At 37.7% G+C, this 119,367-nt stretch overlaps 13 protein-coding genes, 1 long non-coding RNA gene and 2 pseudogenes across 19 annotated transcripts; 9 read left to right on the top strand and 7 right to left on the bottom strand.

Moving 5' to 3' along the window:
• Positions 1-2,306: 2,306 nt before the first annotated feature.
• Positions 2,307-5,939, top strand: LOC103964519 (IQ domain-containing protein IQM2). Its single transcript, XM_009377456.3, is given in 11 exon segments — positions 2,307-2,505; positions 3,173-3,724; positions 3,832-3,946; positions 4,032-4,097; positions 4,198-4,377; positions 4,460-4,699; positions 4,824-4,925; positions 5,039-5,054; positions 5,057-5,518; positions 5,521-5,762; positions 5,764-5,939. Coding segments are annotated over 10 exon segments (2,037 nt in total). The 5' UTR covers positions 2,307-2,505; positions 3,173-3,215; the 3' UTR covers positions 5,869-5,939.
• Positions 5,940-6,737: 798 nt separating this feature from the next.
• LOC103964560 (protochlorophyllide-dependent translocon component 52, chloroplastic) lies at positions 6,738-10,260 on the top strand. The gene is made up of 7 exons (XM_009377510.3): positions 6,738-7,502; positions 8,079-8,266; positions 8,515-8,603; positions 8,692-8,876; positions 8,959-9,147; positions 9,365-9,552; positions 9,866-10,260. The coding sequence occupies exons 1-7, from the start codon at positions 6,981-6,983 to the stop codon at positions 10,119-10,121; spliced, it is 1,617 nt and encodes a 538-aa protein (XP_009375785.2). The 5' UTR covers positions 6,738-6,980; the 3' UTR covers positions 10,122-10,260.
• A 2,612-nt stretch (positions 10,261-12,872) lies between these two features.
• LOC103964540 lies at positions 12,873-14,982 on the top strand (annotated as a pseudogene).
• Positions 14,756-18,622, bottom strand: LOC103964527 (cytokinin riboside 5'-monophosphate phosphoribohydrolase LOG8-like). Of its 2 annotated transcripts, none has more exons than XM_009377473.3 (7): positions 18,498-18,622; positions 18,253-18,350; positions 18,078-18,108; positions 17,876-17,975; positions 17,573-17,643; positions 15,714-15,857; positions 14,756-15,379 (listed from the first exon to the last, which is right to left on the bottom strand). In XM_009377473.3, exons 1-7 carry the CDS (start codon positions 18,600-18,602, stop codon positions 15,299-15,301), a joined length of 630 nt encoding a protein of 209 aa, XP_009375748.1. In that variant the 5' UTR covers positions 18,603-18,622; the 3' UTR covers positions 14,756-15,298. The 2 variants fall into 2 exon arrangements, with proteins under 2 accessions (XP_009375748.1, XP_048424829.1); XM_048568872.1 differs by having other exon boundaries at positions 15,708-15,857.
• An 8,251-nt stretch (positions 18,623-26,873) lies between these two features.
• LOC125470409 (F-box/LRR-repeat protein 3-like) lies at positions 26,874-32,146 on the top strand. Its single transcript, XM_048569377.1, has 2 exons — positions 26,874-27,488; positions 32,072-32,146. The coding sequence occupies exons 1-2, from the start codon at positions 26,874-26,876 to the stop codon at positions 32,144-32,146; spliced, it is 690 nt and encodes a 229-aa protein (XP_048425334.1).
• Positions 32,147-37,924: 5,778 nt separating this feature from the next.
• Positions 37,925-41,986, bottom strand: LOC103964592 (annotated as a pseudogene).
• Positions 41,987-44,077: 2,091 nt separating this feature from the next.
• LOC103964580 lies at positions 44,078-50,107 on the top strand. Of its 2 annotated transcripts, XR_007252465.1 has the most exons (4): positions 44,078-44,250; positions 44,520-44,575; positions 47,815-47,992; positions 49,876-50,107. It is a non-coding gene; the product is annotated as an uncharacterized LOC103964580 (long non-coding RNA). The 2 variants fall into 2 exon arrangements; XR_007252466.1 differs by lacking the exons at positions 44,078-44,250; positions 44,520-44,575 and adding an exon at positions 44,582-46,416 and having other exon boundaries at positions 46,453-47,992.
• LOC103964569 (transcription repressor MYB5) lies at positions 49,594-51,604 on the bottom strand. The gene is made up of 2 exons (XM_009377519.3): positions 50,873-51,604; positions 49,594-50,667 (listed from the first exon to the last, which is right to left on the bottom strand). The coding sequence occupies exons 1-2, from the start codon at positions 51,229-51,231 to the stop codon at positions 49,905-49,907; spliced, it is 1,122 nt and encodes a 373-aa protein (XP_009375794.2). The 5' UTR covers positions 51,232-51,604; the 3' UTR covers positions 49,594-49,904.
• Positions 51,605-52,673: 1,069 nt separating this feature from the next.
• On the bottom strand, positions 52,674-55,911 carry LOC103964604 (peptidyl-tRNA hydrolase, mitochondrial). Of its 2 annotated transcripts, XM_048568899.1 has the most exons (9): positions 55,571-55,911; positions 55,218-55,414; positions 55,017-55,104; positions 54,865-54,932; positions 54,526-54,576; positions 54,366-54,439; positions 53,859-53,917; positions 53,697-53,773; positions 52,674-53,293 (listed from the first exon to the last, which is right to left on the bottom strand). In XM_048568899.1, the coding sequence occupies exons 2-9, from the start codon at positions 55,323-55,325 to the stop codon at positions 53,162-53,164; spliced, it is 657 nt and encodes a 218-aa protein (XP_048424856.1). In that variant the 5' UTR covers positions 55,326-55,414; positions 55,571-55,911; the 3' UTR covers positions 52,674-53,161. The 2 variants fall into 2 exon arrangements, with proteins under 2 accessions (XP_048424856.1, XP_009375821.2); XM_009377546.3 differs by having other exon boundaries at positions 55,017-55,101; positions 55,218-55,908.
• A 754-nt stretch (positions 55,912-56,665) lies between these two features.
• Positions 56,666-64,632, bottom strand: LOC103964618 (importin-5). The gene is given in 21 exon segments (XM_009377561.2): positions 56,666-57,229; positions 57,516-57,582; positions 57,709-57,800; positions 58,016-58,152; positions 58,231-58,297; positions 58,388-58,454; positions 58,540-58,625; positions 58,828-58,920; positions 59,012-59,197; positions 59,934-59,990; positions 60,080-60,207; positions 60,311-60,380; positions 60,459-60,594; positions 60,987-61,141; positions 61,227-61,301; positions 61,731-61,895; positions 61,977-62,042; positions 62,156-62,260; positions 62,801-63,004; positions 63,345-64,147; positions 64,150-64,632. Coding segments are annotated over 21 exon segments (3,345 nt in total). The 5' UTR covers positions 64,571-64,632; the 3' UTR covers positions 56,666-57,064.
• Positions 64,633-70,609: 5,977 nt separating this feature from the next.
• Positions 70,610-79,096, top strand: LOC103964628 (importin-5). The gene is made up of 20 exons (XM_048569081.1): positions 70,610-71,870; positions 72,436-72,639; positions 73,249-73,353; positions 73,500-73,565; positions 73,651-73,815; positions 74,190-74,264; positions 74,347-74,501; positions 74,879-75,014; positions 75,088-75,157; positions 75,269-75,396; positions 75,486-75,542; positions 76,113-76,298; positions 76,429-76,521; positions 76,716-76,801; positions 76,888-76,954; positions 77,043-77,109; positions 77,189-77,325; positions 77,643-77,734; positions 77,859-77,925; positions 78,447-79,096. Exons 1-20 carry the CDS (start codon positions 70,644-70,646, stop codon positions 78,609-78,611), a joined length of 3,348 nt encoding a protein of 1,115 aa, XP_048425038.1. The 5' UTR covers positions 70,610-70,643; the 3' UTR covers positions 78,612-79,096.
• A 704-nt stretch (positions 79,097-79,800) lies between these two features.
• Positions 79,801-81,722, top strand: LOC103964638 (ethylene-responsive transcription factor RAP2-11). Its single transcript, XM_009377584.3, is given in 2 exon segments — positions 79,801-81,113; positions 81,116-81,722. Coding segments are annotated over 2 exon segments (831 nt in total). The 5' UTR covers positions 79,801-80,419; the 3' UTR covers positions 81,253-81,722.
• Positions 81,723-82,599: 877 nt separating this feature from the next.
• LOC103964645 (tubulin alpha-5 chain) lies at positions 82,600-85,823 on the bottom strand. Its single transcript, XM_009377595.3, is given in 6 exon segments — positions 82,600-83,199; positions 83,490-83,998; positions 84,258-84,457; positions 84,545-84,632; positions 84,634-84,760; positions 85,468-85,823. Coding segments are annotated over 6 exon segments (1,350 nt in total). The 5' UTR covers positions 85,581-85,823; the 3' UTR covers positions 82,600-82,886.
• A 5,650-nt stretch (positions 85,824-91,473) lies between these two features.
• Positions 91,474-94,827, top strand: LOC103964652 (mitochondrial dicarboxylate/tricarboxylate transporter DTC). Of its 3 annotated transcripts, none has more exons than XM_048569528.1 (7): positions 91,474-91,779; positions 92,028-92,111; positions 92,586-92,647; positions 92,838-93,199; positions 94,010-94,224; positions 94,328-94,404; positions 94,454-94,827. In XM_048569528.1, exons 1-6 carry the CDS (start codon positions 91,663-91,665, stop codon positions 94,382-94,384), a joined length of 897 nt encoding a protein of 298 aa, XP_048425485.1. In that variant the 5' UTR covers positions 91,474-91,662; the 3' UTR covers positions 94,385-94,404; positions 94,454-94,827. The 3 variants fall into 3 exon arrangements, with proteins under 3 accessions (XP_048425485.1, XP_048425486.1, XP_009375882.2); XM_048569529.1 differs by having other exon boundaries at positions 94,328-94,377; positions 94,427-94,827; XM_009377607.3 differs by having other exon boundaries at positions 91,475-91,779; positions 94,328-94,827.
• A 507-nt stretch (positions 94,828-95,334) lies between these two features.
• LOC103965421 (elongation factor P-like) lies at positions 95,335-98,244 on the bottom strand. The gene is made up of 10 exons (XM_048568844.1): positions 97,954-98,244; positions 97,833-97,863; positions 97,690-97,703; positions 97,550-97,600; positions 97,387-97,456; positions 97,012-97,081; positions 96,839-96,906; positions 96,575-96,698; positions 96,090-96,129; positions 95,335-95,982 (listed from the first exon to the last, which is right to left on the bottom strand). The coding sequence occupies exons 1-10, from the start codon at positions 98,185-98,187 to the stop codon at positions 95,911-95,913; spliced, it is 774 nt and encodes a 257-aa protein (XP_048424801.1). The 5' UTR covers positions 98,188-98,244; the 3' UTR covers positions 95,335-95,910.
• A 797-nt stretch (positions 98,245-99,041) lies between these two features.
• Positions 99,042-114,924, top strand: LOC103964661 (mediator of RNA polymerase II transcription subunit 13). The gene is given in 24 exon segments (XM_048569402.1): positions 99,042-99,238; positions 99,549-99,692; positions 101,640-101,713; positions 101,865-101,992; positions 102,263-102,349; positions 102,470-102,557; positions 102,641-102,721; positions 103,174-103,251; positions 103,337-103,416; positions 103,683-103,761; positions 103,877-104,200; positions 104,548-104,607; positions 105,008-105,251; positions 105,883-106,149; positions 106,578-107,921; positions 108,625-108,874; positions 108,945-108,964; positions 108,966-109,093; positions 109,965-110,052; positions 110,200-110,278; positions 110,975-111,270; positions 111,564-112,644; positions 113,078-113,449; positions 113,950-114,924. Coding segments are annotated over 23 exon segments (5,874 nt in total). The 5' UTR covers positions 99,042-99,238; positions 99,549-99,668; the 3' UTR covers positions 114,552-114,924.
• Positions 114,925-119,367: the final 4,443 nt, after the last annotated feature.

Consider the following 119,367-nt stretch of genomic DNA (forward strand, 5'->3'; position numbering starts at 1 on the left):
ATCCTTTTGTTGGCCATTGAAGTGCAGATTTTCAAAAGTTGTATGTCCAATGGCAAGCAAAAGTAGCACACAAATTTAGCTTCATTATCCACGGCAACAGCATACTGTTTTACTTTTTTTTATTCCTTTCCTTTTCGGTTCAAAAGAAATCACTCAGATTTGGAAATCACAAGTTTTTCTGTCTTTTAAACGTACGTTAAATTGTTTTTTAAATACATCAGCTGAGTCATTGTGTATACATAGTAGACACAAAGAGTTATTAATGTTTTACTAAGGGTAGCCTTTTACTAATTATTAATATAGGTATATATATACACACACACAAACACAAATATCCTTGTTAATTTTTCTTTCTTTAAAGGATAATGCTAGGTATATGCAGTTTTTATATAAATGCAAACCATATGTTGTGTCAATGTCACCAGTAGAAAATATAAGCACGTTAATTAATATTTAAGTAATAATTCAATCATCAACAATCACATCATATGATTTATAAAATATGATTTAAATAACTAGTCACTTTAGCATTACCCTTTTTCACACACACACACACATATATATATATATATATATAGTATGTCGCACTGATTAATTATAGTGCGATATAAAGTAGTTCGTTGTAATTAAATAAGAAATGTTTCGTACCAAAATGCATGCACATATACATATATATTTCATATATGTATATTGCAGACAGACAGCCTATATATAAACGCTTTAGTTTTGTTTCCTTGGACAGATAATATATATACTGTTTCTTGTATATGTGGGAACTAAACAAAACACAAGCTTTAGACTTTTCAAGGAATTTTTTTTGTTATTAACTCATCAAACCCCTTTTGCATTTTGGTATTTTCAAGTCAACTTGTAGGACATAGCTCTAACTATAGAAGCGAATGCATGGAAGTTTCAAAGACTTTGAACTTTCACTTTCGAATATACACGTATATAGAACAAATTCAATAGAGACCAATATAATTAACACAACAATCCAAATTAATCATGTCCAACAACTCATCATATCCATCCAAAACACTACACATGTGAACACACATCATCCATATCAAACTAACTAATTAAATGCCAAGTAGCTAGCTCCCCTCTAATTAATCACCATCACAACATACGTATGAATAGATAGAGGAATGCATTTGTACTCATCACCCTCAAGTGGTGGTAATATACTCACCGTTTTATTTATCACTATTAGATGAGTTTAAATTTTAAAATTTGTGTTAATCCACTATACAAATCTTGAAATTTAAATTCATCTAACAGTGATAAATAGGGTGGTGAGCAAAAATATTTCTCAGATAGATGTGATGTTATTTGAACACACGTGTTAAGACTAACACAAACGAAACTTAAATAACAGTAGGGTCAACCTATATTAGAGCATGTATTAACAAGTGTGTCACTTTTGTATTTCCAAGTAATTTTACTTTTAGATATATATAAGTGAATTCTATCTTCTAGTAAACCCTTTGGTTTATATGCAGCGAATTAAAAGCTTGCGAGTTAAGCAACGTTACCCATATTACTTGGAGGTACCACGATTCTATATAATGACATAAGTGCTGGCGACTATATGTGAGAGTCAATCTCACTTTGTAAATTGACTATGATTTCAAGTGAAAATGACACATATATAGACAATAAATTATGTGATAGCTTTCATGATGTATATGAGAATTGTCTTACGCGTATATTGAGATTGTTCAAATTATGATGAAGTCAAAGACTTAAAATATTACTAGTCTGCTAGATGGATTCACATGAAAAAGAAAATAGTAATTAAGATAGTGGATATTAATCACAACAAATTTTGAACTTTTTATACTAATTCCTTAAGTGATAGTATTTATAATTATATGTTTATGTATATGTAACTTCATCATGAACTTTTTATTTTAATCTTTTTAGAACGGGTAATATGTTGTTATATTTTGTCATTTGCAAAACCATTTAAATTTATATTTTGTCATTTGTATGTACTTTTGGTCACATATCAGATTTGCCTACTTGGTCAAGTATCAAAATTATGAATTCTTACAATTTCTCAGAAAGAGGGGAAGAAGGAAGAAAAACAAACAAAACATAAAGTTTTATTTTTTGGTAAAACAAAATTTAAAGGAAAAAGAAAATTCTTTCAAATTTTGGTTCTTTTCCCAGTAAAATCCCCAAGTCCACGTGGTTGGAATGGGAAAATGGACTCTCTCTATCTCTCTCTCTCTCTCTCTCTCTCTCTCTCTCTCTCTCTAACCTGTGATGTTCCTATATATTATGCATCAATGGAAGGGAGAGTTTGAAAAGCACAAGAGCTTTGTACAGCAAGGAAGGAAGAGAGAAACCAACTCTTCTTTTAATCCACAAGAACCCTTTCAATCCAAACCAAACCAATCCAACTCTCTCACTCGCCATTCAAATTCAAAACCTTCGTTTCTATTTTTACACAAAAATCTCTGTCTGCTCTTTCGTTGGCTGCAAAATCCTCCTTTTAAGGTAAGCATGCGCCCTTTAATTCTGTACATAATTTCGCATTTCGCTCTTCTTTTTCTACTTGTATTGTCTGTTTGCTGTTTGGTAAAATGAAGTTAGAAATGGTAAAAGTTTCTTTCTTGGGTGAAGGTTTGGGTCTTTATGATGTTTTGATGAAATGGGTTTCTCTGGGTTTGCTCGAGTTCATGGAAATGTGCTTGTTCTTCAGTGATTTTTGTTTGAGTTTGAGTTACCAAGTAATGGATTTTGGGGATCCTGCTCCTTGCTTAATGGGTTTGTATGCAAAGTTTGATCCAATAATGCAAAGGATTATTCACTAAATGTGGATTCATGGTCTTTTTCCATGGGTTATGCAGAAGCATAAAATGATACCTCTTGTTCTTCAATTGTTTGCACATTGACAGATTTTACCTTATAGGCAATGCTATTAGGAGAAAATAGATAATGCAATTGCATCTGGATGTGTATGTTTCGTTACCTTTTCGGTTGTATGCTAAATCTTCTCATAGGCTATAGGTTTTGTGGATCGAAGTTCTTTTCATGGTGGGATAATTTAACTGCATGTTTACACCGATAGCAGCTTGATTTACCTTCATTCATGCTTTTTTGCTGTATGATGGATTGTCTGATATGAAATGTTCACTAAACCTCATTTATTTTGTTCTCTCAGGAGTCCGAGTTGTCTGGGTTGCTAAAACAGCTTTCACTGTCGAATGGGGATTTCCTTTTCTTGCCCATTTTCGCAGTACGGTGATTTGGAAAGTCGGTTAGAATCAGTCATTGTAAGGTCTATCAGCTTTGGACACGATGAAGTTAAAACTCCGGTTAGATCAGTTCGTTTCAATAGTGGTGATGCAGAACCCACAATAATGAAATCCTTAGGTTCGGGAAAGATGACACTTGAAACTTCTGTTAGCTTTAAAGGGAGAGAGTTAGAGAAAATGATGTTGCACAAGGCTCCTTCGTTAGAAAAGAGCAAGAACGATGCATCAGTCAGCCCTTTCAGCAAAGAAATGAACGTTGCACCAATCAGCCCCATTAGAAAAGAGACTGACATTCACTCCCCAAGATCAGATAGTCCTCTGGGGATGGTCCGGCCCTCGCAACTTTTGGATCCCGCCAGCCCCAAGCACATGGCCGCAATTAAATTGCAGAAGGTATACAAAAGCTTCCGAACCAGACGAAAGCTAGCAGATTGTGCAGTTCTTGTTGAACAGAGCTGGTATGCATTTCATTATCATGTGCTAACTAATCTTTCCATTTTATCAAAAAAAAAAAAAATTAATGTGCTTTTATCTTATTAATTTTAAATTCTTTGAAATAATGTAGGTGGAAGCTATTAGATTTCGCTGAGCTCAAGCGGAGTTCTATTTCATTCTTTGAAATCGAGAAACATGAAACTGCCATTTCGCGTTGGTCTAGAGCAAGGACCAGAGCCGCAAAGGTAAAATTTTAACAGATTACTATACTTCACTGTTAAGTTTCTCATAATTTTTTCAGGAAAACTAAGAATTTCTTTGTCACTGCAGGTTGGAAAAGGTCTATCAAAGAATGAAAAAGCACAAAAGCTTGCTTTGCAGCACTGGCTTGAGGCGGTAAGTTGATTGCATTTGACTCTTGATTTTTTTCTTCTTCTATCTGTTATGACTCATGAGCCATTACTGATCTCGATTCTTTGTTATTGATTAAAAACAGATTGATCCAAGGCATCGGTACGGACATAACCTACACTTTTACTACGTTAAATGGCTTCACTGTCAGAGTAGAGAACCGTTCTTCTACTGGCTAGACATAGGAGAAGGGAAGGAAGTAAATCTTGTTGAAAAATGCCCTCGATCGAAACTTCAACAGCAGTGTATCAAGTACCTCGGACCGGTGAGCCTTTATGTTCTTATTGATGATCATTTAATCTGTTTCTTCTCCAATTTTGTTACTGATTTTTATTCTTCTCAAGTAGATGGAAAGAATGGCCTATGAAGTTGTTTTGGAGGATGGAAAATTATTCTTCAAGCAATCAGGGGAGCTCCTCCATACAACCGGAGAATCCGATGGTGCCAAATGGATTTTTGTCCTCAGTGCTTCTAGAACCTTATATGTAGGCAAGAAAAAGAAGGGGACATTTCAGCATTCAAGTTTTTTGGCTGGAGGAGCCACATCTGCTGCTGGGAGATTAGTTGTTGAACACGGTATCATTAAGGTATGGCTATAGTACAAAAACTCGTAAAATCTTCGTACTCCTTCCGTACATACCATCGTTTTGATGGCAGAGATTGACATATTGTCATTGTTTCTAACGTTGATTTCTTGTTAATTTTGTACAGGCAGTTTGGCCTCACAGTGGTCACTATCGGCCTACAGAAGAAAATTTCAGAGACTTTCTTTCATTCCTTGAAGAGAACAACGTGGATCTTACAGATGTTAAGGTATAAATTAAGAAAAATAAAACTTTATATTCTTTTACTACGATTTAATAGGTTTCAAGAGAAAATTAGTGGAAATCTTTATACTAATAATCCCGCTTTTCTGTTATTTTCAGTTAAGTCCTGTTGATGAGGAAGAGAGGGTTCGCTTAGCAAGAAAAGAAGCAGTGCTCATATTAGATGCAACTCATCTGAGGAGGACTTGCTCCCAAATGTATGTGATTTAAAGACTGAAGAGACTATTGACGACTAGGACACTGATTCAGTAGGACAAGCTGCTGCAATCGACTCTCATATGTCAAGCCGGCCCCACTGCTTTAGCAGAAAATTGTCTAATCTTGCAGTACGAAACAGGGAAAGGTATTTGGAGAAGGTAGAGAGCGCAACTCAACCTGCTGGTTCAAGTTGCAGCGGTATTCCAGTAGAAAATCCAGTTGATGGTTATGAAACGGTGGATGAAACTCTCCCATCGGAACAGGATTACATGGTTTCAAAGAAGAACCTATTTGAAGAAAACCATGAGGAGAAGGAGGAAGAAGCGGTTCCTCAAGAATCAATTCTCAAAAGGATTAACTCACACAAGGGAATGGAATCATTCAACTTGGAAGGCAGTTATCATGCAAATGGACAACGGGAGCTGGACCTCGCATTGGTTGTGTGAGGGACTATCCCTCGGAGCTCCAGTTCCGAGCACTGGAGCACGTGAACTTGTCTCCACGAAGTGCTGCCGGTTTGAGGTCATACTTCTCTCCTCAGATCACCAGTGCGTTGAGTCCAAGGGTGTTGACACCCACAAAATGTGTTGGGGAGGTGGAAGCACTCGTAAGCTCCCCGGCACTTAATTGAGAGAGTAAGGTTTTCTTCAAAAAGCATTAGCCTTCCTAGAACTCAGTCCTTCCAACTTTTTACGGGAAGTAGAGCAACCGCCATTGCTAATGTCTCATGACTGAAAAATATAGATTCATTTATTCTTTTGTGTATAGAAAATATGATAAAGCAACAATTTTGTTTGTTCATGCCTTCATCTTGTAGACTTGTACAAAAGGACATGGAAAAATCCTAGAATATTGGTGGGTTTGATTCCCTTTTAATTCTAATACAATCAAGATTCAATTTTTTCTTCATGTACTCTCAACCTCGTCACAGACATTCCCTACTTCTTGCACTTACTATATTTTCTAACCGTATTTGTACCACTTCTTAGAGGCATGGCTCACCAACATATGTGGATCTCATCTCTAATAGAGAGATGGTATAAATATGGTAAGAGTAGCATTTTTACTATTTGAAGATCACAATACTTGATGATAGTAAAGTGAGAATAATCCTTCAATATCACTGAGGAGTTTTTAACACGGGCTTTAATTGAGTTAGGGTTTTGTTTAATTTCAATTTCATTTTTTGGATTTCGTTTAAAATTTTGATTTCAGTCTCATTAGTTTGATTCCAATTCAACAAATTTGTGCAACGTAGAGTTTTCTGAATAAAGGGTTGATCTTTGAATTGGGGCTCTTGTGTTTGTTGCTGTTGCTTGACAGACACATAAAAATCTAAACCTTTAGCTTTATGTGATGGTGATTGCTTGCTGCAAATATGATAGGCAGCGTGGAAAAAAAATGAAGACCCAGTCATTGGTTTACTTTTCCTCAGTTTTCGTTTGGGAAGACGTTTGTGCTGTTTACCTCTTTCCTCTCTTTTTTTTTTTTTTTTTTTTTTTGTCAAACGAAAAAAAATCATATCATACCATGTTGGGTTGAAATTACTCACTCTATCAACAAATCGTGTTGATATGAACCCTTTTTTCAAACAATAGCTTCTAGATTTAGATTAAAAAATTGATTTATATTAGTGCTGCTTTTGCATTTTTCCCTCCTACCAATTTGTTCCTTTGTTGGGGGGGGGACCGAGCTGAACGTGGAAAATTAAACAAGGCCAATCGGTCATGGTATAATAAGTACCTTGCGGAAAACAACTACGACCATCTAGAAAAGTTTGAGTACACAAAGAAGCCACAACACTTTTACTTGCAAGTTTTTACCTCCAAAGGTGGCAGCAGTCATGGAAGCTCTGAGAATTTCATCTCTTCCATCACTGCAACTCCCCTCCAAATTTGACAAATCCCAACCCAAAAAACTTACTTTCTCTGGTTTTAACCCGCAACTCAGTTCACCCTTTTCACTGTTTCAAAGAACTGCATCATCAGCATGCAAGACTTTCAACGCCGCCGTACAATCCTTTTCGACCGAGCCTGCTAACCCACCCGACTTATCACTCGAGAACCCGACCCAAGAGGAGAAATTCGACTGGTACGCCCAATGGTATCCTCTGATGCCCGTTTGTGATCTAGATAAGAGGGTCCCACATGGAAAGAAGGTTTTGGGGATAGACGTGGTGGTGTGGTGGGACCGGAACGAGAGTGCTTGGAAGGTTTTCGATGATGCTTGTCCGCACAGGTTGGCGCCGTTGTCGGAAGGGAGGATTGATCAGTGGGGCAGATTGCAGTGTGTCTATCATGGTTGGTGTTTTAATGGCTCCGGTGACTGCAAGTTCATCCCTCAAGCACCAACTGATGGCCCTCCGGTAAATAATTCTTGAACGAAATCCTTCACCTTCATGCAAGTAATACACACACGCAACGCGCGCGCGCACACACACACACACACACATATATATATAGCTACTTATGGTTACGGTAAACCTTCATACAAGTTAATCAGATAGACTGCTAGAGATGCCACATAATACCATAGTTTTGAATAGAAGTATGATTTTGGTTTCTCTAGTTTCGGGCGAAGTTCCTCTTTGATTTCTGTAGTTTCAGTTGCGATCTGACGTTTTTGTGTTGTAGCTTACTAATTGTTGCAGTTCAAGGACAATGGCTTAATTATGTTAATCCATCTAATTCCTCAACTATGACAATTTGGCAGTTGAAATTCATTTATTATTTCACCATACATCAAATCTAGTGAGTTACTTATCACCCAATCCTTGAGACGAACTGTGGCCTTAGTAATAGTAATAGTATCCAAGTTTGAATCGAAACTCCTATGGTTGTTCTTCTTGCAGAAATGGTTCTATGGCAATAAACTACATGCTGTGCATGATTTGTAGTTTAAATAAGATGAATAGGGATGACGCTTTCACCTTAATATGCAGATTCACACGAATAAAAAAGCGTGTATAGCTGCTTATCCAACAACGGTGCAGAATGGCATTGTGTGGTTTTGGCCAAATTCCGATCCTCAATACAAAGATGTTCTTGCAGATAAAAAACCTCCCTACATACCTGAACTAGATGATCCATCGTATAGTGGTCCAATGGGAAACAGAGAGATTCCTTACGGGTATGTAAAGATATATTTTTTCAACTAGTTCCGATATGAAACTATTTCTCTACTGAGTAAGAAACCTTGTGAATGTGCATCCAGGTCTTATTTCCTCTTTCATGTCGAAGAATTTTTAGGTGTATCGATATGTAATATCGATTATTCTTATGTGACTAATTGATTCGAGAAAGCTTTGGTATGGGGAATTTTCATTTTTCAGCTTTTCCTCTTTTTAACTTTGCTTGTTATCTTTATTGCAATTCCAGGTATGAGGTCTTGATTGAAAATCTTATGGACCCTGCTCATGTTCCATATGCACATTATGGAATATTATTGCAACCAGAAAAACCCAAAGGCAAATACTAGTTTATGCATCGCTTTCATTAAGTTAATTTCGCTTTGTGTAGGAGGTTCAGGATGATTTACATTTCATTTCTTTACAGTGAAAGCTGATAGAGAAGGAGGTAAACCATTGGATTTGAGTGTTCAGAAGTTAGACGTAAATGGTTTCATCGCAAAGCAGGAATGGGGTCGAAGTAAATTTTTGTCACCATGTGTGTTCTACGTTTCTCCTCTTGATCCGCTTGAGCAGGGTGATGTGGCTGCATCATCATCTGAAACCAAAAGGGTAGAACATTCTATTTTTTGTTCCAATCCTTTAGCTTTTTATCCTTTTGTACATCTGTTTATGTGTCTGGTGATTTGTGTAGGTGCCATCAGCCCAGGGGCCACTTGTTGTAGTTTTTATTTGCATCCCAGTTAGTCCGGGTAATAGCAGGCTGATATGGACCTTCCCAGGAAACTTCGGCATATGGATTGACAGGATTGTTCCGCGGTGGATGTTTCATATTGGACACAATCTGGTTCTGGACTCCGATTTATGTCTTCTTCATGTTGAGGTGACTTTTAACTCTTGATAGTAGGTTTAGAAATTATCTTGCTTTTCACTTGCTGAATGTGTAAGACACTACTTTTTCGGTTGAGGGTTTTCCTCTGAACAATAAGAAAAATATTCGAACGAGTTAAAATATGCAGCTGCATGACCACGGAATAAAAGTCTTAGGTCGAATCTTTTATCGCAGTTATTCTTGCCTGACACCTGAGTTCTTTGTACAGGAACGTAAGATAATGGAAGCCGGCCCTGCCCAGTGGCAGAAAGCATGTTTTGTGCCAACAAAGTCAGATGCCCTTGTGGTTGGTTTCAGAAAATGGTTAAACAAGTATGCTGGCGGTCAGGTAGATTGGAGAGGCAAGTTCAGTGGGGCTCTTCCCCCCTCTCCTCCTAGAGAACAGTTGCTGGATAGGTAACTTTCACATAGTTTATGAAGCAGGACTTAAACAACAATTTGATTACTTAGTTTCAGAAAATTAGAGCAGTTTTTACTCCTTTCCTGGAAATAACTTCAAGCATCTCTCAGTTTGTTCTTCGAATCTTCAGCCATTAATAGATATAGAATTTTCCGGCACACATTAAAAAATTTGGGTTTATTAGTTGAAATGCAAGCATTTGCCTTACCAGGTTGTGTTGTGGCCTTGAGAACCAAGTTAGAGTGTGTTAAAACTTAAAGTCGTATATTGTTGAATCATCATCGATGGGTTTTTGCACAACCCTTTCAGGTACTGGTCCCATGTGGTGAACTGCAGCAGTTGCAGCGCCGGATACAAAGGTCTGAAAGTGCTTGAAGTTGTTTTGCAGGTCGTCGCTCTTTCTTTAGTTGGAATTGTTGCAGCAACCAAGCAGGCTGCCATATCGGTGGCTGCAAGAACTATGCTCGTTGCAGCTGCTATACTGTCATTCGCAGCTTCAAAATGGTTGGCTCATTTTATCTACAAACAGTTTCACTTTCATGACTACAACCATGCTCTTCGGTGATCTGGTTAAGCTTTGCTCACTGCGCATAAGGCGTTTGGGGTTAGCTATGTTTTTTTATAACCACTTCTGCTATGTTGTGAGAATAAATAACTTAAGAAAAACATGAAAGTGTTCGGTAAACTCATAAAAGTGCTTTAGTTAAAATAAAATAAAATAAAATAAAAAAATAAAAAAAAAAAAAAAAAAAAAAACATGTATCAAGAATGTTTGGTAAACTTTTATATAAAACTATTGAGTGTGTAAGATAATAAAAAATGACATGTTGGATGATCATTAATTTAATTAAGTAGTTAAAAACTCAAAATATTGGTCAATTCCAATTTAATCTGTCTTACTTTACCTAGCCCCTGTTCTAAATAATTATCATGGAAAAAAAAATTTATAATATTGAAATAAGGTAGTTAAAATAGGATAGTACTATCCACACACTTATTTTGATCTCTCAAACATTTTTGTTAATTTTTGTCATTGATATTCTTCAATTCATTCAATTCGACACCCGAAAATTGAGAGGTGTGTGTAAGAAGTAAAAATGGTGTGTGGATAATTTTACCCCTTAAGAATGAGGATCCCGGGGATGCTCTAATCGTGTCCATTTATTGTATATCGTACGGTCATAAATCATTGTAAATTCTTTTATTTAAAATTGAATATAAATAGTACTTGACGAAAACTAGCCGCACAACGTACGATAAACGGACACGATTGGAGGATCCCCAGGATCCTCATAAAGAGAATCCAGTGAGGATCCTCATCCACCCCTTAAAATACCATCGAATATATAATAATAGTGTTGTCATTCTCGGGTTAACTGAAATACCATTAACTATATCGTACATACTTCAAAGAGAATAAATATGTACAAGTTCAATATAAAAATAGTTTAATTAGATGCATTCGTCAAACTAGTGACTATGCTATTTCTTAATGCTTCCATCTATCTTTGATCATGGTGATTTAAGTCGTCATCTTCTTCTTCGTTACTATAGCTCTCTTTACTAAAACCTTCAGAGTCATCAAAATGCCTATCTTGTATGGAACGTCTCTCCTATCATGTTAGAATGCTTCTTTATATAGTTACGAAGAGTCATTGTGGCAATGCACAATTGATATGTAACATGAAACCAAAATAAGAAAATTGAAAGAACAAACAATGATTAACCCAAACAAAGCAACAGAACTTAGGATTAATTAGGTGGAGCAACGAAAAAAGAAAAGGTTTGGCTCTTCTAGTGTGTTTCTGAAGAAGGTGGGGATTTTCCTCACAGTTTCTTCGGCTGTTTACCATGTGGGCTAATCACTATAATTATTTTATCAACAATACTTGACTACTCAAAGATAAATAGAAACGCATACTCAAAATTTCTCAAAATTGTTCATTATTAATTTATAGAACTTAGTGTTTATAATCAAAACCGTTCATATTATAAATCATCCTATAAAGATCACCTTTGCAAAAAATCAATTAAAATTAAGATTGTTTAATCATCAAACTGTTTAAAAACAAATGAATGATATTTGTAAAGGCATTACGAACCATCTATGTAATTGCTATAATAGATTGACTCAACGACCTTAGTTTTAATTTATTTTTTCCAGAGATAATCTTTACAATGAGATTTATAGTATGAACAGTTCTTATTATAAGCACAAAGCTCTATAATTAAAATATTAAGAGTTTTGAGTATGAATTCCTATTCACCTTTGAATATCCAAGCATTGTTGTTATTTTACCGTCCTCATCTGTGATACACCGAATACCAGGCCAGAAATGCACAGAGGATACTTTGGGTAGTCCAGAGATGTGTAAGAATCCAAAAATGTAGACTCTCAAGTCTCACTTTTAAATGATGCCTTGAGTTATTACAGTTGATAGTGAGCTGCAACCCATTTGTTTATGTTAAATTTCAATTTTTCTTCAATAGTCAGACATATTAGTAATGTAGAAAATAGACGATGAAAATTGAAAGGAATAAATACTATTTTAATTAACTTGTCAATTTTATGGATAAATTGTCAGACTATCCAGTAGTCCAAACTACTGAACATGAACTTGCTGAATTCGTGGCCGATAGTGATGATGAATCTCCTTGACGATGAGTAAAAGCAATCATTGAGAGGGCTATGTTTTTATATAAATATGGTGTGACATTGATCATTTAAAAATAATTTTTTACATGACAATAATTTTGAACAATACTATGTTTAACCTTTTCGGTTGAAAATGATCTAATGTGAAATCCATGGTCATGTTAATGTTTGTGTTCCATATCTATGGAGGGGAGATTATGATACCCCGAATCTCACATCGGAATTGCGTGGGAAGATCTTGGGGAGTCGAGTGATGTTTAGTACCTGAGAACTCAACTTCAGCTAGCACTTTTTTGAACGAGTTCTTGCACGGTTTTACAAGCTCGTGGTTAAGGCCCAAAGAAAAAGTTGGTCGAAATTTTAGGCCCTCTCAAATCCATGCATCCAAAGGGCCCTAACAAAAGTATTGAGCCCTACTAAACGACTGACGTGGGCAAATGCAAGCAGTGCAAGTCAAACAGTCAAAGACAAGCCAGCGGCCAGCTAGCCGAAACCTCCTTCCGTCCCTTGCAGCTGAAGCTCCCTAAGTCCAACACTCCTCCGCTTCTACACTCCAAATCTGTCTCGCACGACATTAACATCCAACCCACCGTCCTCAAAACAAAAGTAAACAAAAACAACCACTCCAGTAAAACTAAAAGTCTCACACTTTGGTCTCTCTGTGCAGATCTCATCAATCGATCACCTGTAAGTAAATCCCTAACTCCGAATCTCTGTTTTCCTTTCCCCATCCCATTTTCTTCCACTTTCTCTCAAAACCCACCATTTTTTTCATGTATTCATAAGATCTTATCAGTTTTCCCACCTGGGTTTTCTCGAAAACTCATGAAAGAATCGAATCCGACCACCGAGCCCATCGGGCAAAACATCATCAAACTCATCAGCAATCTCTGTTTCTCATGTTTTTGTATTTTCGGTGCTTATAATTACTGTAATTGCCATCACCTACCAACCCCCAGATCCGTGGCTGGAGTCAGCTCCGGCCTTAACAAAACTCTTCACCGCTTCCGAGAACGCCACTTTCAAAAATGACGACTCTGTCCTCAAAACCGGCGAGGATTTACCTCTTTCCCCCGCCGTTCCTGCGGCTTCTTCGGGTTTTGCAATCACGGAGGCTGTGATTGCGAAAGCCGAAGCCGAGGTCTCCAGTTCGACCAATTCGACCGTGTCGGACGGGTTGAATTGTGAGGATTTGGAGAGAGTGAATTGCTCTGACCCACGGGCTTTGATTGCGGTAGAGAGATTTAATTTGAGGTTGTTTAAGAACATTGTCTTCTTGGAGTATCAGACGCCTGTTAATGGGTCGAAAGAGGATGAATGTGACGTGTTGTGGAAATTTAGGAACAAAAAGGAGAAGTCTTGGAGGAAGTATAGGGATTTTAGGAGGTTTAAGCTCGGATTCGGAGTGAATTGTACTTATAAGGTGGTGCACGCCAGAGGGTGGCATTCAGGTATTAATGCAAGGAGGGCGAGGATGATTAGTAGCAATGGCACCAGGGGTGGTGGGAATGCTAAAATCGCCCCACCAGTTCGTGATGAACAGATCAATGATACAATCCCTAGCTTGGGATCGGATAGGAATTTTAGGAGGGGGAGGTACTTGTACTATTCGCGTGGAGGGGATTATTGCAAGGGGATGAATCAGTTCCAATGGAGTTTCTTGTGTGGTTTAGGTGAGGCTATGTATTTGAACAGGACGTTTGTGATGGATTTGAGTGTCTGCTTGGCGGGGAGTTATACTGCGAGTAATAAAGATGAGGAGGAGAAAGATTTTCGGTATTACTTTGATTATGAACATCTGAAGGAAACTGCCTCAATTGTGGATGAGGTTGAATTTCTGCAGGATTGGAAGAAGTGGGATCGGAGCCATAAGAGGAAAGTGCCCGTTAAGAAGGTTGCGAGCCATAAGGTGACCCCAATGCAGCTCAAGAAAGAGAGGAGCACGATTATATGGAGGCAGTTTGATGGTCCGGAGCCAGAGAACTACTGGTACAGGGTATGCGAAGGACAGGCTGCTAAGTACGTTCAGAGGCCGTGGCATGCCCTGTGGAAATCAAAGAGATTGATGAATATTGTTACAGAGATAAGTGGGAAAATGGACTGGGATTTTGATGCTGTTCATGTTGTGCGAGGAGAGAAGGCACAGAATAAGGAGCTTTGGCCTCACCTCGATCATGATACATCCCCCGACATGCTTCTTGAGAAGGTTAAGACGATGGTGCAGCCTTGGAGGAATCTTTATATAGCCACCAATGAACCGTTCTACTAATTACTTTGATAAACTGAGGTCACAGTACAAGGTTCATTTGCTTGATGACTACAAAGAACTTTGGAGTAACACAAGTGAATGGTACAATGAGACTAGCATTTTAAACAACGGACGACCAGTTGACTTCGATGGATACATGAGGGTTGAAGTGGATACTGAGGTTCTTTACAGGGCAAAGACGCGTGTGGAAACATTCTATAATTTGACGGCAGATTGCAAGGACGGAATCAACACATGCTGACCCAGGTTGGAGAAACATATAGTTCCTTATTCCCTATTTTGATTCACTTTTCGAATGATACAGTTGAATTCGTGTGAGGCTTATTGCTGTTATTTGCTTGTTCTTTTATTGTATTGGATGTTGGCAATTCATATTGATCATCAAAGGCTATATATGTTGTATTATTGATCACATCAAAGCCTATATCAGTTTTATCTCTTACAAGTTGTAGTCAATTCCATTGAGCGAAATTTGAATTGAAAAGTTGAGTCAAAGGTCTAGATCGATGCAGCACATTTAGATTTACATTTCAACCTGCAGATAATTTGAAACTTTTTGCATCGGTTTAACTCCAAAATTCCTCATGTAGCCATATCGTTCCTTAAAGTCGCCTTTGGTGTTCTTAGTTTTACAGAATGCTTAAACAGTTTATAGGTTTTATGCATATGGGAATGAAGAATTATGTCTTAAGAGGCACATTTGTTATTTCATCTGGAAGGAAATACCATATCAATTGTATCAATTACATCCACAATCTCAAGACGCAAATTAAACTATAGAAAATCAAATGTAATTAAATTCAATCCTTGCTTTCATCTAAAACAAACCATTTGCATGGTTCTCCTCCACATTCCAGTTTTGGGTTGGAGCCACTTGATTATGCAAAGGTATGTATTCCTGCAGAAAAAAGAAAAAGAAAACATGAACTGCCTTCAAAGCAGAAATGATGTAAAGCTAAGAGCATCTCCAATGCTTGTCCTCAATGGTGTTTCCACGTTGAAGTAATTTCGGGAATGCTGTTGTAAGGGCAAAAAGTGCTTGCCAGATAACCAAAAGTGCTTATGGTTTCTAAAAGCAGTTTTTGATGCTGGACAAGGAAACACCAACTAGAAAGCACTTCAGATAGCAAATATTTTGTTGAACTTTTACTAGAAGCGTCTATGAGTAGAAGTACTTTCTAAAATGGGAATTTGACATGGAATAGTATGAAAGGTGAGAGTGATACCAGTACCTCCATCTTCTGTATCAGCTCTGTAGCAGTTTTTGCAGATATGACAATATTCCTAGAAGATAAATTGATAAACCCCTCTTCCACACCTTTGTCAAACAGACGAAGCAAGCAATCATAATACCCATCAATGTTCAAGAGACCCACCTGATTTTTGCAGACAAAAATATATGTTAATGTCAAGGCTACAAATTCATAAATGACATAAATTTGGTGGGTTATTATTGAAAAAGGTGAAATGTCCTTTTCCTAGTGCAAGGGCATGCTAATAAGGATTTGTCAAGGAAAGAGTAGGGCTCAATCACATTATATATGGGCCTAAAAATGGTTGCCAAGTTTTATTCATGGCCATCCTTATCACATATCCATGGCTATCAAGCTGAAAGCAAGATCTGACTTATAACCAAATAGAGCTAAATACTTGCTAGCTAATTTGAATGGATGGCAACTAAGAAGAGGAGTGCTAAGGTCAGCTGCGCATTGGCGCGCGAGCAATTTTTGACCTTACAACACATTTAGATCTCATAGTGAGGATAGTGAGGTTGATATGTATATATGATTATAAACTGTATATACATTTAATATGACAGATCGTAGCAAGATTCATTAAGAAATTAAAAGTTCTATTATCAATTTTTAAAGAATCTATTGTCTTATCACAAATGATGGATCTACAATCAAGATCACATAATTAGATCACGAATATGTGAACTTATTCAGCAACTGTCACCTAAGACCCAGTTCCCTCCATTGCATAGAATGTGCAATGATATTTTCCCTTCCAAATTAATAGGTTATTTCACGTGCACGCCATCGAACAAGAAGCTGAGGAGAGCTAGATGAATGTGTAGGGTGGAGTTCTTAGGACCTAGGATGGACCCTTTTTATAATCATTTCAAATGAAAAGCTTATATATACCAAGAAGTTTTTAGTTTTGATGAACTTTCACATGTAGCAGTAATTATCACAAGAACGAAAAACAATGATATGAAAAACATGTTTGACTAATAATACCACTATAGGTGTGATTGTACACGTCCAAGATTTACCTTAACACATTATATTCGATGAATAAATATGTCATGTGGTCTTCTTTTCCGCAAAAAGAAAAAACCAAGTGAATTCTATTTTCTTTTTTTTCTTTTTTTTAACAAATTTCATAAAAAAAATTCCACAAACATGTGAGAAATTATAGGATAATGATTATTCCCTTCCCCTTAGTAATATCGTTTGTTTTTTTAAAAAAAAAAAAGAAAAATTATAGATTAAATTTTGTAAACTAAATGACATGGAAATTGATAATTGGATTATTACTTAAAAGTTGATAATCGTGTTATTCTTATTGATGACGCATCATTTAGTTTGCAAAACTTGTCTACAAAGATTTTCCAGGGTGCCAGGAACACAATCCGGTACACTAAGCGTTATAATACAAGTGGTTGGAAACTTAAAAAAATAAAAAATAAAAAAAATAAAAAAAACTTCTAACCACTTATACTATGAAACTTAGTATAACGGGCTGTAATCGCGGCACATTGAAAGGTTTCTAGAAAGAGTGGAGTGGGGAGGAATCTTATTGTTTCTTACAATCATTTTGTTGTGGAAAATTTGTACGAATTATTTAAATTTTCCAAATAACTGAGTAAACAATATTATCATTAAGGATGCCTATAGTTTAGGGTTATGCATGCCTCCTCACCCTATAGTTCATGCAATCAAATTATATATGCTAAGTCCAATAATTCTAATTAGGTTATTAGCTAGCTAGTTAATTAGTTAATCCCAACAAAAATTGACAACTGAAAATAAAATTAACATGCAATTGTTGATACAATATGTATATATAGTAATATACTACTTACTGGTTTATGATGGATTCCAAGCTGAGACCATGTTATCATCTCAAGCAACTCTTCCATGGTTCCATACCCACCTATAGTAATTCGCAGTCAAGCCAGGCAAATATAGAATTAATTAACAATGAAAATGCATGATACATACATGCATGCAGCTTAATTAATTAACAATTAACTATCATCAGAAGTTTTTATACATACTCTGATATTTGTAACTTTAGTTAATTTGTTTTGCTGGTTAATTAATTCAAATTAATACTGTAATTAAGGAAGCATATGAAACATGTGTGTGTGTGTATATATATATACCAGGCAATGCAATGAAAGCATCAGCTCGACGTGCCATCTCAGCCTTTCTTTCATGCATATCCGATACAACCAATACTTCTCCTACTGAATTACCTGATATCTAAATAACATTCAATCACAACACAAAACAAATACTCATGAGTAAGCATTTATATGTGTGCAGAATACACAGAGAGAGAGAGAGAGAGAGAGAGTAGAGAACCTCAAGGGGAATTAGGACTGTTGGGATTACTCTAGCCAAAGCAAAAACAAGAATATTAATCACTTGATTAATTAACTAAAGATTCGAAAATCATATTAGCTAAGAATATATATCTTCAAAATCCAAAGTTTTCTATTTTTATAATATTCGTGCTCATTGATTAGTCTTATCTTACCCAAGAACATGACATCCGCCATCATAAACTGTTTGAGAAACCAACCCCATCAACCCTACACTTCCTCCTCCATACACCAAATCCATCTTCCTCTCCACCTGCAAAATTAATCGATTAACTAAGAACCCTTGCAATTAAAACCCTCAAATTCATCAAGCAAATTCAATAATTAAACAAAACAAATCAATTTATTAATTAACCAGTGTGTTTTATTTTATATATATATATAGGTTAGAAGTACCAACCAGTTCTTTCCCAAGTTGAAGAGCTGCATCACTGAATATCTTTCTGTGCCCTGAATTACTTCCACAAAATACACACATCCTTTTGAACTTACCCATCAATTGCATGTTTCTGCTGAATATGTCGCAGACCCTCTAATATTAAGATGTCTCCCTATATACACACACCCATATATATACTCGATTTAACAATTCTTTGTACTGTAGAACTTGCATGACACGTGAGAGGTGATGCTATATATGTATGTATGTATGCATGCATGCATGCATGTATGTATGTATGAGGTCCCACGTATATGAAAATAATGCAAGTATTTATCAATTTTCAGTCAAACAAGATTCTGCCTTTCTTTCAGTCACTTGTATTCTATATCTCATTTGTGTTTGGTGGGTGCACCAATAATATATATACCCTTCTCGATCTGCACCTTCATTAATTTTTAGATTTTGATCAAAGTCCTTTGACTTTGTACACATCAACATATTAGCATTAATCAATTTCCATGTCAAGTATTTTACATTTTTAATTAAACATTATATTAAATATTGTAATATAGACATCCTTTAAAGTAATTTTTTTTGTCCGAACATTTAAAACAATTAAATAAAATAAATTACCATATTTATGGGATATAAAATCCCATAATATTTGAACTTTAACGTTTATGGGATCAAACAACAAACTCCACCATTAGAAAAGAATTGTTTTTTTTATTGAACGTCATGATAAAAGATAAATGCTCCTATAAGAATGTACCCATGTACAATTATAGTAATTCACAAGAATGTATCCATAAACAATTTCAACATTAAAACCCATATGTAACAAAAACAAGAAAAACAATGTGCCCATATAAATTCTTAATGTAAAAAATAATTAAAGGATAGAAAAATGGAAGCAAACCATAAGACCAAATTACTTAAGGGTACATACTATATAAATCTTATAGGAAAAAGTTATACATATATGGGTACAAAAAAAATAAAAAGGTATAATGGTAGTATATAATAAAAGTTGGGTACATGGATTAAGGAACAAGAGAAGAGAATGTATCCAATGAAATTAAAATTGCATTCAGAGCAATATAAATGTTCATTTGTTACGATTTTGCAATATGATGGTCCTAGAGAAAAAATAAGTTTGAAATTTTTTTGGTGAAATTTAAATTTGAAGATACATATTCAATATAATAATGTTGAATTTGAATACAAGCATAAATTTGAGTGAGAAAATTTTGGGATTTTCAATTACAAACGTGATAATGTGGGAGAAATTATAAATTAAAATTTGTTGTAAAAAAAATAAAAAGATGACATGGAAGTATTTTATAGTAAAATGATGAGGTGTACAAAGTCAAGAAGTCAAGGGACTTTGATCAAAAACTGAAAACCAATAAAGTTTCATTCTATAAACATTGGTGACTAGGGATTGGATCCTAATTTTTCCTAGAATTTATGTAGAGGAGATTCATCGCTTACTTTGATTTGGAAAAATCTTATTTGATCAACTAATTAAGCTCTTTTATTGTATTCAAATGCCAAATATATTGGAAGAGGTTTCAATTTATAAATCTCACTCCTAATTGAAGAGGAGAGAGGGGGGGGGGGGTGGAGAACAAAAAAAACTAATGAAAAGTCCAAAAAAAACTTTAGTTTTAATGAAGAATGACAAATAAAGGTGTACTGAATAGTATAAAAAAAAAGTTAAAAATATGATTTTTCGTTAAAAATGAACAGTACCAGAAATGTTTTGTACCTTTCTCTGCCAATATCGCTTAAATAAATAATGAAAATAAAAACAAAATTACATTTTGATATGATATTGTCTTGTGGCAGACCTATCTAGTGGCTAAAAACGTATTGACTCAATCGTACTAATTAGTTTAAATGGTATACTTTAAAATATCCTTTAATTTTTCAACATATATATAGAGTATTGTTATTTACACGTTCATTTTTACTTCCCACACTCTTGTTAATTGTTGTCTAATTTTCTTCAATTCGTTCGATCGAATGGCCAAAAATTAAGAAAAATGCGTAAAAGATAAAAATGGATATGCGAATAGTACCCTCCTATATATACATACATAGCAAAATTTAGGGAAATTCTCGTAAGCATGCATGCACTTTTAGCACATTGACTGCCTAATCATAAGCAGTCGTATCAATATGTCATATTGCTGGTTACTCCTTTTGGTTTAATTATGACCACGCTTCAATCCTATTTGATAATCTTGATGATTAATATGGTGCTTAATCCCGTTGTATAATTTGCTATGCATGATTCTCAAAAGTTTTATATGTTGATATAGTCATTTTTCTTCAATTCAAGCTAATATATATAGCAAAAATGAAACTTTTGACGTAGATGTAGATAGCAAGTTATATCAACCGCGACGTCATAATTAGGGATGGGCACAAGTTGGGCCGGGCCCAATTTTAAAAGGATCAGACCAGACTCGAGTTTAAAAGAAACGAGACAGGCCTGGGTGGGTACAAGAAATTCTAATACGAGAATCGAACCTAACTCGGCTCGTTTGAAACAGGCCAGTTCGGGTTGAGTCCACGGGTCTTTTTTTTTTTTCTTTTTTTTTTTTTCTCTTTTCTTCTTTAGCTCTCTCAAATCTCGATCATTCCAGGAGATGTTGGACCACCACCTTCTCCACGAAGGGTCTTCAACAAAAAGGCCGTCCCTTCCGCTCTCGTCTTCAAGCATAGATACTTCGTGTCGCCAACAAGATCTCTGACGAATTTAATCATCGAAAATATGATGTCATCTCGCCGGAGACAAGAGAGAGTAGAGATGATGGAGGGCGAAAGAGGCGTCTCGTTCCCTGTCGTCTTCTCATATGATGAGACCGAAACCGATATCGGTGACCTCGTCGTTTACCCAAAGCTTGATTTCCCGCGGTTCCTGTTGGTTCTAAGCCACAAGATCAAAATCTTGCTGAGGCAGTTCACTGTTTTTCTATCCTCGTCGGAGACCAGCCAGTGAATCCCCATCACTGGCAAGGTCAACTTCAAGTGACACGATTTCCCCCGAGAAGAACTGATGCTTCCTCATGGAGCTCAAGCGGTCAAGGCAACGGAAGAATCACAATTACCAGGTCCGCCACCACTAAGACTTCCAAGAAGACGAGTGCTAATTTCTGAGATATGGACTCATTCGAGTTGGATTGGGTGCGTAAAAGAGCAGGAATGTGGAATGTGGATTGTGGATTGTGGGATTTAATCAATGGTGGAGATTAAATCTCCACATATTGGACGGTAGATACGGTCTGGCCGGGGCCCAATTTGGACCCGCCCCGCAAGTAACATAGAACGGTCCCACCCCACCCTATTTTAGATTTATAAAAATTAGACCCGCTCTGTACCCACCTTGACCCGCTTCTACATGCCCCTACCCGTGGATCCAAGACCCGTTTGCCCACCTCTAGTCATAATAGCAGGTTATTCAATCCATATATAAGTTTTTTTCATGAATCTATAAGAACCGCATATAGCTCCCTGTGCTTGGAACACTTGCCAACTTTTTACTTTGAATATCTTATGCTAAATGATAAATATTGGTGCACCCTTGGGCCTTGACCATCCATGATTTAATTATGATAGGCATGATACTAAAATGGGGTTTGTAGACATCAAAATTTCGGTGAAATGAATGTTGACCAATAATTAAAATTTCAACACTCACGTATCACATAAATTTTACATGTAGCGTGTGCCTCAACGAAAAATCGAAATAAATTGGAAAAGTCATCAAATATGACACGTGTCAATACCTGGCAGAAATGATTTATTTCATCTGATTATTTAAATCCAAAAATCAAGTTTTGGAATTCTATAAATAGGAGGCCAAAGGCATTCATTTTGGGGGGGAAGAAGGAAGGAGAAGAAGGGAGGAAGGAAGAAAGAAAGAAGCCTTGAAACTCTAAAGCTCTCAAGCAAATCCCGAAGGATCAAGAAAGCGCTCTTCGTTCTTCGTCAAATCAACCTTCAAGATCAAGCCCCAACGGCCCTTGAAGAACTTCCACCAACTCAAGATCAAGCCCCGACGGCCCTTGAGGAAAGTGTTCATCGTTCATCATCCATCAACCTTCAAGATCAAGCCCCAACGGCCCTTGAAGAACTTCCACCAACTCAAGATCAAGCCCCGACGGCCCTTGAGGAAAGTGTTCATCGTTCATCATCCATCAACCTTCAAGATCAAGCCCCAACGGCCCTTGAAGAACTTCCACCAACGCAAGATCAAGCCCTGACGGCCCCTTGAAGAAAGTGTTCATCGTTCATCATCCGTTCATCCTAAGTTCAAGCCCCAACGGCCCTTTGGATCAACAACCTCAACAAATCCACACATCCAATCGTTCTTCAAGATTAAGCCCAAAAGCCCTTGAAGATCCGCTCATCCATCAACCTTCAAGATCAAGCCTCAACGGCCCTTGAAGAACTCCCACTAACTCAAGATCAAGCCCCGACGGCCCCTTGAAGAAAGTGTTCATCATTCATCATCCGTTCATCCTGAGATCAAGCCCCAACGGCCCTTTGGATCAACAACCTCAACAAACTCATACACCCATTCTTCAAGATCAAGCCCAACGCCCCTTGAAGATCCATTCATCAACTGTGCATCCTTAGATCAAGCCCTGACGGCCCTTTGGATCAACAACTCATCCACAAACCCACATCGTACGAAGATAGAATCAGAGGATCAAATTACAAAGAGATTGTAACCCCAAAATCATTAATACAAAATATATATTTTGTACACGTATTCTTGTCTCTTGTTTCAGGAATTTCTCGTGTTCACAAATTTGGCACGCCCGGTGGGATATCTCTACCTCTCATCTCTATCCTCAAATCATCAAAAAACGCAAATGGCATCAAGAAAGGATCAAGCTGTTCCTGCAATCAAAGCAAAGAACAAGAACATCATCGCCGCAACTGGTGATATTTCGGGCATCATAACCCGAAGTAAGGCAAGAGATCTTTTTGCCGCGGCTTCCGCCCCTGCATTAACTCTGTCAAAGGAACAAGAGCACCTGAGGTACGAGCCTGTGATCACCCTAGCCTCGCTAAGGGCATCAAGGGGGGAAAGCCCGAGGAAATACTCAGAGTCCCTACTCTCCGACGCTGATTCGAGCGGCAGTACAACCATGCAAGTCATGACCACTGGAGCAACTTCAATCGAGGAGCAGCTAGCTCAGATGAATGAAGCAATCGCAAAGCTCACACGAACTGTGGAAGAGAAGGACTTGCAGATTGCCGCACTTGTCAACCAACTAGATGCGCTGCCCGACGTGAAAGTGGACCCAATTGTTGGCCTATTAAAGAAAGAAGACGACGAAGAAGAGGAGCCTCCAGCAAAGAAAGTCGAAGAGAAGCTGAAACTAGACCAAGCAACGGCGTCCATGGGATCTCTCTCTATCCAGCAACTACAGGAGATGATTGCAAACACTATCAAGACACAGTACGAAGGAAGCTCGCATGACTCCGTACTGTACTCAAAGCCTTACTCCAAGAAGATTGATGCTTTGAAGATGCCAAGGGGTTATCAGCCCCCAAAATTCATGCAGTTCGATGGAAAAGGCAACCCGAAGCAACATGTCGCCCATTTCATTGAAACTTGCAACAATGCTGGGACAGAGGGAGACTACCTCGTCAAACAGTTCGTGCGTTCGCTGAAAAGTAACGCTTTTGACTGGTACACTGACCTCGAACCTGAGTCTATCAACAGTTGGGACCAGCTAGAAAGGGAATTCCTCAACCGTTTCTACAGCACTCGTCGTACTGTAAGCATGCTAGAGCTGACCAGCACGAAGCAGTGGAAAGATGAACTTGTCGTTGACTACATAAATAGATGGCGTTCTTTAAGTCTGGATTGCAAAGATCGGCTTTCTGAAACCTCTGCCATTGAGATGTGCGTTCAAGGCATGCAGTGGGGACTACACTACATCCTTCAAGGCATCAAACCACGAACATTCGAGGAGCTAGCCACCCGCGCCCATGATATGGAGTTAAGCATCACCCGTCATGGGAAGAAAGAACAGATCGCCGACTACAAGAATGACAAAGTTTTGGGGCCAAAGGTGGATAAGGCTACGTGGAAACCTACCAAGGAAGCAATGGCGGTCAACACAACTCCAGTCAAAATCCCTACACGAAGCAAGGCGATTCAAACCGAAGCTTTTCGTGATCAAGAGATACGTAGACGCACTTTGAAGGAGCTTGAGGAGAAGACTTATCCATTCCTCGACTCTGACGTGGTTGCCATGTTGAAAGACTTGCTTGACAAAAAGGTGATCGACCTCCCTGAGTGCAAACGGCCAGAAGATATGAACCGTACTGACAATCCAAGGTACTGTAAATTCCACCGCTTCATTAGTCATCCGACGGAAAAGTGCTTTGTGCTAAAAGATCTCATCATGAAGTTGGCTCAGAAAGGGATCATCGAGCTAGATCTTAATGATGTGGTGAAGTCAAACTATACCACCGTCACTTCTGGCTCTTTGAACTCAAAATCTTCACCTCAACCGCTGGGGGCATGCTCCAAAACCATGCCAGTCAAGTCAAGTGAAGTTGAAGAATGGACTTATGTCACTCCAAAGAAAATGCACAAGAAACATAGGTCTCCTCCACAAGTTCGCCAATCGGAAAGGGGGCAAAGCAGCTACTGTCAACCTTCAAAGCTACATGAAAGTATTGAGGATGATGAAGTTATGACACAAAGATCGTCCGTTGCCATCACAATGCGCGATTTCTTCCCCAAAGACTTCTTCAATCACTCAGTCAAGACTCCTTGCTATGAAGATTGCAAGGAATGCCCCTCTAAGATCGTTTGACAAATTCAAAAAAAAAAAAAAAAAGCTCCTCGTTCGCACGAGCCTAAAAGGTGACAACCAAGCTCCTCGTTCGCACGAGCCTAAAAGGCGACAACCAAAGCTCCTCGTCCGCACGAGCATAAAAGGCGACAACAAACGCTCCTTGCCTGCACGAGCTAAAAATGCAAACGGCACCAAGACGCTCCTGGCCCGCAAGAGCATAAACTGTGTACGGCAAAATTATCATCAAAACCATCACCCATTTGAACTACGTTATGACTTGATCTCTTCTTTGGAAGAGTACGTAGGCAACTTGAAACTTCAAAACTTCAAGTACAGTCACATCAAAATAAATAAATATATGTTTCATTAAAGAAAGTCAATTTTATTACAAAAGAAAAGAAAAAAAAAATACATATGTTACTATGTATTAAAAAAAAATATATATATATATATATATATATATATTCTCTATTGAAAAAAAAAAAAAAAAAAAAAAAAAAAAAAGTACATACGTTGTTATGTGTTAAAAAAAATAAAAAAAAATAAAAAAATAAAAAAATAAAAAAAAAAAAAACGAAAAATATATATATATATAATATATATATTTCTATATTATATATGTTGAAGTGTCCACTTAAAAGCCGCATGGAGCAAAACAATCTTGGCCAGATTCCACTAGCCCAAATCCGGGCCCAGGCACACCCTCTCTCTCTCTCTCGCACACACTTCACTTTTGGTTCCATTTCTTCACACCAGCGTGAACAACCACCACTGCAGCAGTTCTCTTCTTAGCAGCTGGGCTTACTACTGCCAAGGAAAGAGCATGGAAGAGTTGAGGCAGTCCCTTTTGTACACAACCGTGGAGCTTGAGCAAACAAGAGCAGCAGAAGACAGCCCCAAGGCCTCCAAGACGCTGCAGTGGCTCTAGCACCACCTGCTCAGGCGTCAGCAGCAGCGCCGGCTCCTTGTTCTTTCTCCACCCAGACCCACAAAGAATGCTTGGGAAATCTCCCTCTTCCCTGCTCAGCCGATGGCAGCAGTGTTGATGCAGCACCAACCGTTGACCGAAGTCTCAACCACAATCACAGTCCCCGCCGCGCTCTCGCTCGCCGTCGCCCGCGTCTCGTGCGCCCTACCAGCTCCGATCGAAGCGCGCCGCAGCTAATGGATCCGACAGCAAGGGTGATGCCAACCCGCCATCTGCGAGTCGTCCGCGTGGCATACGCACGTTTTCCGATCTGAATCGGCCGGCAAAGAGCGGGTCCGATAGTGACTCCGATGAAACCCAGAAGTTAAAATTTGAAAAGAATGGGAAGCATGGCAGGTGCAAAGCTTGCTTTGATGAAACGGGCAATGGGGTTTGTGGTACAGAACCTTGGTCCATCTGATCGGCTGTCTGTAATTGCCTTCTCCTCTACAGCCCGCCGGTTTTTTTTCCCCTTCGTCGGACGACCTCTCCAGGAGGCTTGCGGAGCTCAGAGACTCCGCGGCGGCGGCTCTGGCGGAGGCGAAGAACTTGGAGAAGCTATGTCTGGGGAGGTGTAAGATGATTACGGATATGGGTGTTGGGTGTATTGCAGTTGGTTGCAAAAAGCTGAGATTGAGTCATTTGAAATGGTGCCTCCGTGTTACCAACCTGGGGGTCGGATTGCTTGCTGTTAAGTGTAAAGATCTTCGAAGTTTGGATCTTTCGTACTTGCCAATCACAGATAAATGCTTGCCGTCGATCTTCGAGTTACAATATCTTGAAGATTTGGTTCTAGAAGGATGCTTCGGCATCGACGATGACAGCCTTTCTACCTTCAAACATGGGTGTAAGTCGCTTAAGAAACTTGAGATATCTAGCTGTCAGGACATTAGTCATGTTGGGTTGTCCGTCCTAGCGAGCTGTAGTGAAGGATGTTTAGAGCAACTCGTATTGTCATATGGCTCTCCTGTGACTCTTGCTCTTGCTGATAGTTTGGAAAAGCTTCCAACGTTGCAGTCAATCAAATTAGACGGTTGCCTGGTTACCTGTGCTGGACTAAAATCCATTGGAAACTGGTGTGTTTCGCTAAGGGGCGACAGATGGGAACTCACTACTACCTGTGCTCAGTGGCTGTGCTCCTTGCCTGTGCTCAATGGTGATGGTGGAACTCCTTCCTGTGTCTCCTCACGCCTTGCACTACCTCGAGTTCGTTATTCTGGCCACCTTGATCAAAATCAACGAAGAGCTTCATTGACCGCCGTCAAACGACTAGCCGGTCTTCAAACTCGACGCCTTACACTCTGCCTCAAGCTTTGGCTGTTTCTGCACCTCCGCCATGGCTGCTGCCTTTGAATGTGATCAACAAAATCAAAGTTTGTCAACTCACACCCAAAGATCTCATCCGTCTGCTTGCCTCTGCTGCTGCCTTTGAATGTGATTGACAAAAACGAAGTTTGTCAACACACACCCAAAGATCTCATCCGTCTTCTTGCCTCTGCTTCTGTACTTCCACCATGGCTGCTGCCTTTGAATGTGATTGACAAAATCAAAGTTTGTCAACTCACACCCAAAGATCTCCTCCGTCTTCTCTCGGACTCGCCTGGGTTTTCACCCACGAACTCAGTCTTGCAGATGGCCATATAAAGAAAAAAAAAAATGATGATGCGGGGAAGCATCTTTCAAAATAATAATTAAAAAAAAAAAAAAAAAAAAAAAAAAAAAAAAAAAAGTGGTAATGATGATGCTGGGAAGCATCTTTCAAAAGAATGATAAAAAAAAAATAGCAATGATGATGCTTCTGGAACCATGTGAAAAAAAAATATATATATATATATATATTAAAAAGAAAGAAAAAAAAAAAACGATGGTGGTGCTTCTGGCACCATCTGAAATATATATATAAATGAATGGTGGATCAGCGCCACCGAAAGCAAAGAAAAGAATAAAAATTGATGATGGACGGTGGTGTATATGTTTTATCTGTATTTAGCATAATACACTAAATAAAACAAAGCATGTTCATTGATTTTCGAGAAATTACAAATGTGTACAAAAAAAAAAAAAAAAAAAAAAAAAAAAAAAAAAAAAGTTGAAGCTTTCACAAAGGATGTGTACGTGAAGCCCCACTACGTGGCAACACTCTCGGAGCAGAAGACATTGGAGCAAGAGGCATCGGAGATAGAGCATTCGAGGCCTCAATACTTGGCGGAACGCTGGATGACCCAGGAAAGAGGTGCCTCTGGAAGAAAGCTGCAAACCGTTGACGATCATCAAGCTCCTCAAGCTTCCTCTTCATGCCCGACGAATAGTTATTTGCAAGCACATGCAAACTTCTATTCTCGTACTTAAGCTGTTTAATCTCCTGCTTAAGATCTTCCACCTCTGCCATCAATGATTCCACCTGACGGGACCGAGCAAGCAGGCGTTGGCCCATGTTGGACACAGAGCCCGCACACTGAACACTAAGAGCGAGGGACTCTTGAACGGCCAACTCATCGGACCGTCCTGACAGCAGCCTACTATCTTTTGGAGTAAGGAGGTTCCTAGCTACTGTTGTAGCTGTTGTGGCGTCCTGCATCACGGAGTCTTCACCTGTAAGAGGACCGTTAGAAGATAAGAAAGAAGGGCACCATACATTACCTTGAAGCGGCGCAACCGGATCACTGCTGAGACTCAATTCTAAGCTAAGGTTCGATTGGTTAGCCATTTTTCAAAGGTGTTAAAAGAGATGGGCGGATGAAGCTAAAACTCAAAAGGCCGGAGATGATTTTCAGGAATGAGCAACCTTCGAAGTGTGCATGTTAGAGGCGATCAATACCTCTATAAAAACGAAGAGACGCTTGCTCAGAAATCGAAAGGCCACTTGTTCAAAAGTGAAGAGACATCGCTCTGCAAATCTCAAAAGCTGGATTTTCCGGCGTAAGTTAGGCGACGCTTTCTCGGCTTTCCAGAAAACGCGTTCAACTTTGTCAAAAGATTTCCGACAAAGTTGAAAACACGTGGAGGCTGGCGACGTTTTCGCGGCTTTTCAGAGCACGGGTGCCACTTTGTCAAAAGATCACGTGGAGGTCATCATCGCAGCTACACGTCTTTAGCTGACAAGCGCAAAGTTCGGCGACGCTTTCTCTGCTTTTCAGAAAACGCGCGCCATTTTGTCAAAAGAGACGCTCGTGCAGAAATCGAAGAGGCGTCGTTCAGAAATCGAAGAGGCGTTGTTCAGAAATCAAAGAGGCGTATTCAAAGATCGAAGAGTCATCACTATTTCAAAAAGCCGGATTTGCGGGATCAAAACGTTTGTCGACAAGGGTAAAAGAACAGTACCACCACTTGTTATTGGGAAATCCCTATATATGTCGACCTTCATCTTTTATGGCAAGGCAAACCTGCAAACAAGAAAAAAAGCCCAACTCTTCCTCACCTCCGAGAGTACACTCCCAGCAAAACATCTCAAAATACTCAATTTTTTTCTCTTCCCCAAAGATGATACCAGATGCCTGGAGTACAGATGACCCAGGAGGAAACGGTAGATGGAAGCATGTGCTGATTCATTCACCGCTTCTTCAAAAGCAAAAGTATCTCATATCATCAAGGGCGAAAGCAAAGGTATCTCATATCATGCTTTTTCCCTGTCCTTTTCTTTGTCCTTGCTCTTACATGCAGGAAAAGGGGAAATAGAGTTATCAGTCTGAACCTGAAATCAAACTTCCGACCTGGAACTGATTGCCTGGAACCTTTGCCTGGTTGCTTACCTCGCATTGCTCTCGAGTACTCATCGTCGCTGAGAAGTAATGTTTTGAAGCACCATTTAAATGCAAAGGTTGCATTCAACTCCTGCATCAGAGGACGAATACGACACGAGAAGATGCCAAACCTGCATAAGGAAATACCACTTCTGCAAAGGGAGCAAGTAAGACAAGTGAAAATGATACATCAAAGCATGTGGAGACAAGCACAACAAATATATGTGCTGATTCATTCGCTGCTTCTTCAAAAGCAAAGGTATCTTATATCATGCTTTCTCCATGTCCTTTCCTTTGTCCTTGTTATTACTCGCATGGCAAAGTGAAAAGAGCAATCAGACGGCACTTGGAGTCAGTTTTCCGATCTACCCTCTTCAATACGAATTGGGGAAAGATTGAACAAAGAAACAGGTCATCACTTCCACCTCGTGCTTGCCTGCCATGTGTCTGAATCCTGCTACCCAATTCAAGAGTAGCACAAAGGAAAATCAACGGTAGGGGGAGATCAAAAGAATCCTCCAGCCCAGTTCAAGATCAAGCCTCGATGGCCCTTGAAGAAATCACAAGTCCGATTCAAAATCAAGTGTTCACCACCTTTGAATCAAATTCAACTCCAGATCAAAGGAGTAAGTTCAGACCTTCGGAGGAGACCAAAAGAATCCTCCAGCCCAGTTCAAGATTAAGCCTGCGGAAAATCAACGATTGGAGGAAACCAGAAAATCTTCCAGTCAAGCTCAAGATCAAGCCTCGATGGCCCTTGAAGAAATTTCCAGCCCAATTCAAGATCAAGCCTCGACGGCCCTTGGGTTGACATCTACATTAAGGGACTTCAAAACGCATCTTCTACACGTGACAAGCACATGTTTACGACGCGCCTTGAAGTGGGGGCATTTGTAGACATCAAAATTTCGGTGAAATGAATGTTGACCAATAATTAAAATTTCAACACTCACGTATCACATAAATTTTACATGTAGCGTGTGCCTCAACGAAAAATCGAAATAAATTGGAAAAGTCATCAAATATGACACGTGTCAATACCTGGCAGAAATGATTTATTTCATCTGATTATTTAAATCCAAAAATCAAGTTTTGGAATTCTATAAATAGGAGGCCAAAGGCATTCATTTTGGGGGGGAAGAAGGAAGGAGAAGAAGGGAGGAAGGAAGAAAGAAAGAAGCCTTGAAACTCTAAAGCTCTCAAGCAAATCCCGAAGGATCAAGAAAGCGCTCTTCGTTCTTCGTCAAATCAACCTTCAAGATCAAGCCCCAACGGCCCTTGAAGAACTTCCACCAACTCAAGATCAAGCCCCGACGGCCCTTGAGGAAAGTGTTCATCGTTCATCATCCATCAACCTTCAAGATCAAGCCCCAACGGCCCTTGAAGAACTTCCACCAACTCAAGATCAAGCCCCGACGGCCCTTGAGGAAAGTGTTCATCGTTCATCATCCATCAACCTTCAAGATCAAGCCCCAACGGCCCTTGAAGAACTTCCACCAACGCAAGATCAAGCCCTGACGGCCCCTTGAAGAAAGTGTTCATCGTTCATCATCCGTTCATCCTAAGTTCAAGCCCCAACGGCCCTTTGGATCAACAACCTCAACAAATCCACACATCCAATCGTTCTTCAAGATTAAGCCCAAAAGCCCTTGAAGATCCGCTCATCCATCAACCTTCAAGATCAAGCCTCAACGGCCCTTGAAGAACTCCCACTAACTCAAGATCAAGCCCCGACGGCCCCTTGAAGAAAGTGTTCATCATTCATCATCCGTTCATCCTGAGATCAAGCCCCAACGGCCCTTTGGATCAACAACCTCAACAAACTCATACACCCATTCTTCAAGATCAAGCCCAACGCCCCTTGAAGATCCATTCATCAACTGTGCATCCTTAGATCAAGCCCTGACGGCCCTTTGGATCAACAACTCATCCACAAACCCACATCGTACGAAGATAGAATCAGAGGATCAAATTACAAAGAGATTGTAACCCCAAAATCATTAATACAAAATATATATTTTGTACACGTATTCTTGTCTCTTGTTTCAGGAATTTCTCGTGTTCACAGGGTTCAAGCGTGCATTATTTATGATGATTATGTACAAGAGCCCACAACGGATTTAATTAAAATAGAAATCTCTCATGCTTTAATATGGTGCTTCACTAATCATGTTTAGTTGCCTTTGGACTTGGGCAAGTTACCTATAAAGAAATGAAAAACAAAGAACAAAGGCAGGAACAAGAGGCACCAAAAGAATTCACTTTTCTTTGTTAGGGTTGTGGAAGTTGAGAGTTCATCCTTAAACCAATTTAACAATGAAATCGCCATACTCTTTATAAACACGGTTTTTAAATTTCGTGTGGAATAGTTCTTCATATCTTCACAAGTCCGCTGAAGGATTACCGTCATAAGCACGACCCGTGATCAATCTTTCTTAAGATGAGGTTGTCTTACAATTTGTTTTTCTTATTTTTATTAGGTATACCTTCGATATAACCGGTGCAGGAATTCTTTTTTCATATCTCTATCCTCATTCGACACGAATAAGGTCAAAGCTCTAATAATAGTTCGAGAAAGAAAAAGAGAAATTCAAGGTCAAAGCTCTAATAATAGTTCAAGAAAGAAAAAGAGCAATTCGATAGTGAAACAAAAACATGGGCAAATGAACATGTTGGTGAAATGTCTCTGGCTTAATTTTGTCTCTTTTCTCCATTTTATTATGAAGCAATATTGCCGACTTTGTTTCATTTTAATCCTTGAGAATCTGCTACAGATTTAACATAAATCAGCATGCATCTTAGTTTTCACATGGGAATAAACTAATGAAGGAGACAGTAAAAAGCAAGCACAACAGACTAGGATCAATGTTTGTTCCAGCCTAATTTACAATAGCCCGTCATTATTTTGTCAAACCAAATAATTAGTAATTCTAATGATTGATTTATTGTCTGTAGTTTGTATTAATTATATTATTCTGCTGTATCCCATCCCATGAGTCCAAAATGTCATGCTTTAACAGGACAGAAGCAGTAAAAGCCAATGAAGTAAACACAGTATGCATGCATTCTAAACATGATCTTAACTATTCAAGTATTCAAATCATCATAAGGGACTAATCGGGTACTAATTTGAGTGCTAACGAGCATTCATTTTGTTTCTACGAATGACTCTGCATCCTTAAATCATTAACGACAGTTTTCAGGAGCTAATGATCTGACTTATTAAATCTAATTAGCAAAGAATTAATTAACTCTCTCCCAGTTATGTACAAAATTATCCTCTAGCAAACTAATAGGCAACCAAAGTAAAGAGTAAAACCATGTGCAAGTAAATTTAATGAAACCTCATATCATACATCGAGCTAACGAAAATAGATATCTCTCGTGTCTCTGTGTGTGTGAAATTATGACTGTATTTAGCAATTTGTGCATGTAATACCTATAGCAATTAGTCGTCTGCTTATGACAAGTAATATGTGGATGATGTGGACCTCTTTGCTCCAAAACGATGAACCAAAACTAATGCCGGGCCACTGTTGCCTGCATGCTGATAACGGATAGAATAACCCCTCCAGTTCCATATACTACGGTACACAGGAGAAAGAGCGTTAAAAATATGAGTAGTGCTATTCTTACCATGTTTTTATGAGTAATGTTATTCTTACCATGTTTTTATATCACATTTATATACTACCTTATGTGGCATCTGATGTGGATAGCTACATCATTTAAATTAATCAGAATTTAATTTAAATTAAAAACATTTAATAAACCAATAATTAAAAAAAAGTTGGAATTAAATGGTGATTGAGGCGTACAAGGAGTCTTCTCCTTCCTTCCCCGTTCAAGCCTACTTCTTCTCCCGTTTTTTCTTCCACGCTAGTTCTTTTACGCCATTTTCTTTTCACCCCAGTTTTTTTCACTTTAGTATGGACTACCACCCACACCAGTACTTTTGTACCCACCCCCCTACACTACTCACACTAGACGCCTTTTTTTTTCACCCCATAGTACAAAACCCCACCTCTCATCATCGAGTAAAAAAGCTCCACCACCTCTTTCCACCTCTGGTCTCTAAGACACGCACTGATCATGGCCGACCAAGAGTACAAATTTCTCTCACGCATTGCGTAGAATTGAATAGAATTGGTGTCAATGCAAGATTGAAGTAAATTCATGTAAGTAGTGGAAGTTACCTTCGACCCACTTTTGGCAATGGAGTCAAGAACGGTGACGGCCTCCGTGAACTCGCCAGGCTTGCGGATGGAATTCAAGTGAGAGTCTGTGAATTTTGGGAGGGTTTTCTGGAAAAAGAGATTGTGGGCTTGGTTTGTCGTGGTAAGAATTCATATGGGTTGCTGAATTTGGAGGGTACTATAGGTATTGGAGGTGTGAGTAGTGTGAAGTACGTACAAAAGTACAAGAGAGGGTGTGGTAGTCCACACTAACGAGAAAAAAGCTTGGGTGAAAAAAAATGGTGTGAAAGAAGAAACGGAGAAGAAGCAGGATTGAACAGGAAAGGAAGGAGAAGATTCCTCGTATGCCACTATCACCATTTAATTCTAGTTTTTTTTTTTTAATTATTGGTTTATTTAATATTTTTAATTTAAATTAAATTCTGATTAATTTAAATGATGTAACTATTCACATTAAATGTCACATAGGTGGTATATAAATGTGATATAAAAACAGAGAAATGTTATTCTTACCATGTTTTATACCACATTTATATATCATCTTATGTGGCATCTAATGTAGACAATCACATCATTTAAATTAATCAGAATTTAATTTAAATTAAAAATATTAAATAAACCAATAATTAAAAAAAAAGGGAGGTTTAACGAAACACTCCTCATACTGTTCACTTTTAACGAAAATGATATTTTTACTCTAAAAAGTCACTCATGGTATTATTCACTTACAACACCTTTTTGTCTTTTTGACTAAAACTCAAAGTTTTCAAACCATTTTCATTAGTTTTCCCTTAAAAAAAAAAAGAAATAAATGGTGATTGTGGCATACGATGAATCTTTTCCTTCCTTTCCCGTTCAATCCTGCATCTTCTTCCACGCCATTTTTTTCACCCATGTTTTTTTCTCGTTAGTGTGGACTACCACCCTCTCTTGTACTTTTGCACCCACTTCACACTACTCACACCTCCAATACCCATCGTACCTTCCAAATTAAGCAACCCATATGAATTCTTACCACGACAAACCAAACCCACAATCTCCTTTTCCAGAAAAACCCTCTCGAAATTCACAGACTCTCACTTGAATTACCTCCGCAAGAATGGCGAGTTCAAAGAGGCCATCACCGTTCTTGACTTCATTGCCAAAAGTGGGTCGAAGGTAACTTCCACTACTTACATGAATTTAATTCAATCTTGCATTGACACCAATTCTATTCAATTCTACGCAATGCGTGATAGAAATTTGTACTTTTGGTCGGCCATGATCGGTGCGTGTCTTAGAGACCAGAGGTGGAAAGAGGTGGTGGAGCTTTTTTACTTGATGATGAGAGGTGGGGTTTTGTACTCTGGGGTAAAAAAAATAAAAAAATAAAAAAAAATAAAAAAAAACAGGCGTCTGGTGTGAGTAGTGTGGAGTGGGTGCAAAAGTACTGATGTGGGTGATAGTCCACACCAAAGTGAAAAAATCTGGGGTGAAAAAAAATGGCGTAAAAGACGAAACGGGAGAAGAAGCAGGATTGAACAGGGAAGGAAGGAGAAGACTCCTAGTAAGCCACAATCATCATTTAATTCAAACTTTTTTTTAATTATTGGTTTATCAAATGTTTTTAATTTAAATTAAATTTTGATTAATTTAAATAATATGGTTATCCACATCAAATGCCACATAAGGTGGTATATGAATGTGGTACAAAAACATGGTAAGAATAGCATTACTCTATAAATATAATCATAGAAAACACAAATAATTCATATCAATTACAATTCACTTGAAATAAAGGATCAAAGATACAATATAATGGCAACCAAAATTGGAACACTCTTTAAGACCATCTCCAACCAAAGGAGGGCCAGAGGGCTCATTTTAACCTTCTGACCCTCCAAGAAATTAATATTTTAATGAACAGTGCAAGGCTATATTTCTTACCGTCTCCAACCGAGGGTCAGGCCAAACATAGCACTATCACAAAAAACCATCTCCAACCCAGGGCCATAGTGTTAGATCCCACATCGCTCAGGGATGAGGATCATCTATGCCTTATATGTACATGCCCACATCCATATAGCACGAGGCCTTTTGGAAGCTCACTAGCTTCGAAGTTTCGGAACTCTAAAGTTAAGTGAGTTCGCCTGAAAGCAATCTCAGGATGGGTGACCCACTGAGAAGTTTTCGTGTGAGTTCCCAGAAACAAAACCATGATAGCGTGGTTGGGGCCCAAAGCAGACAATATCGTGCTATGGCGGAGTCGAGCCAGGGATGTGGTGGAGCCCGGGTCGGGATGTGACAATTTGGTATCAAAGCCAATCCATGGCCGGAAATGTGCCGATGAGGACGTCGGGCCCCTAAGGGAGGTGGATTGTTAGATCCCACATCACCCAGGGGAGGATCCTCTGTACCTTATATGTACATGCCCACCTCCATATAACACGAGGCCTTTTGGGAGCTCACTGGCTTCGAAGTTCATCGGAACTCTGAAGTTGAGTGAGTTTGTGCGAGAGCAATTCCAAGATGGGTGACCCACTGGGAAGTTCTCGTGTGAGTTCCCAGAAACAAAACCGTGATGGTGTGGTCAGGACCCAAAATGGACAATATCGTGCTACGACGGAGTCGAGCCCGGGATGTGGTGGAGCCCGAGTCGGGATGTGACACATAGGACCAAACATAATTTATTATTTTAATTGAATTACTATGGTTACTTAAATTAAATTACCTCAATAATTTTATAATTTTATGTACAACTCCCTAACTAAATTAAAGTCGTCTACTTCGATGATTTGATCCCCTAAGTTCCGTTTGGTTCCCAAGAAACCGGAAACAAGGACTTCACAATTGCTTCAGATACTCCTACTCTCTAAAACCAAACAGAACCATGAAAAAAACGAATAACAGAAAACTGAAAATATGACACCTGCTTTGAACTTGGACGTCAGACGCATTGTTTACTGAAGTGGTTTCTTCAACACTTGGAGGGTTGGTCTCAACAATCTGGCCATTCAGAAAAGAAAGCAGGACAAACCCGTTTGATTTAGTCCCTGAAAACTTGGACAACCTACGAGGAATCTTAACTTGGTGGACATTTTGCGTGTTTCTTTGAGAGGAAAGTAGTGGAAAGTCCACTTTTGACAAAGAGCGAGGGAGCTGGTGCTTGCCATGGCTTTGACGAGAGAGAGAGAGAGAGAGAGAGAGAGGGAGAGAGGAAGCAATGGACTGATGAAGTTTGAAGTGAGATATGAAGCTCATATGGAAGCCACAGATGGTATTGATTCTTGTGAAAGAGAGAAAGAGGTTGAAGATGAACCAACGGTTAGAGGTCAGCTTGTTTCATGTCTAGGCTTGCTCCATGTACCCAACTTGCCAAGTGCCATGTACCATTGTCCTTCCTTTCTATATTCTTTTTACAAAGAAACTTGTTTGTGGGCCCTTCATTTCTATCTCAATAGTTTCATTACACCGTCATGCAGTGTTATTAATAAACTTTGAACACTTATCTAAGTTCGTAAGGTATCTATTTTGCCATTTATTTATACGTTAAGCCTATAACACGTGAATTAGTAACATTATGTGACTGTGTAACATATGTGACTGTGGTTTATAAATTTACAAGTGTGAATTAGGCCAATGGGAAAGGCAACGTTTCCGTCCCCTTACACGCAAGTTGAATCTCTCACCCCTGTAATTAGAGTAGCTTATCAAATGAAAAATATTCAGTTTGCAAGTTTTGTGCCATATAAACTTTCAAATTTAAAATTTCCACCAAAATTTGTTCGAAAGTTGTCATACAAGCGACAGACAATCATCTTTTATGTCTTGTATATTCAAAATCTTGAACAAAATTGATTACTTGCAGGGATTAAACTGATGCTACCAACTGAAATCAACACAAAGAAGAACCAGGTCAATCCTACGTATCCCTACCAAAAAATAATAAAGAAAAAAAGGTCAATCTTGTATGCAGTCATCTCGAGCGTTGGTTTGCATTGTCCAGCGAGGTCCCTTCATCTTGATCATGGGATAGAACAAAATCGGGCACCTCTTCAACATCCTGTGCAGGCTGATGGACAATGAAGGGAAGGTCATTAAACATGGCAATCTTGTTAATCCGGAAATTCAAAGACATGCACAGAAACTTTACAAACTTCCATAGTTGCAACAGATGCCATAACAGAAAGTCAATGATCATAACCAAGCAAAAAATCTTTCCTGCCCACGTTCCACACGAAAGGTATCTACAATAAAGAAATTAAGCAATTAGTAACCCTTGCCCCTAAGATGTTTCTGCATATCGACATAATTATGTAAGGACATGAAGTTCTAAATCCACCACCGCCTCCGGATCAAGTTTACTTCATCCAATTAAGGCAGCTTAAATAAAAATCACCGTCACATTTTACAACAACAAAGTACACAAACATTCCCTCTCCCCTCCATCTTGCGATCATTATAGGCTAATGGAACTAGAGATACAACATCCGGCATTCTAAATGCAAAAATAATCACCAGTGCATCCTTTTCACCCCAAAGCGGTGAGGAAAAACTCAAATTGATCACTGTGCTTTTACAGACATTGATGTGATGAAGAGAACAGACAATTCACACTCTATGCACAATGAATTTGTTCTAAGAACCAGACTTAGCCAAACATCTGTATGAGTACGCAATTTAGAAGAAAGCTCTGAAAAACACACCGTGAGAATCGTTGTAAAAGATTTTGATTTGAGCATTTCAAGGCACGGTCAAAAACAATTTATGTCCGTTTTGCCACATCATGCCAATTGTACAGTGCCTTCATGTAGAAACAAACAAATAAACAAGGAAGCACATTTAACCACTGCATTAGTAGTCAACTTTGCCTAAAGATCACAATCAATGACAGTGTACTCACACGACCTGTGCATTTCTTATGGGTCAATTCTAGGAAGTACAGATATTGCCTTCTCTATTGCTTGAACCATATCACTGGGATCTGGTTTTGCAAGTACAATCATGTCATCTGGAAGTACCTATGTACAGAAATGACGTTAGCTAAAATCTCAAACAAGCCTAGATTCCACAAACACTATTCTACTAAGAGGTGGAAGATTTCACATATCATACCTCTGGGACGCCTCCTACATGTGGACTGACTGTTAATAATCCACAACTTGCAGCCTCTAAGATCGCTATGCAAAAAGCTTCTGTTAAAGAACTGCAATAAGGGTAGAAATTGTATCAGGAAAAAAATACAACAGAAGCAAGCATGCATGAGAACCGTACAATAAGTTGATTTCCCTATATGTTGGTACAAATTCCTGTAGTTGTGAAGTTGTGACACTTTCCCCATAGTTTTAACAGTAAGCTAGTCAGAAAAAGAACCATGTAAAGATGTATATGCAAGCTATTGCAGCTCCTAATTTACTTATGTTTCAAATTTTGTTAATAGTATCACCGCTTTGGTAGCACCACTGTTTAACTTCAGAGAATCTAATTCTTGCTGCTGTACTATTCCTATTAAAGAAAGAGAGAGCCAATTTGACCAGCAGTAAAGTCAACTACCAAAATCCAACATTAATTTTTTAACATAATTTGGTGTAGTTACAAAAGAAATTACACAAACTGTTCTCCAGTTCTTGAAAGAAGAGGAAGAAAGAAGAGATTGACAAGCACCTGTTTAAGAATATATGGCCAAAAATTAGGCCAGATCGTACTTTAGAGAGTTGCACGGCTCCTAGCATCTCAACTCGATCTTGAAGAGAATGTTTTTCCCTCATCTCTTCCAACCGCACACGTTTAGGTCCATCTCCTCCAACAATGAAACAAACCTTACCACATATTTCTGAATGAAATGATTGAGTGCTCATTAACTATGCCAATAATTACATCAATGATGCTATGCTTCAAACCACCCTCAACATTTTCGTTATAATAAAAGCATCCCCCTTAGGTTATGGCTTCATGCAACAAAATTATTTTACAGGAAATGCTGCCAAGTTATGCAAGCATAGAAATATTGATGTGCACACGGAAGTCCTTGTCAATATCAAAATTCATCAAACAGAAACGCATATTAGAAATGTAATATCTCATATAATGCTATGTCAAAATAACTCACATTAGGGTATAAACGGCATACTTCTGGAATGACTTCAACAGGAAGATCTGCACCCTTTTCGGTAAACCAATCTACTTATAACGACAATTACAATTTCATGACTACTCAGTCGTTCTGGTGCAGGCTTGAACATAGCTGTGTCAACAGCAATAGGTATTACAAAGACCTTTTTCTGGTGGCAAACCTGACCTTAGCACTGTGTTTTACTTGCTTGTATGAGAAACACAAATGGCCTGACTTACTTCTGCCAAAGTAAACTGCAATACCTTGTTCATGTGTATGCTTCCCACATCAGCAAAACCATAGAGTGAATGATCAGTAAATACGACTTTGTACCCCATTGTGCGTGAGTGCATCAAAGCCACATGGCAAAGAGTTGAGAAAGCTTGATGTCCGTGTACCAGTGATATTTTTTGTCGAATACGATAGTCCTCACTATTGGAAGTGTCCCATAAAAGGTGGGAAATGTATTCTGCATGAGAAATGGTTTCCATGGTACATAATACACTTTCAGACCACCTGTCATATATCTCACCCTAGAACGATTATTGTAGGCATGAGTCATTACGACCACCTGAACACTCAAGCAATGAAAGTTCACCTAGTCAACAACTAATTAAACAAAGGAAGCTGACTTGTGTCATGAAAGAATTTCATTGATTTATAACTCAAAAGTTCACTTGGCAGCTAAACTGTTCCAATCACATTACAAAATAACGCGTGAGTATCTACTAAATTATTGGGCACAACCCGCCTCCATGTTATTGATCATTACTCTAAAAAAATGGAGGTCCATCTAATGCTCCCGTAACCACGATGGGAGCTGCAACATTATGTAATGGAAATGCAACATGAAAGCACTGTGAAGTAATAAATCAGCAGTTGAAATTCGAACTTCCACTTTTCTGCTAAATAACTAAAGATACAAAAACACACATGCAGAACCCAGAAAGTGAAGGAGAATGTGCATACTGACTTTGTGACCAAGCTTGAGAAGGCATTGTGTGAGATAATAGCTGTGATTCTCCACCCCACCAAAATTGGGATAGAAAAAATCAGAGACCATCAAAATTCTATGCCTTTTCCACTCGCTCATTTCTTCAATTCAATTTCCTGCAATTAATTGAACCAAAGAAATTCAATCTTTATGAGAAAATAAATAAATTAATAAGCACTACCGCTTGTTGTAAACAACTGACTTTTGTTATGATCCGAACCCAGATGAAATAATGGCAAACTACGTTGCAATAAAATCGAGAGTTCAATTATGTAAAAATCTGAGCTTTGATTTGGGGATTCGATTAGATTTTGTTGTAGCTAATGAGCTTAAAATTTGAAATGGGATTTGTGAGAGAGAACGAGAGAGCCAAATTACTTGAAATTACAGGGCAGCTGGAAAAGGAAGCTGAAGGCTTTGGTGAATTTGATAAATCGCTTATCAAATTTGCAATCCCTAATTTGAGAAATTGGCATTGGGGGCGGAGAGAGAGAAACAGAGCGCGCGCATGCGCAAATGGAAGTTCAATTTCTGGTTAAACGGCTTTTTTTTTTTTCTTTTTTTTTTTTGTTATGACATATTTTACTACAAAAACAACAGCAGCCAACCTATGACGTATTTTACAACAAAAACAACAACAGCCAAACTTTATTACACTAATTATGTTCGATATGAATTCTTGAATATCACTGCATTTTAAAATGTAAAATAATTTCTTATCATGTTGAATCCTTATAAAAAGATAAAAAAAAATAAAAACCGACCTCAATCCAATATCTTAAATTTTCTAAGATATTCTTTAGTGAAAAAAATTTTATGATAATTTTTATTTTTGGGATGTAAAGTGACTTTAATCTTTTTCTCTCTCTCAACAGATGTTTATAGCTGTCAACTTGTATATTTTTTTATTCATATAAAATTCTCAATGTTTTGCCATATAACGTAGTACTGGGAATTATGTGATGAAGCGAAACTTTACAGTTGGCAGAGCAGGTTTATCCACTTGTGCATCTGAGAATTATTTACTTTTAATTTCTTTGAAATGAGTTTATATCTGAATAGCTACTTTATATAATTTAGAACATTTATTTTTTGTATTTGTGTGTTAATGTTCGGTTTTCCTTCTCGCAATATCACAATTTTTATTTTGGTGGGGGGCAATTAGTTGAGTAGGACTCACATAATCATAAGAATATTAATTTTTTTCATCAAAAATTGGTCTGCATGAGGAGAGATGTTTTAGTGTGACAGAAACAAGATTAGATCAACCAAGTGTTACAATATAAATAGTTGAAAATTTGAAAAAAATAAATTGTATCTTAACTCTTAATGCATCAGCTAGTGTTTTCGGCACACTAAAATATTCTCCCCGGTGGGAATTGTATGTTGAGCTGTAGAATGGTAGGTTCCATGTCCTTAAATTAGATGTTTGCCTTTTGAATAAAATAATAAAATTCTGACTGTAGGTTGTTATTTGGTGGTAATATGGAAGTACATTTGCATACAACAGTTTTTCATGGTGGTTCCATACTCTACTTTGTACAAAATTCTGTTTAAATCATCAACATTTCTTCTTTTTTTGAAACTTTTACATCATCCACTTAAGCATAAACATCTTTAATTAGTTGATCAGTTGTAAACCCGCAACAGCATTGTTCATAATCTCTCGACCTAATTTTTTTTTTTTTTTTCTTTTGTCAAATCTTAGCCTAGCTATTAGGCCCGAAAATCTTATATTGTAAAAGAATGAGACGACAATATACATCAAGCTAACACTTCTCCTCATGTCTAACTCCATTATGCATTTGGAAATCAAAACTTACATACACAACGGAACAAGTACAACCCCACCCTTCGTACAATAACTGAAACTATGTGGGGCACGGGAGTCGGAGGTTTCTAAACCTTACTAGAGCTCTAATACCTTGTTATATATAAACAACTGCTAAAATATGCTCATCCCTCCAACGTAGTACACAAAAATACTACAGTGGCCCAATAAGCAGATGTTAAATTATATATAGTACCACAAAAAAATGCAGATAGAGACTGAGAGCTGATAGGCAGTTGGAAGAAGGGAAAGTAAGTATTTGGCAGCAAAGAATGAGATTGGAAAGTTTGGTCTGTCTAACAAACACTATGACCTTTTTTTTGGGTTAGAACGTTTGGTTGGGTTTTCCAATTTTATCAGAAAGATTCTCAGCCGGTTATTTTCTTATAAACAATACAAATCTACCGGTCAAATCCCAGATAAAACCTTCCAGCTATAAGCCTTAGGATGATCCTTCAATCACATCTGTTCATCGTATATCGTATGGTCGGAAATCATTGTAAATTTTTTTTATTTAAAATTAAATATAAATAATACTGATAAAAATTGACCGCACGATATACAATAAACGGATATAATTGGAGAATTCTTAAGATCTTCACAAAGAAGATCCGGTAAGGATCCTCTCTCATAAGCCCCCATTGCACTGCCTCTAGGGAGGAAAAGGGATCATCTCTATATTCCTTCCTCCTAATCCACTAAATTCAAGGATTTAGGCCATTGAAATTTGATTCAACGGCTAAAATTATTATAACTTTTAAAATGAGTCCCTATTTATAATCGTTGGATCAAATTTCAACGATCCAGATCCCCGAACTTGGTGAATTAGAAAGAAGGTATATTGAGATGATCCCTTTCCTCCAGGGAGCTGCAGCTTTTGGCCACCAAGCACCTGACTGACACGTGTACTTTCCTATAAAAAACTGGGTGCAAGAGCTTTCTACAACACGAAGTTTCTTTCACACAACTTTTTCCAGTTTCAACCCTTACTTTAAGTTACTGAGATTTCCATGACCCCGTTTGATCATTGCGCCAGTCTCATCGAGCAGTAATGCATTTGGCGAAAAGGACTCGAACGGCGGAGATGTACAGTTTTTCGCGGATGAATATGATTCAGTAAGTCCTGAAAAACTTTTGCTTCTTGTTTTCTGTTTTAATGGTGCTTTGCTTTCATCATTTTGTGATGATACTTGCCTTCTTCATGTTTGTGGATGTTAAGCGCTTTTTGGAGAAGTAGGTTGGTTTATGCATGTACATGGTAGCTTTTATTCTTATCATCTTAGTTAATGAGCCTGCCCAAAAACGTTAATATCATGATTAAGTTAAATGGGGCTCATAGCAAATGCCTGTTTATATATGTTTTCTCTCTTTTCTCTGTTTTTCAGGTTTATATGTTTTTTTAGCGACGACAAAACTCTCACGACGCACTCCGTCTGTCTGTGTATGTTCCTTCTTCTTTCTTTTTTCACATTTTTGTGATTATTTTTATTTTTGAGATGTTTTCTTCAATTATCATGTTGAGAAAATATTATGGCATGAAAAGGTGCAGCATTGTGCCCATCGGAGGCCATTTGAAATTATGAGAAAATACCCCCACCAGAAGACAAATTCTCAAAGCTTGTTTCGGAGCCTTTGACCCACCCCTGAAATATTATTTAATACAAAATCATATATACACTCTTTTTTTGTTTCTTCATGAATTGGAAATGACTTGAATAAAGGTTTTAACCCTTTACTCGCAGAGTACCCCATGAAAAGAAAAAACCTTAAAATGTTTTGATGCATGCTAATCATGACAAAAAACTGCAATTTGCTAAGAAAATAAAATGACACACTGTTTTCTGTACAAGTCATATTAGGGATGAAAAAAATCCAACATGATCTCAGACGGAGAAGTGAAAGTAAATTTGCTCACTCACTTGAATTACAAGTCTGTAACTTGACAACACTAAGATTATAATCATGAAACCGGGTTTTTTTCTTTCTTTCACACCCATTAGTTGACTATTCATATAAGATTAGATTGGTAGTTGATACGCTTGTATCAATACGCAAACAATGTTCATGCACATGGACATCAATGGAGTGTTAGACTATTTCATGAGGGAATAGATAGACAACCAAAGTTTTAGGAATGTGTTATTCATACATTTATTTTTACTTTCCATACATTCTTGTTAATTTTAGTCATTCATCTTTTTAGTCTATTCGATCCGACGATCGAAAACTGAGAAAAATATATAAGAAGTAAAAATAAGTATACAAATAGCACTATTCAAGTTTTAAATAGTCAAACAAGTTGCAGTAGAAGCAGCTACTGAATTGGCATGCAACAAGTCAACCATCTACCAATCGCAGAAGACTGGTAGTTTGATCTTTTAAGTGGAGGGTCGGATTATCAGATATATAAATATTTCGATATTCAGGTCAAACCACAACGGTCCTGAACAGTTAGGAGACAGCAACTAAGGTCAACTGTAAAGTGCGCTAGGTTAAATTTGTTATTTTTCCACCTTAAGTAGACAAACACGCAAGTAATATAAGCTTTGGGCTAATGTTTAAAGGCCCATTTAGAATTCAATATAAGTTAAAATCAGGCCACATACCCAATACCAAGGTAGGTTTCTTTACTAGTTTGGACTGTGTTACCTACCACTTTGCTCGAGTTTCAGTTCTACCTGGTTAATTTATTGACATTATTTTTTTTTTCGGTCAAACAACTAATTTCATTAAAAATAAAACATATTGATAAAAAGCGGGACAAATTCAAATGCAATGCACAACACTAAAGTAAAATTGCAGCCAGTTATAAAAGTAAAATAAGAAAACAAGCTTCAAAAATGAGCACATAACAATGCCTATGCCGAAACCCTAGATCTGGAAACAAGAACCAGCCTCCTCCACCAAATTAGTGTCACCACCATCGTCAAGCCGCCACCAAAAAGAAGAACCTACAGGCATAAAGGATGAACGGAAAATGGGGTTGGGCAAGCCACTCGCACTTAAACCACTCCCATAATAATCCTACCAAATAGAGCAAAATGCACTTTAGTAGCCATACTAGTAGGTGGGCAGTGGCTCGCAACTAGGAACAACAATTTGGAAATAAAAATGCATGAAACTTGGATCAACGACAAGATTTGCCAACAATTGAGACAAAGCTAAAGAAAAATAAGACAAATTACCTCAAGGAAAATGAGACAATCTCGGAACAAAACTACCCGAAATCAAGGGCCAAATGAAAAGAAAAGGAAGAAGATAGAGTTAAGGAAGAAGAAGAAGGTTATTAGGGAAGAAGAGTTAAGGAAGAAGAAGAAGGTTATTAGGGAAGAAGGAGATGGGGTTGCCACCGATCCCACCCAAGAGGAAGGGCTCGGCGGCTGAAGCCGAGATGGGAGTTTGGAGGTTCTTGACTCTGGGAGAGGGGGAGCCGCGCTTTTTTTCTAGGCTGGGAGAGCTTTCTTCAAACATTATTATAGTTACTGAAAAGGTATCTAGTTTGTAGTAGAAATTAAACGCTTGCATGTGCCTCTAACAAAGTGATCAAATAGCCAAGATTGTGTTTGGGTGAGGGACTTTAATCCTAAGGAATTTAGATTTTTGTTTTTCGCAAACGATATTATCTACACTAAGGGAAAATGGGTGAGTTTAGTCTTCTAATGAGGTAGCAATAATGTGATTCAAACTCGCTTTTGGCAAGAATCAAACCAAAGACCTCTCACTTACAAGTGAAGAAAAATATCACTAGACTGTAATACTAAGTGACAGGAATTTAGGTTAAAAAAGGAAGAAACACACTAAAACATAGAATTAAAAATGTACTACATAATCATTTATAGAGACATATGTGTTCATAGTTCTCTTGTACTGCATTTGTAATACCCTTTGGCTAAATTTGGATAAGGTAGTTCCAAGTCATGGGATTAAAAGCCAAATTATAAAGAAAATGATAACAAAATGTTGGATATAATGCATTATATATAGAGCGATACAAATACATGTAAGAGAGATTGCAAATGACACATCCCCGCAAGGGATTAGCTAATCTCTCCTATCATTTGTAACCTTTTTCTTCATAATTTGGCTTTTAATCCTATAACTTGGAAATCCCTCGTCCAAATATAGCATTTATGTAACATTTTATAGTTTCATCTTTTTTTACTAATTTGGCCTCGATGCCCTGAGACTTCTAAGTCCCTCATCTAAACACAACCCAACTAATTTTATAGCTCATAGTTTAAGACATGAAGTTTGTGAGTCAACATATTTAGAGGAGGTGCTCGTGAAAACATTTAGGCCTTTTATCAACAAAAAGAAAACTTTGAATATGAATTTGTTGTAATATTTATTGTACATCGGTCTATAAACAATATATGTTTCAAGAGGCGAAGATGTAAATCAAGACATTTAGGGTCTCGCAAAAGCAAGGCGTAAGCCTTGAGGTGTTGAGGAGTAAGCTTGTCGTGCCTTGTCCTGTTATGGTAAAATATACGATATGTCATAGAGGGAGAGAAGGTACAATAAGCCAACAGCCTGGTGTTGTGAGCCATCTTCCATCTTAGATAATTAGAACGAACGTGTTGATGTTATCCTACGGTCAGCATATGATTATCATGCATATATGCATCAAGGGCGTATACTCTATTGATTTCATTTTATTCTTCATGCATGGTTCTGCAGGAAGCTCACACGACGATATCGCATCAGAAATGTTGGGAAACTGATTGAAATTGCTCAACGAAATCTTGTTCCACAGATGATCAAGTGTACACACTCAATAATTATTTTTATCAGTTGAAACCAGATGATGTTATTTCATGCTCTGCCATTCTGAGAAAGTGACTTTCATCCTTGACACGTATGTATGCATATTGCATGATGGCTTAATTAAATAGCTTCTTGATTCATTGGTGCTTACGTGGAATTAACATAAGTACTACCTACTGTTTCTATCTAAACAGAAACAGTGGTTTAATTAACCCCAGATTTTTCGTAGTATAAGTGTATAACTAGATTGAGTTTAAAATTATATATAAGGTTAGAACTTCATTCCCTTAATGGAATTAATGTCTTCTAAGGTATTATGTATAGGTTTAAGTACTTCTGATCAAATTAAACAGTTATATATTCACATTATATATACAGAAAGCAAGAATACGTGCTCACTACTAAAGTTTGCACCAAAACATATTTCTAACTAATACCATGCATTGATCTTTCATATATAAGAACTTAATTATCTTTCTTTCTCTTTCTCTAGTTCCTTTCAACGTTAATTTACATCAGTAGTTGTGTCTATAACCTTGATGTTGTTGCCATATCCTCTTTCTGTTTATGTTTTGGAGCTATCGTATATATATGTAGGGAGATAATAAACACTACTATATATGTTTCGTGTTTTTGTCATTGTCTCAAATGTTTTTGATGATTTAGTAAGGAAACACGGTATAAAAAAAGACCCGTTTTTTAAATTTAATTATATGAGAATCAAGAACAAGAAAATTCAAAGTTAGAAATATTTAAAAAAAATGACTTAAAAAAATGAATACATTCTGAATGTGATATTTTAATTTCTATAATGATTATAGCCTTATTTCATGCACGCAATATCATTGTGTTGTAACGTATTTTGGAATCATATATATCATATCGACCATTATTTACTTATTTTGCATACTTACCCTCAATGATCAATTTGTTTAAAGTGTGGTTGTAGAACTAGTCTTTTATCACTCAGATGCATTATATGCTAGATGTAATAAGATTTAGAAAGATGTCAAATATTTACCACGTTTATGCACTAAATGAATACAGATATACTAAACGGATTAGTACAAGATTTATTTGGGATTTAAGCAAAGAAGATTTATATGTTCATGTCATCTATATATGTGTATCTGATTGTCATATACACTTCATGATCCACGGATCCTAGCTAGCTAGTAGATTTTGAATATGAAGCATATTAGTCTGGATATATCTGACTGACACTATATATGAGATATACAAACATCAAAGAATACATTAAGTGCCAATATTAATCATAAATGTAAAGTAAAAGCTTCACCATGTTAAGAACTTCTGGGATAATTTGCACCTTCTTCTGCGTTGAATTCACATATCGATCCCCCTCCATGAACTTGAATTTGCATGCGTTGAAGATCACACTTTAGAAAGAATGAACGGATATATAATCTCCTTCCATGAAGATCAACTTTAATTGAGCATCTGACATTATATTTTTGTATACAAAGTGTTTACATTATAATTTCGATGCTCTTCGGTGCATTGTCATCAGGGTTACAAACCCTATACATACATACATACATACATACATACATACATATATATATATATATATGTGTGTGTATGTATATGTATGTATGTATGTATGCAAAATGAGAAATGTGGCAGAGATATAAAACATGAAATTGATTCACACATAAATTACTCTCTATATATTTATAAATATAGATTAATTAACATTGATCAAATGTTTGTTTTACAATACCGGTAACATATATATAGATAACATTACAAACATGATCGCCATACAGTGATATACGCCCCCATTCGTAGTGCCAAAATGATCGATGCTGAAGTAGTCGAATAATTAAGAATAGAGACACCGCTTACCCACAAAATCACATTTCATATGATATTTCAAACCCTACCTAGGACTAATTTCCACATATAAATTAACTAATTAAGCAACTGCATTGCTTGTTTCAACATGCGCAGTGTGATTGATCAATCAAACAGGTGGCTAGCTACTGCTCCGTTTGATCAGTAACCCTCTGGTGATCATTTTGGATGAAAGCAGAAGACATGAGCACAGCAGAGTCCCAGCTAAATGTTGACGGCGTCATAGTACTAGCACTAGTCATAGAAATCAAAGGAACGTGGTCGGAACCAGCACCAGCTGCGTGTGTACTAACATTCCCATTGTGCAGTACCTGTTGTTGCAATTGGTGTTGTACAGCAAATGGATCCTCGTTGATCAACGAATTCAGAAACGAAGAGAAGACGTCGTCCGCACAACAGTTGATGTCCTCGTCCTCTTCATTTCCTCCTCCCCCAGGTAGTACTCCAGCGTGGCTGTTGTTGTTGGTCCTTAAACTCAAAGTGCCCATTGCTGCGGCCGAAGAAGAAGCATCGGGATTGTTAATGGACGTGATCAAGTTTGCACAGCTATGGACTATAGTACCCAGATCATGATCAATTGCGATGTTTCCATCATTACCGTTGATACTGGGATCCGCTCCTTGATGGACAAGACGATCAGAAGGAGGAGGACTAGGATTAGGGTTTGAGAACCGGGTATTGGCCTTGAAAGAAGCAGCAGCAGCAACTAATTTATTTGTGTTGTCCACATCAGCATCGGCAGCAGCAGAGTGATGATCTGGATTGAGAGGCTTGTGGGTTCTGGGATCTATGCCTTGGCTTATCAGCTTCTTGCTCAGGTGTGTGTTCCAGTAGTTCTTTATCTCATTGTCCGTACGACCTGGAATCCTCCCAGCTATCAAAGACCACCTACAGACAAATAATACACACATCCAAAATAGTAATTAAACCATAACCCTAATTCAAAATAATATATATGAACAGTGAAACCCTAACCCTAAAAATTTAATGAAATGATGATAAATTTGTAGAGTGGACATATGGATAAGATAATGTTGTCGAGGAAAATTGATAATGCGTATATAAATGTATGTATGTATGTATGTAGCTTTACCGATTGCCGAGGAGGCGATGGAGGCGGAGAATGAGATCTTCTTCATCGGGGGCGATCTGGCCGCGCTTAACGGAAGGGCGGAGGTAGTTCATCCAGCGGAGGCGACAGCTTTTTCCGCAGCGGAGCAACCCAGCCTGCTTAGGGAGGGTCCGCCACCGTCCTTCACCTTCTTTCTTGATGTAATTGGCCAGCAGCTCGTCCTCTTCGGGAGTCCACGGCCCCCTCTTCAAACCCACCTTTACGCAACACGGCGTCTTACTCCCTCCGGCAATCCCCGCCTTACTCGACGACGGCGATGCTGTTGTCATCGTAGCACTTGCTGCTGCTGTTGCTTTCGACGACGACGGGGGGTTCCTCATTGTAAAGCTTTTTCAGTGTTGTTTTTCTTCTTCTTCTGAGTAGGAGTGGATCGAATGCGAAGACAAATGGAGATTTTGATATCTTGACAACCTGATCTTGTTTTTCTTTCTTTTTTTGTTTGTGTTTAAGTAGATATAGTTTTGTACCTTCACCTAGTTTGGTATTGAGGAGGATGGGAGATGAGATCGAGAGATAAAAGATGGGGAGCCGAGACACAGCTATAATAATATTGTGATAGGCAGCTGAATATACTCCCACGCGCCTATCTATTGCTTTAACACCACTTGCTTTACCAGAGCTATATTTTCTCTACTGGAATTTAGGGGCAGCTGGTTAATTCCATCTTACTCGTGTCAATGTGATAATTTCTTATTAAATGACATTACGAATCCGACTAAGTGATGCCTTATAAAAAAAATTGCATCAATTTAGTGCACTCACAATGTTTTTCCTTACTTAAAATTTCAGTATGGAGTTCTCCCATTGTGGCTATGTACATCTATATTAATTAGATACACTTGATGTATATCTCTTAGTTATTAGTAGCTTTTAAGCATTTATATGATGATTTTTATTGATTTATTTTATAATACTGTATTTTTTTTTTAATTTATTATTATTAAGAGGAGTGGAAGGGTTTGAAAATATTATAATAATTTTTTTTTTAAATAAAGTTTCAAACCCAAGACGCTTTGAAGCACTATATCCACTAAAATATTAGACGGTGTGTATATAATTCTATATTTTTTAACCTCCAATATAAATCGAGTGCATGAATTAGGGCTGGTTTGGTATTGCTGTACTTTGAAAAAAAGTTGATTCTGCTGTGCTGTGAGAATGAGCATCTGTGAAATAAAGCAGTAGAGTGTTTGGTAAACTTTTTTGTAAAAATGCCTTTTGAAAAAAAAAAGCAGTATTATAGTGTTTGGTAAACTTTTATGTAAAACAGATGTGAAAAAAAGTCGATTTTTCAAAGCTAGGTTTTGCAGCTTCTTGTTTTTGGCTTTTTTTAACCCAAAACTGTGAAAAAAAAGCTAAAGCTGAATGTTTACCAAACACAAAAACAGCTCCCAGCTTTTTTCAAAATCACCTCAATACCAAACCAGGCCTTAATCATCTTAACTACTCAGAGTTAGAAACCTACAACCTCTACTCTGTTTTAACTTTATTTTTTCATGTTCCTTTCAATTACGCTTTGCGTATGGGAGAGTACCAGTCTAACCTTTACCCGAATGCGCGTGGGACTGGCGGAGTTTGAATCATAAAGTGCAGCAGAAATGACAGCACAGGATGGCCGCAGACGGGACCCGCAGAGCACTGAGCCTTTATTTTCTTTTCTTTTCTATATTATTTTTCAGACAACCTTACAAATACAACTACAACCAGCGGCAGCCACTCCCCAGTCTCCGCTTTATTCAACGAGTTGACCGAAAGACGAGTCTTCATGAAACGAAAATATTATTTTTTTATGGTCCAAAGATCGTTCGAATCGTGAAAACAACTTCAATGCAAATAAAACTGCATACAATGGGCATTTATGATAAAATTATGCACTGGGTGCCCACCGGATCCCAACCCCCAGTCATGAGACATTGAGACTTCCGACTGCCTACTCCCCGGCAAAACTTTGAGAAATGATGAGTCTGAGGTCGTTTATCGCTTTACCTTCATTGATGAAATTTAAAGCTGATGGGTGATGGGTCACATTTATAGCACAAAAGACGATCTCAAAACAAAGATAATCCGTGAGCCGTGATTGTTAGAACCCTACTCGATGACATGGGTTGTCAACAATGCAACGCCCGTAGGTCCTCTTGATTTTAGATTCAACAACCGGTCGAGTTTCCATATATTCTGACAATCACGACCCAAGTGTTATCCCAAAAAACAAAAACCCATTTACTCATTTACAGACGCTGCTGTGTAAATTCATGTTGGCAAGGTTTCTACTCTTAGATGCTTGTATTTCTGCTCTGAATTGAAGCGTCTCGCACTTTCTGCGAAGCCTTTAGAAAGCACGACCTTCAATATATTAACTCCCTCTTGCAAAGCAGCATCAATCTAGACCAAACGGGCACATCATCATTATCCCTCCAAGTAATTACTAGACTTACATTAGGATACAAGGAATGATAACATAAACCAAACGAAGATTAGACATCAAATTGTTAAGCAGAAAATGAGTCCAATTACATAAAATGCAGGATTCAATAATACTTCGCCAAATTTAAAACGAATGCAATCCATATGGAATGAACGGATCTTACAACGATCAGATTTCATATAGTTTTCTAAACAGCTAGGTCTACCTCTTTAATTAACGTCTTATCCACAGTTGAATCAGTAAATAACAAGCAAACAAATGGTAGTATCATCCTTCAAAATATACTTTTTATAAATTCTAAGAATATGGATGTGTTAAGAAATGTTCTTTGAGGTAAATACACAACCAAAATATACTTACTCGTCCTTGAGCTGTGGCATTAAATTTTTGCAGCAAGAATGCTTTCGGATCCATTTGACCAGGAGGCCTTCCGATACCTTACAAGAAATTCAACAAACTTTCTAGCACTTGGAAGTGATAATAACAGTAACATAACTATGAAATTTGGACATTCAAACTCACCGATTCTTAGTCGAGGAAATTCTCTGTTCCCTCGAAAGTGATAGATCACACTCTTCAACCTGAATAACAAAAAAAAAAAAAAAATCAGTGATAAGTACCAGATTCCACATATTTTCCCTAAGTTTGAGAGTGGGAGATGGCAAAATTGAAAGGCCTTTCAAGAGATAGAGGAAAATTAATACATTTTCAGTAAATATATGAGTGCTTAATGGTTGATGATCCGAAAAAGGCAAGCTTGACCAGAAGAATTCTGGTAAAACCACATAATAATGGTCTTTACTCTTCTGGTAGTAGTGATGGTCTACTAATACCAAAAAGCCTAATATGCAGCTATATAATTAGCTCACCAATTATTGTGAACTCAGCAATTCAGGCTATGTAACTATAACCATGGTAAACATAAATGTCCAGGTGGGTTCTAACATTTAGGCAAGACATTTTTCATCATTGCTTAATCATATAGAAGCATATATGCTTAAAACCTGAAAGTAATAAATTTGATCATACCCATTGTGGCATAAGTGACCTCCATTTGGGTGAAGACGAAGTACTCCACATGGTAAGGTCATGTCATCATGAAACTGCAGCCAAGAATAAAAGGAAAACTATAAAGATACGTACAGATGCTATAAGTACAAAAAAGCTTAAAATTAGAAGAAGAAAGTACCACTAGCACACGATTGAGAGGTAGCTTATAATAAGCAGCAAGAGGCCCCGTCTGTTTAACAAAGAGAAACGCGAGGTTAAACCATTCACTGATATCTCTTTTACTAACATTAGTTACATAAGCAGTAGGATTAATAGCTCAAAGTCTCTAACATACAAAAGTGAAGCAGGTAAAATCACGAAGGAATTGCAAATGGGTTTGGAAGTGTGCTAGAAGGAATGAAATGCACAGAACAAATATCATTTCGGTAGGCTAGATCAATGAATAACCTTTTTGCAAAGAGAAGTACAATATCATAATTCCATCAGATTGTGAAAAGGAAGTATATCGGCCACTTACAGATTCACCACTCAAATTCATGTAAGTTTGAGGCTTTGCAAGAAAAACCGGAACTCCACCCACGAAACCTACAATACCAAACTTCCATGAACTTCACAAACAAACATAAAAAATGACAACAAACAAAGTAACATATGCAAAGATTCACATGCCTTGCCCAAAGATGGCTTTGCAATGGACCGTGTTCATTGCAATGCCTTGTGAATTGGCGAAAGCATCAATCATCTCAAACCCCGTCTGCTTCAAACCAAAAGAAAGTAATCTGAAACTTGTCATTAAAACAAAAAACAAGAAACACAATACACAAACATTGTCAAATCAGGGTCTCTAGAATGCATGATAGTGTATAGTACATTGTGTCTAGTTCCTTTGTACTTATCGCCGGGATTGCCCAAACCTACAAATAGCCATGGCCGTGGAGCAGCCGTGCAAAAGCAACGCCTACTTAACCAATTAAGCATCTTCTCCCTTGTCCTCAGCGCCTCCCACTAAGCCTCAGCACCATAATTCGTCGAAAAATGAAGTCGAAACTCGAAAGCCCCCAGCCCACCTGCCACTCACAACTTTTCACAAACAGCTACAGTGCATTCAAAATGTAAATAGCGAGTGATCTTCCGAGCAGTCTGAAACTTGTAATTCGATGACGGAGTGTGAGATTACTAAAGTGACTGCAATGCCAAGGACAAGTTTGAGATTATTAACTTGCCTCACATAACCAGTGAGAAGAGTGAGAGAGTGAGAGAGAAAGGGCGGGTTTTGGTCTGGCTTTGGCTTTGGACGCTTTAGATGCTCTGACAAGCAACCACGCGGTGCTGCAAAAGTCACGGTTGCCGCGCTGATTCTGCTCAAGGCCCAAGCGCACTCGTTTTCTTGGGACCTTCTGTTTATACCGAAGATGAATCTTCCCACCCAAAACAACAATAACAATAAAGTTTCCTCACTAAGTGGTGTCAATCCTATACTTTCTCGTGTGTCCACGTATTCATATCAAAATATTCTCATCTTCGACACAATAATTTTTTGCATGTGTTATTTTTTGACCTACCAACATTTCTTGCTATAAAACATTGATGATCATATTTACGTCCTATATAACTTTTCTCTTGAGCTTTACAACACACCAAACAAACCCAATGCACTCTTCCAACTTGCATTGCTAACCTTATTGTCGTTCTTAAAAAAAAATTATTCTTGAATTTTCGTCCAACTTGCCACAAATCTTTCAAGGTTTACTCATCTTTACGCACTTCAAATTTATAGGTTTACAAATTGTTCGGTATACGAAAGGACCTAACTTCCTTCATAATGTTCAATTAACCAATAACTCATTTAGATGTGTTTTTAAAATAGCTGAAAGCACTTTTAGAGAAAATATTTTTAGGTTCCAAAAGCATTTTAAGTAATTTTTGCAAGAAACACCAATTATAGGCTTCTTCCATAAAACACTTTTAAGTGCTTTTCCAAAAGCATTTCTAGGATTTACTTTCATTTTTACTAAAGATTGGTTCCAAAAATATTTTTACCAAAAACACTTTCAGTTATTTTAAAAACACATCCAAACGAGCTACAAGTCTAGTCTAACTTTGTTCGTGATCCCAATTTTCAAGTAATGACATTGAATGTAGGCCCTAAATTATAACCCGATACTCCTGGACATTTATTTGTACGAATTTGAACAGAAACGGCCCAAACACTCTTTCCACGGTTGCTTGAAGCGATTACGCGTCAACGTAATGAAAAGACGAAAAATGTGAGAGATGCCGAAGCTCAATCCAACACAACACAACACAACACGAGCATCTACAGTCGTAAAAACCATAAAGCCAATTTATTGCCCTTTGGGATCAAAATTTCAAACAGAATGAAAGAATCAACCACTAGCAACAGACTCCCACAACATAAAATGTAGACATAGAATACACCAAACATGCAAACGAGACCAAAACTGGTACACAAATTTGTCGACCAACAACCCTCACGAACCTCAGCCACCCACAAAAAGAGCCCCCACAATTGACACTTGCATATAACCCATCTTTACCAAAAGGAGTAGACAATCAAATCGCAATGATGACACCCACACTTTGCAAAACCAACTGCCGGGAACCATCTCAAGGAAAAGAATTGGTGACACAAATTACCACACAAGACAGATCTCTGTATCCGAAAGCAGAAATATGCACAATCCAAGCCACGATACTTATGAGGAGAGGATAGATTGCAGTGCAAGCTGTTGCTGAGGTTGCAAGGAGGACCATGTTGAGGCCAATGTAGCTGGCGGCAAAGTCTGCTGAAGCTGCCTTAATAGATTAATCATTCTGCTTACAGTTTGTTCTGTTGCTAAATCCTTACCCGCGCATAGAACCTACGAGGAGAACAATCATACCCTTCAAAGTAAATATTCTCGCACTCTTGAATATGTATTACAAACAAAATCAGCAAGGGGCAATATCATCGTGAAAAAAGTTTACAGCTATCAGCAAGACCAGTACAACAAAGCAAATTAGGCAATTGAATGTAGATAATACTTGTACTTTTATCAGTTAATGAGATATGTGTCATTGAGGAAAAGAGAATATCACATATCATGATTTTCTAAGTGTGTAAAATACTTGGTATAAAAGTGCTAAATCATTTTATGGATCACAAACCTCAGCAAACACGGCAACAATTTTAGGAAGAAACTGATTGTTGAGACCCAAAAGTTCTCTGTCAGACCTGCAGATGGATTACAAAGGTGCACCTCTATAAATTTCATCGGTCACGGTGTTCTAAACATTAATTGCATGAAAAGGCGAAAAGTAACAGGATTAGGCACAAAGTAAAAGACAGACAAAGCTCTACCTTTCCACCATAGAACAAAGTTGGTCATGAACTACTTTGGCTTCAATCAAGTCACCTTTAATTGGTAAACAGTTCAACCATGCAGGAATTACCTGCCAAATGACAGAAAGTTGACAAACCATAAAGCGAAGAAATAAAAAAGTTGCAGCCAATAAAAGAAATATGTCAATAAATCTTGAATAAAAGTTACAACAAAGCATTAGTGTTGTGCTACAAAAAATATTCAGAAAACACTGTATAGTGCACACACTGCATACAGTGGCAACAGAACAAATGAATTTCAGATGTCACAACAAAAATAAAGTACCTGAGCTGCATCAATACTGTCACGATGAAATTGACATATTTTTCCTAAAGCAGAAACAGCATTATCATATGCCATCACATTTTCAGCTTGCAGGGCATTAGGATGCTGAATCACAGCATTTAGCCTCGAAAGAGCCTCTGGATAAAGCCATCAGAAAGTGTTACAATAAGCAATCAGAAATATTCCAACTATGTAAAACATACAAGCAGACTCACCACCAACAAGAGGTTTAATTACTATTCCGCCAAACTCTGAACAGACACCAAGTCCATATAGAGCTGCCTGAAAAGGAAAGAAAAACAAAAAGAATCACATACAACTTACAGAAAAAAGTACCCTTATACATATTAAAATAGATTGGTAAGATCAGACCTGTCGAACATCAGGGTTATCGTCATTACAGGCCTCCAATAGAAAAGGAAGAAATGTGTCATAATATCTGATCCAACAACATCAGAACAAAAGATGAGTTCACAATAATATGACGTAGTTCAGCCCAAACATTTCTAATAGAACAAACTTACTTTAAAGCTGCTTCACGGCACTGCTCCGCAACATCATCAAAGATGCATATTGCGATCCTTCTCTCTTCAGGTGTTTTATCCTTGGCCTGTTGGTTTGGACCCACTATTATAATTTAAACAAAGAAACTAACTCGAAAATAAAGATCGGCACAATAGAACATAAATAATAAGATTTTCAAATGAACATTCTGGTTCCTCAAAATGACAATCAGAGGGAATGATACTAAGCAAATATAAACAAATAAGTTGAAATCTTAAAGCGGGAAGCTCCCTTGAGATAAAACTCACCCACATAGGTGTTAGATACGATGATAGCTCATCAAAGAAAGGTAAGAAAGAGGCTTTAAATGTTTTAATCAGAGTTCCTAAGATTTCCCCCACCTGGAATAAGAACAAGGTGTTAAAGAAAATCATGAAAACATCAGCAATAGTATTGATGGGCTACTTAAAGATTGTATTTGAGAAAACTTACTTGATCAAAAACTTCTTCCTCCTGTTCATTTTCCTCTTTAATTAGCTCTTTTTCCTCATCGTCAAAGTCTTCTGCTTTGGTCCTTTCTGCTCTCTCTCTTTTTCTACTTGAACTGGCAGTAATCACCTGCTTTATCTCCTCTACAATGGATCTGACCTGGTTTTCATCTAAAAGTGGTCCAGATATCTGAAACAAAAGATGCAGAGAATGCATGAATGGTGTCTTATTCAAGCAATGATAAAGATGGAAATGCCAAAATAAAGTTATTGAATTTCGAACTAAGCAAAGTATGAACAAACTCAAATAGAACTTTTTTTAGACAGTAGAGTAGCAACTACATAACAATTAGTATTATGGTGCAGTAACTGTCTTCAATTCAAAGTTTAATACTAATTAAGATATAATGATAAACTATTATTCTTATAGTTACTGCAGTTTTTTCTTCTGCAAACGGTTGAAATAAAAAGCAGAAAAACAGGGTAACTCGAGTATCCAATAGCATCCAGTATCAAATTGCATTCAAGATACACAGACTACTGGTGCCCAGCAAGATATGAGGCAACATTTATCCCGAGTTTCCCACAATTGCGAGAATTCGCTGGTTTCATCCCGGATCTTCCGAGGATTGGGTACCTCTCCGAGAGACCAGTAAAGCTCACCCGATAGGGCGACTCTTGCTGGACGGTACCAAAGCATAAGCTCTAGCTTACCAACCATTCCAATGGGAGAGACACCGCACACTCTAAGGAGGCAGGCTCGATCCCAGGTCAGAAGTGTAAAGCACTTTGGTGCGCCGCGCAAGGCACCCAAATCGGGTTTAGCAATTCCCATCACCACAAAGCTGAACTTGTGCAGAATAAGTACCACAAGTTAAACCAGGTCTCGAAGGAAATTTAATAAATTTCTTCAAAATATGGCATACCTGTAAACATTCATTTAGTGCATCCAAAATACTTGCACATATTTCTGTATCAGGTTCCTGCACACAAATTGAACTCTCATACTTCAGAGAAACATCATATCATTACACCCTGATCGAGGAGGCTTAATTGACAAATAATAAACAACCTTGTGTAATGCTTCCACCAGAGCTGGAACAATGTAGTCAGACAATTGCTTTATATAGGTTTCATTACGACCTTGAGCTTGCCCCTTCTCTATGGCTAATTTTGCAGAAAGCAGCAGCTCCGGCATCGCTACAGACAAAAAATAGATCTTTCTTTATCAAACCTCCAACTACATCTTTATCAGAAGGGGAAAACCCAAATAAAAACGTTTACTATCAAAACAAAAAAATACCTGAAACAGCTGCCTTCCTAACTTCATCATGAAAATAAAATTTAAGAAGTGGAACCAAAGTTGGGGCAACCTGCACAAACATTACATTTTTAAGTACCGTTCATAGGAAGCCGGGTAAGAAAAATAATTAGGATACACTATGACAAACCTGATCAATCCAAGGAAAGAACCCTTCTTTCAACTCGTCAGCATAGCAACAAAGCATATTGCAAGCAGTAGCTTTTTCCTCCAGGACACTAGTCTTGATTCCAATCCTCTTATCCCCAAGAGTAATTGTTTCAATACTGCAACGGAAAAGCAACATTAAGAGAAACAGCTACTAAAGAGCAGCATAATAACCCTACTGCGACATGTAAATATCTTCTGCATTCAATTACACTAACTACAACTTGCAATCTTTAAATTGCTAAATTGGTACATTACGCAGATAATCGTCCAAAGGTTCAAGAAGAGAAACATCATTTATGGATGTCAAAGCCATTATGTTTATCCATTTTGCGGCATGTAGATAATGGTGTAATGTGGTAAAAGTGAATATGAACCAACAAAAATCCAGATGCATTTATAACAACCTTTAGGAAGGATAGCAAGAAATAGCTAATAATACCACATTCACATACATTATACATGGCTGTTGGTATTGAACTTGCATGAAAAAAATTGAAAAATATTCTACCTTTCATCATCAGAATCATCAATATCACTATTGTCATCAGCAGATGTAATGGTTACATCTGGCTTAAGTTGAGCGGAGTGAAGTAAAGGAGGCATTACAACACTCATGTAGGGGAGGAAATCTTGTCCTAAGCACTTGCAGAGTCTTGCCCATGCCTACACCATTGTAGATCAATTCTTATGGAAAATACCAGGTTGAAAGTATAGTAATGTTTGTGCAATTTAAGAAATAAGAACATACTTGTAGCATGTAACTTGTCGTTGGATCATCTGCCTCCATTCCAGATCCTTGTAAAGCCATCAGCACTTCCATGACCTTCAAGAATAATGGTACGATCAGTTTACGTGTCTATATAATTAGCTAAGTTAAAAGTTCAAACACATAACACAAGAAATTGTCAGCATATTCCAAACAGGTTTCTTATCTTAGATTAAGTAAAATGGTAGCAGAACTTTGACAGCTTGAAGACTCAATTTACCATTCCCATAACATAAAAGAGCTTAAAAATATAAAACTGTAGAGTGCACAAGAAAAAGGAAAAGTTACAATTCCAATGAAATCAAATTTCTATTGGGACGTGAGGGGGAGGTTACGAAATAAATTAAAAAAACAAAGCTTCAAAGCATCCAGACTGTTCCACCCATTCCATAACCAGTGGTATGCAAGATAATTATTTCAATACAAACTCAAAAACAAGGATGCTCTGATACAGTGAAAAATGGATTCAAAGATATAATGTCTTACCTGCTTCGCATCATCCCTAAACTTATCCTTTCCAACAGCCATTCCAACCAAGCTAATGCACTCCATGGATTTGGCACGAAGCATGCGGTTAGACTTATCAGTTGCATTCACCAAGATAGCTTTCAGGTAAGGTATAACCGCGTCATAGTATTTTTGGAAATGCTCCTACAAATCCCATTACCATCAAACTTAGTCATCTATTAAAAAACATTAAACAAGAGGTAATACATTACATAGAAACAATACCTGAGATGAATCTGCAACAGATGCCAAAGCAGTAAGGGCTCCCTCTTGCACCATTTGTTTCCCATTCTGCATGAGACATAAATATTTAGAAGCACGTAAATTAATACTAGTTCAACAAGATTATTATTATGCAAGTGTTTTTATTAGATGAATATGTTATTTTCTTTAGAAGCACATACCTGTAAAAGTACAAGCAATTTGCTCACTACCCCATCCAAATAAGGCGTCAAAATATCCGGAGTACAATTCTCACTGAAGTTGAGCAATGCTGAAGCAGCATGTGCCTGCAGATATCAAATTACAAAGAGGACGCAAATGAATAGATAATCAAGCACATGCAATAACATGGTCCAGATAATGAGCTAATAAAAAGGGCATGTCATATTATCATCCAGAGCAATCACCGCTTATTACAAATTCAATACATAAAGCAACTCAAACTCACAAAACTAAAGCACATAACAAATTGTTTCCTACTGTGATAAAATGTGCTCACAAAACTAAAGCCTATTTTTTTTTTTTACTTCCAGCATAAATGACTCCTCAAGTAAACGTCAATCAAATGAACTATCTAATTAGATTATTGATTTAAGCAACTTCATACATACCGTAATGCTCTACAGTGCACAACTCGTAAAGCATTAAGAAGAGAAACTGTCTCTCAATATTTGTCTTGTGGTGACAAGGTCAACATGAACCGTACCTTTTTTTGGTAAATAGTGTAGTTATAGTAGCTTAAAGATGACACTAGCATGGCAAAAACCAAATCATTCACCAATTCAATTAATCAGAAAGAGAACCCAAAAACACAATCAGCAACTAACCTGAACGCGGGGATTCTGATAATCATCCATAGCTGCAGCCAATGCCGGGAGTACCCTTTGGTGATATTGAACTTGCAGATCTGGACCCAAATCTGTAGACAGCTGCCCAATTGCATTAATTGCTGCCCACCTTACACGAGGATGTGGATCTTGAAATGAGTTCAAGACCATTGCCACCACTTGCTCCAAATTTTTTGTCATTACCTGAAACACCAAACAACAGATTAACAATAAGGTAAACAAAGACTCGGCGCTAATGGAAAACTCAGCGTAAAACTAAGCTCAGTGGCGTTCTAGGATCCATACAGTCGACCCCACTTAGTAGGATAAGGCTTTGTTGTTGTTAAAAAATTTCGTTTAGATGTGTCAAGTGTGAATGTGACAATACCCATCGACAATCAAGGTGTACTTTTAGCAGATTCTACCACTTCAACAGAAAAACATCTGAAATGTTTGGACAACAAAATATCCTATAATAGTGTGACTAACCAACATTTAGTTAACCTGGAAAAACTACTCATGAATAATGAATAACAATTACTACCTTGCCACAACCCTCTGCAATTTGAGCGAGAGCAATCAATGCAGCATGGTGCTTCTGCCACTCAGGGGCAGCCAAATAAGCAGGCAACTGCTCGGATGCCACGGGAACAATGGTATTCCCACCCAGGGATATGGCAAGCCTATCCAAACACTCCTGCCCAACACTGTAATTACCAGTCTCACCCGCATCCTCATCTTCACTCTCGGCTGTATGCCATGAGGCTTCGTCCTCAATATCCAGAAGCATCCTCATCAAAATGGCAAACAATCGGCTTATAAACTGTGGTAATTTTCTCATCATCCCTGGAGCACGTTCCCTGGCCTCAGCAAGGGTGATTACGAACTCAATTGCCAAGTGCCGGGTAGCTTCTTCCAAGGTGTCAGCCTCGGCAATCTGTAACATTGCCCCGACAACCTCCACAATCTGCCGCCTGAGGAACCTGGGCTCGGTCCCTGCCAATTCAATCAACAATTCAAGAGCGTCCTGTGCTGTGGCCTCGTTCCCGTTGTTCAAAGACTCCATCAACGTCTTCATCATCGCCGGCAACAGGTCCTGAAACCTATCCCTTTCGGCAGAGCTTGTCAAACACTGGATGAAATTGATGACGGCGTTCAAAGCTGCGATTTTAACGTCGGGGTTCGGCGAGTTCCCCAGGCTATGCAAGAACACGGCGTGCAACTCCTTTATGTGCGGCACCATGGTCTCGCCGATGTACTGCGATAACTGAGCAAATATCAAAAACGCCGATTCCTGAAGCTTGGGCGAATCGGACGAGACACATTGGAACATGAACGGCAAGAGCTCGGCCAGCCGTTGTCGGGCAAGATTCCGGAGGCGAGCTCGGAAATTGTATCGCAGAGCTTCTTGGAGATAGATTTGTTGTCCGCCTGCTGAATACAGGTCAGGAGAATCGTTTTCAGCGAGGATTGGGTTGTCGGATTCAATCGGGGCCAGAGGTACGAGTCGTCGCGAGTGAGCTGCTTGCGGAGGAGAATGGCAGACATTGCTCGGGCCTCGGCAGCGGGAGAGAACTGGAGGAGGTGAGCGAGTTTGAGGCAGAGGGAGTCAGGATCGGTCTGCTTGCAGAGATTGAAGAGGAGCTCGGCCTGGGAGCGCTGCTCATTGGCGGAGGACATGAGGTGGGAGATTAGGGTTTGGAAAGGGGCCGGGTCGGGACCGAGAATCGTCGCCAGTTGAGCTTGCTGTAGCTGAGTCGACTCGGCCATTGCTGCAGCGAAGTCGAGAGTTGCAGGTAGGGTTTTTGAGACTTTGGCTGTGGATGATGAGGAAGGTGGCGGGCTATCTCTCTTTCCCTCTCCTCTCACTCTTCCTCTCAATTAGACTTTTTCGAATTTAGGGTTTTTTGGGGTGTGGACTGCGTAGATAGGGTACGGTGCGGGGCGTTAAAAGTATGAGTGGGAGTAGATGAGTGGGGCTCCCTCGTTAGGCAAGAGACCGTTCATTTTGTAGATTATACAAGTTCTACTTGATGGTTAGATTCTTTGTTTAAATATCTATTTTTAACCGTTATTATTATTTAGTATTACGATGATCATTTGTAAGTGAAAAATTTTATGTTTCATTATCGTTAAAAGTAAACTTAAACCATATTATCATGTCTCACCTATTATAAGGCTAGCCCATTCCCCCCAACCCTCTTACTATAAATAATATCGTTTGTAAAAACAAAGATATTTTTTTAATTATACTCTGAAACTCGATTTTGATCACATTTTGCCCCCTTTTAACTTAAAAGTCACAACTTTGCTCTCTGAAACTCAAAATTCATTTCACTTTTAACTTGTGGAGTCTCCTCCCTTAAATTCAAAAGCCGCTTCCTAAAATGAGACTTAATACCTAAAAAGACTATAACACATGGGCCAATGAATTTGATTATAAATATTTACTATGTGTTAACATTCAATAATAAAACAAATATTAAGTTGAAAAGAAATTGAAGAGATGAAAATAATAAAAAAGAAATTGGTTAGCCTAGTGCTCCCAAATCAAACTCAGGTAATGAAATTAACGATATAAGGCAATGTAAAGCGAGTTTGAAATTTATTGAGACGACTTTTGAGTTTTTTATGGCAAAATATAATTAAAATCGAGTTATAAATAGTGTAGCTAAAAATAAGCCTTGTTCGAATCATTAATGAGTGTATCCAATCGTTACTACCACATCATATGGTCTACAAAATATTATCTAAAAAACATGATCTTCGTAGCATTTTCCATTTTTTATGTTTGACAATGGGGCATCAACTGTAATCAGCAGTGACAAAACAGAGCTTGTTAAAAAACGATTACTCTCAAATTGTACGATAAACATAGTCAAGCCAAACTATACCAGCAACAAAGTTCTTTTTACAGTAAATATGTTATATTTAATAATACACACTTTGATGCATTATGATCATGTCAAATCATATTCAAACTCCCTGGAGGCTGATTACCATTTTCGCATTTAAAATTGATTAAACTGCAAGTATATGCAGAGGTGGGTTCAGTTCATTCGATTCAATTTTTTTTCAAAACCCAAAACTTAATCTATGGGGGTATAATCAAACAAATCCCCATATGGGTACAATCTAATTTTCCAAAAGGAACAAGCACCCACATGCATATACTCTGGAATGGTGCGAACAAGAGAAGAAAACATAAATGTGAAGAAGAGGGGTTGAGAGAAAAGTTGCAGATAGAGAACTAGAGCGCACAAGAACTAGCCGCCCAGTTGGGTTACAAAGAATTTCTATGGGCATCACTTCCTGTAATTTTTAAAAAGCTTTTTATCCAACATAGTTATTGAGATTTGCATAACATATCATTTTGATCCCCGAGATTGAAAATCAATAGAAATGGTCTCTGAGATTGTTCATCATCCATTATTTTGGTCATTTCGTTAAAAACTCCGTTAAGTATCCCAAAGCTCTTGGCCGGAAGTTTAGGCAATTTTCAAAGCTTCGTAACTCGATCGTTTCTTAACCAAATTCAACCCATAATATATCAAAATGAAGATAGGAAAGTGTAGAACAAAATTATACTCATTTGGAAGCCCAATGGTTGCCAAAGATGGCCGGAAAATAGCCTGAAAGGTGACTGGTCCGTGGAAAAACTGGAAAACTTGCCGAAAACTGGGTAAACTTTAAACGTTCATAACTTCTTCAATACTCAACGAAATGGAGTGATTAAAAAATGAAAATCATACTTCTCGACGAGATGAAGAGAATGGTACCTTTCTTGAAGGATAACTCCTCGTGGTTTGGCCTGAAAATGGCTCGAAAGTGGTTATCTTGGTCCTCAAGTTAGCCATTTTTCGGTCAAACTACAGCGAGTTAGCCATCAAGAAATGTACCATTCTTTTCGTTTTGTTGAGAAATATGATTTTCGTTTTTGAATCCCTCGATTTCGTTGAGTATTGAAGAAGTTATAAACGTTTAAAGTTTACCCAATTTCAGGCGAGTTTTCCAGTTTTCTCCCAGACCAGTCACTTTTCAAGCTATTTTCCGGCTATCTCCAGCAACCATTGGGCTTACAAATGGGTATAATTGAGTTACGAAGCTTTAAAAATTGTCCAAACTTCCGGGCAAGAGCTTCGGGACACTTAACGGAGTTTTTAACAGAATGACCAAATAATGGATGGTGGACAATCTCAGGGACCACTTCTATTGATTTTCAAAGACTTTTTAAAAATCCCACCATCAAGGATGGAGCTAGTGTATGCCTAGGGGGCAGATGCCCCTACTCATTTAAAAAATATGCATGGTTGCGTTCCAATTCTCAATAACGAGCCCTAATTAAACTACAATTAAAAAATTGGTAGGCAACTAAACTAGTCTACCATTTTGGATCCCAAATGCCCTACTTAATGACAATTTAATTAACAATTAATTTAATTGTGCCTTCTTAATTTTCTAACCATGGGTCGTTAATACACATAAAACTCATCCCACCATGTACGGCGAAGCAATTCAAGTCCTCAACTTCTCCAGATTTTTCCTCCCCTTTCATTCAACCAAAACTCAATTGAATTTGGAGTATTATAGATAGTTGGAGTTCAAGTAATCAATTATCAAAATTCAACACAAGAATTTTATCTCCACAAGGTATTTTATACGACGTTACTTCATTAATTTGTTTTTGGCATTTCAATTTAGAATTTAGCTTTCTAATTTAGAGATCAATGGATGAATGATAACATGATTATTTTTATATAATGGTATTGGTAATGATATTGTTATGCAACGCTTTCAAAACATGAAAACGATTTGAGGAATAATGTAATACGTTGTATGAAAAACTTTATAGATTAATATGTTAGTGTTTTGTTCAATAAATTCTTGAGAGTTTTAATGGTGACTTTGTTGTTTGAGGATACCCCTATTCATATAAATCTCTGACTTCGTCACCATTCATTCAAAGCAAAATCAAAGACCTTGCAATTAAGATCATGGGAGGAAGGAGACGCCCTTTAGGGTGTGTTTGTTTGACATCCTTAGGTCTCACTGGATTGGACTAGACTAATAGCTAGTGTAGTCCAGTGTTTGGCGCAACAAACGCTTAGCTTTAATGACGCTAGCTTGGACTTGCCTCGACTCCGGGCCTCGCTGACTAACGCTAACTAATCCCGACCGAAAGTATGGTATTAGCCAGGACTAGATCTCGTTGCTCTCTTGTCTTCTCCCTGTCTGTCGCAAGCAGCCTTCTTCACTGACTGCAAGCCCCGCGACTTAAACTCTTAGAACCCTGTTCCGATTACCACCCAGTGATTGGAAAGGAAAAGAAGTGGAGGGAAGAGAGGGACGGATTTGGACAAAAAAAAAAACAAAGGGAAGAGAAAGAAGGAGCTGAACGGGAAATTCGCCATGGCCGCCTTCTTCACTGACTGCAAGCCCCGCGACTTAAACTCTTAGAACCCCGTTCCGATTACCACCCAGTGATTGGAAAGGAAAAGAAGTGGAGGGAAGAGAGGGACGGATTTGGACAAAAAAAAAAAAACAAAGGGAAGAGAAAGAAGGAGCTGAACGGGAAATTCGCCATGGCCGCCACTCGAATTGGCGATCCTAAGCTTGAAAGGGATGAGTTGGGGTTTTTTTGGGGAATTGAGAATTTGGGAGGCAAGTCTCTTGTGATGATAATTCCAATCGCGTGTGGAAAAGAGGGAGGAAAGTAGAGTAGTGACTGAGGGTGAAACGGGACAAAAAAGATAGAGAGGAGGGAGACAGTGGTACTGAGAAAATGAGGGAGAAAAAGGCAGAAAAAATGGAAAGGGGAAGGAGGCAATGTGCGGAGATAAAAATGATGGAAGAAGATGATTATAGCGAAAGGGCAAATGATAAAATAATAATAATAAATTGGTAGATTACATTAAATTAATGATAAAATATTGTATATATAGATTTAAAAATAAAATATTAGAGTCCAACTTCTTAGTCCGATGCTGCACCAAACGCTTCACTAAGTTAGTCCAGCTTAGTCTAGTCTAAGCCAGTCCAGCTTAGTCCCTGAAGCTAGTCCAGCTTAGTCCCTGAAGCTAGTCCAGTTCGAGACAATCCGGTGCAACAAATGCATCCTTAGTTCATTGAGGAAGAGTTGTAAAGAAAAAAAGAGAAATAAGATGAGATAGAAGGAAAGAGACATCAAAGAGATAAAATGAAGAATAAAACACTTTAAGGTTTCCCTAAGAATAAGACGTTTAGACTTTTTGCACCCCAAGTTAGGCTTGTGCGACTTGTGTTGAAATTAATATTGGGCTTGGAAAATAAATACCCATGATAAATCAATATATAAAATATTAATTTAGACCTAATTCAGTTCGGTTTCTAAATTTTTAAAGTTAAAACTGAACCAATAACTTTCAGTTTAGTCCAGTTTCTTTGTTTTCGCTTGGTTTGATTTTTTTTTCAATTTCGAATCAACGAATGGTTTTGTTTTTTTTTTCTTTTCGTTTTTCAAGCCCACCTCTATTTCAACTTCATCAATTTCGTCCTTCATATATTATTTTAGTAATCAATGTTGTCCTTGCTCTTGAATTAGTTGCATAAATATAAGGAATCGTTTGCATAAATATAAAAGATGAAGGAGGAGAACTTTAATTAATGAATTTGGAACATAGAAAACCAAAATAAGGAGTTGGCAAAGCATAAACATAAAATTAAAAAATATTTCTTCAATATTTTATAAGTTTAAAAGACAATAGCTAGACCATTGGTCCAATTAGATTGAAATTAAATCAATTCATTTTGAGCCACCAAATACTTCTAAGCTCATTAAACAACAACAACAACAAACATTAAAATGGCCTTCAGAGACACCAGTTGGAGTACATTGATAACCATTGAATTAAGCAAATTGAAAAGAAAATAATTTATATTTATAAAAAAAATAAAAAAATATATATAAAGTGACTTTGTTAAAAAGATGGGCTTTGCTTTATAAAGTAATTGGTCCAACTATTGTTGACATAAATTATATTAAACAGAACAAAATTTTAAATTAAATTTACAAATCAAATTATATTTTATTAATGAAAAATAATTAGATTAATTTATACATAATTAATAATTTAATTGTCAACAATCATATTATTTGATTTAAAAATTAGGAAAATTATTGAAAAGTTCAAGAAAACTTTAGTTTTAATAAAAAATGACAAATAAAGGGGTAATGAATAGTGCCAGAAAAATGTAAAAATATGATTTTTCGTTAAAAGTAAACAGGACTAGATATGTTTCGTTAAAACTCCCTTAAAAATTTGGTGTTCCTAATATTATTCTTTTGATAAAAAAAAAAAATTGTTATTAGCACTCCAAAAATCTCATTCTACATTCCTCACAAGTGTATTTTGCTTTCTAATTATTGAAAATTTGGAGTGACAAATGAGATTTTTAAAGTGTTAATAACAATTTTTAAAAAGAAAAAATCAAAGATATTATTTTATAACATATTAAAGGAAAAAATGAGTCCCATGTCCCTTCCCTCCAAAAATACATTTGGTACGAAAAATATAGTCATAAATCATGATTGATGAGTGACCCACGCCCAGCTAACCAACCATATGCATTTCTTTCCTTTTTATGTACGAGCCCCACTCCTCTGCTCCCGCTCCTACTTAATTCCCCCGCACCCTCCTTCCGCACTCCAAAACTCCCCAAAATTCCCCACTTTTGATTTGATTCAAAAGTCTAGTGAGCGAAAGTGAGTACAGAGAAAAAAGACATCTTCTCTTCGCGGGCTCATCACTGACACCAATCCACGGCCAGGGCAGGCAAAAACCCTAAACAACCGCAGCTGGTTGCGATGGCCGAGTCGACTCAGTTACAGCAAGCCCAACTGGCGACGATTCTTGGTCCCGACCCGGCCCCTTTCCAAACCCTGATCTCCCACCTCATGTCTTCCGCCAACGAGCAGCGGTCCCAGGCGGAGCTCCTCTTCAACCTCTGCAAGCAGACCGATCCCGACTCCCTCTCCCTCAAGCTCGCCCACCTCCTCCAGTTCTCCCCCGCCGCCGAGGCCCGCGCCATGTCCGCGATTCTCCTCCGCAAGCAGCTCACCCGCAACGACTCGTATCTCTGGCCCCGATTGAATCCGACGACCCAATCAACGCTGAAGACGATTCTGCTGACGTGTATTCAGCAGGAGGACACGAAATCCATCTCCAAGAAGCTCTGCGATACGATTTCCGAGCTCGCCTCTGGGATTTTACCCGATAACGGATGGCCGGAACTGTTGCCGTTTATGTTCCAGTGTGTCTCGTCCGATTCGCCAAAGCTTCAAGAAGCGGCGTTCTTGATATTCGCTCAATTATCGCAGTACATCGGCGACATCATGGTGCCGCACATAAAGGAATTGCACGCTGTGTTCTTGCATAGCCTGGGGAATTCGCCAAGCCCCGACGTGAAGATCGCGGCTTTGAACGCCGTCATCAATTTCATTCAGTGTTTGACCAGCTCTGTGGATAGGGATAGGTTTCAGGACCTGTTGCCGGCGATGATGAAGACGTTGATGGAGGCTCTGAACAACGGGAACGAAGCCACCGCGCAGGACGCTCTTGAATTGTTGATTGAATTGGCTGGGACCGAGCCGAGGTTCCTAAGGCGGCAGATTGTGGAAGTCGTTGGGGCAATGTTACAGATTGCTGAGGCCGATTCCTTGGAAGAATCAACAAGGCACTTGGCCATTGAGTTCGTCATCACTCTGGCTGAGGCAAGAGAGCGTGCTCCTGGCATGATGAGGAAGTTGCCGCAGTTTATAAGCCGATTGTTTGCCATTTTAATGAAAATGCTTCTGGATATTGAGGACGAACCGGCGTGGCATGCGGCAGAGAGTGAAGATGAGGATGCCGGTGAGACCACTAATTACAGTGTTGGTCAGGAGTGTTTGGATCGGCTTTCGATTTCCCTTGGTGGGAATACCATAGTTCCGGTAGCTTCTGAGCAATTGCCGGCATATTTGGCTGCCCCTGAGTGGCAGAAGCACCATGCTGCATTGATTGCCCTTGCTCAGATTGCTGAGGGTTGTGCTAAGGTATAGATTTTTATCTTAATTGTTGTGCATTGTTTGTGAAATTGTATATCCAGGTTAACTAATTGTCATTAGTTAGTGATATTATGCTTGGAATTGTTGCTTTTCCAGTTTTACATGGTTCCGCCTTTAACCACATGGTGTAATTCCCCACCCCTTAGTGTAGATAATATTGTATGTATTGAAAAAAAAAGCATGCCTTTTCTGTTGAAGTAATTGAGTTGAGTTTTGGTAAGAGCCAAGGTTTTTGACATGTGTTGAATGTGCTATTGTGTGAACTCGAGTATCTAACAGGTTAGATGTGATGAGAAACATTCGTTTGAAATTATTCAATGTTTGTACGGTTTGATTGTCACATTCACACTTACACAATATAAATGAAGAGCTTCAGATATAATACACTGATGTAAGATGTTTCACATAAGTGATTGTATATTCCTACTATGCAGTTTCTGAGGGGGCACTTCTGTATCCATAAATAAGTGAATAGTACAGCTATGCATTTCCATTACCTTATTATTAATGATGATCGTTAATCCGTTACTTTCATTTTTTTTTTTTTTTGCAGGTAATGATTAAAAATTTGGAGCAAGTGGTAGCAATGGTCTTGAACTCATTTCAAGATCCACATCCTCGTGTAAGGTGGGCAGCGATTAATGCAATTGGGCAGTTGTCTACTGATTTGGGCCCAGATCTGCAAGTTCAATATCACCAAAGTGTGCTCCCAGCATTGGCTGGAGCTATGGATGATTTTCAGAACCCTCGTGTTCAGGTTAGTACCTGATCGTAGCAGCTGGTCCTGTTTCTAAGTGATTGACATGATATTCAGTTTCATTATTTGAATGGTATGGATTTGTATCTTGCAATGCAGGTCAGTTTTTTAATGTACTAGAGGGTGACCACGATACTAACATTGACTGGCACTTTCTCATCTTAAGGATTCTTTACAAGTTGTGCACTGTAGAGCATTCTTATGTGTGTTCTTAAATCAATGTTCTAAGTTGCTAGTTCATCTTATGTCCTTGACTTCAGGAGAAGCCTAATTTATTTAGTTCACTTTTTGTCTCTGGTTGATGGGATGTTTGATTGAGTCCACTCAAAAGTCATACCTGCTTGACTGTATGTTTCTAGTCGAATTTAAGTATGAACTTTTTGAAAAGTACAGTAGAAAACTAATTTTTGGGCTTTTGTTGTGACTTGTGTGCTACCATCGGTGTCTATAGTTGCAAGCCATCCTTCATTTGAGGTTCTTTATTTTCTGAAATTGGAGAAAAGTGATCATTGTGGAATGTGCTTTATTCAGCTCATTATCAAGTTCATGTAATTACACATGCAAGATTATCTATTTATTGCTTCCTTTTTTGTAATTTGTTACCTGCAGGCACATGCTGCTTCAGCTGTGCTGAATTTCAGTGAGAATTGTACTCCAGATATTTTAACACCGTATTTGGATGGAGTAGTGAGCAAATTGCTTGTACTTCTGCAGGTAATGCTTCTCAAGATTATGTGTGTGTGTATATATATTATATATACAAACACCAAATGCATGATGTAAAACCTTACTTCATTACATGCGTTTAAACTAGTATATTTTTTTTTTTACTAGTGCCTGATTTATCACGTCTCATGCAGAATGGAAAACAAATGGTGCAAGAGGGTGCCTTAACTGCTTTGGCATCCGTTGCTGATTCATCTCAGGTATTGTACTATATAATGCGATATTATAGGTGAAGGTTTTTTTGTTATTTTTTATGGATCATTAACTTTGATGGTAATTGCGTAGGAGCATTTTCAAAAATACTATGATGCAGTTATGCCTTACCTGAAGGCTATCTTGGTGAATGCCACTGATAAGTCTAATCGTATGCTTCGTGCCAAATCGATGGAGTGTATTAGTTTGGTTGGAATGGCAGTTGGAAAAGAGAAATTCAGGGAAGACGCTAAGCAAGTAAGTCATTATACATATGAAACTACGTTTACTTTATTGGACTTGGGATATGAATGGCAATTTGATGAATGATTGGTTTCATGTTAATTTTTAAGGTGCTTGTGCATGCAGACTTATGCTATTTTGAACCATTTCCTACCTTACTCCTCAAAAAAGAATTTTGATTTTGTCAAAATTCATAAATTGACTTCTTTATTTTTCCTTTTCTACACTCTCCTATGCTCAAGTTAAATGCTTCAGCTCTTTTCTGCTTATAGTTGGGAATTTAAATATTGTCTTTCAACCGGTGCATTTTGGCCAATCTAAAAACCAAATAGAAAAATGTTGCTGCCAATTTCTCTAATCACAGATTGGTGGTTACTGTTTCTCTGAAGGTCATGGAAGTGCTGATGGCTTTGCAAGGATCTCACATGGAGACAGATGATCCAACTACAAGTTACATGTTACAAGTATGCCCTATCTTATAATTGCACTAAAACTACTATAGAAAGACTTATTATTTGCAATAAAAATTTATCTACAATATTGTAGGCCTGGGCTAGACTCTGCAAGTGCTTAGGACAAGATTTCCTCCCATATATGAGTGTTGTAATGCCTCCTTTGCTTCAGTCTGCTCAACTTAAGCCAGATGTAACCATCACATCTGCAGATGAAGACAATGATATTGATGACTCTGATGATGATAGGTCTGAAACTTATTCTCATTTCCTTTTTTGCTTCAGTTCCATACAAACAGGCATGTACGATATCTCAAATGTTGCACCACTACCTATTTCTTGGTATCCTTCCCATTATTTGATATATAATGTACCTGAATCTAGTGTAGTTTCATATGAACTTTCACTGCATGGATAACCACAGTGGCTTTAAGATCCACATCAGCATTTTTTATATGCTTCTATACTGGATAATTATTTGGTTAAGTTACCAATGAACTGATTTAGAGTGTTTGAGGTATAGTTTTGATAAGTGAGTGTGTAAAAGATAACAAGATCTGGAAATATTGCTGTTATGTAGCTCTGTGCTACTTCTTCTCTTGCTAAAAGCTGCTTTTGTGTTTCAGTATGGAAACAATTACTCTTGGGGATAAAAGGATTGGAATCAAGACTAGTGTCTTGGAGGAGAAAGCTACAGCTTGCAATATGCTGTGTTGCTATGCTGATGAGCTGAAAGAAGGATTCTTTCCCTGGATTGATCAGGTATTCGATAGTGTCACGATTATTTTTTTTGTCCAACTTTGGCTGCATACTTATTAAGGTCATATTTATGTAGGTTGCCCCAACTTTGGTTCCACTTCTTAAATTTTATTTCCATGAAGAAGTTAGGAAGGCAGCTGTTTCAGGTAGTATTAATTGTTAATACTCAATGTTTTTATTTTCTCCTTCCTCTACAAATTTTGTTGGAGATTACTCCATTTTTAAATAAAGAGATATCTACTCTTTTTTTTTTCTAGCAATGCCGGAGCTACTGCGTTCTGCAAAGTTAGCTATAGAGAAAGGCCAAGCTCAAGGTCGTAATGAAACATATATAAAGCAATTGTCTGACTACATTGTTCCAGCTCTTGTGGAAGCATTACATAAGGTTGTTCATTGTTTTTCACTTAAGCCTCCTTGATCTAGGTGTAATGATTTAAATATTCTCTGAAGTATGAGATTGCAATTTGTGTGCAGGAACCTGATACCGAAATCTGTGCAAATATATTGGATGCATTAAATGAATGCTTACAGGTTTGTCATTTTTCATTAAGAAATTGTATGAATTTCCATTGTGACCCTGTTTGTTTTACTTTTTGCACTTACTCCGCACCAAATGACCAATTCAGTAGTGCTGGAATTGCTATATTTTTCCCTGCAAGGAAGTTGTCAATACACTCATGATTAGAAATGTTAATTAGATACTGGATACTAGTCACGTTCCATGCTTTGCCACTTCTATTTTAGTTTCTTTTCTTTGCAGAATAAAAAAATTCGTTTGATTTGCAAGAACTTTTATAATTAAATATTTGCCTTGATTTTGGGCATGAACTTGGAAATGCTAGCAGTCACTGCAGTGTAGTACTAATTAATTGTTTTGTAGTGTCCAATCCTTCATTTCAGTTTGCATGGAAACAACAAATGAGCCAAATGCTTTGGGAGTAAATTTTTGTTGAATTAATCATACTTCACTCTGTTCAAAAAACAAAAAATTTGTTTTTGCTTTGTTCACAAAACAAAAAAATTGTTGTGGCGTTTTCATTTTTATATCGTATCATTTCTTGAGTATGGCCCCATACATGCGCCTTGTATCTTTGCTTTCAGACATCTGGACCACTTTTAGATGAAAGCCAGGTCAGATCCATTGTGGAGGAGATAAAGCAGGTGATCACTGCCAGCTCCAGTAGAAAAAGAGAGAGAGCAGAAAGGACCAAAGCAGAAGACTTTGATGCTGAGGAACAGGAGCTGATTAAAGAGGAAAATGAACAAGAGGAAGAAGTTTTTGATCAAGTGAGTTTTTTTAGCACAATCCTTAGGTAGCTCGTCAATAATATTGTTGATTTTTTAATTTGTAGGCCATCGTTTATATAGTGTGGGACTTTGTCCTGGTTCTCTTCAACACTTCTTTTAATTGTTCCAGGTGGGAGAGATCATTGGAACTTTGATTAAAACGTTTAAAGCCACTTTCTTGCCTTTCTTTGATGAGCTAGCATCGTATTTAACGCCTATGTGGGTAAGTTACGTCTCACGGGTGCAGCCTTTCTTTCAGTTCCAATTTTAGGATTTTAGTTGTTTATATTTGCTTGATCACTCCCTAGAAATCTTCACCCTGTGGAAGAAGAATGTTAATTTTTTTGTCAGCCATTATGTTTGAGCTAATTTGTTTGTCTTCTGAATTATATTATTCATTTTGGGTCCTAAACACAGGCCAAGGATAAAACACCTGAAGAGAGAAGGATTGCAATATGCATCTTTGATGAAGTTGCAGAGCAGTGTCGTGAAGCAGCTGTAAAGTAAGTTTTTTTAAATAGAACCTCAGGTTTTACTTTAAGTAATTCTTGTCATTCTATACTCATTGGTTCTGATTTGGTTGGATCAGATATTATGACACATTTCTTCCTTTTCTGTTGGAGGCTTGCAATGACGAAAACCCTGATGTTCGACAGGTCTGATCTCAACGAACTGTTTCAATATGTATCAGGTTGCTTTTCCTCATTAGTGTTAAGTGGTTTTTGTTTTACTTTTGTTTTTCAGGCAGCTGTATATGGACTTGGTGTTTGTTCAGAGTTTGGTGGAGCAGTAATTAAACCTCTCATTGGCGGTAATTCTGCTTGCATATATTAAATAGATGAAATATTTATGTATGTTTATGAGTAACATTTTCTTGTGGCTTTGTACAGAGGCTCTATCAAGGCTGAACGCTGTCATCCAGCATCCTAACGCCCAACAATCTGAAAATGTAATGGCATATGATAATGCTATTTCTGCTTTAGGAAAAATTAGCCAATTCCACCGTGACAGTATTGATGCAGCTCAGGTACTAACTTTTATTTGCTCTGTTGTCATATGGTATGATCAGAATTTGTCGTTGGTGTTGTTATGGAATATATGCACAAAAAAGTAACGTTAGAGTCTTGAGTCTTGACTATGAGTATCCGACTACTGTGCTATACAGTACTCTCTAGTACCTTTTTTGTGCGCATGTTCCTCAGTTTAGTGCAACACTATATCATAACTTGTCTTGCCAACTATCTCTTTCAAGAATTAAGATTAATATATCTTTTTTATTGGTTTGATTTATTTATTATTATTTATTTAATTTTTTTTTATTGTCAACCTTTCGGAATTTTGCAGGTCATTCCTGCTTGGTTGAACTGTTTACCGATTAAAGGTGACTTGGTTGAAGCCAAAGTTGTTCATGAACAACTTTGTTCTATGGTAGAGAGGTAGAGTTTCAATTTTCTTTTACTTGTGCCTTGTTCTGTTAATTGTTGCCTTTTCATACATTTACCTTTTGGAATATCATTACCAAGCAAATTCATAGAGGTGACCCTTGTAATCGATCTACAGGTCTGATCGGGAACTTTTGGGTCCCAACAATCAGTATCTTCCCAAAATTGTTGCAGTGTTTGCAGAGGTTTGTAATCTTGAATCTAATTTAGCACTCTTAAGCTATATTTCTCAGTGTCATATACCATGATTGAAATCGATGCTTCCTCAACAATACATTTCTTATTATTCTATTCCATCAGTTTGTTTGAATATATGTATCTTGTTTAATGATTGTTATTGAGGTGAAGCAATTATAGGCACAACATTTATCGTATATCATGATCAAAATCAATGCTTCCTCAATAATTCATTTCTCACTCATCTATTCCATCAGTTTGATTATACGTATCTTATTTAATGATTTATGGTATGGTATAGATGTGTGCACACCTTGGTTGATTGAGCCATTTTTTCTTTGTGGCAAGATCTAGGGACTCATTAACGAACAAGTATAACTGTAACCTAAATCTAGGCTTTCTTTTTCTCGTCTAATTGATATCTTAACAGTACGGGCAATCAGATGGTTCCACTTAATGCATGTTTCTTTGTAATATATATTCAAGCTTTGCAGAATATTTACTTTGAGGGGTGTGATTATTCATGCAGGTTCTATGTGCCGGTAAGGATCTAGCAACAGAACAAACTGCAAGCCGAATGATTAATTTGTTAAAGCAGCTTCAGCAGACGTTGCCACCAGCTACATTGGCCTCAACGTGGTCCTCCTTGCAACCCCAACAACAGCTTGCACTGCAATCTATCCTCTCCTCATAAGTACTTTGGCTTGCATTGAGCACATTGCCGCTTTCAGATACACTGTTCCCTGTCTTGCGTGTTCATTGTACGTCACCAATTCTTTTCCATAAGATGCTTCCCATCAGGTCATTTTTGCGAAAAGTTTTACAGCAACCCGTCAGCATCTGATTAAGCGTGGAAGTCATTGTTGCGGTTTGGTCAAATCATTTTTTGTAGGGTGTATATGAAAGTGTTAATTTATAGTGACGATTTTGAGTCTAAAAGAAAAGAAGACTTGTTGTTCCTGTTGGTGCGGGTTTCTTTTTTTTTTTTGTTTTTGTTGGTGCCTGAGGTTACGAGGGCTGTTGGTGAGAAAATTCTCGTGGGAGTTTTGGTCTCATCATGTCTTGTATTTTCCTATACCTCCGATGTAAGAATCTGTTGATGAAATTATCGATGGCGATTCTTTCATAATGTTTTCAATTTTGATCCCCAAAGGCAATAAAATTGGCTTTACGGTATAATTTCAACGGTATGTGCTGTTGTGTTGGATCGATATATCCTTGAGGAGTGCAAGAGTTTTAGAGCATCCAAAGATGACATTTCTGATTCCATTTCTTTGAGAAACAATGCCAAAGAACAAAGCTTGGCTCCTCAACGACATGTAGAAGTGAGCTAATCTCGTACTTGGGCCTGTCTCAAGGACCCTAGAGCCTGAGACAGGAACATGGCTTGGGGAGCATGACCTCTAGAAATCGGACAAAGCAACGATCCGTTACAATCCAATTCTATCGAACCATAGCCATTAGAGCTTTGAATCTTATTTACTTGTTTGGTTTTTGGTTTGTATCTTTTTATGATGCAATGCAAGTCAATTGTTTGGTATGTTTTACGTAAAGATTCCACCAAACACAAGAGAGCGTGCAGCATGAGATTCCTTCCCATTTTTTCTAAGAATACATTTGGAGGGGACCAAATTCGTGCTCCATGTGTCATGCCTTCGTGCTCCCACGAATTTTGATTCTCTCTCCGTTGACCAGCGACTTTGGTGGTGGTGATGACTGAGGAGTGACCACGACATCTACTCACACCCTCCTGGCCCTGCCCTACTTTCTAACCGTTCTTTGACTTTAACCCATTTATTTCATTTATATATTTTTCGTCATCTTAACTTCTTCTTATCTTCTTATCTTTAGAAATTCTAGGTGCAGGACGTATAATTATTCTTCTCTAGACAAGACAAAGTTTAAGATAGAGGGAACGCTTACAGATGAAAATATCACAAAATAACTTACATATGACATTATCACTCGGTGGCTCAATAGTTAGGAACATATTTAAGGTCCGTATTCCAAATGAAACATCTTGATTCGACTCATGACACTAGTAAATCACATAATGATTGTCAGAACTCAAAAAAAGCTAAATGTTGTTGTAAGTCGTCCAAAGCCCCATAAGCTTTTCTTTTTCAAAAAAAAAAAAACTAACGTATGATTTGGTCGCGAGTGAGCATTGAGAAATCAGTCATCCTTTAATAACGAACAAATACAAAATGACGTGCTGACGAGGGAAAGAAAACGAGCTTCCCACTACTACCAAGTACCAAACAAAAACTTTGCCTTGTCCCAACTTTATATACCAGACTCCCCCATTCTTTCTCTTTCATTCATTCACAACTTCTCTTCAAACATTCCTACGGAACATGAAGCCCCAAAGCACTTCGATTTTTTTTATTTTTTATTTTTAATGTCAAATGCTGTTAAAAGCGCTTTGATTATCTGAAAGTGCTTTTAGCTATTACAGAAGCATTCTCAAACAAGCTAACGTTCTCTCTTTCAGCATCTGGCATGGAACATCAAGCCCCGAAGCAGCAAAAGAGAGCCTTTGCCAACAAACAAGGCAAGTCCAAAGAGAGGACCAAATCCAAGTGCAAGTTTGTTGGGGTGAGACAAAGGCCATCCGGGAAGTGGGTTGCAGAGATCAAGGACACAACAAAGAAGATAAGAATGTGGCTTGGAACCTTTGAGACTGCCGAGGGAGCTGCTCGAGCTTACGACGAGGCTGCTTACCTTCTTCGGGGTTCGAATACCAGAACCAACTTCCCCACTCATGTCCCTTCCAACTCTCCACTTTCTTTGAAGATCATAAACCTCCTCAACCAGAAAAAGGGCTTGAAAGAAAGCCCTTCAAGTTCCAACCCCAACAGCCTAAATTCCACCCCTATAGCTACGACTACTAGAATTACTAACAAATATACCACTTTCAGTGACGGTTCAGCCAACTCCATTGCTACTTTTAGTGAGACTTTTCTGCCTGACTGCAAAAGCCAGAAAAATGTTCAGGTGTTTGATGATGCATATAGACCAGACGTCAGCAACTGCATCGGTGTTCTTCAACCGGGGTTGTTTCGTAACCATTTCGGGCGCCAGTGGCCACTCTTAACTGGGTTTGATCAGCTTCCAGTAACCCACGAAGGGAATGATCTAGCGAAAGACATTGGTATGACATCGTCACCTAATGTTGCAGCAGAGCCAGAATTTGAGCGCTTGAGGTAGAGAGGCAGATTTCAGCTTCGACTTATGCAATGAATGGAGTGAACGAGTACTTGGACAATGGTTACGACTCCGGTGATGCTCTCTGGGATCATACTAGTCTCTCTCAGTTGTTCTGCCTCGGCTGATGGCGACTCTTCATCTCTTTTTCTGAGTGATCTTATAGTTTTGATTATTTTGAAGTGAGAGAATTGAAGGGTTATTCTTGAATCTTGAGAGGTTATGTTTAGTGATGCTTTTGAAAGCATGAGAAGCGTAGGAAGCTGTGCGATATCAATAGCTTATACTTCCATTTAAAGATGCAAAATGAACAATATCTTCAAAGTTGCATGGAAGGAATGAGTATTGTAATGATTATGATTCTTGAGTTTCTTGCGTTTACTTAAACATGGGTATCAAAATTTCCTTACTTCCCTTGCGTGTTTATTGACACGCATGGAATAAAAGAAGTACGTAATTTGATACCTGAAGAATCAGGAATCATATCAACGGGGGTTGCTAGTTGATCTCATCACTCCCATTCCTTCTTTTCCTTTCTCGATTCGTGACTTCCTTCATTCTAAGTAACATGCCGTAGTATATTGATATTGGAGAATCACTTATCCGATATAGAACAATTATATATGTTTGATCCGCAATTTCGAACACCATATTACAAGGCATTCAATTAATACGAAGAAGCAGAAATGAGAGAATGAGAGTAGTTGGTGCAATTTTTCAGTGTTGAGGGAAGGTGGAAGATTCCTATAAAACAACCGCTGGACAAAAATACCAGAACTAATCAGCCAGGTTCATCGGTTGTTAAAACATCATATTGCTGCCAACTGATGAAAGCGAAAATTTATCAATGGACCGCATTTTAAAACACAGAATCTCTTGGTCTCTCAATGTTGAAAAATATCTTATGTTCGAATATCCTCTCGCAAAACTTTCAAACTAAAAAAGTAGACTTTTCCGGTTCACCTAACAAGTTAACATGTAACTGCATTTCAAGACAGCGGGTTGGGGTACCGACGAGTGATATTAAGTTATGATCAATACTTAGCTACTCAAAGATAAGTAGAAACTTACTTAAAATTTCTCAAAATTGTTCATTGTCAATTTATAGAACTTCGTGTTTATAATCAGAACCGTTCATATTATAAATCATCCTATAAAGATGGTATCTGCGAAAAAATCAGTTAAAATTAAGGTCATTTAGTCATCAAACTATTTAAAAACAAATGAATTGTATTTGTAAAAGCATTACGAACCACCTATATATTTACTACAATAGATTGACTAAACGACCTTAGTTTTAATTTGTTTTTAGCATAGATGATATTTACAGTATGATTCATAGTATGAACGGTTCAGATCATAAACATAAAGCTATGTGATTAAAACACTAAAGATTTTCGAGTATAAGTTCTTACTCATATTTGAGTAGCAAGTATTGTTCTTAAGTTATACCATGAAACCGTCTTGTAGGAAAATGGAGAAACAACATAAAATACTGTCATATAATGTGTATCGAATTCTCTTCGAAACACCTGGGAAACATAGTAGTGTAATAATATCTTTGAAAGAGAACCATAAACATTCAGGTTCTCAGAAATGTCACTTCATTGATACCACAAAAAAGAGCGAGAAGAACATAATGAGAACTTAGTGACGATTGTGACAATTTCACAGCATGAAGATGGAAAGTGTACTACACAACAAAAGGAGCACAGATAGTCGAAGATGAATGATAAAACACTGTTTCTCTTGCATTACAACACTAGTAACCTTCACTTCCCTCTTCATCATCAACACCTTCGGCGCCAACTTCCTCGTAATCTTTCTCTAGAGCAGCCAGATCTTCACGAGCTTCTGAAAACTCTCCTTCTTCCATTCCCTCACCAACGTACCAGTGAACGAATGCCCTCTTGGAATACATGAGGTCAAATTTGTGGTCAATGCGTGAGAACACCTCAGCCACTGCCGTGTTGTTACTGATCATGCACACTGCTCGCTGAACCTTGGCAAGATCACCCCCTGGTACAACTGTTGGAGGCTGATAGTTAATACCACATTTGAAACCTGTTGGGCACCTGCAGAATTGAACCACCGAACTCGTCAGATAAAACATTTACGTGGACCCGAATTCAGACGGATGATGCACAAACTGTTTATCTGAAAGAAAACTGGTTATTAAAGATCTAAGCAACTTGGCATCAAGATAACTTCAGCTTCATGTATAAATCTCCATTCCTACCGTGTATACTGATGTTCAAGACAGTATGGCATTTGAACAAAGTTTCTTCAGATACATTAGATGTGATTTAAAAAATAAATGAGTATTTTACATCGTTTTCTTTTCCCCTTTAGGCATTGTTCTTACCAGTCAACAAACTGCACAGTCCTTTTTGTTTTGATAGTTGCAACGGCAGCATTGACATCCTTGGGAACTACATCACCCCTGTACATTAGGCAGCAGGCCATGTATTTTCCATGCCGGGGATCACACTTGGCCATCATGCTTGAGGGTTCAAAAACTGCATTTGTGATCTCAGGGATTGAGATCTGCTCATGGTATGCCTTTGCAGCTGAGATAACGGGGGCATATGAGGAAAGCATGAAATGGATGCGGGGGTATGGAACGAGGTTTGTCTGGAACTCTGTAACATCAACATTAATGGCTCCATCAAATCTCAATGATGTTGTCAAGGAGGATATGACTTGTGATATCAGTCTATTCAAATTGGTGTAAGTTGGTCTCTCGATGTCTAGAGATCTCCTGCAAATATCATAGATAGCTTCATTGTCCAAGAGCACAGATACATCTGTGTGTTCAAGGAGGGCATGAGTAGAGAGAACACTATTATAAGGCTCAACAACTGCTGTTGAAACCTGCAATGCAAGAGAATTAAGGCATACATGAGCTTCTTATCAGCAAGTCCTATTAATCACATTATACATTATGAAATAACAAGTGCAGTTGATTTTATATTCTGATATAAGCTAGATAAAATAGAAACGTCTTTTCCACCAGAACAATTTATAAATGCTCAAGTATATCCATTTCTAATTCCATGTTTAATTGCTAAGCCAGAATAAGAAACTGCTGGAACTTATGCAGGATAGTCATAGTATTTGTAAACGTAAGTACCTGCGGAGAAGGATAGATGGTGAACCCAAGCTTTGACTTCTTTCCATAATCCACCGACAAGCGTTCTAAGAGCAAGGACCCCAAACCAGAACCAGTACCACCACCAACAGCATTGAACACCAGAAATCCTTGTAAACCAGTGCAATTATCGGCCAATTTCCTAACTCGATCAAGACAGAGATCTACAATTTCCTTTCCAACTGCAGAACAGAACCAGAAAGGTTAACTCAACAAAATTAACATAATAAAAGAGTTCATTAATGCAAGATAGAAGCAGCATCCGTTACCTGTATAGTGTCCTCTTGCGAAATTATTAGCAGCGTCTTCCTTTCCAGAAATGAGCTGCTCAGGGTGGAAGAGTTGGCGGTAAGTACCCAGTCCTAACTTCATCAATAACAGTTGGTTCGAGATCAACAAATATGGCTCTTGGGACATGCTTGCCTGCTCCAGTCTCGCTGAAGAAGGTGTTGAAAGCATCGTGGGCACTGCCCACTGTGGTATCACTTTGAAGACACAAAACCATAACTGTCCATTAGGCACTCAAATCATCTACAAATTCAAACTTAAAATTGCATGCACATGGACAAAATAAAACACATACAAGCTTGAATTCGCATTTGTCAATAAATCTTTATTATTACTATTATTAAAAGATCAACAAAGTTTTAATGTTAAAACTATGTCCAGAAACCAAAGAACATCATATTTAGTTCCTTAATTACTGTCTCTAATCTGACCAGACTTGGGACGTATCGATTACAACAACCTTGCAAAGAAAGCAAATGCATCCGATCCAGTCGGATTCAAGCGAAATCAATTCTATTTCTTTTATGGCAACTTTAGTTTCGCCATCGAATACTTTCAGAAAATCCATTCCAGTTGAAAATATTTCTGAACCCTATGAGAGTCCACTCAAAAGAACCAAAAACTCCAACAAACTACTGATGTAATCAACAGATACAGCCCCCAAATAAATAGTTATAACAATCAGACATCTGAAATTCATACAAAAGAAGATCTCAAACACCAATATGTTAAAATCAACTATTCCAAATTTCCAAGAAACCCTTTAATAACCAATAATGATAAAATCACAACACATTGATCCACACCACCATTTGAGAAAAAAAAAACCCACCAAAATAAACAAAAAACCAACAAAAAGTGCATATATAAATAGAAATATCGATGGAGATATACAAAAACCTACCTTGGCATCTGGCCATCAGGTTGAATTCCATGCTCGAGGCAGTAGAGCTCCCAGCATGAATTGCCCACCTGAATTCCAGCCTGCCCAATATGAATGCTTATGATTTCTCTCATCTCTCTCTTTTCTCTGATAAAATTTGGAACTTTACGAACTGCAGAAGTCTCTCTTTCTCTCTCTGCTGTGCTGTGTGCTAAGTTACCCCCTGCTTTGCTGTACGCGTGGGTTTTGTGTGCGTGTGTCGCCCTTTTTCGATAAAATGGGAATGGACAGAGATTTGAAGTCCGCTGCTAAAAAGGGGGGAAAATGAGACAGCTCATCTCTCATCCTCACCCTGACATCCTCTCCTCTCTGGTTCTTTCCCTTCAAAATTTAGGAATTAGTAATCCGATCTTTTAAATTTAATCTAACGGCTAAAATAAAGAAGTTAATAAAAACTTTTAAAAGTTATTACAATTTTTTATCGTTGGATCAAATTTTAAAGATTCAGATCATTTGATTTCTGAACTTTGGAGAAAAATCCGAAGAGAACCTCCTTCCCTCACCGTCACCCTCTACCTGCCATTTGGCGCCAGCCTAACCTTGGGTCCCAACTCCCAGCTTCTACATTCATTGGTTCTCAGCTTCAACGTTATTGACTCCTTTGCCCTTCTAGGTCATTCCCCATTTTGGATTAGGGATGGCTACAGGATGGATCGGAAACTAACGTTTTATCTCATCGTAACCATGTCGACATAATACTCAATCGGTGATTCTTAAGCTTGTATCCGTCTCACAAGGAATTCTTCATCGGATTATGGTTACACCCTATCACGCTTGGAACTTGCATGATTCCGTGGCTAATTTCAAAGGGCAATATGGATAAGATGAAAAGTTGGCGGACCAGCTTGCGGTTGCCCATGTGCTGTAAGCCAAGCGTCCTTCGAGTGTGATAGCTGTTGTTAGTGCTGGATGTTACAACCCACCAACTTTTCCTCCTCTAATTTTAATTTATCATTTAATAGTTTCTTATTTTTGGACCGATTTTGATATTTTATGCTTTGTCGCTTCTCTGCTTTTTTAGAAACTGGATTCCCTCCGAATCTATAAAGATCTGAGCTCACTAATCAATGCATCCGGATCATTAAAATTTGATCAAACGGCCCATTTGACATTGATTGCATGAGGTTGAAAGATTTTTGGTTTTGCGGACCAATAGAGTAGGTAGATGCTCCATATCGTTCTTGCAGTGTAGTGTAGGTATAAGGTAATTTGAAAGCGATATTAGAAACCAATTGCACTTGGAGAAAAAAATCTCAATACCGTATTCGCTTGAAAGTGAAGCAATGTCGACCAAAGGACGAGTCTGACATTTCTGCTTCGTTTTGGTTGTGGGACTTTACTGGTTATTCTTGCTTTGGGGGCGTTTCTTCGCAATTTTTCTTTTCGTCTAAATTTATTTTATTTTCTCACTTTTATTTTCCAAAAATTTAGTAGAATAATGAGTGTGTAATTGAAAGAGTAACATCAATGAAAAGGCAGAAACAAAGCATAATAATTAGAGCAGAAATGAGTGCACCTTTTGAATTATTACTAGTAAAATATTGGTTGGTCTGCAACCACAACAAATGGGACAAGTAGAGCATGTGTTTTCTTGGCACATCTATATATGTATATTATTGAATGCTAGCTGTCTATTCTCCTTAAATATGCGAAATGGATATATAATTCAAGTTGGGGGAGTTTTGAGAGAGATTTTTCTTTTATATATTAATAGTATAATATAGCTAGGGTTCCATGCATTATTCTTGTTTGGTTTTATATTTAACATTGGGTTTTGTGATAATAGAGACCCATAGATGCAAAAGCAAATGAAGACTTGCCCGAGCCCATTCGATAGGCCCAAGATAAATTGGAAGCTATTTCAACAAAGGCATAGGGCACATGCTTATGTTTGAAGTGATGGGCAACAGAGAACACCTCACCAACAGCCAAAAAGCATTTTTCAATGACATGAATGAGTAAATAGATGATGACTCACTGTCCTTCGAAAGCTATCAACTAAAGGCAAAGCTGGGATGGTTGGGCCAAATTGTCTATAAAAGTAGAGAAAGACAACATAAACAAGGACGTTCAACCAATTAATCAAAAGACATCTCACTTTGCTCTCAAACAAAGCCATAAACCAGAAAAGCCTTAGTTTGTCAAAACTTTCCCTTTTCAGTCGTAGAATCTCCATAAAAAGCTATCTTTTGTCAAGTTTAGAAGCTCTACTACTTTCCCTTAAAGCCTTAGTTTGTCAAAACTTCCCCTTTTCAGTCGTAGAATCTCCATAGAAAGCTATCTTTTGTCAAGTTTAGAAGTTCTACTACTTTCCCTTAGTGTTGTAGTATCGATTCCCTCTAATAAAATTATTTACTTTTCACCCCTCACTGCATACAAAACCTTGTAAACTCAAAAGAGAAGTGGTTGCCCGACAAGGTTAAATCTTGCCCCAATCTCTTTTGTTTATACTTATATGTAGTAGATCTGTAGTTTAATGCATTTTCCTTCATGTATTCAAGTCATTTTCAACTATTTTTTACTTAAAAGTTTCATTTGCATTCGAATCTATTTAAGTTAGTAAGCATGTTTTCATTAAAGTAGACTTTGATCGAGGAAATGGTTAAAAGGGCTCTGAACTCCCTTCATCTTGGACATACAACGTTATGAATTACAAGTCCTTGTTTACAAGGCAAGAAAAAAAACTTAATGCAGACTTAACCCATATGCGACAATCCTTTGATAAACAAAAAGTTTAAATAACTTGAGGTGCAAGTAGACTACCTAATCCACACCTATTCAAGAATTTGTTATATAAATAACAATGGCACACACAAATATTTGTTAGTTTTGATTGTGAGCCTTAAGACCTACATCAAAGGCCTCACAAAGGCACATTTCAAACTAACCATAAACTTGTCTTGCAGCACATCAAGCAACAAGGTCTTGCCCGACGAGCAAGAAAGAGCCATTTTCCTGGGGAGCTGTGCGAGGGACTAGATCTAGAAATCCAACTTGAACAATTGTCTTTCATGCATCCATGCTAGCTATTACATACGTACGTTATTATATCTAACTTTGGTTATTCCAACGATTTCATTAGAACCTGATTAAGAACCTTGATTGTGATCGGGGTATGAAATTAAACTTTAGGTGATGTTAGGGAGACTAAATTTGTAAACAAAATTGTGTAAACTAAATGATATGTAAGTTGATGATTGGATTATTACTTAAACGTTGATAAACGTGTTCACTCTTATTGGTGATGCATTGTTTAATTTGCAAATTTTGTTTACAATCCAACCGTCCAACACAGTTACCAACTTGGAGAATCTATACTCGTCTGAGTTGTTGATTTTTTATTTTTCATGAAAAGACTTTGCAATATATATATTTTTTTTTCTAAACAATAATGTTAGTAGATTAAATTGTTTATTATTAGGAAAGAAATCGGTAAAGATCAAATATGCACCAGAGCCATGCATGATTGATTTCCACAAGTGAGATAAAACACTAAAGTGGGGAGTAGATTAAATTGTTTATTATTAGGAAAGAAATCGATAAAGATCAAATATGCACCAGAGCCATGCATGATTGATTTCCACAAGTGAGATAAAACACCGAAGTGGGGCGCGGTGTGAGTGCAGTTGGGATTTGGGGGGGGGGGGAAGCTAATGCGAATTTGCAATATTTTTAAGGGGAAAATTTGAAATAGGTCCAATTTTATAGATTACCTTTTGAAATAGGTCCAATTTTTAGTGACTTTTGACATTTGAAATAGGTCCAATTTTTAGTTACTTTGGACCCATTTCAAAAAACCCCTATTTTAAAAGGGTGAGATTAATAACATTTTTTTTTGTTAATTTTAATATATAAACTGTGACTATATATGATGAGATGCCTTGCAATTTGCATGGCACATGCCATATGAGCACGAACACGTAAATTAAACGTACTTATATAAACATATAATTAATCTTCATCACGATATCACGAATGACTACAGATCCAAGTGGTTGCTGGTCACTTGTAATCAGCATACACTGCAAACTTCGATTCTAATTATTTTATTGTAGTAAATTAGTATTTGCATCTTAGTAGGTTGACATTTCACTAACTAAATGGTAATATAACAAGGCGTCAAACTTTATAAGATTTATTAGTTTTTTGAGGTTGGATTTACATTTTCAACACATTCTTTACGTGTAATACGTGCACAACATGTATATTATATGACGTTTGAGCATGTGGATTGCTTTGAGCTCAATATGTGATTTAACTAAATTATTCTGATACCACAAAAAAATTGAACTTTCATTATAAAACTAATTATGAAGTGTTCCCATTTGTTATAAGCACATACAATGTTATTAACTTTTTAACGTGAGACAACCCTCCACATCCTCACACTATCAACAACACCAATACCATCTAAATCTGTTATATAATAAATATGTGATTGATGTTCTAAACACTGTGTAGATTTTTAATTATTAATCAATTAAAGGGAAAATATTCGAACTTAAAACCTTTTTATATAAAAATGGAAGGTACCGTTACAGACTAATCGACTTAATCTACATTTACAAAAACATTGATATTAGATCCTAACGTTTATTATCGAAAAAAAGAAAGAAGAACAAGGCCGAAAGTTTATGAGGATATATTGATGTTGATCACTGCCCCATAACTGAAAGTGACATGAACGATTTTCACAAGGTTGGTATCAAATGTTATTCCCACAAAAATCAAACTCCTCACGTTAGCGATAACTGGTTACTAAATCCTCTAATATATTTCACCCAAAAATAAGAGAAACAGATCCAATATCTTAACCTGGACAGTTTAGTAATTTAATGTTTGTGAATAATCCTTTGGCTGGTAGCATAAGCTGAGGTCCTCGTGAGGCGGACAATGGGCAACACCAATCTTAATTTTGAATTTACCGAAATAGCCTCCCAACACTGCTTCGTTTGGAGACATCGAATTCCCCTGAAAATATCGATCCTTTTGTAATACGCTGTGCATCTGTGCATGAAAAAAATATTCTTAACGTCCATGCCAATTGACATGCGTAATTTAATTACTTATTTGCCCCTTGAATTGCTTATATTTGTATCAATATTAAAGTGGTAATGAAGTTGTCATGCAACGCTTTCAAAACATGAAAATACGTTAAGGGATATTGTATGTTAGTATGAAAAATTTATGGATTAATATATGTAAGTGTTTTGTTTATTAAATTCTTAAGCTTTTTAGTTTTTGACTTTATTGTTTGAGAATACCCTCATCCATACAAATCTTTATCTTCGCCTCTGGAATCAGTATAAGAGTTTCATAACCTAAATCAATTATTTTGCACATATCTTTATGTCCAAATAGATCCTTGCAACTATTTTGACTTTATCAATATTCTTCTATCGTCTCATAACATCTCCAAAGGTTTAGGGGGAACATTTATTAAAATGTGGGAAGGGAGAAAAAGGCAATTGATCGTGATCCTAATTCTCCTTTGGCCAGTCAAATTTGACTCCCTAGCTACTCTCTTTGGCCAACACATTAGCACTAATTATTTTATTACAAGAACATTTTCATTTAGTTAACAAAACAAAAAACCACACTGATATGGTCCTATTTTGAATTCAAAAAGTAACAAAAGTTTAGTTGAATATACCCCTAATAGAAGATTTTAAGTTTAATATCCATGAATCGCGAGTTAGATATTAACATTTTGCAAGAAATTTTGTAAGAGCGTTCAATCTTCCACTAAGAGATGCACTTTTCTATTTTCTCTATCTTTTTAAATATTGATTATGTCAAAAGACAAATATCATTTCTTTTAGTTATTTTGTACAAATGGAAAATTAAATTTTATTTAAATTTAAAAATAAAGAATAGAGGCCCGAAGTAGTCTTACCATTGTAATTTGGTAGACATCTGAGGTCATAGAACAAACTCCATTTTCATTTTCCACTTTTATTAAAGGAAAAACTTTCAGGTCGTGAGGAAAGCAAGGAGGCAGAGGAGGGTCTGTTGGGACTTGGGAGTGCAAGACAATCAGTCTAGCCTGTTAGTTGCCTCTTTGTTTCTCCTCTTCTGCAACTCCAAAGCAGAATCAGCCCCCGCCCTTTCTTTACCTTCTTCGAGCACCTCACTTCTTCATTTCCAATCCAAATAATGGGAGACAAAGGTACGCCCAAATCTGGTGTTTGGCCCACCGTTAAGCCCTTCGTCAATGGCGGAGCCTCTGGTATGCTTGCTACCTGTGTCATCCAGCCGATTGATATGATCAAGGTGAGTTTTTGGACTATAAAGTTTGAATCTTTCTTTACATTTTTGAGATTTGGATTGAACCCATGTTTTTTTTTTCCTTCGTTTTTTTATTGATTCTCACTTCCATTTTTGAGCTGAAATCGCGTTTCCTTGATGATTTATAGATCTGGGATTTTTTTTTTCCCTGAAAGTTTTTGTTTTGATTTGTGCTGTAATGTGGTTCATTGGGACTCACACTTTCTGGGTTCTTGTTAACTTGGCTGGTACAGGTGAGAATTCAATTGGGTCAGGGATCAGCTGCCCAGGTCACCAGGACCATGATTAAAGAGGAAGGCTTTGGTGCTTTGTATAAGGTATTGATCCCGTGTTGAATGACATTTCAAATTAAGTGATGCTTGTAAGGTGTTTAGATTTGAATTTGTATCGGTAAAGATGTTTCTAAGATAAGTTATTTCAGTTTCGACCAAAAAATATAAGCTCTTTCAGAAGTATCACTTGATATAGGCTTTCGATTAACACATTTTATCAAGCCGTTATCAAATTCATCATCCACTTAAGTTTTAGTTCATCCATGTATTTGACTAAAAAGTGTTGTCTTTCATACTAATTCCAACCAATTTAAACTTAAAATTGTATTCCAAATCCCATCTCTCTGCTTCCTGGATCCTAGTGCAATCTAAGGTCATTTTATTGTCAGATTTGAGGTTCGAAATGTGGAAGAAGGTTTTTTTATTGATTTAAAGTTCTTGATTTTACGTGTGCTGATTGATTGACTTAAGTTCATGTGTTACAATGATAGTTTATCTAAACTGAAATTCTATGAGCAGGGACTCTCTGCTGGGCTACTAAGACAAGCTACATATACCACAGCTCGTCTTGGATCATTCAGGTGAGTCTGTTGCAAAATCCAGACTTAAGTAAGCTTTTGAAAGCTTTTAAAATTTTTAGTGAAAGATTTGCCTTTGTTTAGTTTCATTTTCTAGATCTTTTTATGTACTTTTGTCATGTGATATTGTGATTTTATATGTACATTGTTTTTTAGATCATCTTGTTAATCTGAATCTGATAAACTTGTTCAGGATTCTGACAAACAAAGCAATTGAGGCCAATGATGGGAAGCCTCTACCTCTATACCAGAAAGCCTTGTGTGGGCTAACTGCTGGTGCCATTGGAGCATCTGTTGGAAGTCCAGCAGATTTAGCACTCATTCGTATGCAAGCTGATGCTACTTTGCCTGCTGCTCAGCGCCGTAACTACACAAATGCTTTCCATGCTCTATATCGTATTACTGCAGATGAAGGGGTTTTGGCACTTTGGAAAGGTGCAGGTCCTACTGTAGTTAGAGCAATGGCATTGAACATGGGAATGCTTGCCTCTTATGATCAAAGTGTTGAATTTTTTAAGGATTCCCTTGGATTTGGTGAAGGTGCTACTGTCTTGGGTAAGGTTCTTTGCAAGTAGTATAAAAATGTGATTCTCTTCTGTTTTAAATTATTTTGGATGTGATTGAAATTAGGCTTGACTTTGTTCAATCTACTCTTTATATGACCGATCCTTTTTGTGAGTAATGAAAATATCCAGTATTGTTAACATGGAATGAAGAGTAATGGACTTCATATATTAGGGCAGGTTTTGCTTTATGTGAGGAAAGATTTGGAATAAACAATGAACATTGTAGAGTTAAACCTATATAGCCAAAATCTCTCATTTTAGTCCAGAATTTATTATTGAACAACATTGTCATTGGCAACTATGAATGGTGATGGTTGATCTGTAGAGAAGTTGGACAGATTTTCCTGAGTCTTATTATGACCCTAGGCCGGTCCACGTACAGATTTTGAGTTCATCTTGTTTAAGATTGTGAATTTTGATAGTTGAGGGGTATCGATGATATTTTCTTTTCCAGTTATTCTATTTGAATGTTGATCTCTCTCTCTCTCTCTCTCTCTCTCTCTCTCTCTCTCTTTCCTTTGTATCTACATTATCAAATTGAAATTATATTTTATGACCAAAAAGTGAAACTATATTTTTGTTTCCTTTTAATGAGTTGGTGGCATGCCATTAAATAATTTACATGGTATTTCATCCAATCCTGTCCTGCAAAAAGCAGTTAATGAACTTTCTAGTTTTGGCCTATGCTTATGGCCACCTACATAGTAATGGAATGTTAACTCTTATTCTCTCCATTCGGTGGTTAATATTAGGCGTATGATTATCGTTGAATTGACATGTGCTTCCTTTATCTTTGTAGGTGCCAGCACCGTTTCAGGGTTTTTCGCTGCTGCTTGCAGTTTGCCCTTTGACTATGTGAAAACCCAAATTCAGAAAATGCAGCCTGATGCTGAGGGAAAGTATCCATACACTGGCTCTTTTGATTGTGCCATGAAAACCCTGAAAGCAGGAGGTCCATTGAAATTTTACACTGGGTTTCCTGTATATTGTGTTAGAATTGCCCCCCATGTCATGGTACTCTCTCTTTCTCACATTGCAAGTGGCCTTTCATTTACTTTTGAATGCCTCGGACATTTTTCTTGATGATATTCTAATTGTTTGGTGTTTCATTGTGCAGATGACATGGATATTCCTCAACCAGATCCAGAAGTTGGAAAAGAACTTTGGGTTGTAGTTTTCTTCGTGGGCGGATATTTCTGCTGGAAAAGAACTTTGGGTTGTAGTTTTCTTCGTGGGCGGATATTTCTGCTGGAGTTGAGTTCAAACTTCAAACAATAATTTTTCTAGTTGTGTTGTAGTCCTGTTCTGCGAAAACACACCTACAAAGTCAAACTAATTATTGGGAATTCTAATATCGGAGTTGGGAGTAGGATTTACTGGAATTTATGATATTTGTACTAGTAATTTTTCGGGTGTGACTGGAATTGTAGGAGGATTACACCCCGTCTTATTGATTTTGAAGTTGAGTACTTGAGAGGGATCCTCTCGTTAGGAACAATTGGACAAGGAATGAATGTCGAAGTGAAATAATGAGTTTTGTACACCACAGTATAAACCGGGGTTTGGCGTTTTGAAGCGTCAAGGGTTTTGCATATCATAATCTGCAAGTTTATAGTTTGTGTTCCTTGTAGTGCATGATCATGTTAAATAATTATGTTTTTGATTGAGGGCGTAAATCCCCAGTGAATTTGTTTGTTGGAATGAATTATAAGCTTAAACCACTTGGGTAAACCAAAATTATGTCGACATCTTGGATCCCTTGTGTTGGAGAGAACTTTGGTGCAACGTGGTGTATACCCAATCTGAGCTTACCTCTCTTCTCACGTTGCACATCAAATGAGGAGAGCTGTGCATTCATTAGACTTTAGTGCATAAAATTACTGTCTTATGAAGCTCCTTATGGATTATTCTGGTTTAGTCTTACCAATTTCACTCTTAGGTGCTTTTTGATTTCCATTCCTAACCCCGACCCCATTTGGAGTCGGACACCTATTCCACTGAACTTCCACTCGACATACTTAGTCTTTAACCTACTTAGGCGAAGATTTTTAGATTTTAACACTTTCCGTCAAAGATTAAGCGAAAACATTAGTTTAATAAAAATGCGAAACTTTTTTCTTACTGATAAACTAAACTGCACCAAGAAAAACAATTGTTCAGCAAGTCAAAGAGCAAAACTATCATCCTGCCTAAAGAGCGGTATCATCTCCGCTGCCAAACTTGTTGTGCGAGTAAATGTACATCACTTTGAATCAGCTATACGTCAAGATGGTAAGAAATCAGTCATCGTGGAGCTGAGCAATTGAATCTCCACCTCTCCATCCAATCGAAACAATGATATTAAGCATTATGGCTTGGCCCTGATACCAAAACGAAAAAAGAAACGAAATAAGGGAACAGACTTGCTGCAAAATCCAAAAACGCTTCACAGTGCGCGAGGAGAGTTACGATTGTACAGGCATTAACTTCAACATCTCAATCATCAGCCTATCTTGTATGATATAGTTGCCCCAACCACCACATTTCCGAGCGAGCAGAGCCCAGGAAACTGGGAGCCCGTCAGAGCTAGCCGCTGGCGGTTGAGTATGAAGACGCATCTGGTCTATAAATATTTTATAAAAGTTCATCTTATATTTAACCGTGCAAGAAAACAGAAACTTACAAGGATGTGAAACATGTCACACAGAGATAACCATAAAATTACCTTTTAACATAAGAGTCGTCACCTGTGTCAACAACCACAGCTTCACCTTCTACGATGTGAGGTGGTACCTAGGAGAAGTTCGAAAAGAAAATTTACGAAAAACATTAAACACAAACATTAGCTACGAAGATGAGTAAATTTAAACATCGAATGTATTCAGAAAAATTAATCTTACTTTGACAGTGAAGCCCTGTTCCATCACAGCTAATATTTCCCTGCATTTGAGAGAAATATCAAGGGAATAGCAAAAGCGCGCAAATGGTATAATACTATTACAGTGTATACTAGTGTCAACATGGGAACCGAAAACTGCTTCAGAATTTAGCTACAAGATTCGTAGGAGAAAAGGGAATGCAAAGTACACCAGATAATAAACAACCCGATCGTGATCAACTGTAGCAAAGTCCTCAAACCAGCACACATAAAGGTGTCACTTGATGCCTTGATGGAGGCAAGTCCATGATGATTAAAAGGTCTTATGTTAGCAAGCTTTAGTTTCACAGGTTAATTGAGAAATCAATGGTTTAGGAATTGCAGGGTTTTTTTTGTTCAATTGCATACTCACAATGTACTAACTTCCATAAATACAGATACTGGAAGAGAAAACAAGTAGTGATGCGAAGCCTGAACAAGCAATAATATTTCACAATGAAAACATACTTAGGTGCTTGTGCAGTCCCCCTCACAGGAGTTTGTGCTTCCTTGACAACGCACGTCACGTGTTTTGGAACTTTAACGGATAGAGGTTTATCATTATACAGCTCCACTGTCACTTTCATTTCCTCTATTCACGGTGAATAACATATTTTAGATACATGGCAATCAACAATAGTTTGGATGACGGACAAGAAGGAAAAAGAAACAAAGTAAATATCATGGAAAATAACTGAACAAAAAGGAACATGTACTCTAATAAGTATCGACCTTGTAGGTATTTAGCCTTCTTTGCAAACAAGTCCTCCGGCACATCGAGTTGATCAAGTGTATCAGGGCTGATAAGAATTAAAAACAGAACACATTATTAAAGGGAAATTAACAGCAGAAAGTGAAAAGGAAGGTGATGCTAGAAGGAAATTTTGATAACATATAAAACTCACTCTATCAAACATACTATGCCATCACGGTCTGTGCACATGTAAACGTAAGTTTTTGATTCAACAAATACCTCTGCAGCAAATTTATGTGAGATTTATCATCTTAAGCACCACATGCTTAATAGCTCAAACAATGGCACATGATTAAGATTAAAGGAACTCGGCCAACTGGAGTTCGTCAGTATTATCAAAACAGACATTAAAAACGGCTTGAAACAAAAAAAAAAAGAATTATGACGGGCAATGCATAAATACATATCCAAGAAACTAAGATGATACGACAACCAAATAATGGTAACATTGACCGTCCATTTATGAACATCGTAGACAATTAAGCAACTAGTAGTAATAGGAATTTACAAAGTTAAAGTTTCATACTATCGAGTTGCTCATCCGTGGACAATCGTAGGGATGTCTTGTTCCCCGAGTCAAGGTCACGAACCTCCACCTGCAACGAAAACACAGCTTAAGATATCAGCTTGGTAAATTACAATCACAGCTTGTGAGCAAAATTCTAATAACGATATGGTCAGAAACACACCTTAACAACCGCTTTTCCCCGTCCTTCATGTGAATGCTCCGCCTTTAACACCTAAATAACAACAAATTATGCAACAATAAACCCCATAATACAAATAAACAACACCAATCACCATTAAAAGAGATAATAAGCAAACTCACCTGATAAATACGATCTGAACAAGGTATTGCAAACCATAACCCCGACCGCGACGCAATATTTTTCAATGTTCACAAACTTGGTTAGTAAAAATTTAAACTTTGAACGAAAATTCAAACTGAACGCAAAGAAATTCCAAACCCACCATTCCTTTCAATGATATTTCCAGGTTTTACCTGCAGAATACCCATGATTACAAACAACAGTTACAACTCAAAAAATTCGTATACATAGTATGAAAAACCAAAACGGATTCAGGAACTTACATCAGCGCCCTGGACGACGGCTCCGCGGTATTGAATGGCGGACCAGGGAGAACGAAGTAGAGTTCTTCCGGTGAGACACGTGTTTGTGGTCTGCATGATGGCGGAGTCACAGCCCTGTGAGGATAGCGAGTGTGATAAAGAAGAAGAAGAAGTGAGGGTGGTTAAGGTTCTGGGAGCGAGGAGGAGGAAGAGAGGGCGGGGGAGATTCTTGCTCAGCTTTGCCACTGCCTGCATGGTTTTTTAATTTTTTGCTACTGTGCTGGAGAAATTTGAGACTGAGAGAGAGTGAGAGATTATGGTTCACAGCATAAGAGCCGCGCTTAAAGTGAAGGGTTATTTATATGTGCTTAAATTACTTGGAGGCTACACAAAAATTTGTATTTGAAGTAACTTTGTGATGTCCAAGAAAGGGTTTGTAATAAATTTGATACTGCATATCATCAGCCCAAATTACTTGGAGGCTACGCAAAAATTTGTATTTGAAGTAACTTTGTGATGTCCAAGAAAGGGTTTGTAATAAATTTGATACTGCATATCATCAGCCCAAATAATGGTGGACATGGAAAAGTTTGGTGTAAATATTTTAACTTCATTAAACACTTTTAATCAGACGCTCTGATACATAATAGTCTTTTTTGAAGAAATGATACATAATAGTTAGAGAAAACATATGAAAACAAAATTAACCTGAGATAACTACAACGTAACACCCGCTTCGCAATTGACTTGTTGGATTTTATACATAGTTAACTCAAACTTAGTAAGATGATGCGGCAAAAGGATCTTGAACCGAAGTTTGAATCACCCTCTCGTACTTTAAAAAACCTAAAATTTCATCCATCCTTTTCCCAATGCCATTTGTGTTAACTCTTGAGCTTGTGGTTACTGTATGGGGCAAGAGTGTCCTTGTGGTCCAAAGAAATTTGAAGTTTCATTTGGGCCTCGTGCAGTTTTAATGGTATGGAAGAGCCTAATTGGATCTTGTAATTGGACAAGGGGTAAGGAACGAACCAGGATCCGCAACGTTAACCCATCGGGTTGCGGACAAATAAAAACAAACATTCATATTTTATTTCTACCGCAGCTCCCGTAAGATGAGAGTGACATAAAGGATCCGAATGAGTGCGTGATAGGATCCGGACGAGATCCGACGCTCTATAATTATTTCTACTTGATTCGATCCAAAATTCATTTCACTTGGACTGTTGGGACTTGAGTGAAGAAGAAAACCCCTCTGTTAGAAAATCCCCGATTGAATTTTCCCGGTAACCAAACAGCACACAAGGTACGCTTATGTTCTATTGCAAATTTTCTTCCTTTTTCTCTCCGTCTTTCCGTTGCCAAGAAAATCTTCGGAATTGGGAAAGAGATGCATACGAAATCGTGCAGCTTGTATCTGAAATTTCAAATTTTCAATTTGTTTTCCCTCTCCATTTGTTGCCACCAAACGGGTTGTTAGGGTTTGTAGCTCTTTACACAGAGATAGGGTTTAGAAGCGTGTATGAATTTTCATTATGGAAACAATTTTCTTAATTTGCTATATTTTTCTCTGCGTTGGAAACGTGTATGAATTTTCATTGTGGTGTTATTTGCAGAGGTGAGAGATGCTTGGGGATTGGATTTGATATGAGTTTAGTATCATAAAAGAAGGGTCCTGAGTAGTAAATAACTGAGGGGCAAGGAGCTTTGCAGCTTTACCATCATATTCAAAAGGAATGTGGACGAATGTTTTCAAAATCGTATGTTCATTTATCCCCATTCTCTTCTCTTCATTCGTTTCGTTAGCTTTGAATTCTTAAAGTTTCGTTTATTGAGTTCATTCTTAATATGGCATACTTGCATTGCATCATGGCTTGAATGCAGTTATATTTTATAACTTTGCAAGAGAAAAAGAAGAGTGACCACAAAAGATCTTTTTAATGTGTAACGATTAATACAAAGAAAATATCGCCTAATATAATCCGAAATGCTAACTAAATAAAAGAGAGAAAAACCCTTTATTACTGTTAGTATATGGATTCTGTTCAGGAGCCACATATACAAGTACAACCACATAATTGAACACAGATGTGTAGTCCTTAAATTGTTTTACCATCTAACAGCTGAAATGCATCTGACATAACTAGAGAAACAATTGCTTTATATTGCATAACATACACTGTATGTCTTTAATTACTCTCTATGTTAGTTGTAGCTTCCTTACTAATTTTTTTTTTATTTCCTCTTTTAATTGATATTGTTATTAGATCCTAGGGTTGTAATAATTTTTCAAGACTATGAGAGGAACCAATTACCTTTTGAAATGATCATGGAGAGAGGAAAAATGGACGCTACGCATTTTCTCACCTTAACCAATCAACTTCAATTGCTTCCCTCTGTTCTTCATTCTAACCCGCTGGATAAGGAAAGCTAATAATAACCTGACACCATTATATTGGGAGTTAGGGAGGTAACCCTGTTGTGATTTACGGCTCAAAATTAGGATGATGCATAAATTAGGTTTGTGTTACCTATTTCGTTTTAGTGTCCTGTCTGTTTTTGATTTTGACTTCTTGGTTGGATTTCCTGCATGGTGGAGAGATTTTGTTGATTAACCATTTGATTAGGATTTGGATTTACTTCCAATTAGGATTAGGATTCTTATTGAAACCTAAGTCCTATGCACTATAAATAAGACCTTGGGGGTAGTTTTATTTTGTGTGCTGGCATCATTGTTCTAGGGAGTTTTCTGTAATTGTGTTTTGGGTGGAGGTCACCGTTTGGAGTTATGAGAGTGTTGCTTATTTGCGTGGCAATTTGGTGAGAGTCAATTTGTGAGTTCGAGAGTTTGAGAACAATTTGGGATAATCTCTTCTGATTGTTTGGATTCTCTACTCGTTTGGTTTAGGGTTTGTAATTTGTGGGATTTGGGTTGTGAGAGTCACACTCTTTTGCAATCTCCATTTGTTTAGTGAAATTCCTTGTCGTGCTTTGCCCGTGGACGTACGTAGGCTTTTACGCCGAACCACGTTAATCTCTTGAGTTCTTATTTTGATATTGTTTGTTTCTTCACTTATGCCGTAATTTGTTAGAATCGTTTCCACTCATGCATAAAATACAACAAAACCCACTTTGATGATAAATGGAACCATGATTGATCATTTGCAACCATGTATTTTGTCAATCTCTTATTAATTCTTGTTGATTAATTTTATTGTGATATCTGAGGCTACAAAAGACAAGCATTTGGTTGTTTTGTTGCAAATCCTTCTTTATTATATTGATGTTGTCATATGGTAAATTCAATCATGATACGTATGAATACTTCTTTTCTTTGATTCATTGCTTTCTTACATTACAATTCAAAATGGATCTTAATAAAAAATCTGTGTGAGGAGGTAAAACATATACATGCAGAAGATGTATGATTGTGATATTAACATACAAAATAAACCCCCTTAAATTTACCCTGTTTTTACTGCTGAAGAAAATAATGTGTCATCGTCAAGAAAGCCGTTTATCTTTGTACAGGGAAAGAGAGTAGACAGTCGGGTTTGAAGGAGATGAGATTTCCTTTTTCAGTGGGTGTCAGAGAGAGAGAGAGAGAGAGCTATATTTCTCTAGTTCTTATTTGAAAAGAATATAATCCTCCAAAAATATTTGCATGATGGCTATGCTAGTTAATAGAATATTGATTGCTTCAACAGGGCGGTTTTCATCAAGTATCATGGTTTCAGTTGCTTCCCCATGAGTCTGAGTTGATCCCACTACCAGATAAAAGGTAAAAATCCACCCCGTATCTTTCTTCTTAGTTTCCCAATAGTTAGGCAAAAGGCTCTCTGTCATGGTCTCTAAGCATTAGCAAAGCTTACTCTCTTTGACATGCTCTCTAAACATTATCAAAGCTAACTCTCATTTGCACTGTTGAGCAGTGCGAAAGATGCTGCCACACGGCTGGTACTTTCATCACATGTACAGTTGCAGAAGGATGGATTTCTCAGCACATGGACCAATTCCTTTGTTGGGCCTTGGGATCCATCTCAAGGTGTGCACAATCCAGGTGAGAAATGGATCCTTTAGTTCCTTGGTACACATAACTTTTTGGTTGGTAATGTTGAAGAAATAAATCCCATACTGGTTGTAGATATAATATAATATAAGTACAAATATGAAATGGTCTTGTATACCTAATGGCTTAGTTGTTGGGACTTGGGGTGGATGCTCATTTGATACTTGTTTAACAGAATAGGGAGAAAGATGCCATAAATTCCGTGTGCTATGGGTGACAAAAATTTGGTTACTTAACTGCTGCTTTATACAACATGCACAGATGAGAAAATTAAACTCTGGCTTTTTCTTCCTGGGCGGCATTCAACTGTTGCTGACTCTGCTCAAGCTGCAGTCTCTAAATTAAGAGGTACTATGTGTTTGGTTTTTGTTATCATGGTTTTGTACAATAGCCAAATAGTAGATTTATTATGGTATAAAATTGTATCTGCTAAGTTATATTTTAATTTTATAAATTTTTGGTGAGAAGTTGTTGCATCTGGACTTTGGATGTCCCCTGGGGACTCAGAAGAGGTTGCAGCTGCCCTTTCTCAGGCTTTAAGGAATCGTATAGAAAGGTCAGTGCTTATCAATCAGCGAAAACCCAAGCAGTAAAGTCCTCTCACTAGTATCTTGACAATGATTTTCTTGGTATTTACAGAGCACTATCTGGACTTGCCTACATGAGATTTGGAGATGTATTTTCAAAGTTCCACCCATCAGAAAGTGAAGAGCTTCTCAGGTAATTTATGCATTCAATTTCAATTCCAGTGGTAGAAAGGCTTTATAAAGTCGTATTTTTCAATAAGAACGATGGCAGTGATAACCAGCATTTAATGACAATGATAAATATTTAGTCTGCTATTCAATGCTTTATTATTTCATCTCAATCTCAAATCATCATAGCCTTGGTTCCTCAACTTAATTATATAAGTTATTTTCAGATAAATCATCTGACTGCCTACATCTTTTAGTTGGTGGTTGGGGGGTGCGGGTGCTACTGTTAAAAGTTTTTATTATATTTAACATGAACTTGTTCACAAGTAACAATCTTCCCAAGTAAATGATCTTTTTTTTTTCCCTTATTGGTTTGTGTATGCATGTATGGGCGATTCTACAATAATTAGTTGCCAAATAAATTGGTACTTTCATGATGCTTGTTGAGTTGCCTAATGATTGATTTATGATTTTCAGGAAAGGGCAGCCTACATTTGAATTTATCTTTGCTGCCACTGATGAGGGAATCTTTGTGCATGCTTTAGTATCTGCAAAGTATGTAAAACTACACCATACTTTATACTGGCAAATTTTGTGTGATACTTGTTCAAGCAGATTCTTTTGTGCTTTATGTTTATAGGCATGTCCGAGCACTTTCCAATGGTGATCTAGAGAGAAAACTAAAGCATTCTTCCAAAAATAGTGGTTGTGGGCTTCCAGGTTGGTCTACTTTCTATACCATGCTTCTAGTTCCCAATTTACTTTGAGGTGTGCTAGAACTCTTTAACAATGTCCTTTAAATTGCGATTTGAGTTTGAACATAGGGAGATGGATCTGCTCAGATTTTCTAATCCAGTTTGCATTTTGTTAAATGGAGTACAAAATCAGATTAGTATACGAAATTTGACCTGAAAAGGCTGTTGTTCTTTATGTTATCAACTGACAATCTAATCATCATTGATTGTGTATTGAATTGGTGGTCGCAGTGATTGTTTCTCCTCATGGAATGTGTGGTAGGCTAACTGGATGCTGTCCAAGTGATCTTGTCAAACAAGTGTATTTTAGGTTGAATTTACTCCTTTATCATCCTGCTCAACTATTCTTACTATTTTGACTAGCACTTCTTCCTTTATAAGAAACAAAATATTATTATATTAATGATTATGTTTTGTTCAAGCAGTTCTAGCAAGTTTAAGACTGGAAACGGTTTTATTGGTTTGGCAAACCATGCCTCACAAGGTTCTGGTTGCCAACTAAGGGGTCAAAATTGCTATGTTGAAGTTACCCTTGGTTGTCCTAGACCTGGAAGTGACAGGTCCTTGCAAGCAAACTCAAGCTCCTTAAGAAATACAGGAAAGCATAACCTTTCTGAATCTCCTGCTTTGGGAAGAGGTGATCAGAAGTTGGCATTGGATAATTCATCGGTTTATGAAAAAACATTTGTATATCCGGCTGAGGCAGTGCTTGTCCCGGCCTTGCAAGTGGCCAGATCATCTCTGAAGAGGTACCTTTAGTTTTTCTGTGCCTGGTGTTGCTGCAATTGATGAGTTAAATTTCTTAACATTATATCGAGCTTGGCTCAAATTGGAGGCAATTGTCTAACCCCACTGGGTGTTTTCTGTACATATGTACGTGCTAAGATATTTTAGGAGCTTAGGAACTTAGGCAAGAAGAATAACTTGGATGCTTCGCAAGCACCGATATGAAATATGATTTTATTACTATATTGTGCAAGGTTCAAAACTGTTTAGAACTATAATATGTGGTCCAATTATTGCACTGCTCATTCTTATTTAGCTCCTTATATGTTAGCATGTTACTTGACCTAAAACTGTTGATGTAAACATGTAGATTATGGCTACAAAATTGGATTGGACCCTCCATGGCTGGCTCATCTTTCTTTATGCTTTGGTTAGTGATTTATTGTTTATATTTAAGTGTTTCTCGAGCCAAGATAATTTTATTTTCACATTGTGACTTTTTAGTATATTTATTTAGTTTATTTTGAGGTTCGCTCTACTGCTTCAATACACACTCACATGTACACCTAAATTTGCAATTTTCTTGGGAGATTATAGTGGTTGTTTCCATTTTCATCAACACACAAGTTAGATCGAGAATATTGCTTGTCATTCTTTTGTCACATAATCTGGTTTGATTTTCTAAACTGTATGTTCTACCTTTGCCTATAATTTAAGTCTTTCCTAAACTTCTGTATTACTGAGGTTCATTATGACAATCACTATAGATAGAGTCAAAATACGGTGGCTGAATTGTATTTTCTCTTACTTCTGTCCGTTGGTCTCTGCAGTTCTGAAAACATAGAACCTTTGGAGGACTGGAATGAAACCGATGGGATTCGCACTCAACGTTGGTATAATAGTAGTAGCAACAGTAATAGTAGCAGCATTAGTAGCATAAGCAGCAGCTCCAGCGATAGTGATTACATGATGGCTACAGGAGCCAGTGAACTAGAGGCAGATGCCGATTCTTTAACCTGTAGACAGTCTGGGTTATCTTTTAATGATCGGTTGGGAAATGATATCTCCAAATCGGTATCTCATCTATCCATTAATCAGGCTTTTTATTAGCAATTTATTGTCTGTTGAAGAAAAAAAAAATCAAATGTAAAAAAATCACAGCATTTGCACATCGTTTGGGAATTAAAAAAAAAGAAGGATTTTTGGCCAAAATGGTCCCTGAGGTTGTCAAAACTCCTCACTTTTTGGTCCCTAAGATTTAAAATCGATAGAAGTGGTCCCTAAAATTTTCCACCATCAATCATTTTGGTTCTCCTGCTAAAAATCTCTGTTAAATTGAAGAAACCACTAGTTTAGGGGGAGGGGCTGATTTGACAAAAATATCCTCAATTTAACGGAGATTTCTCACAGAATGACCAAAATGATTGAGGCGGACAATCTCAGGGACCAAAATGAGGAGTTATACCAATCTCAGAGACCATTTTGGATAAGAAGCCTTAAAAAATGCGTACTCAAATGTATATCAATAGTTAATGTGAACTTGACTGTATCAAGACCTAGTATTTCATGTTGATAAATAGTGAATGGGAACATGACTTTGTATCAGACTGTGTTTGCTTCAAAGTTCTTATTACAGATTCCCTAATATTATTGCTTGTTTATGTGAGGTGAGTTTATGGGATAAATGATTATTATTTATCTACAGGGTTTTAAGCGTCCGCGAGCTGGAATGGCAGATTCATTTGCTGAAGTAGGTACAGCTACAAGTGCTTCTCTGCAGGATGCATACAACTCTGATTTTAGTTCCATGGAAATTAGCAACTCAGTAATCCCTGGACTTGCAAATGAGCAGATTGGATCTCATTGGGATTGGGATGTTGATGACAGAGATGGCACCGATATCCATGCTTTGATTAATGAATTTGGAGATTTCGGTGACCTCTTTGAAGATGATGTTTTGCCTTTTGGGGAGGTATTTTCTTATCCTGTCTGACATCATAAAGCAGTGCATATTTCCAGGATTTTCATTTACAAGGCTTCTTGTTTGCAGTTGGTGTTGCAATATGTTTTTGCTTGATATATATATTAATTTAATGTCTTTGACAATGATGAGGTCAAGCTTTATTTGACGGTGGAGGATATTGTTATTTATCAGTAAGTTGATATTAAGATCCGATACCAGATATATGGACTTTAAGGATGACATTCATATGGATTGATATGTGTGATTCAAGCCTTGTATATTACTTGAATTGAGTAATAAGTTTTCTTCTCGCCTTTTCTTACACCCCTGGGTGTGGGGGAGGTGTTCTTATACCTGCATTGTGTTGTCCCCGCCTTTCCTTGTATTGACATGATTGTGGTTCTTTTGATCTGATCCCGTTTCTTTGTTTTGTGAAGCCCCCAGGAAGTGCCGAATCTCAGTCTCTCATGTTTTCTGCACCAGACCCTGGCGATGTAGTTGACAATCCAGTTGGGATGATGGATGTTTCTGATCAGTTGCTTTTGTCTGACGGCTTTCCATCCTTTGAAAGCTTTATTCCACCCCCTCCAGCAGCCATGGAAGAGCCGCTCATTAAAAATCAAGAAGTCATAAATAGTGTGCTGTCCTCAGCTCCAGTCAACTGCTCTTCAGCATCTAATATAAGTGAATTCGATCATATAATAAAAGCTGAGGCACTGATGACATTTGCTCCTGAATATGGAGCTGTTGAAACACCTACAAGTGAAGTTTCATCGTCCGTTTTTAGAAGCCCATACTTGCCAAAATCTCGAAAAGCGGAGAGTTCAAATTCAAACTCAAGCAGTTACACATATGGTCCAACACCACCTTCTTGCTTTGATGGATCTGATGAGAAGACTGGCATGCCAATAAATTCAAAATCATGCCCTGGAAAGAAGGATGCAAGCAATATTATCCGGTCGAAGAATTATTACACTCATGTGGAGAGTGGAAAAGATCAACAAGATGGAAGATTGCTTACAGGTAGTAATGGAATTGTGCTCGCCCCTGATGGTGCAGCATCATCTCCTTTCCCAATTCTCAATTCTACAAATGCTGTTAAAGTGGCCCAGAGGAAAATCACTGAAGGCAGATTTGAGTCAGAAAATCCCTTTCTGTCTATGAGGACCATTCTTGCAACTGAAGTTGAGTGCATTCTATTTCAAACTTCAATGTGTAGAATAAGGCACACCCTTTTGTCTTCAAGCAGTCTCTCATCTACTGGTTTCAGTAGTCTGCCAGGTGACCAAAGTGTCATGCCAGAAAACATGTCTGGAAAGTATGAGGCGAAGAGGAAAGAATTGATACCCGTTAGAATTGCTGGTGATATTGATAGAGGAATGACAGATGGGCATCCTAATGCACCTGTGGGTGTCTGGCGCACTGTAGGAGCTCCTAGAGCCCCTAAACCCACAAGTTCATCTAGTAAAGAAATTAGCCCGTCTTTGCCTCATTCTTCCTTCAATGAAGAAAGTTTACCATCTTATGGGCAAAGACAACCACTTCAGGAACTTCTGGATGGATTTACATTACTTGTACAGCAAGCTACATCCTTTGTTGATTTGGCCCTAGACTCAGATTGTGGTGATGGTCCTTATGGTTGGCTGGCATTACAAGAGCAATGGAGGAAGGGATTTTCTTGTGGGCCTTCTATGGTCCATGCAGGTTGTGGGGGCACACTGGCTTCTTGTCACTCCCTGGACATTGCTGGTGTGGAGTTAGTTGATCCACTCTCTGCAGATGTAAGCTTTTGTTATAAACTTATATATGGTGTTCTTCTACGCAGAAAATTGATGTTCTTGTTCCAGTAGCATGCTCATGCTGATCTTTAGTATAGAGACTTTGAGATTGATTATATATGAACCTTGGATTAGTATATTATTATTAGGTAATAGTTATTATAGGAACTGCACTAAATTAAATTTACTTATGCCTTACAAATTACGGGTACAGACTACTATGGAGGTGAAGATTTATTAAAGTCTAACTAGATAATGTCAAAACTTTCTTGGATAATTGAGCTAGATTCCTAACAGACTGATTGAATCAATGGACATGCAGTGCTTTGGCATCTATAATAGGATTTAAGTTGAGTTACTTAACTGTCATGCTTTTAGTAGCAGTGTTAAATAGTTCCCTTTAAGCTTGCAAGTCCTTTTCTTAAAGATGTCCTCCTCCAGGTCAATTTAATGTTATTTTCAAAGAAACCATGTTATGCCAGTTCCAGTTATTACTTGTTTTGTAGAAAAGCAACCTCGTGGTTGGGTTTTTAGTTCTTTCTGTGACAATGATATTATGTGACAAGTCTATTAGGTTTGTCAATTATTGTATTCTGTATATTACACTTTTACCTTGTAGATTCTTTTTGTGACCTTACTATCGGGTTATGTTTAATATATTGATGAAACAGATATTAGAGCATGACTCTTGTTCCCTCCATTTCAGGTTCATGCTTCGTCTGTGATTAGTTTGCTGCAGTCTGACATAAAGACGGCACTAAAGTCTGCATTTGGTATTCTGGATGGGCCAATGTCAGTCACTGATTGGTGTAGAGGTCGCAACCAATCAGGTGAGAGCACACTTGATGTATATTCTGCTGAGTCCGCTATAAGTGAATGTAGAGATGTTGCACCTTCTATTGGAGAACCATTGAGCCCATCTCCGTCTTGTTCTGCTGGATCAACTTACATTAAAGGTATTGTTTGCTTGTATGTACTTGATGAGGTGGTTGATTTTAATGTATTTAACAGTTTGAGGTTCAACAGTTTCCAGTGCAATGGATGGTAGTAAAAGCGGAAGAGACATCCCAAAGAAGATCAAACCAAGACAACTGCACTTCTGAGTCTGACCTGCAGACATGCTCCCGGCTAAGACCTACACTTTTTGTTAATCCGTTGCCTGCTATACTTGTTGGGTATGTGTGTCCACAACTATTTTTTACAACATCTGGAAGTGAGATTAGGCATCGATTTTGACTTGTTTAAGAGCAAGGATTCATATATAAGGAGGCATATTCAACATAGTATGGAGGATTCTATGACCTCCTGGATAGAGAAGGTTGAGAGTTGAAATAGCCGAGTAACATCATACTAACCCCAAAGATAATTATCATTTGGCTGCCTTATTTTTAATCAACTTATAGCTCCCTGCAACCAGACAAAATTATATAAATACACGAGAGTAAATCCCTCATGAGTGCTATTTCTATCAAGTGCAAATGCGACCAATGCAATCTCTTTCATCTAGGTGGACCTCAGATAAAATAAAAGATCTTGCATTTTGGTAATGTAACCATACATCTCAAAAGGTTATTGTAATATGATTTACCGGTGTTTTCAAAGGATTTGGTGAGGTGTGCACTTCTATCCAAAAGGCTTTGGCTTTGCTTCGTGGTGGGTGGTAAAGCCCTCATTGACAAGTAATATGTATACGCGTAGTTTCAATATACCAGACCTTTTGAAAAGTGTTCAGCCTAGGAAATATGTCAATTGTCCCTTTTGTGCAATTATTTTGGTTCTAGCCTTGTATGAAGTCATTAGCCATTGAATGCCCATGAGAAACCACCTCAGGATTCATGAAACTGTCAGTAGTTCTGTATTAAACTTATTGATGGTCAAAAGAAAATGATAGTTAGGATAGAAAAATAGCTTGTTGAAATGGTTGTGGCATCTTCTTACTGATTTTCTAGAGGATAAGAATTTGTTGCCATATTTGGAATAATTATTCTACCTCATTTTGCGTGAGTCACATACAGAGAAATGTGCAAATGATCATTTGTGTATTAGGTATCAGGATGACTGGCTTAAGACATCAGCAAGCTCTCTGAAACATTGGGAAAAGGCTCCGCTTGAGCCATATGCTCTACAAAAACCTGTAAGTTCATCGAACCAAATTTGCAACAAACGCCAGATAGAAATTATTTATGCTGTTATCTCTGTATATACCAATTGTTGGAAGAATATTTAAGATGCTTGTAATTGCCAATAATTTCTTCAACTTTCTGTTTATTGATTGTTGCAGATTACTTATTCTGTTGTATGTCCAGACATTGATCCCCTTACATCTGCTGCTGCTGATTTTTTCCAACAACTAGGAACTGGTAAGTGGTTGTTTGCTTCAATTGAGGTTATTATCACCCGCTTTTTGGGTTTACAAGATTTGAATTGTTATTGTTGTCTGTTACACAATTGCCTGAAGTATCATAGCAAAGAAACTCACAATCTGCCTTTACAAAAGGGAATTGTTATTGGCACTCCAAAAATCTCATTTTGCACTCCAAACTTTCTATAATTAGTAAGAAAACTACATTTGTGAGGAGTGTAGAATGAGATTTTTGGAGTGTTAATAATAGTTCCCTTACAAAAATGTAGAATTGTAGATCCTACTTTTAAGTTTCTCTTGGTTCTGCATCATCATCTTAGTGATGGTATCCCATCATTAGATAAGGATGAAGAAGCTCTAACATTTTATCAAACTCACAATCACACAAGGGAATACCTAATGTTATGAAATAATTCTGCCACATAGGCTTTTAAACAGTATAAATTATGTTGAAGTCATACATTGACTAGTCAACCCCTGAAAATGTGTAAATTCAAATTTCAAAGAGACATTTAGGAGTTATTACTTGAATGGAAAATAAAAGTTTGTGCATAACTCAGTTATCTATGGTGAATTTGCATGCTTTCAGATGTTCTCTGTTTAGAAAGAGAAAAATATTTGTCTTCCACCTGATCTCTTACCCCTCCCCTTTTTCTGTGTGTTTTAATTCTACCTTTTGCTTCCTTTTCTCCAGTCTATGAAACATGCAAACTGGGAACTCATTTACCCCAGATTGTTGGGAACCAAATGGAGGTGGACTCTGGGAGAAGGCCATCTCCTGGGTTTGTCCTACTTGATTGCCCTCAAGCAATGAAGATAGAAAGCAGGAATGCATCTCTTGTGAGCTCAATAAGTGATTATTTTCTCTCTCTTTCGAATGGCTGGGACCTGACAAGCTACCTTAAGTCTCTCTCAAAGGCACTCAGAGGTTTGAAACTTGGTCACTGCTTGTCCACAAACGCAAAAGAAGGAAGTAGTGGTCCTTCAACGGTGAGTAAAGTAGGCCTTCAGTTACTTTTGTATTTAGACCTGTTCTTTTTCTTTCCTGATTATGGAAATTTACTGGTGTTCCTATTTCTGGATAAATTTTTTATTAACCTAAGTTGCAAAGCTTTCTTAACTTAATTCATTTGGGACTCTATTGAGTATGCTGGAAAGTCAATTTTACCTTATTTTGATAGTTATTTGAAAAATGTATTTTCTGCTAATTGCCTAAGATAATTATGAAACTATTTTACAGTTTGTGATTGACATCCTATATTATGTTGGTTCTTTGTATCCAGGTGATTTATGTTGTGTGCCCCTTCCCTGAGCCTATTGCAGTTTTACAGACTGTCATTGAGTCTTCTGTTTCTATTGGATCGGTCATTTTCCAATCAGACAGAGATAGGAGATCTCTATTGCACAGTCAGGTTTCCAAGGCATTGAGCTATTCGGCAACAGTAGATGAGGCATCAATATCAAATATTTTAGTACTTTCTGGTTTTAGTATTCCTAAATTGGTACTGCAGATTGTGACAGTGGATGCCATTTTTAAAGTTACAAGCCCATCACTGAATGAGCTTGTAATTCTCAAGGAGACTGCTTTTACTGTTTACAACAAGGCTCGCCGAATATCACGAGGAGCATCTAGTGATGCAGTGCAATCGTCATCACTGTCTAGTAGACCGCATACTGTCCTCACACAAATGTCTTCTCCTACTCCGGGGATGTGGAAGGATTGTGTTGGCTCTCGAATTACTGGGCATTCCCTTCCAAGAGAGGGTGAAATTGATGCTAGTTTGAGGACTGGTGGCTGGGATAGTTCATGGCAAACAACAAGAAGTGGAGCAGTAAGCTGTGATCCCAACAGAATTGGAGATTTTTTTCCGCAAGATGAGACTCGCTACATGTTTGAGCCACTTTTTATTCTTGCGGAACCTGGTTCTCTAGAGCGTGCATTGTCACCTATAGCTTTTGGTAATTTATCATTAGAATCTTCAAAGCCATTGTCAGATGACAGTAGTGGAGGCTTTCTGCAGAATGCAAGTTTGGGTGGAAGTGCGGATTCTGGATCAGGTTCTCAAGATGGATCTGAGCCAGATAAGACTCCAAGCCTGCATTGTTGCTACGGATGGACAGAGGACTGGCGTTGGCTAATATGTATCTGGACAGATTCAAGGGGAGAATTACTTGATAGCCACATATTCCCTTTTGGTGGAATCAGCAGTAGACAGGACACAAAGGGGTTGGAATGCCTTTTTGTGCAAGTTCTGCAGCAAGGCTGTCAGATACTGCAGGCATGCTCTTCTGATACCGGTGTTACCAAGCCGAGGGACTTTGTGATTGCACGCATTGGAAGTTTCTATGAACTCGAATACCAAGGTATACTGAGTTTCATTCCCATCATTTTATGTTTAATAGTTCTTATCTTCTCCGTTTAAAGTTGACGTTGTGTGTTGGTGCGGTTACAAAGCTGCAACGTATTGAGTAGATTAATAATTTTGAAGATGAACTGTGATGGAAAATGAAGTCTATATTATTAGGGATTTTAGGGTAACAATTGTATCATGAGATACAGTGGCCACATGGGTGAGAAATAAATTATGAGATAAAGTGCCCACATCCACATGCATTTAGAATTTTTTTAACCTCTTTTTCTGTTGGTAATTGCAATCAATTTGGTTATTATTTGTACATCTTATATGTTGAGATCACTTTCACTGATGCAGTAAATTTTAATTCACAGCTTTTATTCTCTTTTCTCAAATTGGCATCGGTGTTGAATTTTCAAATTTTTCCATCTAATTGTGAACAGAGTGGCAGAAAGCAATTAATTCAGTTGGGGGTTCAGAAGTGAAAAAATGGCACTTACAACTGCGGCGATCTGTGTCTGATGGGATGTCTGCTAGTAGTAATGGGCCTTCCATGCAACAGCAGGAAATGAGTATGATTCAAGAAAGAACCTTGCCTTCTTCACCTGGCCCTCTGTATGGCAGCTCTCACTCAAAAATGTCTGGATATATGAAAGGTGGCTTAGGACAACCTTCTGTCAGAAAGCAGCTCATGGGCACACAGTTAATGGACAGCTCAAGGAGTTTGCTTCAGTGGGTGCAAAGTATCAGCTTTGTTACAATTGCAATTGATCACTCTTTGCATCTTGTTTTTCAAGCAGATACACAATCTCCGGGTCAGTTATATCTTCCAGTCCTTATCTGTACATTTTTTTACACTCTTTTTATTTTCTGTTAATTTATATCTGACTGAAACGGAAAATTTAATACCCAGCACCTCTGTTGTGCTTTGTTCTTTAAGGGCCAATACATGAACTTGGTATTTTTGGAATAATAGTTTTACACTGAACTGAACAGCACTGTACGCATCTTTTCCATTTGCATAGCGAAGTGCTCTTTCTTCTTTTGCGTGTCCTAAAAAAGAGGGGAAAAGAAGTATTGAGAACAAAAGCTAACAGCATTAATTGGGACTTTTTTTTATGCGATATGAACCAGGGTTCTACAGATCCACACAAACAAGAGAAATTTTTTTATGAAAATAGTTCCGTTAGCTAAAATCATGCGAGTTTGTTTCTGAGACACTTCAAACCTTTTTTAATTTTTTATTAATATGCCAAGCGGATCAGAGAAGTTATTGTGAAATTTGATTATAATATTGACTCCAATTTTTGTGCAGGAGCTCAAGGTGCTGTCGGTATGGGCTCATCAGCATATCTGGAAGGCTTCACACCTGTGAAGTCTCTTGGTTCCACACCTGCTTCTTACATTCTGATCCCATCACCGAGCATGCGATTCCTCCCGCCAACACCTCTTCAGCTGCCCACGTGCCTCACAGCCGAATCACCTCCACTAGCCCATCTCCTTCATAGTAAAGGCTCTGCTATCCCCCTTTCTACTTGTTTTGTGGTTTCCAAAGCTGTACCTACTGTGAGGAGAGATCGTAGGAGCAATTTGAAAGAAGAATGGCCCTCATCTCTTTTGGTCAGTCTTATTGATCATTATGGAGGTAATAGCTTTAGCCAAGACAAACTCATGAGGGGTAATACCAAACAAGCTGGAAGGAGTCCAAGCTCGGAAGCTAGAGAATTGGAGTTTGAGACTCATGTCATTCTGGAATCCCTGGCAACCGAGCTTCATGCACTCTCATGGATGACTGCGAGTCCAGCGTACCTGGAGAGGCGAAGTGCGCTGCCGTTTCATTGCGATATGGTTTTGAGATTGAGGAGGCTTTTGCATTTTGCTGACAAGGAGCTCTCCAGGCATCAAGAGAAGGCTTAGAGAAGGTAAAATCAAGTGATCACTTGGCCATGTATTGGTAAATATATATGTATGTTTAGGTATGAAATCCCCAAGTGAAATGTCGAAGGCCGTGGCACAGTTTAGTACGATTTTTGTAAGATGGGGAATCCTAGATGTAATTTTAGCCTGCTAATTCATAGCCATCTTTTTCCAGATGGATGTAATCGAAAATAGGCGGTTTGGGAAGAAATAGTTAGATCTGATAGGTGTAGATTATCATCATGTATATCAACAGTTGGAAGGATAGATTAATATGAAGATTAAGGTAGTTGGAAGGAGATTATCAATGTGTTCCTCTTGTTCTGCATGAATTGTTTGTAAGAAATGAATCAAGGCGTGATTACAGTTTCAATTTGTTTATTTTTATTCGACTACACAACGAACTTTGGAACATAAGATTTTGAACCTACGACCCCAACACAAAAGACGGCAGTTTATTGCAGAATGATTATGTCACATGTATGTCAAATATGCCTTGTCGTCGGTTGATAAGACTCGGATAGGCCGGCAGCATAGGAAAAGGGCACTGCAACTACCCTATATCCATACCATCCCTTTCGATTACTCTAGTTTTTCTCCGCATGGGACCGAAAACTGATACTTTATTTTTGCCAAATATTTTTCGTAATGATTAAGAAATTTTTTATAAGGTATTTGGAAGTGATTTTACCATTCATTGAGTCATAAATGTATTTTTATAAAATATTTAAACTGAAAACTAGAAAATAAATGAAGAAATGACATTGCCAAAACAATATTTCACCCTCATGAATATCAACGAAAAGTATTACATGAATTCTCAAAACCTCACGCCACTATGAAGGTGAAAGTAAGTCTATTTTATGACAACTTTTGTCCAAATTTGCAAAACAGACTAAAAATTGTCAATCGTCCCTTTTTTTTTTTTTTTTTGAGAAAAATGTAAATTTTTTATTTTTGCGAAATATTTTTCGTCATGATCATGAAAATCTTTATAAGGAATAGGGAAGCAGGTTTATCATTTATTGAACCACAAATGAATTTCTCATAGAATATTTAAGCGGAAAATTAGGAAAAAATATAGTGGGGCGAAAACATTGCCGAAATGGAGTTCCAAACTCAAGAATATCAATGGAAGGTTTTACATAAATTTTCTAAACCATACGATGCGGCAAACGTGAAATATTTTATGACGACTTTTGTACAATTTGCAAAACCACCTAAAAACCGTGATAGTTAGCCCATATTTTTTGAAAAAATGAATTTTTTTTATTTTTGCAAATTTTTTTTTCCTCATGATTAAGATTTTTTTTTTAAGGCACATTAAAGAGGTTTTCCTATATATTGAGCACGAATATGTCTTTAATAGAACATTTAAGCTGATAATTGAAAAAATAAATGGAAAAAAATAGTAGTAGTGCTCAAAATATTGCCGAAATGGGTATTAACAAAAAGTCTTAGATGAATTTTCAAGAACTTACGATGCAGTGAAGATGAAAGCAGATTTTTTATAACAACTTTTGTACAAATTTACAAAACTGTCTAGAAACCGTGATGGTTAGCCCATGTCTTTTAGAAAAATGCAATTTTATTTTTTATTTTTCTGTGAAATATTTTTCGTCGTGATTAAGAAAAACTTTAGAAGGCGGTTGAAAGAAGTTTTACCATATATTGAGCCAAAAATATATTTTTAATACAATATTTGAGCCGAAAATTGAAAACATAAATTGACACACCCCGATCGAGATCAGGGCATGCTGGCCGTCACGTGGAAGTGACGTAACCATGTGCACAGTGCGGAAGCTAATAAGATAGTAACGTAAAAGTACGAATAAATAAAAACTAGCATACATAAGGTAGAAGTAATAAGTGCTAGCATAAGTGAGACACAAGTTCAGAGCAGAAAGCCTAAAGCAGTCCAAACTAAAATGACGCAACAATAGTACACCCGAAGGTGGCCCTACGCTGGTGATCGTCTGTCAGAAATGCCGGGAAAGCCCTCTGGGAAACCACCAAACCAATTGAACAGCTAGAACCTGGAGGGGCGCAAAACAAAAGCGTGAGTGGGCAAAAACAAAGCTTTTCGAAAACCATTTCAAAAACAAGATTCTAACCCCTCGCCGTAAAACCTGTATACTTCCCAGAAAATAAACATATGTATATAAATATAGATATGCCAATCATGCTTAAGAATATGCCATGCCAAATCTCACAATGAAATGCAAGTGCTCAGGTATAAATCACATCAATAACACATAATCTGGCAGCCGGAGTCACCTAACGTGACCTGTACGGCTGCATCTAGAGCTCATATCTCAATCACCATAACTAAACCTGCCCACGAGTCGGAACCACCTAAAGTGGTCTGTACGACAGGCCTGGGTGTAATACATATAAACGCTCTAGTGCTACGATCACGTGAAGGCTGTGCGAATAATCGCGGGTCACTTACGAGTCGGAACCACCTAAAGTGGTCTGTACGACAGGACTGTGCACCTAACTTGGATCCAAGCTGAGCGTGTGGTACGGGAGGTGAACAACACGTGAAGGACTGTGCCCTACTCTGGGCGGGAGCACTAACACCGGGGGTGCAGGTTATAAGCTCTCTAAGCATCTCGAATCACCATTAAAAGTAAACATGAATAACACTTACCTGGCACTTACCTGTGCGTCCGCAGCACCCAATATGCATATGTATAAATATACAACTAAAAATGTAACTAACAATGCATAATTAACGATAATCTAATGCATGGCATATGGCAAATAACAATTCAAATCAATTTCTGGGAAAATATAAGTATATAGGTATATACGGAAAACCAAAAGCCCACTCACTGATAAGTGGAAGGGTCGTAGCCCCCCTGCCTCGAGTGACCACGCTCGTCCTCGGGATACGTCTCACCTATATGCGAAATAACTATAAAAACGTTAATTTTAAAGCACATAACCAAACTTTAGAAATAACTTCTCATACAAAGTTCAAATGGGGTGTATGAATACACCAACGTGATCTACTCAACCTCACGAACATCCCCAAAATTTTAAAATAATTTTTCACCGCCGCACGCGCCCTCATGCGCCGGCCACGTGCAGGCACGTGCCTGGCACGCTGACGGCGTCAACTGACGCCGTAGGGAATATTCCGTCAGTTTTGACAGATTCTGTCAACGGCGTCAGGAATATTCCGTCAGATTTGACGGAATATTCCGTCTTCTTCCCTGGCGAGCCTCCGGCGCCGGAAAACTGGAAAATTTTCAAACTTCGATATCTCCTTCGTTTTTCAACCAAATTCCACAATTTTGGTACCAAAATGAAGCTTAGAACTAGAGGAACACAATCATACCACTTTCAAGGGTTAAAAACCACGAAATCTCACCTGAAAAATCAATCCAACTCCGGCCAACTTCGAAACCAATGATCCCGACGTCCAATTCCTTCAAACGAACTACTCCGAGCCTCCTTGGGACCTCACCAAGCTTCCTACAAGCTTGAAATTTCCTAAAACGTGAGAAATCACGTGTGCATGAATAGTACCCAAATCGGACATCGTTGAATCGACGTGAAAACGATGGAGTTCTTACCTGGAAATGGTATGGTTGGACTCCTACGAGCTTCACGAGTTCGAATATGGTCTTGGTTTCCTCGATCTGTGGAAGTTTAATGGGTTTTGGGTGTGTGTCCGTACGTTCGAAGGAAATGGAAGGGAAATGGGGCTCGGGATAATCACAGGGAAAGGGACAGAAGGGTGTGCAGTGTGGGAGTGTGAGTGTGTGGCCCAAAACATGCCAACACAACACAAAAACAACCAATAAACGTAACGAAATCGAACTAGGGGCAAAATAGTCTTTTCACGCGTACGTTTTTGATATTTCTGGGACGGGCTGTCACATAAATAAATAAAAAATAATAAGGGCTCAAAACATTTCTGAAATGGGACTTCACCTTCAAGATTATTAACGAAAAGTCTTAGATGACTTTTAAAGACATCACAATTTGTTGAAGATGAAAGCATGCAAACTTTACAACACTTTTGGTTCTATTTTGCAAAACCGCCTAAAAACCATGTTGGTTAGTTCACATTTTTTGAGAAAATTAATTTTTTTTGTTTTTGCCAAAAGTTTTTCCTCATAATTAAAAAAATCTTTATAAGGCATTTGAAAATGGTGTTACCATTTATTGAGCCATAAATGAATTTTTAATAAAATATTTAAGTTGCAAGTTTAAAAATAAATGTAAAAAAATAATTGCTGGCCCCGAAGCATTGTCGAAATGGAACTCACAACCATCCACAAGAATATAAACAAATAGTCTAACATTAATTCTCAAATCGTCACGGTGCGTTGAAGGTGAAAGCATATAGATATGACCTTTTTTTTGTACTATTTCGAAAAACCGCCTAAACACCGTGATGGTTAGTGCATTTTTTTGAGTAAAAATCAATTTTTTTTTTATTTTTGCGAAATATTGTCCCTCATATTAAAAAAAATATTTATAAGATATTTGGAAGTGTATTACCATTTATGAGCCATAGAGGAATTTTTAATAAAATATTTATGCCAAAAGTTGAAAAATAAATGCAAAAAAATAGTTATTGGCCCTAAAACATTACCGAAAAGGAACCCCATCCACAATAATATAACAAAAAGTCTAACATTGATTCTCAAATTGTCACGCCCCAATCCCGACATACGTCCAGAATTGACACGTGACGTCACCAAAAATCCGTATCTATCATACCCCACCTCCGGGATATGGGCAAGCACAACTCAATAATCGAATCACATAGTTATTTTTCATATACATTATGGCTGCA

Source organism: the organism of the source record quoted next, unplaced genomic scaffold (assembly GCF_019419815.1).
Source record: "Pyrus x bretschneideri cultivar Hongxiangsu unplaced genomic scaffold, Pyrus_bretschneideri_v1 Contig5, whole genome shotgun sequence".
NCBI classification, from domain to species: Eukaryota; Viridiplantae; Streptophyta; class Magnoliopsida; order Rosales; family Rosaceae; genus Pyrus; species Pyrus x bretschneideri.

Bases quoted from the DNA above. Each gene is read 5' to 3' on its own strand.
- LOC125470409 (XM_048569377.1), top strand. From the start codon at position 26,874: ATGGGTGTTGGGTGTATTGCAGTTGGTTGCAAAAAGCTGAGATTGAGT. The intron at 27,489-32,071 runs GTTCGTTATTCT...CTCTTGTTTCAG, and splicing joins CACGCCTTGCACTACCTCGA to GAATTTCTCGTGTTCACAGG.
- LOC103964527 (XM_048568872.1), bottom strand. From the start codon at position 18,602: ATGCAATTGATGGGTAAGTTCAAAAGGATGTGTGTATTTTGTGGAAGT. The intron at 18,109-18,252 runs GTAAGATAAGAC...TGCTTTGGCTAG, and splicing joins GGCGGATGTCATGTTCTTGG to AGTAATCCCAACAGTCCTAA. The intron at 15,858-17,572 runs GTAAGTAGTATA...TGCAAAAATCAG, and splicing joins TTGGAATCCATCATAAACCA to GTGGGTCTCTTGAACATTGA.
- LOC103964560 (XM_009377510.3), top strand. From the start codon at position 6,981: ATGGAAGCTCTGAGAATTTCATCTCTTCCATCACTGCAACTCCCCTCC. The intron at 8,267-8,514 runs GTATGTAAAGAT...TTGCAATTCCAG, and splicing joins AACAGAGAGATTCCTTACGG to GTATGAGGTCTTGATTGAAA. The intron at 9,553-9,865 runs GTAACTTTCACA...CAACCCTTTCAG, and splicing joins AGAGAACAGTTGCTGGATAG to GTACTGGTCCCATGTGGTGA.
- LOC103964628 (XM_048569081.1), top strand. From the start codon at position 70,644: ATGGCCGAGTCGACTCAGTTACAGCAAGCCCAACTGGCGACGATTCTT. The intron at 72,640-73,248 runs GTTAGTACCTGA...TGTTACCTGCAG, and splicing joins TTCAGAACCCTCGTGTTCAG to GCACATGCTGCTTCAGCTGT. The intron at 76,522-76,715 runs GTAAGTTACGTC...TCCTAAACACAG, and splicing joins CGTATTTAACGCCTATGTGG to GCCAAGGATAAAACACCTGA.
- LOC103965421 (XM_048568844.1), bottom strand. From the start codon at position 98,187: ATGCAGGCAGTGGCAAAGCTGAGCAAGAATCTCCCCCGCCCTCTCTTC. The intron at 97,864-97,953 runs GTAAGTTCCTGA...GGTATTCTGCAG, and splicing joins CCGTCGTCCAGGGCGCTGAT to GTAAAACCTGGAAATATCAT. The intron at 96,130-96,574 runs GTATGTTTTCAT...TCTCAAATGCAG, and splicing joins GGGACTGCACAAGCACCTAA to GGAAATATTAGCTGTGATGG.
- LOC103964652 (XM_048569528.1), top strand. From the start codon at position 91,663: ATGGGAGACAAAGGTACGCCCAAATCTGGTGTTTGGCCCACCGTTAAG. The intron at 92,112-92,585 runs GTATTGATCCCG...TTCTATGAGCAG, and splicing joins GCTTTGGTGCTTTGTATAAG to GGACTCTCTGCTGGGCTACT. The intron at 92,648-92,837 runs GTGAGTCTGTTG...AAACTTGTTCAG, and splicing joins GCTCGTCTTGGATCATTCAG to GATTCTGACAAACAAAGCAA.
- LOC103964569 (XM_009377519.3), bottom strand. From the start codon at position 51,231: ATGAGGAACCCCCCGTCGTCGTCGAAAGCAACAGCAGCAGCAAGTGCT. The intron at 50,668-50,872 runs GTAAAGCTACAT...ATTTGTCTGTAG, and splicing joins CATCGCCTCCTCGGCAATCG to GTGGTCTTTGATAGCTGGGA.
- LOC103964604 (XM_048568899.1), bottom strand. From the start codon at position 55,325: ATGCTTAATTGGTTAAGTAGGCGTTGCTTTTGCACGGCTGCTCCACGG. The intron at 55,105-55,217 runs GTACTATACACT...TTTGGTTTGAAG, and splicing joins ACAAAGGAACTAGACACAAT to CAGACGGGGTTTGAGATGAT. The intron at 53,774-53,858 runs GTGAGTTTGAAT...ATTTCTTGTAAG, and splicing joins ATTTCCTCGACTAAGAATCG to GTATCGGAAGGCCTCCTGGT.